Below are 144,179 nucleotides of genomic sequence, written 5' to 3' on the forward strand. Positions count from 1 at the left end.
CAGCAATCTTAATCTTTCAAGTAATATTGTTTCTAAGAAAATGGGTAAGAAAATAGTTGCCGAGAGTTTGAAAAAGAAGTAAAGTATTGGTATTTTTTCATCTAAAAATATTATAGAGAGAAAATCGACAAAGAAAAGAGATATTCTTTCATCTTGTTCAATTAAAAAAAATAAAAAATTTGAAAGCAGTCAAATGTCTCAGTAAAGGTATTTTTTTGAAAGAAAAATTATATTATTTTTTTATTTTAGTTTTTGCTTATATATTTCGGTTTCAGTTAGGTATATCTTTAGTACTTTTTATATTTGTTGTGTTTTTGACAAATTTGTTGTTTGTTTAATAGTAATTTTTATATTTTTGTTCCTTCTCTCTTATATGCATTTTATATGTTTGATGAAATACCTCAACCATATTAAATTTATATTTTTAATCTGTTTTTGTTTTCGGACTTATTTATTTTTATTTAGTTTTTATATGAGTGTTCTATTTTAGTTTTTAGTTATTATATTATTTATATGTTTTTGTTATATGTTTAGTTTTTGTGTTTGCTTTATTTCAAATAAAATTGTTTATTATTCTTTTGTGCAATAACAACACTATAATTGTCCTTTTTCGTGTTAGTATGATTATTAGGATTGTTTATTATATTTTTTCTTTATTTATGATTTTATTTTTATAGTTGATGGAAAATAAAGTTGTACACAAGCCCTTGTTGATATTTCTCTGTTACTTTTTTAGTGTTTGTTTAGTATATTTTTTTTATATTTTTGTTATATTTTAAGTATATGTTTTATTTGTTTAATTTTACTATTAGAATGATTTCTATTTATTTTATTTTTTCTGTATTTTTATTTTGCAGTTTTTGATTGAACCTGAAAATCATTTTTGTATAAAAATAGGCAGTCATATTGGTGAAGAAGTTATTGGTCAACTAAAATCTAAGCTTTTAGAAAAGCAATTAGAGTTGTTTGGTAATTCTTGTTTTGGTCATTTTCTTCAAATGCCGGAGTTTAAGTTTCAACCACAACTTGTTCACTATTCGTTATTAAGAGAGGTGTATTAAGAAGTTAATAATGGGTTGTGGATTTGTATCAAATGTGTTAAATTGAAGAGTTTGAAATCATTATTGGTTTGAATTGTATTGATGAGTGTAATAAGCTTAGCCTTTTTAGAGGTTAGAATGCTATTATAGAGAAATATTTTGCTAGTGTTAAGAAAATTAATAAACAATCAGTTAAAGAGTATCTTCTGTAAAAAAAGATGGGATTGTGATGAAGATACGGTAAAAATTATTGTTTTATACTTTGTTACTATATTTCTATTAACTTCTCCTAAGGATAAGTTGATTCATAAGTCTCTTTTTGATATAATTGATAGTGGAAAGGTGAATGATTATCCATGGGGTAGAGAAGTGTTTGATGTCACTATTGATTCTCTCAAGAATAAGGTTCTTGCTAAAGTTATTACAAAAGACTATAGTTTCTAGAAGAGAACTACATGAAAAGATCAACCCCTTCTTTCTATTTTTATTACAGAAAACCAAGGTACCGCCCTAATTAAACAATGTGAGGTACCGACGCCGGACGGGCAGACCTAGAGCGAACTACTCATTGCTGTGTTGCCCCAAACCTAGGAAGGGCATTTGGTTAGGAACATTATTTTGAGAAAGAAAAAGCGTGGTTGACAAGCCACTTCGAAAAGGTGACGAGACTGGAGTGCTTTCATCAAATATGCATGTGGGCTAAGCCATTCCCATCTCAAGTGGTGGCCCGATTCGTCCCGGCCTGGTTGGGAAGAGATTCACATAGAGACTACTGTTAGCTGGGAAGGGATGTAGTTAAGGAAAGGGGAACCGAGCCAGGAAGAAAAGGCATTCTTGATTGATGGTTATGGGCCTTTTTTCTAGTGGCTTCCTCACCATGACTTTCAGCATTGGCTCTGACTTCTCCAAATAAAGGAAATAAGGTATTTAGCCCTACATATGGAAATTTCAATCTGTGAGAATCATCCTAGATACATGGGGCTATTTCGTCATATGATGAAATGGGTCGATCAGAAGGGCTTTCTACAACTATAAAAATCACGAAATCTGGAACCAAAATGGTGGAAATTCTTGGCTCCCACTAGTAGGGCTAAATAACTGGACCATTGAGTAACTGCTCTTTAAGCCTACTGAAGGACTAGTCTGTGGGGCTAGACCATTATTCCACGGGGATTCTTACTCCACTGCAGACCTTAGCGTCCTCCTAGCCCATTACTCGTACAAAACTATGGCAGCCAAGAGCGTTGCTTATTCCCCTTCAACTTTAGATGCTTTCTATATTACTCGATGCGAAGAATACCCCTAGTTCCAGTTAGTTTATAATACCCACTCTCGCTTACTTGTCTGCTGGCTAATAGCTTTCCTTATTGGGATTTCTTTCCTATTGCTTGTCTTCTTGGTTAAGAAAGCTTTCACACGAAAGTTTCAAACACAGAAGCAGAGGTAAGGACCTACTATCTACTTACCCGCGAAAGGTAAAGTAAAAAAGGAAGAATGCGCGACTGGCTATTGAGAATATGAAGATAAAAGAAAGACATTCTTTGCCCTTCTTTCTTCACTCTCGTTCTAGAAGGCATTCCATTAAGCAGCATGGGATGAAGAATTATGGTGCAAGACAATTTTTGACATAAGGCATTTCACTGCAAATAGCATATATAATATAATAAAGGATGGAGAGTGTTAGTTAGTCTTTTTAGTTAGCTTTGCCACCCGATTCTAGAAAGCCCATCTCTTGCAAGAGACGAGTAGGGGGGAAAGAAAATAAGACTTCCTTATTGTTATTTGTTATACCAGGATTCTTAACAGCAGATATAGCAGGGGAAGTTAGCAGGGGAAAGGCAAACTTCCTATTTCTTTTTCAGTAATATAATACCTAAAGCATATCAATAGATGAGCGTTGGATTATCAGGACAAAGAGAGTAAACTTCTTTCTAAATCCTGTCTGTTTAGCTAGTACCGTAGCAAACTAGCCATAGTGATAAGAGCTTTTTCGATGAGTAGGTCCAGTTTAATGCAATGAAAGCACCGAGATAGGGTCTAGATTGAGATTAAGCTCAAACCAAGGTTTGATTTTAACTATGAAAGAATGAGGGGACGAACCGCTCTTCACTTTAGACCTTTGAATTGAATGTCGAGTCGATAAGAGAGAAGTTTGTTATTCATCTCTCAAGGCAACTACTAACTTTCGGTCTTCATTCTTGAATGGTAGCTCGTTCAGTCACTTCTGAGGATCTTGAGAACATCGGCTCTAACAATTCTGTATGTTATCAGAAAGCTTGTTATTTTTACAAGTGGTGATGTTCCTCCTATTTTGAATTGGAGTTCATTTTAAATTCCTTCTTTCAAGTTTCTTAAAAAGAGTATATTTGGTGAAGTTGCTAGAAATGTATTTTTTTATTTTTTTCTTATATTTTATATTATTATTCTTTATTGATTTGGATTTTTATTTTATTTTTTGATAGTTAAAATTAAAAAATATTTCTCCTATTGCTAAGGAAAGACAAGCTGGATTTGGATAGTTTTTTTAAGAAAGGAAAAGATATTTGTATTGATGCTGGTGATGATGATTTTGAGTCTCCTCTACCTCGTCCTAAAGATTTTGCAGCTTCCATCTCAAAGCAACCTAGCAATATTGGGTTTGATTTTGATGGCTCTATTGTTAATATGAGAAAGCAACTGAAATTAGTGTTTTCTAAGCAGAAGAAACTAATTGTTGAGATTTCTAGATTGAAGATTTTCTTGAAAGAGAAGTTCTCTGAGGTTTTTGAAGTCCTATCTTCTCTTTAGATAAAGTTTCAAAGTGTGATTTGGAGATAAAGATTCTAAGATATATGTCATATACTTAAAATATACTTATTATATGCTTAATATAATTTTTGTATATTTAATGTATTTCTTTTACTGTTTGTATAGTTTTGCTATAAGATTGTTGATGATAAGGTAGATAATTTATAAGTTGATGATGATGTCTTTGAAAAGGAAGCAAGTCAGGAGAAGGTTGAATATGAAATTAGTAAAGATAATAAGGTATATGTTTTTATTTTTTTTATGTTAATGTATATCTTTTAGATTCTGAACAAATAATATTTTGTATTTAATTTTTTTAATTAGGTTATTGATGTGGATGTTAATGATGGTAACGAAGAGGACAATGATGATGATGATGATGGAGATGATAAAGAGAATTGTAAAAAAGATTATGATCATAATGAAAGTCTTGATGAAGATCATAATAACGTAAGTGATTCTTCTGATGGTGGAAATGGTAAAGATGTTCAAGAAGGCAGTGATAATGGTGATAAAAGAAATATTGATGATAAAAATATTGACGATGTTGATGATGATGGAGTTGAAAAGAGTTGGATTGATGATCAAAATAATGATGATGATGGTGATGATGATGAGAAGGTATTTTAATTTTATTGCCTTTTAAATATTTATTTTAGTTTTACTCTTTTTTAATATTTTATATAGTTATTTATTTTATATTCGTTTTAGAGAGATGATAACGTTGCTGTTTTTGAAAAGTTCAATAAGGATGAAGTAGTAGGTCAAGCTACTTCTTTATTTTTTTTGACCATTTGGATCCAAATTTAATTTTTGAGATTGAGAGTGCTATTAAATTAGCTACTGAATTTGACTCAATTGAAGTATGTTGTATTTTTATTTATTTTATATTTTTCGTATCTGTTTAGTATATGCCTTCTATATTTTAATTTTTTTTAGTTTACAGTCTTTGAAAAATCAATCGAAACCAACTGTTGTATAACAAGACATTGAAGATTTTGTGATCCCTAATATTCAAAAAAGAAAGATTAAGCCTGGTTGTATTTTGGAATCTCCTTTTTTAAATGATTTTGGATCTTCAGAAGATATATCAAAGGGAATTAAAGATGTTACTTTGGATGACAACATTTGTGTATTGTGAAAGTTTGAAGATCAATAGATTTTTGATTTATGGTTTGAGCAGGGGATGGAGAAAAGAAACAAGTAATATATATTTTTTTATTTTTTTATTCTTTTATATTGTACTTATTTTTATTTGTTTGTGATTAAATAGAAAAATATTATATTAAAAAAAATAATGTGATATCTTCTCCTTTTGCTCTTAGTGTTGATCTTATTTTGGAGAAGACGTGGTTTCATTCTCTGCAATAGGATGGATAGTTCCTTTCCTCATCTGTAAGTTGTTTTTAATATTTTGTATATGTTGTTTATATATTGAGTTGCTTATAAGTATCTTTTCTTTTCACAACATATTGGTGTTTTGTTTTATTACTTGAGGAAGAAGATTATATATTCCGGTAGCATCAAAATGAAGTATACTACAACTGACAATTTTTTTAATCGGAGTATTCAGTCCTTATATGAATTATCTTTTAAGAAGAAAAATGACTTGTCTGTTGTTAGTCCTGATCATTTGGTTGCTGAATATATTATTGGATTTTACATGTGTTGCAATACGCCTTGGGTGAAGGTTGACCATGTTTTATTTCCTATTCATATGAAGAATGAGCAACATTGGATTCTTGGTCGTTTTTCATTGAAAGATAGGTGCATTTATTATGATGTTCTTTTACCTCATTTGTTGTCTATACTTGGTATATTTGGTGGTAACAAGTTTGTTGATTTAAATTGTGGATACAAAAAAATTTGAGTGATCCATTTGATATACATATGGTTGATGGCTTGCCAACTTAAGAAGACAAGTAATTTCTAAAGTTATCTTTTTAAGGTTATTTTCTTTTTATTTTTTTATTTTTTTAGTTATTATTATTTTTTTGCAGTGATTGTGGTGTCTTTATATCTCATTTTGTTGAGTATTTTATACTTGGCAAAGAGATTCCAGATTCTGATTTTGGTATTGATGTGCATAGAAGTAGGCTTGCTGTTTTGTTATATACATATGCCAAATTTAAAAAAGTGAATGATACTGTTAGTGAATCAGGAAAATCTTAGTGTAGCTAATCAAATGAACAAGTAGAAGAAGAAGAATAAGGTGGAGAAGTAAAAAAGAATGCTTTGTAGTTTACTAGTTTGTGTAGTTGATATGTTTTGTAGTTTTTTTTTTTGGTTTATTATTGTTATGGATGACACCTTTACCTCATTTGTTGTCTATACTTGGTATATTTGGTTGTAACAAGTTTGTTGATTTAAATTATGGATACAAAAAAATTTAAGTGATCCATTTGATATATATATGGTTGATGGCTTGCCAACTTAAGAAGACAAGTAATTTCTAAAATTATTTTTTAAAGTCAATTTTTCTTTTATTTTTTTATTTTTTTAGTTATTAATATTTTTTTGCAGTGATTGGTGTCTTTATATCTCATTTTGCTGAGTATTTTATACTTGGAAAAGAGATTCCAAATTCTGATTTTGATATTGATGTGCATAGGAGTATGCTTGCTGTTTTGTTATATACATATGTCAAATTTAAAGAAGTGAATGATACTATTAATGAATCAGAAAAAGCTTAATGTAGCTAATCAAATGAACAAGTAGAAAAAGAAGAAGAAGGTGAAGAAGTAAAAAGGAATACTTTATAGTTTACTAGTTTGTGTAGTTGATATGTTTTGTATTGTCTTTTTTGTTTATTGTTGTTATGGATGATACTTTTAAGTTTGACAGTTTCACACTTTTATTTTTTTTTTGTTAGTTTATTTTGTAAATATCTTTTCATAATTTTAGTATTTTCAGGTATATTTTTTATTCTTATATTCTTGTTATTAATTTCTTTAATGAATTCTTTAATCAGAATTCATATTATTATTTTATTTCTTATATATATATTACATATATTCTGTACATATATTTAATATATATTTTTGATATATTTAACATATAATTACTTTTACAATGTCTACTAAATTATACAGAATCTATATTTTATTTTATATATTATATAAACTTAGAAACAATATTACTTTTTGATTTGTGATATTAAGTTTAAATCCTCTAATTTATCATAATTATTGTAAAAATTATTTAAAGAAATTATAAAGACACTATAGTCTTTTATTTTTTTAATATATACATTTTAAAATTTTTTAATTTATTTTTATATTAAAGCAATAATATCTAAATTATCTTATCAAGAAATTTATTATCTTTATTGCAATTTTCTTGCAAAATTAATAATTCTTTAGTACATTTTACAAACAAAATTGACAATTTAAGAAAAAAAGAAAAGAAAATAAGTTTGTGTTACAGTAAATCGTATCTTTTACCTAATGTATACGTAATGTAGATGTGTAAAGTATACTGTTTATTATTATTTTATTATGATATAACATGTTTTAATTATACTTCATTCAACAGTTTCATAGAATATAATAACGTATGTAATAATAATACAAAAAAGTTCATAATAATAATAAACTTTATTTTCTAAAAAAACTAAACAAATAAATTATTTTAAATGTATAACTTGAAATAAAATTAATGTTTTATACTTGAAAATAAATGAGTATCAAATCAATTTCTCTTTAGTAGATTTCTGCATGTTTTTCTGTTATGTTCAGCTTGTCCACATCTTCCACACTTATTTTTATTTTTATTCTCCCATGCTCCTTTAATTCTTCTTTTTTTTTTAGGTTTTCTCGCTTTTATCTTTCCTTATGGTGGTAGCACGAGTATTTATTTTATCTCAGTTGGTATATTCCAGTTGCTTTGATTTTTAATTGGATATACCGTTGCTTGATATGCAGCAATCATTATCTTTTTAGTAAAGAATTCTGAGCAATAGTCATAAGGATCTTGATTCATTTCCTTCATTATTGCGAGTGCATGTGGACATGAAATCTGATGAACTTGAAACAGATTGCATGTGCGTGACTTTTCTTTTATGTTCACAATATATGTCTTCTCATTTTCATATACATTAAATAATTCATCATTTGACGGTTTCACTTGTTTTTTGATTTCAGAAAATTAGTTTCAACCATATAGTTTTTATAATTATAAGTAGTTTGTATTATTGGCAAATATATTAAACATACACTAGAAATATACAAAAGTGTAATTTTAATATACGAAATAATATACAATTTTGAGGTTTACCTTTAGTTTGAAAGATTGAATATAGTTCTCAGTGAGCAGATCTTCAGGTTTTTTTACTAGCTTTGTGAATGTTAATTTTGCAATGTTCCTGTTTGTGCAACTCCATTCTTGAACTAAAGAACGCAAGTACTTTAGTAAAGTGTAATTGTTAGCTCTCTTGCTGTTATTTTTTATTGCATTCATTAATTCAATAATGTTTGATGTCATACTTGAGTATCTGTTATCAATAGAAAATGCTCTAGCCCATCTATGATATCTGATGTTACTCAAATATGGTCGAAGTGTTTATCCATTTTGTCTAACTTCTTTATATGATGTTCAAATTGCTCAGTTGTATATGCTTTTGCAACTACAAAAAATGAGTCCTTAATCTTTTTTGTGTTTTTTTGAAGTTAGTCTTCAGATTATTCAACAAATTAAATATACAAACTCCATAGCTAACTTCAAGATATACTTTCTTTAATGTCTATATAATATTATACACATTCCTTCTCTATATCCAAATGCTTTTCTAATTCTTATGAAGAACCATTCCCAAGATGAATTATTTTTTGAATCTACTATAGAGAATGCTAAAGAGAAAATCTTACCCGTTGCATCTTGTGTTGTATCTGTTAGTAGTGTACCGCCATATATTGCTTTCAAAAAACTTCCATCCACAACCATGATAGGTCTGCAATATTTTCATCCTTTTATTGATGCATCAAGAGCCATAAAGAGGTAGAGGAATGTGTTGTCCTCTTTTGTTTCAAGCTCAATAAAAGATTCTGAGTTTGTAGTCTTTAACATATGTAAACAACTTGGAATTATTGCATAAGACTCATATAGTTTACCTCTCATATTTTGCATTGCTTTTTTCTTTGATCTTCATGCTTTTATATAGCTTAGGGAGACTCCACAATCGTGCTTCATGTCTCTAAAAATATCAGATAGTGTGTATACTATTTTTATACTGAGTACTTTGATTTTATACGATCAACAACTATACTTGCAGTTGTTTGCCTATGATCATTTAATCTTAATTCCAATGAGTATGTGTGGATATTATTGAACTTTCAAACTACAAACATTAATGTATTTCCTCTTCTTGATACCCTCAATTATCACGTGCAATTCTCATCTAAACATTTAACAGAATATTCCATATCACATGATTTTTTGACCTTAAACTGGAAATGGTTGTTGATTGCACAAAAACTTAAGACTGGTTTGAAGGTTTTTGTCTTTATAGATCTGTCTTTTTTCAATTTATGTATGTCTTATATTGCTGATGATACTTGATTCTACACTCTCATTTTCAACTTCATCTTCTTCAGTTCTTTTTTGCTTTCTTCTATTACTCATTTACTTATCATATTTGCATATTGCACGAAATCTTGAATGATTTCTGTTATGTATATATTTGTTGAATTCTGTTCAGATACCATATTTGAAGATGTTGGAGTAGGTTCAATTCTTGCACTTGTAGATTTGTCCTTGAGCATGATCCGAAAATTTATTCTATAACTTTGTATCGTCATTTATGCACAAAGGATATCTTGTAAAATCTAATTCCTTCATTTTCAACTCCAAGTAAAATAAAAGACTTCCATCATCTTCTATTTTTAATGGTGGATAACTATTTTTCATCTGATATTATATCTCCAATTTTGTTTCCTCTTTATTAATTTTCAGCTGCTTTGACAATATTTTCAATAGATCATCATAACTGTAACTGCTTGGAATAAGAATCCCATTTACTGTAAAATTGATGTAATTCATGCTTTCACCCCATTTTTTCTTATGTTGATTAAATATTGGTATTATGTTCATTGCTCCTGCGATAATATAATTAGAATTCAGAATAAAAATAAATTCAGCACATTTGAAATTTTATCACTGGATATAAAACATATATCTAACATATACTGTTTTCTTGGAAACATATACCTTTCACTGTTAATTGTATTAGAAGATCGTTTTTCAATTTTTATAAATTTATTTTTCAATCTTAATGACATGTATCTTAAATATAATGTATTTTTATTAAAATCAACGTTGTTTTTTTATTAATTTTTTTAACATATACCGGTTTTATATTAACATATATATTTTTCATAAGAAGTATATTATTTATGCATTTTTGAGAAGAAATATATACCAAAAATCTGGGTTTGTGGCTTACCTTTATTTTTCAGATCTATTCTTCAAAATCAACTGAAAATCATTCAAACTGTGTAAAAACACCTACATTATTATTGATTCATCAATTTTTACTATATAATTATAAGATCTACAAAAAATCTAATAAAATAAGCTTCACATTCTTCATAATAATTGAGATTTTTTTGTAAGAATGGGAACAAACCTCTCTGTTTTTTTTTTTTTATTTTGTTCCGAGGAATGCTCGATTTCAGTTTGAAGATTGATAAAAAACTAATGTGATTTTGAATGGTTATGTTTATTCGTATTTTTAGAATAGCTTTGTTGAAGCTTTTGATGGAGATTTTTGAAAAAGAAGAGATTTGTTGAAGCTTTTAATGGAGGTTTTTGATAAAGAAGAGTTTTGTTGAAGCTTTGGATGAAAGTTTTTGGAAAAGATGGTTTCTATTTGAAATAAATGATATTTTGGAAGCTTTATATAGTATTTTTTAAAAAATTGTATTCCTACTGTATAAATAATAGTTTTTTTTTATCATTTTTAGATGATTTCTGAAATTTTTTCTTTAGGTTAAAGTGTCAGTTTGCCTCTTGACCTTATAACTATGTGGTCCGATCTAGATACAACGTGCATCAGGACGCACGTCAGACATTGAGGCAACGTGCGTTAGATGTTAATATGCGTCAGACACTAACGTATCTTTTTTAGAATAATTTATGTTCATTAAACTTATATTAAATATTCATTAACTTGTATTTATTAATTATGTACTAAATGTTTATTGTTTAAACGTTAAATGTTCAATATTTGTTAACTTAATTTTATTGAAAAATACATGTATCATAATATAAATATTTATAGTATAACTTTAGCTTAACGTTTTTGTTATTTACTAACTATAAGGATGATTATGTTATATATATTTATTTGAATTAATTAATGAATATAGTATTCATTAATGTTGTATAATCATTATATAGATCATAAGCTTTACTAACAAATTTCATAAAAAAGAATAATTTTGAGAATCAATTGTTAAGAAAATAAAAATAATAAACATTATAACGAGATTTTATATGCATTAAACTTACATGTAATAAATATTAAAAATAAAAGTGAGGAACATTATAACAATATTAAATAAATATTAAAATAGCTTTTTTTTTTAGTTAAACAACATTGTTTGGACCTCTGGACCATGTAACTACATAATCCAGAGTCCCTGATATAATTTACGTAAACTGAGAGTCAATGAGAATTAATTTAATTTTTTGTCAATTTATCTAGTAACTTAGTAAAAGTGATTAATTCAATCCATTTAAAAAATTTAACCAATATAAAATAATTAAATTAATTAATTAATTTTAACATAATTAATTTTATTATCTATTAAAAATAGTTAAATAATATTCTTAATTAAAAAACTAAAATTAAAATCTATTATCAAACTCAGATAAGGTTATGCATTTATTTAATTTAGTATTATCAAAATTTATTTGAAATATTTTAAATTTTTTTTAGCATGGGTGATATTAAAGTGAAAGTAAGTCATCATAGAAACCAAACAGCAGGCTGAAACTGTTTAACTATAAATACATATAAATATATGTACAGTTTTAGACATTTTTAATTCCCTCTGTTGCTTCTCTCTTACTGATATGAAAGTCAAACCTACAAATGATGATAAGTTAAAAGTGTATGTCCCTAAATATGTATAGATTAGCCAGTTTAACATGATTTACTGTTTGAGATGTGATAAATACTTTGGGCCATCAGCAAATATCTTTTCCTAATCTACATGGTAAAATTCAGCATCAAAACTGCTAATTTTGCTACTCTTCCTTCCTTGAACTTGTATCTTCTATGCATTCATCAAAATTTTCCCCGCGTTCCTTGACCATTGATGAAGGATGTAGTGGGGATTTTACTTGTTCAGTTCTCTCGGGCGTCATGGATTGACCTTCCTCCCTTGTCTCAGGCATCACCAACTATACCGACATTATTAGTTTAAGTCCAACAACAGATGGAATTCCAAATGTCATCTTTTATTAGCCAATCTAAATAATCGAAACTAATAGCAAGTTCCGAGTCGTCTGCACCCCCAGCTTCAATCTTCGTATTTTCTTAGTAAGAGTTATTTGTCCTTGCATCATATTCTGGCCTAGTCTCTTATGTCTCAACCCTTGTATTAGCATTGTAGTGCTCGTTACTAGTATCAAACATAGCAACATGATTGATTAAGTGAAAGATCCTTCAACCCTACTACCATCCCTAGCTTCAGGCCTAGAATTTTCCCAATAGGAATCATTTGTCATTGTAGCACATTCCTGCCTAGTTTCAACCCTCATATTAGCATTACAGTGCTTGTTACTAGTATCAAACATGGCAATATGATTAGTCAAGTGACATGATTCTTCAATTCTACCACCATGTGAAATTGTGCAATTTTTATTATTCAAGTGATCAGCAGTAACAGGTTCACTCTCAATTAAAAGTCCTTAAACTTGTGTAATAAGATTCTATTACTTGAGGTTCAATGTAATTCATCTCCACACATTGTTGGTTTCTTCATACTGCATCAGTAATATGATGTTGAGTCTTCAATCTTTTTGATACATTGTTGGCAACATCATCATTGTAGATAAAGTATTCTTTTATTTTAGCTTCTAATCGGTTTCTTTTCTCACTAGACTTAATCCTTTTCAAGCAACAAAGAACACAATCACTAGACTGACCAACAAGAGTATATTCACGCATTAACCATCCACAACTACGCGCAGATTTAGGCTTCTTGTTGATTAGCCCAATGACTTTCTTCGTCTTTCTACCCAAAAGGTTTCCCAAAAGTATCACTGTGCCAAGTACCCGTACCAACCGTTTTAAGAATCCGAGAACTAGTAGAAGATATTCTCTTCAATTGAGTAAAAGAGTAAGAAACTCTCCATCCATAAGGTTTTAGCCTCCAAAACAGTCCCAAATCTCCCATGGTTCCTTTTTACCATATAAATCATAATCTTTCACAAGACAAGGGATAGGAAGAGATAGAGTTGTTAGTTTTATGGGAAAGATAGTACATACGAAGTTCATCTAATGGACGGAATCTGATTCCAACCTACATTATTTTTAGCATTGTGATAACCTAAAACCAAGGTAGATTGGGAGAATGTGGCAATGAAAACAATAGGATTTTAGGGTTAATTTGAGAAAAGAATAGGTTAGGGTAATGAACTAGCTCGATGTTCAATTTATAGATTATGGATGGGTCGCTGTGGCGCTTGATTAATTGTAATCCAAAGATAGGATAAGTCTATATTTAGTATATATATTAATTGATTGGTAGAGGTAATAGTGTGGAAGCTGATAAAGAGATAAAAATGGCAATATTAGATTGTAAATTTTTATATATTTTTAATGATAATATTGGTAATTTTTTATTTAAAAAGGTATTGGCTTTTATGATTTAATGGATTTGTGGTAATTTAGAAATTTATATTTATATTTTTAATTTTTAACTTTAAAAGTATAGCAAAATTCTATTTGGTCCATAAACTTGTCGCTCGGATTTAATTCATTCCTCAACTTGTCGTTCAGCTCACTTTGGACTTTTTTCATGCTTTTCTTATAGTGTGTCCAACTGACTCGCTTAAATGGGGTTAAATTGAACATATTTAAAAATTTTAAAGGATAAACTAGTCATAAAAGTAAAAAAAAAAAAAAAAGATGTCAAAATTGAGCTTGACTGTAAAGTTTGAGAGCTAAATTGAACCTTATTCCATATCAGTTCCATAAGAGTTAACAGAATTCATTTATAAATTCAAAATTTATGTGTTTGATTGAAAAAAAAATTTATTTAAACCTTTTTTTAATTAAATTTATAGAATTGGTCTCAACTAAACTAAATTCTAGTAAAATAAATAGAATTTTTTCAAATAAATTCTATATTCAGTAAGTTTATACAATATATTTTATAAAATTAAAATATCTCTTTTAGTTTGTTAATCCTTTTATTTCTTCTCTAATATCCTTGTATTTTCTCTCTGTGAATTAGAAAATAGACATGAGGAAATGAGAAAGAACAAAAAGGAATAGTAAAGTTGGAAGAGAATTTTTTTTTTATTAAATCTATTAGCTTGTGAAAGTTAATTGAAAATTTTATCTATTTTTATTAAAATTTAGTTCAAGTTTAACCAATTTTATAAACTTAACTAAGTAGAATTCTAAAATTATATTTAGTTTATTTCTTACAATTTATAAATAAATTTCTAATAGAATTCATTTGCAAATGAATTATTTTATCTAATATATGTTATAAATGTGAAATTTATTTAAGAATTGATTTAGATTTGAAGAATAAATAAAAGGAAGAAATATAAAAAAAAAAAGAGAAAAGAGAGAAAATCTGTCTAAATCAAGGGTAATTTATTTCATAATAAAAAATACAAGCTTAAAATGATTTGAGAACTTTATTAATTTTAATAAACTAGAAAAATGTAATATATTGTTTTATATCAATGAGCTAAAGATTAAACTAATAATGAACTAAGGATGTAAATATGAGTTGTTAGCATGCAATTATGATCTATGAACATGTAATTAAAGAGTTGGGAATGTAAAATGGAGCTTAAGGAATAAAGCTAAGAGCTAAATTACTGTAAGCTAAGAGCGATGTGAAATATAAGCTAAGGAACTTAATTGCAATAAATAAATGCTGAAACAGTAATTGAAAAACTTCAGAAATTTGATTGCATAAAATAGTCAAACTTACATGATGTAATTGAATACTGAGAAACACTTGAGAGCATTGAACGTACTATAAATTAAAGTTGAAGATTGGTTGACTAAACTAAGTAGTGATTCTCGAATCTAAAGATTGTTGTTTAATTTAATGATAGCTTTCTAATATAAGGATAAATGATAAAGATAAAGTTTATCAATTCTGTATATGTTTTGATTTGATTGATTTTTTGGATGGGATTAGCTCATTAGGGGGTCCTTGCCTATTTATAGACTTCCATGGCTTGAGAGATACTTTGGCATATTCTTCATTCTTGGCTTGATCCTCAATTAATTCCCCACTTTGAGAGCACGTACTGTTACTTTTTACATTTTGCACGTGTTATTAAAGATGTAACTTTCTTACTCCTATTTTTTTACTCTTCTCAACTTTCTAGCCTCATTTTTCTCCACTTCCTACTTTTGCTCAACTGATTGGCTCATATATTATTAGTATGCTTTCTCTTTTTTGGATATGCTTCACTTCTACACCACTTCCTCTTTGGTTGATACTTGTATTCCTTCCTTCCCACTTCTCAAGATTGTGCTACAAGCTTCTAGAAAATTCTGTAACTGCTCTCCACCTTCCTCTTTCCTCATTTTTCACATTTCAATAATCTTTAAAGATTACTAAACCAACTCTTGGCCAATGGGCCCAAGATTTATACATGGGTCAAGAATCCAAATATGGGCCAAAATTCATAGGCTTTAGGATTTGGATCAAGATCAAATGAGCTTTCTTTATAGGTTTGACCAAATTTAATGGGTTTAGATCAATGCTAAATTTGGATATAGACAATCGCTCCTGCATATAATAAGGTGAAAGATATATGGATAGATCTCCTAAGGATTACTTTTAGCCTCTATTAAGAATAAATGCAATTATGATCTATGAACATGTAATTAATGAGTTGGGAATGCAAAATGGAGCTTAAGGAATAAAACTAAGAGCTACATTACTATAATTTAAGAGCGATGATGTGAAATATAAGCTAAGAAACTTAATTGCAATAAATAAAAATTGAAACAATAATTGAAAGCTTCAAGAATTTGATTGCATAAAGTAATCGACTTACATAATATAATTGAATATTGAGAAACACTTGAAAACTTTGAACGTACTGTAAACAAAAACCGAGGATTGCTTGACTAAACTAAAGAGTGCTTTTCTAATCTAAGGATTGTTTTTTTAATCTAATGATAGTTTTCTAATCTAAGAATATATGATAAAGATAAAGTCTATAAACTCTATGTTTATTTTGATTTGATTGATTTGCTGGGTGAGATTACCTCATTGGGGGCTCTTTGCCAATTTATAGACTTCTAAAGCTTGAGAGATGCTCTGACATATTCTTCATCCTTGGTTTTGTCCTCAATTAACTTTCCACTTTTAAAGTACATACTATTGCTTTTCACATTTTGCACATGTTATTAAAGATGTAATTTTCTTGCTTCATTTTCTTACACTTCTCAACTTTTTGGTCTCATTTCTCTCCAGTTCCTGCTTTTGCTCAACTTCCTCGGTCACACAATATAAACATGCTTTTTCTTTCTTGGATATGCTTCACTTCCACATCACTTCCTCATTAGATGACACTTATATTCCTTCCTTCCCACTTCTTAAAAACGTGCTTCAAGCTTCTAAAAGATTTTGGAACTACTTTCCATCTTCCTTCTTCCTCATTTATCACATGTCAATAATCCTTAAGGATTCTTGAATCAACTCCTAGCTAATGGGCTGAAGATTTATACATTGGTTAAGAATCTAGATATTGAACAAAATTAATGGGCTTTAGGATTTGAATAAAGATCAACTGACCTTTCTCTATAGGCCTAACCAAATTTAATAGGCTTAGGCCAATGCTAAATCTGAATGTAAATAATTGTCACCGCATATAATAAGGTTAAAAGGCTTATCTGTATGGATAAAATCCCTTAAAATTTATTTTTAACCTCTATTAAGAATAATTAAAGACATAAAATAATTGAAAAAGAATTAATAATTGATGGAATAATTTAACATTTAGAAATATTCAGGACCCTATAAAATATTTCATCAAAAATTAATCTTATAGCCATTTAATTTCTCCAAAATAATTAACGGAAAATTCTTATATTAATTAGAAATAATCCAATTAAAATGAAAAAAATCCCTTAATTCTCCAACCAAACACTCTCTTGTACCTTCCACCAATTTTTATTCTCATCCAAATTCTTAAAGGATATGCCATATTTTAATTAGAACTTGTTTACGCAAATAAGTCCAATTAAAATAAGGAAATAAACCTTGAAATAACTCTTCCAACTAAACACTCCCTTAACCAAACTTATCCTAATCATACTGCAATTCCTTTCTTCTAGCAAACACTTCCCATATTTCTTCATATATATTTTTTTCTTTATTTGTTTTTTCTTTCTTTCAAGCTCTTACAACAACTAAAAATGATAAAAATTAATTTCAAGAAGGAAAGAATTGAAAGCACAATAATCTGGACTTATAGAGGTTATTAATCAACCTTAAATGATCTTTTGATATGGTTTTTATAGCCTAAAAACCTCAAAGAGCCATTATGAGCAAATCTCTAAAAGTTCACACAATCTAGCTTTGAGGCAGTGCACGAAATGCACTTGTCGGGATGAAAATTGCGGTTGCGATTCTTGCTTCGCGTTCACGATTCTTGAAATGCCTCCAACAGCTATCTGACATGGCGACATGGCATTGACAGCTTTCTGATATGACCATGGGCAGTTTCTAATGGTTACTTTAGTCTTCAATTATTGCAGTCATGCCCTCCTAAGGTATGGTCGTGATTTCAAGCTTTTCCAATCCAAAAACTTCTACCTTGAAACTTCCAATTTTTACGGTCACGCCCTGCATGGTGCTATCACGATTTTGAGTAGTTGTAGACTTAAAGTTGCTACTATCAAATTGTTGATTTCTACAGTCATGCCCTCTTAGTGCAATTGTGATTTTGAAGTACTTTTACTCAGCTTATATTACATCATTAAAACTAAAGATAACATTAGTTGAAGCATCAAATTATTTGTTAAGATCAAAAGATAAGGGAATAAGCCATGTGACAAGACACTTAGGCTAACAATTTTTTTCTTTTTGATTTTGACAAACAAATTGAGCAAGATAGCAAAATAGACAAGAAAATTTAAAATCATGACTCCCCCTTAAATTTTTGCTCCCCTCAATTAATACATATAAGTTTAAGAGTAAGTTATTCCTTAATCTCTCTTCTCCTTTATCAAATTCAAAAAGATTTGTAAAGGCTTTAAAGATAGATAAAAAGCATAAAAGATCAAAAGAAATCAATATAAAGGTATAAAGGACGGAAGCATTAATCATAATCAATTCTTAAAGAAAATAAGAAGTCATATTTATAGAAATATAAAATTACATAAATTGGGATAAAGGAAGAAAAGAAAAAAAAGATGAAAAAGAACAAAAGCAATAAAAAAACATGAATGCAATTCAAAATGAGATGAAAGAAGAAACGACTTCTAAATGTCCTTTGAACCACTTAATTCTTCTTCCTCTAGACCCTCGTCATCACTAGACTTATTATCAAATAAGCGCTAAGAATCTGAATGGCAAGGAGGTATATTATGACACTTTTGCATTTCAATGAGGTTTTTATGAATATACTTGAGAAACTTATAGAACTTCTTAATTCTCTTGGCTTGCCTTGTCATGGAGATAATTATTTTTTCCCCTGGGGTAATCCTCCCTTGAGGTATAAGATAATTATTTTTCCCCTAGGGTAATCCTCCCTTGAGGTATACTTGTTTCTTGCTCAGCCCGTTCTTTCTTACTTTTTATCTTCTCAACCTCTTCTTCTTATTTTTCCTCTTCACCCACCTCAATGTGTAATCTTGCCCTTTTCTTTCCCCTTACTTGTTCAATAGATGACATGACACTAGCACCCAAAATAACTCCTAAAGGCTCATCACTCTTTTTCTTTAGAACTTTTGAGTGAAGGAAGTATTGAATGGTTATGTAGTTAGTGCTTAAGGATAGAGGAATTCTTAGAAAGACAAGCTTTATGGGGGCTAGGAGTTTGAAGTAATTTACAATCATGGAGATCTAAGATGAAACCATGACATAAACACGAGAAGGTTTAGAAAGGTGGATAAGATGATCAATGAGGAAGTAGATTAATTGAATGGGCTTGTTGTAGATCATGCAATAAAGGATACAAAGGCCCTTTCGGGTGATCTTCTCATTACCATTACATCTTCCATGAATGGTTAGTATGAAGATCCTATAAAGAATCTAATGAAGAAGGGACTTGAAGTGTTTGGCATTTGAGTTTTTGTCAAGTTTGGTCTCAATAGACATTTCTTTCTAAAAGAAAACTAAACTTACTTGTAAATTGCTAAGTGTCGTGATGCCATGTTCTTGGAAGTTGAAGATCCCTCTAAGTTCATTCCTTGTCAATTATAGCCTTTGTCCAAAAAGGTTCAAAGTGATGCCAAAATAGCCAAATTCTCCTCCTTGCCTCTTACTCACTTCTAGAGAACTTAGGAACTTCAAAGTTCGTTCCTTGTGCCCATTCATACTATGATACACCAACATCTGGATTTGAATATTGTTGAGGTGCTTGAGAATGTCTTCATAAATCTCAAGCTTTCTAAAGTCCATATTTATAGGGGCTCTAGATGCCTTAAACTTCTTCTTGGCAAGGGTCTTGTACTTATTTCTTGCCTCTTGATTGGTACCCTTCATTATTGTGGATATGCTAGTAATGATGTAAGAAGATCTTCATCTTGGGCCTTACCCTTGCTCTTGTTCTCCTAAATAGTGGTTTTCTTAGGAGCCATTTAAGAAAGAAGGAGAGATGAAGATGATATCTGATGTAGGTTGAAGAAAGGTATGAGAAAATACTTTGGGAAAGAGAATAATTGCTTGAAGAATGTTTAAAATAGTTAAAGTACATATAATAAGGCCTAGAGGGAATATTTATAACAAAAATTAGTCAAAAAATGGTAAAATCTCATTTAAGAGGTGTAACTCCTCGTAAAAAAATTTATGAATTGTGTAATTCGAGACCACGAATTTCAAATTCCTGTTAGAATAGCTAGTTTGAATAGCTTCACAACCGCAATGGCTAGGGTCGTGACCACAAAAATGGACAAAGTTGAAAATCCTTAAATGCAAGTGATTTCTTCTTTTATCACATTATATGTGCAATTCTCATTGATGTATGAATGGATGAATCAACCAATAAAGTTATCATTATTGATCTAAGCTTGAATCCATTAATAAATAACTCAATTAATCAAAAAGCAATTAATTTAGACTATTTTCATCAAACATACCTAGTTCTCTCCTAATGAAGTTTAATTTATCCTCATTAAGTGGTTTGGTGAAAATGTCAGCAAGTTGATTATTTTTGTCAATAAATTCTAGCACTAGATCTGCATTTTGGACATGATCTCTTAAAAAGTGATGTCTAATGTCTATGTGCTTACTCCTAGAATGTTGAACAGGGTTCTTACACAGGTTTATTGCACTAGTATTGTCACGTTTAATTGGAATGTGACTAAGTACTTGGCTATAATTCTTAAGTTGTTGTTTTATCCATAAAATTTGAGTACAACAACATTCAACCACAAAGTATGTCGTTCGGCTATGGATAAGGCAACTAATACTTGCTTCTTACTAAACCAATATACTAAACATTCTCTTAAGAAATGGCAAGTTCTCTAAGTGCTCTTTCTATCTAAGAGACTACCAACATAATCAACATCAGAGAAGCCAATTATATCAAAAGATGTATCCTTTGGATACCAAAGACCTAGATGTATGGTTCCTTGTCAGTATTTTAAGATTCGTTTAATGACATGCAAATGAGACTCTCTAGGACTAGAATGAAAACGAGCACACAATCATACACTAAACATGATATCGGGTCTAGAAGCCGTGAGATAGAGTAGATATCTAATCATGTCTCTATATTTCTTCTCATCAATAGGCTTACTCTTCTCATCCTTTTCCAACTTTATTGATGTGCTCATTTGTTGTGTCTTGGCAATTTTGCATCCTTCCATCCCAAACTTCTCAAGAATTTCCTTTGTGTACTTGGATTGGTTGATGAAGATGTCATCCTTACATTGCTTGATTTGCAATCCTAGAAAGAACTTGTGCTCATCCATCATTCTCATTTTAAATTTTCTAGTCATACACTTAGAGAACTCCTCACACAAGGATTCATAGGTAGCACCAAATACTATGTCATCAACATAAAATTTGAACAACTAAAGTATCATGCTTATGAGCTTACAAAAAGTGTTATGTTAACCTTCCCTTTTCAAAAACTATTTTGCAACAAGAATGAGCTAAGTCTTTCATACCAAACTCTAGGATTTTGTTTTAAACCATACAAAGTCTTAGCTAATTTGAAAACATGGGTTGGAAACTCACAATGTTCAAAATCAGGATGTTGTTCAACATGCACTTCTTATTCTATAAAACCATTTAAAAAAGCACTTTTAACATCCATTTGAAAAAGTTTAAAATTCATGTGACAAGCATAGGCTTGCAATATTCTAATGGCTTCTAATCTTACTATCGAGCAAAGATTTCATCATAGTCAATGTCTTCCTCATGGTTATAGCTTTTAGCAACTAATCAGACTTTATTTTTAATGATGACATCTTTCTCATTTAACTTATTCCTATACACCCATTTATAATCTATGATAGTATGATCCTTAGGAAAAGGGATAAACTCCCAAACTTGATTCCTTTAAAATTGGTTGAGTTCCTTTTGCATAACAATCACCTAACATTCACTATTAAGAGCCTCAATAATAGTCCTTGGCTTAATTTGAGAGACAAAAGCAAGATTATTATCTAAATTTTTGAATTGAGATCTAGTACTTACACCTTTGGTGATATCATCTATCATAAGTTCCTTTGGATGCCCCTTTGGTTCCCTCCATTCTCTAGACAACTCTTGTTGAGCTTCCTCTTGAAGAGGTGGTGAGGGTTCATCTTGAAGGGGTTGAGATTGAGAAATTCTCCTTCTTGATTCACATCATCATCAATCTCAAGCTTCTCGAAATCACCTACAAAATTGTCAAAAGAACCTTTCACAAGATCAAGTGTACTAAACTCATCAAATATATATTCATAGACTCTTCAACTACCATAGAATTTGTGTTAAATACCCTATATGCTTTGCTAGAGGAAGAATAACCTAAAAATATACCTTCATCCATTTTTGGATGAGAATTCTCGAAGATTATCCTTGGTGTTTAAAATATAACATTTGTATCCAAATACTCTTAGATATGAGATTTTGGATTTTCTTCTATTTCATAGGTCATAAGATGTTTTAATCAAAATAGGTCTTTTGAAAACTCCATTAATCAAATAAAATGATGTATTGACGGTTTTGACCTAAAAGTAAGTAGGTAAACTATACTCATTGAGTATTGTTCTAGCTATCTCTATAAGAGTTTTATTTTTTCTTTCTACAAAACCATTTTATTGTGGTGTTCTGGGAGAAGAAAATTCATGTGAAATGCCATTTTGAATTCTTTTACATGGTCACTTCAAATAAAATATTTTTGAATTCTTTTACATGATCACTTCTTATTTTGGAAATACAAAAACCATTTTGTAAAACTTTTGAAAGCTTCAAAAGCATCATTCTTATGAGCTAAGAAACTAATCCAAGTAAGTCTAGAGTAATCATCTACAAGAACATATGCATAATGTTTTCCTCCTAAGCTAGCAACTCTAGTAGGGTCAAAAAAATTCATGTGAATAAATTGGAGAGGTCTAGATGTATTTACTATGTTCTTTGCTTTGAAATAGATTTTGTGTTGCTTTCCCATTTGACAAGGTCCACAAGTCTTGTTCTTTGTAAACTTCACATTTTGCAATCCGATCATAAGCTCATCCTTCTTTAGGCTATGAAGGAGCTTCATGCTTGCATGTCCAAGCCTTCTAGGTCAAAGTCAAGAATTTTCACTAATTAACATAAGACACTCCAAAGATTCATTAGCAATTTTGTATAAGTTAATTGTGTAGGTATTGTCAAACCTTTCTCCTCAAAGATTTCCTTGTCATTCCTTAAGGAAATGACTTAACAATCCTTACAGTCAAAGGTGATTTTGTTACCTTCATCATATAATTGAGTTACACTCATCAAGTTATGCTTCAAACTAGTAATAAGAAAAATATTATCAATGAGAGGAGAGTCTTTCTTACTAATAGATCCAATGCCTATAATTTTACCTTTGGCATAATTTCCAAAAGTTACCTTTCATCCATCATTCTTTTTCAAGTGAGAAAAGAGGTTGGCATTTCCCGTCATTGTGCCTTGAGCAGCCACTATCTATATGCCAATCTCTTTCTTTCAAGGTAGACTTGAAGCATACCTACAAAAAGTAAAATTAAGTTCTCTCTTTTAGGTACCTAAACCATTTTGGGTCCTTTGGGGTTAGTCAATAAGGTTTCTCCTAGTTGGAGTTGTGCCTTCATAATATAACAAAATATGTTTATGTGCCTATTCCTCATGTAATGGTGACATATGATATTAGGATTGAATTTTCTTTTGCTCAAATGTCTCTTTGCTTGAGACTTGGGTCCTTTTGCCTTCTTATAATGATTATGCATACAAGAGCAAGTTTTAGATGAATGATCTTTATCTTTGTTCTTATATATGTATCCATGATTAGTTCTTTTAGCCTTCCTTTTAGGAGGTGTAGCTTTTGTGTGTGCCTTTGCTTTTGTATCAACACCTTCAATCGAAGAAGTTTGTAGCGTTGAGGCTTTGATTGGATGTGGAAGGGGATGAAGTTGATGATGATGCACCATTAAAACCAAATCCATATTTTTATCAAAGGAGGTCTTTGATACACAATTAAAGTGTCTAAGGCTTCCTTTCCCTTATGAAATTTTAAAATGGAGCTTCTCAATTCCTCAAACTCTACCTTTAAAGAATCATTCTCTTTTGAAAGAGAGTTTAAGGAAGAGGTTTTAGATGAGAGCTCATTTAAAGATTTCTTAAGATCATCATTTGAAAGAGTTAGTATAGAAATTTTCTTTTGAAGCTCATTTAAATCTTACTCAAATTTGGAGCACTTTTCTTTGTAAACTTTCATTTTCAAATGATATTTTTTACATTTCAAATTCATGACTTTAAGCAAGTCATCATCATCCATGCAAGGTAAATCTTTTTCACATTCATGATCATCACAAGAGTGAGATATAGAGCATATCTTGTCCCATGAAGTAAGGATTGGCTACTTCCTCATCTTTTTATCCACTTGATGAAGAGTCATCCCATGTTGCCTTGAAAGCTTTCCTCTTCTCCTTCTCCTTTTCAAACTTCTTCTTGTTCTTGCTCTTGAAGCAATCGGCTTTGATATGCCCTTACTTTCCACATCCATAGCAAGTTAGATCACTCTTCCTTTCCTTGCTTTTTCTTGAAGTTTGAGTTATTGTTGGAGCTTGAAATATACTTCTTGAAGGGCCTCTTGTCTTTTGTTCTATACATTATGATTTTCTTGACCCTTTTGGAAAGCATGGCAAGCTCTTCATCCTCATCTTCACTTGATTCAGATCCACTAGAGCTTTCACTTTCTTAAGGCTTAGTGGAGCTTTTGAGAGCTAAGGGTTTTCTCCTTGTCTCCCTCTCCTTCTCTAGTTCTTCCTTCTTTCTTAGGGTCATCTCATGAGTAAGGAGTTTTCTAATGAGTTTATCCATTGACACTTTCTCTATATTCTGATTGGCTTCTTCTATACTTGCCACTCTTGAATCGTAGTCCTTAAGTGGTAGAGTCTTAAGAATCTTGTTATTGATGTCAACAAGCTCATAATGCTTGCCCAATTTTTTAAGATTGTTGATGATGGTAAGAAGTCGGTTTATCATATCGGTGATGCTCTCATTAGGCTTCATCTTGAAAATATTTTGTCACAAGTAATTGGATCTTCTTGGATTTGACTTGTCTTGTACCCTCATGGTAGTTCTCCAAGGTCTTTCAAATCTTGTAGGTGGTTGGTAGATGTTAACCTTTTGACACTCCTCTTTAAAGAATGAGCTAAGGAGGATGATCATAGCTCTTTTATTTTTGCCATTTGCTTTCTTATAAGCATCCACCCTCTCATCTCTATCAAGAGGAATGTCTATTCTCTCTTCTTGCTTGGTTGGGGGCTTCCACTCCTTCCTTATGCAATCCCATGCATCCATCGCTTCCCAATCCATGTAAAGTTCCATCTTATACTTCCAATGGGTATAATCAGACCCATCAAAATATGGTCTTAGATAGTGGATTCCTTTATTAGCCATTTTGATATTTGACTCCTGCACTTAAGCTTTAATACCACTTGTTTACCTTTATGAACCAAGAAAGTGGGGTTGAATTGATGAATAGAGAAATGATGGTAAATTAAAAATTTAGTTCAGAAAGAATGAGTAGAGAGTAAGAAGAATAGCACAAAATGAATTATAGTGGTTCGGATGTTAACAAACCCTATGTCCACTCCCCAATTCACAATTAGGTATTCATTATACTTGTATCTTTACACTTGGAGTTTTCAAGCTCACTCCTAACTTAATGTTTAAGGGCTAACACTAAACCTTGCAAATTGTATTCCTTAGGCTCACACACAATCTTTATGAGAGTTTTTCTAGACTAATGCTTAAACCTTAACCCAAGTGTTTTGGCTAACACTCAAACCTTACAAGAGATTCAAGCTCTTACAACAACTAAAAATGAGAAATATTAATTGCAATAAGGAAAGAATTGAAAGCACAATAATGTGAAATTATAGAGATTGTTGATAAACCTTAAATGACCTTTTGATATGGTTTTTTTAACCTAAAAATCTCAAAGAGTCATTATGAGTAAAAATCCCTAAAAGTTCACATAATCTAGCTTTGAGACAGTAAATTAAATGCAATTATTAGGATGAAAATCGTAGTCACGATTCTTGAAATGCCACCAACAGCTATCTAACATGGCATTGCCAGCTTTCTGATATGACCATTGGCGGTTTCTAACAGTTACTTCAGTCTTCAATGTTCGCGGTCTCGCCCTCCTAGGATGCGGTCAACACTTAGATATCATGCCCTATATTAATTTTAATTACTCTGTGATTTTTAGTAATTGTATCTTGCCTAATTTCTATTTTTGGGCACAAATTCAAGAATTGCTAAAATTATAAATAAATAAAATTAATTTTAGAAAAATTCTAGAAAACTATATCATCATTAATTCATCATCACACAAAATTTTACTTATTTTTACACTTTTAGTACTGAATTTTACCCTTATAATCAATTTCTTGGCTAGAATCACAAAATTGTTTAGAATATTCAATAAATAGAATTAATCCAAAAATCACTAAAATTTCTCATACCCATCACATGTCCATCATCAAACACAAAAATTCCACAATTTGTATGCAATAAAATCAAGATTACATCAAAGAAAATTAGATTTTTGCATTAAATACCTATTTTTCTCAAGAAATTACATAAAGAAAAAAAATCAATAAATGGACTGCAATTGGGGCTGTCAATGCTGCAAGTGTTGGCTGTGGGGGTGGGCGGTCGGTGTGAGTAAGGTCTAATAGGTGGTAAAAGGCTAGTGGAAAGGCTGTTGGTGGCGCGTGGTGCCTATGCGCGTGTGTAGGGGTTGTTTTGTGTGTCCAGGACTGCACGTGCAGGCTGGTTCGAGGCTACTGACCGGTGGGTTTCAACTGATAGCATTGGTGGTCAATGATGACGTGGTAGCGGTAGTGTGACGTGGTAGCAATTTGTTGTGGGTGTTTGGAGGAGTTTTTGATATTATGTGGGTATAAAAATAGATACTTGGTGAAGAAAGAAGGAAAAGCAAAATAAAAAAAAAAAAATATATATATATATATATATATATATATATATATATATATATATATATGGAGATATATGAGGGAGTTTTTGTAAGAAAAAAGAAATTGTAGTGTGATTAGGACAAATTTGGTTAAGAGAGTGTTTGGTTTGAGGAATTATTTAAAGGCTTATTTTTTTATTTTAATTGGATTTATTTTTTAAATAAGTTCTAATTAAAATAGGTCAATATCCTTTAAGAATTTGGTTGGAGAATTAAGAAATTTTTTATTTTAATTGGATTACTTCTAGTTAAAATAAGATTTTTCCTTTATTATTTCAGAAAAAATTAAGTTGCTATAAAATTAATTTTTGATAGAGAATTTTATAGGATATTTGGAACTTAAAATTAAATATTTTATTTTCTAAATATTCCTAAATTTTAAATTATTTCATTATTAATTACTTCTTTCTCTATTTTTTTCTCCCTTAATTATTCTTAATAGAAGCTAAAAAAAATTTGGCAATCTATCCATACAAATAAGGCTTTTAACCTTATTGTATAAGAAGGACAATTGTTTACATTTAAATTTAGCAGTGGCCCAAGCCCATTAAATTTGGTCAAACCCATAGAGAAAAAATATTTGATGCTGATTCAAATCTTGAAGTCCATAGATTTTGGTCCATATCTGAATTTTTAATCTGTGTAAATTTTCAATCTACTGGCCAGGAGTTGATTTAATAATTCTTAAAAATTATTGACATGTGATAAATGGGGAAGGAGAAAGATGGAAAACAATTATAAAATCTTTTGGAAGCTTGAAGCACGTTTTTAAAAAGTGAAAATAAAGGAATACAATAATCAGTAAAAAAATAGTGTGGAAATGAAGCATATCAAAAAGAAAAAAAAAAAAGACATTTATAATATGTGAGCTAAAAAGCCGAGCAAAAACAGAAAGTAAAGTAAAACTCAAGATAATATAGGCCCTTTTATTAGCTACATAATTATTTAAATTAGAAGTCAAATGGTTGCATATTTTACATTTATTGCACCCATAGCAATTATTTGAGATAATCAATTTCTAACACCATCGGTAATTCAATTCATAACACATGAAAGGGTTAAATACTAACTAAACACAATGCTAATAAATTTTCATTTCAACTACACATATAGAAAATTGTAAAAATAGATTCCAGAAAATTTTATTATTGAGATGCCCTACAAACCAATTAGATTAAGAGTTAAGCACCTATATAGGTGAGAAGAAACAAATGCACTGCATCCTCTCTAAAACCAATTTTGCCAGATAATATTATTTTGGCAAGGAGGTGATATTTGGTCTGAAAATTATTCCTCCTCCTTAAAGGCGTGATGAAAATATCAAAATTAATTTTTAAATTACCAGACTCATTTAAAGAACATATAAAATTGAATATTGGTTTAATATAGTCACCAAATGAACCGTGCTCTCCATTAAATTACAATATACTATTGCTTTATTAATGCAATTAGAGATTGTTAGATAAAACTCTTTTCCATTACAAATTATTTACATATATTTTTTGATATTAATAATTAATCACTGTTTTTTTATATTAAGATATACCTTTTTTTTATCTCAAATGAATAAAATATACAATGAAATATTCGTATCACTCTTAAAAATTGCACTACACCTCCTTAGGACACAATTTTGTTTCAAAAGAAAATGAAAACATTCTAATTGGTTAGTTGAAGAAATTAATGAGATGTGATCCAGAAGTCTAGCACGAGTTTTAATTTCAAAGGCAATGTCTATATGAATGCAATTCCCATACGATACAAATATTAAACGCACAATGTGAGTGCCCTTTTCAATGAAAAGTTATAGCATTGATTTTCTTTTTATATTAACATTTGACATAAATGATAATTCAACAAAATATTAATAAATGAAGAGTTAGATAATCACTGAGTATTTAGTTTCCTTATTGTTAGTAAAACGTTAGTAGTTGTTTTGATTTTTGCTTTCCATATGTTGATTTTCTATTTAATTATCATTTCATGTTAGATGTTATTATAAAAATTTGACGTACATATTATATTATCATTCAATAAGATCATCTCTAATACTTTTTTATATATATATTAATTTTTTATTTTAAAAAATTATTTCATAAAATAAGATTTTAATGTAAAAAAAATCAAATAAATAAAATTGACCGAAAATTTGATTAGATAAAATCAGTCAATTTAGTTTTAGGGTTTGCTTTCAAGAATTTTAGTTTTTCTAATTTAAGAAAACATCAACGATTGGCTGATTATATTTTACTATTAAATTTGTATTATTTTATTTTTTTAGATAAATATAGTTTTTATATTATCTTTATATAATCCTTTAAAAGTGCGTTTTAGATATTAGATTATTTAAATATTTTTTAAAAAGAATTGTTTTATAAATAGCTTTTAGAATTCTCATTATGAGAAATCAAAGAATAAACACATTTTTTCTTCTCTTTTTATTTGTTTATTTTTTTAATTAACCAGAAACTAGGGTTAAAAAAGTAATTTTTTTGGTTAACTGAATATTTAATTTATTTTTTTCAAAAAATATAAAATTTATATTAAACAGTTATTTCTTTTATAAACATAGTCGGATTAACCGAATTATGCTCGCCCTAATAAAGAATACCCTTTGGAAATGTTGTTATATATCCTAAAATATTTATTTTAAAACTTAATTCTTAAAATGTATTAAACATGATTCTATTAGTTGTATTTAAAAATGTATTAAACATAATTAGGACAAAAGGTCATTTTGCCCACTAAACTTGTGTGAAGGAGTGAAATAGGCCGAATTTCAAATTTTTCAACTAATAAACTCCTAAACTTTTGTTTTAAGCTCAAATTAGTCTAAATTTTATGAGTATGCACCAAACGCCTATGTTTAGATTAATTAAAACATTAAAAGGTTTAAATTTATTTTGTTTTTTATATTTTTTAAATACAAAATACTTAATACTCCTACCACCTTCCTCAACACCTCACCTTTTATTATCACCATTACCACTTCTCTACTGTTGCTACTCCAACAGCTTTCAAAATTCACCATTACCACCATAAATCAAAATAAATCTAAAATCCACCGTCACCATCATTATCGTCAAATGCATCAGTCATCACCACCAAATCCATCAATTGTCATTACTATCATGAAACTCGCTTGGCATCACTATTAGAATTACTCACCACCACTATTGCCAAACAACCTATCTATTTCTTGTAACTTTCATTTAAGAAACACTAATCCTACCATTTATCTCACCATCTTTTCTACTGTCGTCTTCATCCACCTCCATTGTTGTTATAAACATATTGTTGTGGAAATCGAGTTAGTTTCCACCGACAACTAAGCTATTAAATAAATAATAAGAAAAGAAACACCATAACTTTAACGAGGTTCGGTAAAAATTATGCTTACTTCTTCGGGCACTACCAAAATAATATTTCTTAATTCAATAGAATTACAAAGAAATATTAATAAGAAGAGAAATAAGAGAAATATAATTTAGCCCATAGAAATATAAGGCCCATTGTTTTTCTTGACACTTGAAAAAGAGAGAAGGTCCATTATTTATAGCCTTAGGACTACTTCTTTCTTTTCTTAGCTTTTCAATGTGGGATAAAGGAGCCAAAAATAACAAATCTCCACCTTGGCGACTTCCTAAGCCTAATCAAACATTCTTTGTTTTCTCTCATCAGAAATTTAGCAATGCCTCCAAATGCGCTTGAAGCGCCCATCTTCAAATTTTTAAAACATTTATCAAGTTTAAACAATGTTGGAACTTGACACCAGTTACTACTTTTGTATTCATATCTGCAGGATTTTCAGTAGTTGGGATCTTCTGAAGAAGTATCTCATATTCTTCAATAATTTCTCTCACGTAGTGATAACGAACATCGATATGCTTTGTCCTTGAATGATAGACTTGTTTTTAGCTAAACAGATAACACTTTGACTATCACAATGCACTTTGATGTGCTTCTGATCAATTTCCAAGTCTTTCACCAACCCCTGAAGCCAAATTGCCTCCTTTACAGCTTCTGTAACTACTATATACTCTGCCTCTGTTGTAAAGCAACCATTGACTGCAAAGTAGACTTCCAACTAACTGGTGCTTTTGCAAGTGTAAACACAAAACCAGTAGTTGACCGACGTTTGTCCATATCACCTGCGTAGTCAGAATCACAATATCCAACCACATTCATATCAAACTTCTCATCCTGCTCAAATATTAATCCAACATCCACAGTATTCTGAATATACCTTAGGATCCATTTCACAGCTTGTCAATGTCCTCTTCTAGGATTATGCATATACCTACTCACAACTCCGACTGCTTGTAAAATATCAAGCCTTGTGCACACTATAGCATACATCAAGCTACCAATTGCATTTGCAGTGAATATCATTCTTGTTAGGAAATCCATCCTTCTTTGCAAATACCCATTTGCAACCAATTACCTTTATTTTCTTAGACAGACTAGCTAGCTTCCACGTCTGGTTTTTCTCAAGGGATTGCATTTCTTCCTCCATAGCCATATTCCACTTATCTGCCTCAGAGCTCTGTATAGCTTCAATATAGGTGGTCGAAACATCAACATTTGAAGATACAAAGGTTACAAAATCTTCAAAATGAGCAGGTTTTCTAGTGTTCCTCTTTGGCTTACTCAATGCAATTGACTCATGTTGCCATGGAGGTTCTTGTGCTGGAACCTCTACTTCATCACCTGATTCATCTTCTAACTCCTCTTCTTCTATAGGAGTAGATTTATCATACTGATCTACTGTTGGTTCAGTACATCTACTACTATCAAACTGCATCTGTTTGAGAGAATGCTCCACCTGCTGTGAAGCTCCATTTGTGTCCTGTCTTCTACCTTTTTCACTATAGTAGATTCTTCAAAGGTAACATCTCTACTAAAGATTTCTTCTTTGAATCTGGGCACCCTAGGCGATATCCTTTTACACCTGATGATATCCCCATAAAAATTACTTTTCTTGCCCTCGAATCCAACTTTGATTCCTTAATATGATAATATGCAGTGGAACCAAAAACATATAAAGAATTACAATTTCTAGCAGGTTTTCCATACCATACCTCTAAAGGTGTTTTGCCGTTGATAGTAGTTAATGGTAAATGATTAATAAGATGACACGCGTATGTTACAGCCTTAGCTCAGAACTGTCTGCCCAACCCAGCATTGGACAACATACACTGAACTTTCTCCAATAGAGTCTGGTTCGTCCTTTCTACCACCCTATTCTGTTATGGTGTATTTCTGACAGTGAAGTGTCTCACAATACCTTCATCTTGGCAGACTTTCATAAAAGGATCACTTGTATACTCTCCTCCATTATCTGTTCGGAGACGTTTGATCTTTCTGCCCGTCTGAGTTTCTACCATCTTTTTTCAGGTGAGAAAAACTCCTAACACTTCATCCTTTATCTTCATAGTGTACACCCATACTCTTTGGAAAAAATCATCAACGAAGGAAACATAACATTGTTTGCCTCCCATTGAAGCTGTCTTGGATGGTCCTCATACATCCGAGTGAACATAATCCAGAATACCCTTAGGATCATGGATTGTAGTACCAAACTTCACTCTTGTTTGTTTTCCCTTGACACAATGTTCATAGAAATTCAATTTGCAGACTTTCACTCCCTGCAATAATCCTTGATTTGCCAGAGTTTCAAGGATTTTTCGCCTGCATGTCCCAAGCACATATGCCACAAACTGATTGCTTCTAATTCCTGATTATAACTAGAAACTACTGATGTTGTACCAATAACTAGATTACCAAGATAGTAATACAAGTTATTGCTTTGCTGAACACCTTTCATCACAACAAGTGCCTTAGAGATAACCTTCAAAGTTTCATTTTTAATGACAATAGTGAAGCTCTTTCTTGCCAGAACTCCAAAAAAATAAGGTTTCTGGTCAAACTCGGCACATATCTGACATCAGTCAGAATTCTAATTGATCCATCATGATTCTTTAACCGAATTGATCCAACAACAACAGTTTTGCAAGTGTTGTCATTTGTTGTATAGACAGCTCCACCCTTTGTTTCTTTGACACCAGAAAACCACTCTTGGTTGGGACACATATGGTGGCTACAGCCTGAATCAAGAATCCAAGCTCCTAAATTGCTGGTTGATGGCATTATTACTAATGAAAGATCAGAATCACATTCAGCTACATTTGTATATGCAACAGCTTTCCCTTTGGCTTTTTCTTTCAGCTTCAGACAGTCTTTCTTCCAGTGCTCCTTTTCCCGGCAAAAGGCACATTGGTCTTTGCCAACTCTGGATTTCGACCTTCCTTTCTTCCCTTTGCTACTTTTTTCCGAACGGCCTCTTATTACTAAAGCTTCTGCTGCACCATTAGAGCTACCCTTTTTTATCTTTTCTTCGTAATTCATAACTGTATAAAGCAGTACAAACCTCACTAAGAGACACCTCAGCCTTCCCACGGAGTAAGGTAGTCTCAAGAAATTCAAATTCTTCTAGAAGAGATCCCAACAACATCAAGGCCAAATCTTCATCCTCAAATGTCACATCTAAATTCATCAAGTCAGCAACAAGCTGATTGAAGTTTGTTATGTGATCATTCATTGTGGTACCAGGAACATATGTGAATCTGAACAATCTTTTCTTCATATGGAGTTTATTTTGACTGCTCTCCACAATTTACTAGCAGAAGTCTCTTTACAGAATGCATATTTCTGCTCTCTAGACAAGCACGATCGAATTGTACCACATGCCAATCGATTAATTCTTTTCCACTCATTCTCCTCCACACAGTCTGGTTTCTAATCTTCAATGGCAACATCTAGATCTTGTTGGAATAAGGCATCTAGAACTTCACCTTGCCACATACCGAAATGACCAGTACCATCAAATATCTCCACCACAATTCTGGAACTTGCCACTACATTTCTCATTGAGATTGACGAATTTGGTGCTACTATTGTGGTTGATGTAGAGGTACTTTCACCGTTAGTCATTTCTGCTTCGATCTATATTTAATAGCTTTCAAATATAATGCGGACCTATATTCTTTTCTGATATGGTAGATCAATTTAAACTGCAACCACTCAGTAACCTAGCTCTGATACTAATTGTTGTGGTAACCGGGTTAGTTTTCATCGATAAATAATCTATTAAATAAACAATAAGAAAAGAAACACCAGAATTTTAACGAGGTTCGGCAAAAATTACGCTTTCTTCAGGCACTACCAAAATAATATTTTTTAATTCAATAGAATTATAAAGAAATATTAATAAGAAGAGAAATAAGAGAAATACAATTTAGCCCATAGAAATATAAGGCCCATTGTTTTTCTTGACACTTGAAAATGAGAGAAGGTCCACTATTTATAGCCTTGGGACTACTTCTTCTTTTTCTTAGCTTTCAATGTGGGATAAAGGAGCCAAAAATAACACATATCTCTCATCACCACCAAAACATACTACTTCAGATGGAAGGTAACGGTTGAAACTACCGTGATTAACAAAGACAAGGAAAAAACAAGTGAAGAAAAAAATAAAGAGAATGATATTACTGTAACGATAATGGTTGAGACAAAGGTTAAAGAAGTGAAAGGAAAAAAGGGAAGAAAAAGATTAAACTAAAAACTTTTGTTTAAATATTTATGTTAAAATGTCAGACTCACACACCTTTATCCTCTGTTGCAATACATGCATGATCTGAAGTCAACATTTGGATCTATTTGGTATGAAAGTATAAATTATGGCATGTTCGCTTAAATAGTTAAAGATTTAGTCTATTTGACCCCTTAATATAAATTTAGAGGCTAAATTGACTCTTTATCCAATATAATTGTGTTGGTTTTACTCCATTAAATTTAATAGAATGCACTAATGTACTTTTAATTATATGTTTAATTTGTCAAGTGAGCAACCACATCACTTTTAGGATTTCCATATTAATCGTCATCCCTACTTATTTTTTCTTTTTCTCTCTTTTTTATAATTTTTTCAATCTAACCCTAATTATCACCTCCACACCACCACATTACATAACTATAATTATTCTTTTTATAAAAAAAAAAATTATACACTCAAAAATTGATCATTCTAAAAAAATCAAATATCAAAAAGTATTTATCAACACTTTAATAACAATAGATCACAAAAGAAATAACAGCCATGATATAAATTTTTCAATAAAATCAGAAGAAGGATTAGAAGGAATAAGGTCGTAAACAAACCAAACATCCCATGATTTACTAAGAGCTCAATCGATAAAAAAAAAAATATTAGTATAAGATTATTCATTAAGTTTGAGCCAAATTGAGCTCGATAATTTTATCAAGCTAAACTCAAACTTGCTTATCTATTGGCTCATGAATAGGCTCACAGTTAGATTCGTAAGCTCAAGCTTGAGCTCAAACTTGGTTTGTTTAGTAAGCTCGCAAAAAGGCTCATAAGCAGTCTCATTTACTAACTCGAACTCGACTTCAAATAATTTTATTCTTAAATTTAAAATCTTATATATATATATATAAAATAATTATAACTAATACTAAAAATACTTAAGAAGCTGAAACTTGAGATTTTTTACTATATCATTATTTAATGAGGCAAACTCAAATTTAGCTTGTTTAATATAATAAAATGAGTTATTTATAAACTAAATTTAAACTTAAACTTAAATATAAAATTTTAAATTGTGCCCGAGCTTATCTTGAGCTCTTACTAAATTAAATCGAGTTATAAACTCCGCAAAGTTCAACTCAGGTCGATTTAATAACAAGTTCTAAGGAGGAGGAGGAGGGGGAGAGTATAATTTATGTTCCGATTAAAGTTTGTTTGATATTTCATTAGTTTTAACATAATGAAGATTATATCTCATAAGCTTTCAGAATTTAAATCTTAGAAAAACGTGTATTTTATAAATCATTATATATCCCGCCGCCGACATATGTTTATGGAATGAAAAGAAATAATATTCAATTCCAAAAGTCAAAAGTTATTGAAAAAGAAAACCACAGAAAGGCTAAACAGTCAGAAAACTCAGGCTCTTATCCGTGTCCACAGCTTTGGTCAAAAACCCTGCAGCCGTCCAAACTTTCACCATTCTCCATTTCAAAAGCATAATAAACTCAAACATCTCCAATGTCCAGAAATCAAATGAGCTCTCCAGAGAATGAAGATTTCTTTGATCCTCTACCAGACTCACTTCTCCTCCTCATCTTCAACAAGTTGTGTGATTCCAGGTCTCTCGCTCAGTGCCTCCTAGTCTCCAAGCGCTTCTCTTCTCTTGTCTTCCAGGCTGATAATGTCTTTCTTTCCATCCCCACTCCAAAACCCAAATCAGCATCAAGCCACAGGAATAGAGCATCCAGGAATCTTTTGAGGACTCTTGTCCATAAGTTCATTGCCAAGCCACTCCAATTCTTTCCCTGTGTTGCAGCTCCCAAGTCACCTGGAAACTCAGGTTGTATCTCATACTATTCACCTAATGAAGTTCTGAAGCATTTAAAAAATGTTAAGTCTTTGCACATAAAGGTTCCTTTCCAGTGTGAGAAGATAGGACTGGAGTGTTCTAATTCATTGCTCAAATGGCAGGCAGAGTTTAGTGGGGAGCTAAAGAATTGTGTTGTTCTTAGTGCTACATCTATTCAAGAATGTAATTGCTGCATTAACCATGTAGAAGAAGGAGGAGGAGGAGGCACTGTTGGGCAAGTTCTAAATGATGATGAATTGAAGTTGCGAATCGTAACGACGATTTCTTGCTTGATTGCTGCATCTGCAAGGCACTTGCTGTTGAAACAGATTTTAGCAGAACATCACATGCTTGAAAATGTTACAATCAGTGATGTCAACAAGCAAGGAAGGTTGTGTGTAGGAAAAGATCAGATTGTTGAAATGAGAAACGCAATGAAGTCATTGGCGGTATCAGAATCATCATCATCGATAGAGAGGACTCCAGTACCGGATTTGAGCATGAAGCTATGGTATGTGCCTGTGCTAGAGTTGCCGGCGACAGGGTACTTGATGAAAGGAGCAACACTTGTTGTGATCAAACCTGTTAATGGGGTCACTAGAAAAGGAAGCAACCAAAGTGATTCCTTCGATTTCGACGGGGACAAAAGCGAAAAGATGGCTTTTGTTGAAGCTGCAAGGATGATGGTGAAGATGAAGAAGAGCTACGCAATGACTATGAACTCCTTTTGAGTTGTGAAGTTCAGACAGTGGATTTCGTAAATTAAATTACATTGGTTCATCATTAATTGTATTTAAAGTAAATCCTACAGTCATTTACATGCCATTGTACTGTAAGTTAGCAAATCACAAGATTAGCAAGTCATATGGAACTGCCACAACTTTTCTAAAAGGGCCATGGACGGATAAGGTTCAGCTTCCACCATTGGAACCCACCATACAGCTAACGATGATGTTGCTCCATTTGAATATTGCGGCAAATTTGACTATGAATGAAAGATGGCAGAGTATTTAAGAGAAAGAACAGAAAGCTTACTACACGTCTAAAAGACTCTTCAATCTGCCAACTAAAGTCTTATATATATATATATATATATATATATATATATATCGTACACAATGACACATTCAATATATATATATAATATATATATCGTACACAATGACACATTCAACATGTCCTTTGAGAACATTGAAATCCCACTTTTTGTGTTGCTTTTAATATAAAGAAATTTTCACCATCTTTTCTCCAAAATCAGATTCCAAAAATGAAAACAGTAATGTAGCATTGGCATGTTCTTCAATATCAGACCGGAGGAGGGCTGCTTCTGGTTCAACTGATCTAACAGTTCAATCTCGGTTCGAAAAAAAAATACGAATTTAATTTCACCTTATTACTGAAGGTGGAACGAATATCATTTTAACAAATTCCATGTTAATCAGAAAAACTGTAATCTCCCGAGTGATATTATTTTCAGTTAACCCAACAAGAAGAAGCCTAACAGTCAGCAAACTGCTGCTATGTCGACTGACTATTGTTGCCTGCCATTATTCACTCGTACAAACGTGAGTTCACCATCCTGTGCACAGGATCATGTACTCGCTTAGCAAAAGCCAATCAAATTCATATAATCACTTGCCAATATTGACGGTGAATAATAAAAATTTATTAAATTTTTAATTTGTATCTAAATAATTATTAAATTTTGATTTTAATTTTACTAACATTAATGAAATTTTTCAGAGACATCTAAGGTAAATTAAATGGATGGTCATCAACTTTATACTTTATAATAAAATATGTCAAATTTTAATTTGTTATAAAAAGAACTGCTTATGTATCTTTTAAAATTAATATTTTATTATTTTTTATTATAAAATATAAAGTTTAGAAATCGCTTGTATAATTTATTATTATATTTATCAAAAACATTTATCGAAATTATTAAAATTAAAATTTAATGGCTAATTAGTTAGAAATTAGTGCTTTGAAACATTTTTATTATAAATTTACCTCACTTGCCAAACATGACATACCGTTGGGGATTGTTATATCCTGAGCTCGGCTGCATGATTCATCATATAGCTAGAGATAAAAATGGACGCTGATTTTGATAAATCACAAAGTTGGGTTAGTGATTGAAGTTAATTGACAGATCTCATTAAAACCTAATTCACTTAAAAAACACAACTAAACTAAGCTACCATAAAACAATTCTTTTTCCATATTAAATTATTATTAGTAATTTATTATTTTATTTATTATGTTAAGCTTACTATAATACTAAATTTATCTTTTAAGATATGCTCGCTCAAAAAAAATATTATATATTAAATTAAAGATATTTTAATTAACATGATTAAAAAAATTATTTTCTTATAAAAAATAATTTTAATTTTCTTCTAATAATTCATTTTAGTAATGTGCTAACATTTTTCTAAAAACATATGATAAATTAAAAATAATAATTTTAATCAACATAATTAGAAATAAATATAGAAAAAAGCAATTTCCTTTTTTCCTCTCTCGATTTATTTTCAAATATCAGCATCATAATTTAAATTTTAAAAAAATTATAGATTCATATATAATAAATAATAGGCTCATCACATGTGCACTTGAGAGTCATAAATTATAGCCAAAGAATTTATTAGTTAAGATATAGATTCATATATTAAGAAAATGTTCATTAGTAAAAATTAATGAATATACACATTATATTTAATGAATTTGACAATATTAATTGATAGATATACACTTTATATTTAATAAATTTAAAATTAAAAACATATTATTATATACTTTAGAACATAAAGTTTATGTTTAATAAAAGTGATATTGATAATAGATGAATACACACTTTATAAATAATGAATCTAAAATTTATATTTAATAATTTGATACTAATAACATATGAATATATATTTTATAAGTAATTAACATGTATTTTGTGCAAAGAACTAATTAGTATTTACAGGTTAAAAATAATATTTATAAACTATAAGTTTATTAAATATATATTTAATATTCATCTAATATAATACACATATTGATAATATAAAAAATAAATTCTTTATAATAATATTATATAGTCATATGCCTCAAAAATTTATAAATATACTTAAAACTTATTTAAACAATGTATCTTAATTTAACTATAAATTATAAAAAAGAATATGCTATCATAATTTAAAGCCCAAAATGGTTAGTTAGTTACTAGATTACTTGAAGACAATTATAATATTGAAATCAAATCTATTTTGAGAGATACCCTATATAACGTTAATGATATTTAATTGATTCCGCACTAAGATATTTTTTTAATATTATCTAGAATAATAGATAATCATATAATATTTTTAAAATTGTTATTTATTAATAAAATTATTAATTTCTTAAAATATTAAAATAATTAATATTCAATGAAAAGAAAAATAAAAAATAAAAAATATAATACTTTATAAAGTTATTAATTTACCAAATGTAAAATATAAAAGATATAGTGTGGAGCATTTTGTTGTCCAAAAGGTTAAATAAAATGAAGAAAAATGAAAAAAGAAATATAGATATAATGAAAAAATCAACCAAACAGAGAAAAAGCAAAAAGGCCCTTTAAATCACACATTTGCACGTAGACAGTAGTCTCCAATTTCAAAAAAAAAAAAGAGAAAAGGGACGTGTCATAAAACCAAATGCACATGTTAAATGAGTCAGATCGACAATACCATGTAGACCTGGGCGCATCATATAATTTTCTTTCATGAAATATGCCAACTCAACTCCAACATATCCGTAAAAAAGAAAATTAAAATGAGTTTCTTCCTCTTTTTATTTTTACTTTTTTGTGGATCCAATTCAGTTATGCCCTAAAAATCCAGTTGTCTTCTGGTTTTATAAACTTGCTGGTTTGTTTTGTGGTTCTTTTATAAGCCTTCATCGACAATACTGATTTTTTTGTGTGGATTCAATTCAGTGTAAATGACTTGGCAGCTCTAAATTGGGAATCATGCTCCTTAGAGCTTGATTCGAGTGGAGATGCGGCAGAATCGGTCTCTCAACTGGTATTAGTGGGACGCATAACAGGGGAAAAGAGTTACGGTCTGGGCCTAGTGGGAAGCATAATTTACCAGCATGTGGAATGTCATATCGGAGGTAATAATCCAAACTATCCAGCCAAAAGAAGCTCAAAAATGTCTTCCTTTTCAAATTTCAAAATGAGAAGGACAGCAGAGGTATCATGTTGGGTCGTTCGTGCTCCTTCCAAAATAATCTTTTGATGTTGAAGGAATGGCTGCCAAATCAGAGGTTGGAAGAAATAGACTTCACTCGGAAAGATTTATAAACAAATAATTGTTTATCCATAATTGTTGATGAAATGGATAGCAGATGACAAATTCTTATTTATAAACTAATTATGGTTTTCCATCAAAGCACCAATGGTTACAACCTTTGACGTTATAACCTTTATCAATAGTCATAATTATTCAATTTACAATATTTCATTGACCAATAGAATTTAATCACTAATATCTTATTATAATTATATAAGTCATTAATTTTTTATATTCTTCCAATTGGCTCATATGATTTAATAAGAACATAAAATGCATAAAAATTAATGTTAATTTTTTGTTTACATTGGCTATGACATAACATCATTATTAAGTAGAAATATTAATGCAGGTTATAGTGGTCGTATCGACATAGTCCCTTCCATGTACCACAACACTAATTCTCAACTTAACGTGATCTTTAATAAAGATAACATTAATAATCTAAAATTAGTGTCTTTATTTCAACACTCTTCCTGTCAATATTACTCTAAAACAATTATGTATACCAAATAGAAAATAGAAAAATCAGAAACGCATAATTGAGCTCAAAGTATCAAATGTATAAACTTAAAATAAACTTAATAAAATATTAGTAATGACGTCTAACAGTGCCCATTCTTACAACATGTTCATTAAAGATTTTGAGCAATAATCCTTTTGTTAAAGGATCTGCAATCATAAGATTTGTACTAATATGTTCAATTGACACTCTTTGTTTATGGACTTCTTCTTTAATGACAAAGTATTTTATCTCCATATACTTAGCACCTTTAGAATACTTGTCATTTTTAGAGAAGAAAACTGCTGCAGAATTATGACAATAAATTTTCAGCGGCCTAGCTATACTGTCGACAATTCCAAGTCCTGAAATAAAATTTCACAGCCATAATCCATGAACGGTAGCCTCAAAGCAAGCTACAAACTCAGCCTCCATAGTGGATGCAGCAATGACAGACTGCTTCACACTCTTCCATGAAATTGCTCCTTTAGCTAATAGGAATAAGTAGCCAAATGTTGATTTTCTTGTATCAACATATCTAGCAAAATCTGAATCTGAATATCCAATCACCTCAAGGTGATTAGATCTTCTATAAGTGAGCATATGATCCTTTGTTCCTTGCAAGTATCTAAGAATTTTCTTTGCAGCTTTCCAGTGATCTAATCCTGGATTACTTTGATATCTGCCCAGTATTCCGACAACAAAACTAATGTCCGATCTGGTGCAAGTTTGAACATACATTAAACTCCCAACAACAGATGCATAAGGAATGTTCTTCATTTATTCTCGTTCCAATTCATTTTTCGGACATTGCATAAGATTAAATTTATCCCCTTTCTGAATTGGAACTATCCCTGCTGAGCATTTGTCCATTTTAAATCTCTCTAAAATTTTATTAATACAAGTCTTTTGAGATAAGCCCAATAAACTTTGTGATCTGTCACGAAATATTTCTATTCTTATCACATATGTGGCTTCTCCCATATCCTTTATTTCAAAATTATTAGAGAGATATTGGTTTCATGTAGCAAACCAAGATCATTAGCAGCAAGTAAAATATCATCAACATACAGAACAAGAAAAACAGACTTGCTCCCACTGATTTTCATATATATGCACCGATCAACGATGTTTTCTTGAAATCCAAAAGAAGTAATGTTATCATTAAACTTAATATACCATTGACGGGAAGCTTGTTTAAGTCAGTATATTGATTTCTTTAGTTTACACACCATATGATCCTTTTTCTTAATTGAGAAACCCTTAGGTTGATCCATATAAGCTTCTTCTTCCAAATTTTCATTAAGAAAAGCGGTTTTGACATCCGTTTGATGTAGCTCTAAATCATAATGAGCTACTAAAGCCATAATAATTCTAAGAGAATCGTTTTTAGACACTGGTGAAAAAGTCTCTTTATAATCAATGCCACTTTTCTGAGTAAAACCTTTGGCAACAAGTCTGGCTTTGTGTCTTTCGATATTGCCTTTTGAATCGCCTTTGGTTTTGAAAACCCATTTGCATCCAATCTTTTTACATTTTTCAGGCAACTCAACAAGGTCCCAGACTTGATTTTGATCTATAGATCTTAACTCTTCTTCCATAGCATTAATCCATTTAATTGAATCATCACAATTCATGGATTCTAAAAATGCACTTGGATCATTATTAATTCCTAAGTCCATTTTTGACTCTTGTAGATAAACTACATAGTCATCATAAATAGCAGATCTCCTTTCTCTTTGAGATCTTCTTACTATTGCTTTTTGTTGTTCATTTACTATGGTTTCATTATTGATATTTTCATCATGAAGCATTTGATCATTTATTTGTTGTTCTTGAATGTTATTGGGATGAATAATAACATTAGGAACAACAATTGTAGAAGTTTTGGGTATAGGAACTTCCACCCTAACTTCTTGAATACTAACATCATGTATTCTTTCGCTCCCACTAATATCACCATTTTCAATTGAATCTTACATTTCAAGATTCAATAATTCTTGTACTATGATTAGGACAATAAAATCTATACCCTTTAGACTTCTCTAGATAACTAATAAAATAACCACTGGTTTTTTTTTAAATCCAATTTCTTTTCATGTAGATTATAAATTCTTACTTCTGTTGGGCAACCCCAAACATGTAAGTGCCTCAAACTAGGTTTCCTTTCTGTCTATAGTTCAAAAGGTGTACTTGGAACTGCCTTACTAGGAACCCTGTTTAGCAAATATATAGCAGTTCTTAATGCATACATCCATAATGACAAGGGTAAAGAAGAATGACTCATCATACTCCTAACCATTTCCATTAAAGTACGATTACGCCTTTCTGCAACACCATTTTGTTGTGGTGTTCCTGTCATTGTGTATTGAGTACAAATATCATGTCTTTCAAGAAATTTTGCAAATGGACCTGGACATTGTCCAGATTCATCATATTTTCCATAATATTCACTACCTCTATCTGACCTTATGATTTTTACCTTTTTATCTAATTGCCTCTCAAACTCTTTAATAGAAATCTCAAGTAAATTGATTAATTGAAATTTGTCATGCAATAGATAAATATGACCATAATAAGAAAAATCATCGATAAAAGTAATAAAATATTTTTCTCCACCAGAAGTTGGAGCATCAAAAGGACCACAAAGCTGTGTGCTTCTTGTAGCCCCCTTCTTAGTGTGTTTTGTTTGTTTTCCTTTAATATAATCGATACACACTTCAAGATCAGTAAAGTCCAAACTTAGAAGTATTTCATTCCTTACTAATCTTTGTATCCTTTCTTTGGATATATGATCCAAACGTTTATGACACAAGTAAGCAGAACTTTCATTGATTAAACTACGTTTAGTACTAATATTATGATGCAAGGTCATTAATGTCTCAACAAAAGGATTATCAAGTTTAAGCTTATAGAGACCATCACATAACAATCCAGAACCAATAATATTATTATTCTTAAATAAAGTTAAAGATCCAGAACCAAACTTAAAATAAAATCCTGCTACATTAAGCTTCGATAAAGAAACTAAGTTGCGGGAAAATGTGGGTACATAAAGAGTTTGAAATAAATTCAAATAATATCTTGTATCTAAAATTAAACGATAAGTGCCAATGCCTTCAATAGAAGCTTTCTTTCGATTTTCCATGAAAAGAAAACTTTCATTTGGCCTTACAGTTTGGATCGTAAGGAATCCTGTATCGTATTAGAAAGATGGGTAGTGGAACTAGAATCAATCCACCAAGTATTATGCGGAATTTTAATAAAATTTGATTCAAAACATACTAAAGCATAATGCTTACCTTTCTTTTCGAAACAAGCTTTACGTTTCAGGCAATCCTTCTTTAAGTGCCCGATTTTATCATAGAAGTGACATTTAACACTCTCATGTTCCTTCTTATGAGCAGCCTTAGAAGATTTATTCAGGTTGTGTAAACCTTTCTTCTTGCTCTTTCCACCTTTCTTTCTGCAACCCTTTCCAGCTTCTTGATGACTTAAGAGATGAACTGAATGAGCTTTTTGATTCTTTAATCTTGTCTCCTCTTGAACTAGCATACTGGTCAATTCATTTACATTCCATTTATCCTTTAAGGTGTTATAGTTCATTTGGAATGGACCATATTGTTCAGGAGGCAAGGAGTTCAGTATGAACTGTACTAGAAAATACTCATCCACATTCATTCCTAAGGTCTTTAATTTTGCTGCTAAGGTAGTTATTTCAAGAACATGCTCATGCATGGCACATGAACCATCATATTTCATGTTGGTCTCGTCAATATGCTAGCAAGTGACTTATCAGCTATTTGAGAACGTTCCTCAATAAGCTTTTTAAATTCCTTAGCACTGTCAGTTTTAGGAATTGTACTCTTTAAGTTGTTTGCAATAGTCATTCGCATAAACATTAAGCTTAATCTGTTCGATCTTTCCCAAGCTTTATATAAAGCTTTTTCTTCATTACTACTTTCATCAATAATAGTAGTAGGTTTCTCAATTTGAAGTGCCAAATCAAGATCCAGAACACCTAGTAAATTTCTAAATGAATCATCATATATTTAGACACCAGACGAATCAATGATTTATCATAATTTTTCTATTGAATTCTGGATCGAATCGTGAGATATGGCCAGGAAACACGTTCAAGCTCAAAGCTACTAGTTCTGTCATAAGCTAAACATATCCAATTGAAGTCGTAAGCCAAGCAAATGCTTCATCTGTTCCATTATTTAATGATTTGAACTTTCTTATTAGTGCGAACAAGTTCAGTTTCACTTAGAATGAAGAGAAACGGGTACAACTACTGCAAATAAAAATAACATAGAATACTCATACATTAATGCTTTGATTCATAATATTTATTCCATAAATTCAAATATAAACATAAATATATCAAAGTTCTCCTTTGAGTGATAATAAGATATACTTATGTAAACAATTATAGATAATTATATATGCATAACTAAATTTAATTTTTCTATCTTTGAATATGTAAAAAAATAAAATTAGTATAACATACTAATCACCATGATTATGTTTATCAATTATAAAATAATTAATCAACCTTTGGGTTGATCCCTAAATATCTTATAATGATAAATTTCAATTTACCCATAAATACACACAAATCGTAATGTCATTTAAACATAAAATTTATGAGTAATTGAAAATTATAATCTAAAATTTGAAATTTATTTACTTTAAAAAAATTTGGTCACTTTGGTAACAAGCAAATCGTTCTTAAAATAAATTTCAAAAGTTTATAATAATATATTTAAATAACATATTACGTCCAATAAATATTTAACTTGATTTTAATTAAGCATTAACTATTGATATATATATGTACTAAGAATTAAGGATGAATCTGGATTAAAAATTTTTAGTATGATGAAACTGTAAATCATTTCGGACTTAATTGGAAGAAAAATAACTTTACGTGCAATCTGATAGTTAACAAAACTTTGTGGGTCACAATGGACCTTGATCAAAAACACAGATTTTGTTGCAGTAGTGTGTCACCAAAATTAGTCCAAAAACTAACATCAATAAATCTTAAACTTAATCTAAACCATGCAAAATTAATCAATTTAATTTATATGCAAAAAAAAAACAAGGATTAATTCTTGCATGCATCTACAACAACACTAAAAAAACATGATTTCTTAAACATACTCTGATATCACATATAAACAAATAATAGCTCATTGATCTAGAACTTCATATTTTTCACCATTAAATAAAAAGAAGAAAACATACATTGATCCATATCTAATAGAGTGTGATTCTCTTCCTTTTCCCCTTATCTTATTGATGGATACTCTAATCTTTAATTTTTCTTTTTTGTATTTGTTATAATTGTTGATGATATGGGTAGAAAGAGGACCAACTCTTATTTATAGACTAATGGTGGCTTTTCATCAAAGCACTAATGGTCCTTTCATGTTATAACCTTTACCAATAGTCATAATTATTCAATTCACAACCTTTCATTAACCAATAAAATTTAATCATTAATATCTTATTACAATTTTATGAGTCATTAATTTCTTACCGAGTTTTGGATGCAAATCCATGGCTTGCCGTTGAATAAGATGACGAAAGAGAATGCCATGAAAATCGAGAAACATCTTTTTAAGGATGTTACAGAAATTGATATAATGTTGGATAATAGCATCTCCTGGAATAGTTATTTGAGAATGAAAGTGGTGTTGAATATGAAGAAGCCTTTAGTTGAAGGTTTCTACAACAGAGGAGGAGGCTGGGATGATTAGGTCAGAATGCGTTATGAGAGGCTACCAGAGGTCTGTTATACTTGTGGTATAATAGGTCATAACACCTGTAAATGTCCAGATGCTGAGAGAATAACAAGGATGGATAAGATCCTGAATTGAAGGAAAAACTATGGCAACTAGACTAGGGCAGAGATTATGACATGGAATAAAAGCAAGCATGGTTCAAGTGGTGCAATGGGGTCTGTTGGTAGGAAGGAAATAGGAAAGAGAATTTTACTCGGCCGGGGTTAGCTAACGCAAGAGTAGTGGCGGTGATGCGTAATTCACACGATAAGAGAGTTGTTTTAGAGCAGGAGGGCAAAGCAGATAAATGTCAAGGATGATCGGTTACTTAAAATGGCTACTAGTAGGCTGCATGGCTCAAGAAAGGACAAAGATATCGTAGAAAAGGAAAAAACAGTCAGGTTAGACCTAGTGAGACAAGAGGAAGTTACCATTCCTAGTTTAAGGAGCCTGACCCTAGATGAAAAGAAGGAAAGGCTAAATATGAATATGAGAGTAAGGATAAAGAGGTATCACCAAAGAGGCAAAAGAACTTGTCTTTGTCTGGAGAAGTGCTGGAAAAAGATATGGATAAAGGAATTCATAAGAGGAAGATCGAGGAAGGGTCAGTTTTACACAGAAAAGGAAAAGGCGGTAGAAATAACAGAATAGGATATAGGAGGCTTAGCAGACCTAAATCAGAAGATTTCAAAGATGAAAAAAGTCAATTTGGGCCCGGTAGCATCTTTGAGCCTATTTACACAGAGTCTTGAATTGGAAGATTTAAAGTTGAGCCTCATGGGACCGATTAGTGGTCAGAGAGCTAAGAAGAGCCCAAAACAAAGTCAGAAGCCCAAGAAGCAATCTTTAAAGAACTTCGTGAGAGCATGTGAGATGGTTAAATCTACACTAGCCTAGAAGGAAAGAAGGAAGACAACCTGATCAATAACAATGAGAAGTCAAAAGAGGCCAAGGTGGCAGGCCAAAGGCCACTAACCCCATCATGAGCCTTATATCGTGAAACTACCAAGGTTTTAGGTAAACCTTGGCACTTAGGGCTTTAATTGAGCTCGTGAAGAAATACAGCCCAAACTTGATTTTTCTAATGGAAACTAAGAAAAATCAAGATTACATGGAAAGAGTTAGAAGGAGACTAAGGTTTGATTGTAGTTGCTATGTAGATCCTCAAGGTTTGTCGGAGGCTCTAGCGGTTTGGAGGAACTTGAACTATCTCGAGCCATTTCATAGATTTACAAATAACAAATGGTGTAACATGGCATCAGACCTGTGTTTACGGGCAATCGTCAACAGATGGGAAAGAGGTGGTTTAGAACGAGATAAGAAAACTGAACTTGAAAGATGAAATAGGTTAGGTTAGCATTGGAGACTTTAATGTGTGTGTGGAAGAAAGGGATAAACAAGGTGGTCTTCCTATTCATCGAATGCAAGCAGAAGATTTTCGGGATGACTGTGGTTTTCTTGATTTGGGTTTTAAAAGAAGTAGATATACCCGGTCGAATAAGCTGGTAGATGGAAATAGTGAATGGATTTTGATGTTCCTATCAACAAAGGTGGTGCATGAGAAGTTCTTGGGCTCTGATTGTTAAACATTATAATTCAATGTTTATTGTAAGGGTAGTATAGTCTTTTCCATTCTCTTAGTGTTAGAGTATAAATAGCCCTCTTTATTTTGTATTCGGCTTAAGCTTTATTATACATACATTACAATTTTCCTTCAATCGTATCATGGTATCAGAGCTGCTGGGTCTTGGAAAATAAATTATTCTTTCTCTTACTGCTGGTTCTTGTTGTTCTTGTTCTTGCTGCTGAGTCTGCTGCGTGCGTCTTCTTGCTATTCTTCTTCTTGCTGTTGGGTTTGCTGGTTCTTGCTGCGTGCGTCTGCTATTCTTTGTTGCGTGTGTCAACTGCTAGGTCTGCTGAAAACACGTCGACTATGCGTCTGCTGCTCGACTATTGTGCGTCGTTTTGCTGCCCTTGATCAACTGTGTTGTTCTTCTTCTTGTTGCGTGCCTCTGTTGTTTGACTGCTATGCAGACTGTTGTGCATCTACTGCTTGACTGTTGTGCGTCGTTTTGCTGCCCTTGATCGACTGTGCTCTTCGACGTTAACAGAAACAACAGTAAAAGGTTGGATTTATTTTGCTTGGTGATAAGCATTTTAATGTTGATAAATGGTTATGGAACATACATAAATGTTATGAGCAATCTGTAAAAGATGTTTTGTAAGGTTGTTAGCTGTCCATCTTATCGGTTTGTAAAGCAGATTTGTTGATCTTTTTGGAGTAATTGATTGTTGTTGATTTCTGTTGAATTTTCCTTTCCTTTGTTTGTTCCGTTATGGCTGAAGCTAGAAATGATTCGCTTCAAGCAGTTAGTGTTCAATTAGATAGTAAAAATTATGCATTATTAGAGTTACGTGATGAAAAATTTCCTGAAAGGAAAACAAAAGTGGGGATATGTTTCGGGTGCTTCTGTTAAGCCTCAAGATGGCCTGGACCATGTGGTATTATTAGATAAATGGGAGGTAGATAACTCAAAAATCATTACTTGGATCAACAACTCTGTTAAGCATTTGATAGGTACCCAGTTAGCAAAGTATGAGACAGCTAAAGAGGTTTGGGATCATCTAGCTAGACTGTACATGCAGTCTAATTTTGCAAAACAGTACTAGTTGGAATCTGATATTCGTGCTCTTCAATAAAAAAATGAGTATTCAGGAATTTTATGATGCTATGACAGATTTGTGAGATCAATTAGCTCTCACAGAACCTGCTGAATTACGAGCCTTTAGGGCTTATATTGCATGAAGAGAGGAGCAGAGGTTGGTACAGTTTTTAATGGCTCTTCGTGATGAGTTTGAGGGATTTCGTGGGTCTATTCTGCATCGTCAACCACTGCCTTCTGTTGACTCTGTGGTTAGTGAGCTTTTAGCTGAAGAAATTTGTCTTAAGTCTTCTGGTGTAAAAGAGGTTTCTTCAGCTCCCACTCCATCCGTCTTTGCCATACCTCCTCGATCAAACTTTAAGTCTCAATTCAGACCATATGGATCTGTTACTCGTGATGAATGCGGGTTCTGTAAGCAAAAAGGTCATTGGAAATCTCAGTGTCTGAAATTGGGCAGAGGAAAGCAGCAACAGCAGCAGCAATCTAATCAGTGGTCTTATCGACCATCGACTCTTCACAATAGACCTCCTCTTCTACCTCGTCCTCACAATGCACTGTCAACATCCTCCTCCTTAGATCCATCTATGATTGAGCAGTTTCAGCAGTTCCTTGCATCTCAGCCTCATGCCATGTCAGATTCCTCTAAAATAGGTTTGTCATCTAGTCTCTCAGGTATATCCCCTTCCTCCCGGATTCTAGATTCTGGTGCTTCAAATCATATATCACCTAATTTGTCATCTTTTACTTCTTTAACTCCTAAAGTTTCAGTTCTTGTTATGAGTGCTAGTGGTACACCTATGCCATTGCAAAGTGTTGGTTCGGTTATTACGCCTTCTCTGTCTTTATCTAATGTCTATCACATTCCTAGTCTTGCTTTGAATCTTGCCTCTGTTGGTTAGATATGTGATATTGGATGCTCAGTTTCTTTTTCTTCTTCTACTTGTTCTGTTCAATATCCAAATTCTCAGAAGGTTATTGGGATCAGCTATAGAGAATGAGGACTTTATGTATTGGATCAGCTCAAAACTCATCATACTGCGGCAGCTGTTCCTGGTGTGAATTTGTCATCCTTTCATTTGAGTCCCTCTTTGTCTGTGTTTTATTTGTGGCATTCTCGCCTTGGTCATGTCTCTGTGTCTCGTTTGCAATTTCTAGTCTCTACAAGAGCTTTAGGAAATTTGAGAACTCGTGATATTTCTGATTGCAGTGGTTGTAAACTAGCAAAGTTTACTACATTGTCTTTTCCTAATAGTACTACTATATTTGTTGCTCCTTTTGATCTTATTCATTATGATGTATAGGGACCCTCTCATGTCTCTACAAAAGGGGGTTCTCATTATTATGTATCTTTTATTGATGATTGCACTCGTTATTGTTGGATTTATCTTATGAAACGTCGTTCAGAATTTTTTGGTATTTATAATGATTTTTTATCTCTTGTAAAAACCCAACATTCAGCTGTTATTAAATGCTTTAGATGTGACTTGGGAGGAGAGTATACTTCTCATGCTTTTAAGGACCTACTTGCTTTAGATGGTACAATTTATCAAACTCCTTGCACTAATACTCCTGAACAAAATGGTGTTGCTGAAAGAAAACATAGGCACATCCTTGAAACTGCACGATCACTTTTGTTATCTGCTAGTGTCCCTAGTGAATTTTGGGGGGAGGGAACTCTTACTTCTGTTCATTTAATTAACAGAATTCCTATTTCACATAATTCTAGCTTGTCTCCTTATGAAAGATTGTATAGTCGTCCTCCAGATTATTCTTCCCTTCGTGTCTTTGGCTCTACATGTTTTGTTCTTCTTCCTCATGTTGAACATAGTAAGTTAACATCTCGATCTACCATATGTGTTTTTATTGGTTATGGTGCAGGTCAAAAAGGGTATCGTTGTTTTGATCCAGTCAGTCATAAGTTATATGTTTCTCGTCATGTTGTTTTTCTTGAACATATTCCTTATTTTACAATTCCTAATCGTTCTCACAATATATCTATGTCTAATCTTATCCATATTGATCCTTTTGCTATTGATATTGATAAGCTATCCTCTACTGGTATTCCTAACACTTCTATTGGCTCTTCCACTATAATCTCTGCCCAATCATCTCCTGAGACTGCGGATACTATCGAATCTCACTATCCTATACGAAATTGTAAGTCCACTAAACAACCTGATTTTGATTATTCTTGTTATTTGAGTTTTTTTGTCTCTTTTATAACTTTTATTCATCGCCTTTCTAAGCCTCCATCTTTCAAAGAAGCAATTTTTGATCCACTTTGGCAGCGTGCTATGGCTAAGGAACTGACTGATCTTCATCAAACCCGTACTTGGATTTAGTGTCTCTTCCTGCAGGTAAACGTACTATTGGTTCTCATTGGATCTATAAGATTAAAACTAAGTCTAATGGGTCTATTGAACGATATAAAGCTTGTCTAGTGGTTAAGGGTTATTCTCAAGAATATGGTTTGGATTATGAGGAAAGTTTTACTCCCGTTGCTAAAATGACTACAGTTCGAACTCTTATTGTTATTGCTTATATTCGTCATTGGGATATAACTCAAATGGATGTTAAAAATGCTTTTTTGAATGGAGACCTCCATGAAAAAGTTTATATGGTTCCTCCTCCTAGCCTTGATCATCATCCTGGTGAAGTTTGCCAACTTAGGAAGACTCTTTATGGTCGCAAACAGGCTCCTCGAGCCTGGTTTGAGAAGTTTTCTACTGTGATTATTTCACTTGGCTTTCATCCTAGCAACCATGACTCTGCATTGTTTGTCAAATGTACTTCGGCTGGTCGAATCTTACTTTCCTTATATGTTGATGATATGATTATTACAGGTGATGATGTTGTTGGAATTAGTATGTTCAAGTCCGAACTGACTTGTTGCTTTGTTATGAAGGACTTAAGTCCCCTTCGTTACTTCTTGGGTATTGAAGTTGCTTCCTCTCTTAAAGAGTATCTCCTTTCTCAATCTAAGTATATTTTCGATATTTTTGAGTGTGCTCGTCTTTCTGATAATAAGACTGTTAATACTCCGATTGAGCTCAACGCTCGTTATTCTACTTCTAATGGTTCTCCCCTGCTAGATCCGAGTTTATATCGGACTATTGTTGGAAGTCTGGTTTATCTTACTATCACTCGTCCTGATATAGCATATGATGTTCATATAGTCAGTCAGTTTGTTACTTCTCCTACTACAATTTATTGGACTGTTGTTCTTTGCATCTTGAGATACTTCCGCGGCATTCAGTTTCAGACTTTTCTATTTTCATCTACTTCATCTTTAGAGTTATGTGCTTACTCTGATGCTGATTGGGCCAGTGATCCCACTTACCACAAAGCAACTACTGGATTTTGTATTTTTTAGGTGATTCTCTTATCTCTTGGAAAAGTAAGAAGCAGGACGTCATTTCCCGATCCTCCACGGACGTTGAATATCATGCTATGGCTTCCACTACTTGTGAAATAGTTTGGTTGCGATGGTTGCTTGCTGATAAGGGTGTCTTTTTGCGATAACCGACTCCTTTACATTGTGATAATAAGAGTGCTATTCAGATTGCACATAATTCAGTCTTTCACGAACGAACTAAGCATATCGAAACCGACTGTCATATTACCTGTTATTATCTTCAGAATGGCACCTTAACATTGCCTTTTGTTTCTTCTTCCTTACAGCTTGCAGACTTGTTTACAAAATGTTTAACTGCTTCACGTTTTCGCTTTCTGTCTGACAAACTCTCGATGTTATCGCATCGTGAATTTGAGGGGATATTAAATACTGTAATTCAATGTTTATTATAAGGGTAGTATAGTCTTTTCCATTCTCTTAGTGTTGGAGTATAAATAGCCCTCTTTATTTTGTTTTCGGGTTAAGCTTTATTGTACATACATTACAATTTTCCTTCAATCAATCGTATCACTGATCACCGGCCTTTGTTGCTAGATTCGAAGAAGAGAATAGCACAAGGACAGCGAGTATTTAAATATGAATCTCGTTGGCAAACTAATGAGTCCTACCAAGCCGTGATTGAAAGTGCGTGGGTTTCAGCTAGAGAAGGATCTAGGCGGGTGGGTTTGGGAGAGAAGCTTCACCTCTGTCGAACGCGACTCAATAAATGGAATAGAGAACAGTTTGGGAACACCAAAGTTAAAATTCAGGAGTGTACGGCTAAGCTAGAGCTATTGATGGAAGGAGAGTATTCGAAACAGGTGAAGGAGGAAGAGTTGAGACTGCAAGTTAAGTTAAATAAGCTTTGGGAAGTAGAAGAGTTGTACTGGACGCAGCGTTCAAGATAATCTTGGCTGCAGCATGGAGACAAGAACTCTTAAGTTTTTCCACCTGACTACCATCCAATGAAGGCAACGAAATCAAGTGACAAGGCTAAAAGGGTACCGTGGAGCATGGCTTGAAGAGGACAGGGAGATAAAGGAGGAAATATTCAATTTCTACTCAAGGTTGTTTCGGAAAGAGAATACGGAGGTATCAGATAGATTGGTGAGTTGCATTCCTAGGAGTGTAACGGATGAAATGAACGATTGGTTATGCAAGCCTATCACAGAGGTAGAGGTTGATAGAGCTCTGTTTGAATTGGGGGCATCCAAAGCTCCCGGGCCGGATGGATTTCCGGGGCTATTTTTCCAGAAGCATTGGTCTCTTATCAAGCAAGATGTCTATGACTTGATGCGTACCGTATATCAAACAGGCAAGGTTCCAGAAAAACTCAATACAACGTCCATCGCTTTAGTGCCTAAAGTTAAGTCTCCTGAAAAGGCTTCTGATTTTCGCCCGATAAGCTGCAAAGTGATATCTAAGACGGTAGTAAATAGACTTAAACCTTGGCTGAGTCAGCTGGTTTCGCAGCATCAATCAGCTTTCATTCCGCAAAGAAGCATCCAAGATAATGTTTACATTGAACATGAGGTTCTCCATGGTTTGAAGCATAAGAAGAATGGATCTTTGGGGAATCTGGCGCTGAAATTGGATATGCTAAAGGCGTATGATTGCGTTGAGTGGAGTTCTGTTCGTCTGGTGTTAGAAAAGATGGGTTTTAGCTTCTCTTGGATAAATCTTGTAATGTCCATGATATTCTCAGTTAGTTATTCAATTGTTGTAATTCCCTCAAAGTTTTTCCAACCGACAAGGGGAATTCGACAAGAAGACCCCTTACCCCCATATATTATCATTTTAATAGTTGATGTACTATCTAGAATGTTGGAAAAACCTCTATGTGCAGGTGAATTGAAGGGATACAAGATTAGGAGCAGCCCCACTCTCACGCATGTCCTGTTCACTGATGATACCCTAGTTTTTGGATGTGCGACTCAAAGAGAAGCAAAAGCATTGAAACAAATTTTGATGGAGTACACTAAAACTTCAGGGCAGGAGGTAAATTTTGAAAAATCAGAAGTCATCTTCAGCCCTAATACTATTGTTTCAACTAGGGAAAGGGTGACTGGTATTTTACAGGTGAAAGAATCAACTAAGCTAACGAGGTATTTAGGCTTACCTGCAACCTGGGGGAAAACCAAAGTCCAACTCTCAAAATTTATTGCGGATCGGGCGGTAGAAAAGTTACAATCTTGGAAAGGAAAGTATCTCTCAACAGCGGGCAAGGAGGTGCTGGTGAAGGCTGTGGTTCAGGCGCTGCCATCTTATGTCATGACGGTTTTGAAGATTCCGTTGGCAATAATACGCAAGACTAAGAGTTGTATAGCGAGGTTTTGGTGGAGCCCAGATTTTCAGCAGCGGAAAATTCATTGGGTTAATTGGCAATCTTTGACAATGGCAAAGACAAGAGGCGGGTTAGGCTTTTAGAATCTGGCTCTTTTCCGCTTTGCTGGCAAAGCAGTGTTGGAGATTGGTAAATAACCTGGAGAATCTTTGGGCGAGTGATGAAGAGTATCTATTTTCCCTCTACAGATATATGGAATGCAAAGCAAGGTGTTCGCCCATCTTAGGCGTGGTCAAGTTTGCTTGAAGGAAGGAATGTACTACGAAGTGGCATTCGCTGGAATGTGGGGGGCGGAAGTCAGGTGAGGATTTGGAAAGATGCGTGGATTCCGAATCTTAAGGGGTTCAAAATCCGAATTCTGAAACCGGAGGTATGTGATCTCTCTTTGGTGTCAGATTTAATTGATTGGAATGCTGGAATTTGGAATTGGAGGAGGCTAACCTCGGTGTTTAGTAGAGAGGAAGTAGAAGCCATAAAAAAGTTGCGGTGGGAAGAAGGGGGCAGCAGGACGTGTTGGTATGGAACTATGATAAGCAAAGGAAGTACACAGTCCGGTCTGGCTATCATATGCTCAAGGTCAGAAGTGATCAAGAAGAAGCTCTAGCAAAGGCTAGCTCATCAACTCAGGCTCAAGAGGGATTCTGGAAATCAATTTGGTCTTTAAATGTTCAACCAAAGATTAGAAATTTCATTTGGCGTTGTGCTAGGAATGCTGTGCCTTGTGGTGAAAATCTTATCAAAAGAGGTTGTTTAGACTCTCCAAGGTGTAAGTTGTGTGGTGCTTCAATGAAGACTATTGAGCATTGCTTATTTTTCTGTAGTAATGCCCGTGCAATTTGGTTGAGTAGCCCAGTGGGGTATAGACCGCAAGAAAGGGGTTTCGGAAGTTTCAAGACTTGGTGGGAAGAGATATTGCATTATAGTGAAAATTTTGATTCATGTAAATTTAATTTTGTTCCTAGGTCTGCAAATTCTAAAGCAGACTGGATTGCCAAAAACTTTGATTTTTGCAGCAAGTCCTGGATGGTAGTGTAGTCCCCACCCTCGACTAGCTGATATTTTGTTCCAGGATGTATCTCTTTCACTTTGATTAATGAAAAATTATCATTATCTGTCCAAAAAAATAAAAAACCTTAACCACCAACGAGTTCTCTCACTAGCGCGAGAGCAGCCCAGGTTTTTCTTTCCTTTGTGCCTGACACCTCTTCGCCATGCTATTGCACCTTGCTACAACTCGCTCTTATCATAACTTGGCACCTCAACATATTAGTTTAAACCTAATTAAGATTGCAGCTTTCACCATTCTCCAGAAGCTGTTTAAAAAATTGACTTTTTACGGAAGGAGGGAAAGGCTACCATCACCAGTTACTGAAGTAGAAAAGTAAATGCTTATGGAAGATAGATATAGCAATAACAGCTTGAACAGTCCAATTAAAGCTTGACTTTTGCATAACGATGAAGTATCTTTTCTTTTTCCTCTTAATAAAACAACAAAATTATCAGAACACCTTCATATTGAACTTGTACACCAAAACTGAAATATTCACCTCTATCAAGTAAAGGGAAAAAGGAGGAGGCACTCGGGTTGGGCTTGAGGGAATGGAAAGAAAAAAGAGAAATTTAAAATAGAAACACATCTCTAACGTAGTCAATCTAAAAATTCTATATAATGACCTACGGAGATGCAACTTGAGCAGTGCAACGCCAAATTAAACTATCCATTTGGCCAAGTATGATATACCTCACTCCTTTAGTAGGCAGCAAAGCTTGTGTGTGAAGGGTCAAGTCCCATTCTTGAGTTAATTTAACTTCATTGGCCGCTCCATGCCATTCACCATTTGAGTATGGTTTTAAACACCATTTACCATTCAACTTAACAAAGGGGCCTTGGAAAAACCCATGTCTCAAGAATCTGCAAGGGATCAAACATTCATCAACTAGTTAACCATGTGAATCTCAAAAAGAGAACCTACTTCAATAAAGAAAATAGATAGTAACCAAGGCAGCGATAGGAGTGTTTGAACATACAATAAAGTATAATTAATTATCTTTCACTACTTTATAAGGCAAACTCTTTCAGATCTTCTTTTCCCCATTTTTCTACATCCAGGAAAGAAAAATGGACCACTAACACTATCTCCAAACAACCCCAACAGTAAGCTATCAAGTTAGATTGTCAAATAAATTAGTTCCTCTGCAGATAAAAATTGTTGATAAACATAGTAAGGATTATGATCCTAGAAAGATTTTAAAGGTAACAACATACCATAACATCAACATATGTCTTGCATCAGAAGTTTGTCTAACTAGCATTCATGCTGGACGATGCCCTTTTCCTTCTCTTATTCTTGGGCTTTACAGCATCTTTCAAAGTCTTCTCTCCGCTTGTTTGAATCCCAGTTTCAAACGTTTCACCAACTGAAGTAGCTGGTTTTGCTGTTTCAGGTGCCTTCTCGTCCACAGCTTGCGTGCTCTTTTGCTCACCTCCTTTTTCTTTGTTGGGTGCTGAAACTCCTGCATGTTTCACACATAATACAAGTCAACTTGTGCTTTTAAATAAGTCGGTTCAATTTCCAAATGCAGCATCATCCAATCCATTTGGCTGATGTCCAACCACTGATAAGCTATGTTGCATTGACAACCTAACAAGGGTAATAGCAAAATAGATTGTTCTTTTACAGAATTGGTAAAATCCACTTTCTCTTTTGTGATTTAACTGAGTGCAGGCATCTCACGTGGTGTTAGATATATAATAACTTTGTCCCAAAAGGGACACAGTTACACTGATGCGAAAAACATGTACCAAGGCTCCAGAAAAAATTACTCATCAGAAAATGAGAATCCAAAGCATATAGAAAATCATATGAAGCAGCATGTGAATTTGCAAGTTTCTATTATCTTGACTACTGAGCCACATGTACAAGAAACAAAACAATGAGAAATCTGATGCATAATTTTACTAGCTTGATGCCAAGTTCTGCTATAGACAATAAAAGAAATATTAATTTTAAATAAATTTACAACAAAGAGAAATATAACAGATACTAAAGAATATCAGTTTTGTTAAACTTCTAAATCAAACTGCATAAGTTGCATACCATGTGATGCTAGAGAAGCTTTTAGGAAATCTGAATCAACACCCTTCGAGTAAGGATCCCTGAGAGGAAAAAGTTTTGCAATTAGAAAACAATATGACATGAGAAAGTTTTCAATAAGCTAAACAGCATTTGATGACAATTCAGCTTTCAACGAATCAGATATTCAGCAAGCAATTTACCATAAACATTTATTTTAATATGAAGCATTTAAATTTACAATATCAGTTTTATTATTCAGTTAGTTATGTACCCATAATATAGAAACAAATTTACACGACCACCAGCGTAATTTTATCCCCAAAACTTTCTGGATTTTCCACACACAAATTTCATAGACCCATAGCTACAAATTTTATGAGGGTCACTCACTGTATGATTCGAAAGGACTACAAAGGATAGCGTCAGCCTTCTTTAACATTTGGCTCGTGATAAATATTTCCATATACCTGATATTTTTCTTCAAGGAATTGTTGAAACTGTTGTAATATATGCAACAGGGGAAAATGACAAATAAATAATCGAAAGACAGGGTGAACATGGTAAGATACAATACAATACAATACAACAATGTCTAACACAAAAATTTCACACTTGTAAATCTTAGACGACCTAGTTTATGTTGTTGGGTTCTGTTTTCTATAGCAAGGAAACTGAAACTGAACCACGACTCTTAGTTCTCAATATCTTTAAGTTGAAATTTGCTTTTCTACTTGATAAATAAAAGTTGTGTAGTTTAGTTTTGGTCTTGTTTTCATTATTCCATGATCATGGTGTTACTTGGGAACTTGGTGAGATGTCCAGCGGAGAGTGAGTAATGTAGTTGTTTGAGAATGTGGTGGTATGTTCAGCAGAGAGCCAGTAATGTAGTTGTTTAAGAATATGGTGGTTTCTCCAGCAGAGTAAATAATGTACTCTTGTGTTCTATTTGAATTGAAACAACTTTATTTTGTATAATGCCTGAAATGTCATGTTCAAACCAGCCTCTTTCATCCAGAAAGCAGAATTCAGGTGTATGTATGATGCTTGATTTGTCTGCTAGCACAGTTTTCTTTAATAGTTTGGTTGTCGTCAAGTTGAGACGACCTGTCCTGACAATTGGAAGTAAATCTTTAGTAGAAAAAGATTTGTATGATTCATTCCATTGTTAAAACATGGCAGGCTAATGGAATTCAATCTTAAATTCTTTGAAGAGGAAAATACTTATATCTTAACTACTATATACTATATACTTAATTTCGTATCCATTGGATGCCCCAACTTGCAGTGATGCATTTTAACAAAATGTACATCCGTAATCTAAAGATCATGTTATGTTTTTACAGGAAAAAGAAATATTAACTGATGACAAATGAAAGATAAATAAATAAATAAAAGCTCACTTTATAATCATAGTCATGACTCTTAAAGACGAATGTAATGCCTTCCTTCCCTTCTAAAAATGGTTTTTGCAGTCAAAACAAAAATTTTAAAAGACTTTGGAGAAGGGATAAAAACATACCAGCGTGAGGGCCCCCCAAGAAAATTTGTGGCATTGCCTTCTCTATTACTAGTTCCCCCTTGTTCTGATGACCTCAGTCCACTGTCAATGCCATTACTTTGACTGACACTGCTTTCTTCAGATGTTAGCTTCAATCTCTCCATCTGGTGCCTTGATATCTCACTAATACCCTTCTGAATGAAAGGTTTGTTTTCAAGCTCTCTCACATCAATAGCTGTGCTAACATTGACAGCAACAGAAGTAGAGTGGCGCTTGATCTTGCGTAATGCTCTCTCTGTGTTGTATGCTTCAACCTACAGAAAATCATATCACAAAAGGACCAGGGAGAAAACAGCGATCAATTTGTGTATGAATAAACTCACTGCATCTTTTATCTTCTTTGTTATAGACTCAGCATTCCTAGATGCTACACGCAAACAATGCATTATACGACTCTGCATTACTCCCTCTCCTCCAGCTTTCTGAATAGAACAAATATCACCATTTGCATTCACTGTAACAGTCATTCTTCCTGTCATAACAGCTTCCTCATTATGGGTTGGATCTACCACCTAATGGAAATTTACATTAAATTGAATGGTAAAATAATATTAATATCATAACTTGATCATTATATTAATGTGCATTAACAGAAACACGTGAAAGAACTTGTAGGACTAAATTTACTTACCATGGTGTGCTCACTGCTGAAAAATGCAAATGTCACGGCTATAGGGAGATGATGTACTATCAAAGGAAGAGGTTCTTTCACCTGTCGGAACGAAACAATAATAGCAAAATGAACATCATACCACGAGGAATGCTAAAAACAAATCTTGAGGATCCTAGATCCTAGAACTTAAAACAATAAATGATAGCAGCCACAAAGACAACATTGTATAGCCTGCAAGATTTGTAGCTAGAACATAGAAAATGAGAAAAATCACAGCCTTAACCTAAAGACAGTGGTCAGCTTTTGTTATTCGCACAAAGTCCAGATAGCAGAGATCACACAAATATCGGAACTTGTGGTTCTTGAGTGTTCTCTAAACACATTAGTTGTATCTAGCGGTCAGCTAATAAAAAGGCTGACAAGTCTGCAACAACAAGCAAGTTCCTACCAAATTCCAGCACTTCAAAGCAACTCTAACCCATTTGAGGCATTACATTTTGCTATTTGAGCAACTGAAAGATAGACTTTGGTTTCTCGCTTTCATTTTTGCTGTTAAATCTTTATCTCACACTGCCGTTTTATTTATAAACTTAACATATTAGAATCTGAAGTCAAATATTATATGTATTCTCAAGCATTTTCTCAGCTCTTAACACCAAAGATGAATTCTTTTGACTACTCTGAATGGGCAGGCACCAACCTACTGTAATATGCAACCAAGTAAAATGTGCAAGATAGAACAGGAATACAGCATTCAGTGGAATAACCAAGTAGAAATTAATATGCCCTTACTGAAAATAAAATATGTCATCATAAAAACACTACCAGTACATAAAACTACAGCAATGACCACCAACACTAGAGCTCCAAACTTAAGGAATCTAATTCAATTCCTGCACTGCACAATGTTAAGACTCAGTAATTCGAGGGTTCCCATTCAAGTTGCACTCATTACCTAAAACAGGGCAACGAGGGCATAGAATTGAAATGATTGATCTTGGCTGAAAGGCCAAGGCCCAAGTGAATCTAGAATAACATACAAAGCAGCTATGTTTAATCCTGTCTAAAACACACTTTGGAGTCTTTATTCAGAGTAGAAAATAAATATAAAGAAAGGAACAGCCAAGGTTGAGTTTATGCACTGCCCCTGTACACTCTTCTAAAGATCAGAACTTATACCTCCTATGTTAAAAGAGGTGGGGTAGAAGTGCAAAATCCGATGAGGGAAGAAACCCTACCACTACAAAGCGAGGAACACTTTGTTGGTTGTAAGATGCTATGCAAGAAAACACAACCAAAATAAAATTAGACTAAGCAGGTCTTTAACACAATATATAACTCGCCAAGGTAAAAAGTAAAACAATAAAACCATTCAGACAATGGTACCTTTTAGAGGATGCAAAGTTTAACTTTATCTAAAATGTCTTAAAAATGAAGAAAATCAAAGGTGCCTCCGCAATTTTAAGTCCAAGGAGGACCTTAAATGTAAAGGAATTTAATATAAAGACCCACAATTATGCTTCCTCAGGTTCACACTTTATACTCTTATACTCAGGTTCACACTTTATACTCTTATTCTTTTCAGTAACAATATTTACAATATACAACTTGAGCAAACCTCAGGCGGATGAACTATCACTTGTTGACCATCCTCTCCCCCTAATGTGCATTCTGGTCTTCGAAATGTCAAGAGAGCAGCTAAAGCAGCAATATTGGCAGCATCAACAAGATTTCTATTTCCACAGCAAATAAATACAATAATGGTATTAACATTGTAGAATTTGATGAATCATGAATTAAAAGAATTTACAAGAGCATTAACAAAACAAAAAAGAAGGTAGAAGAAAGGAAGGAGGAGAAGTTAAAGCATACCCCCCATTATCTAAGATGTGAAGGTCAATCCGAATGGCCCATACTAACTTCCCAGCAAGAACACAAAGTGATTCTGTATCCACTGCCCTACTTTCCCTGCATATAGATTTAAATTGTCAAATGCACTTATGTTGATACAGAGCACCAGTACATAAACACCAACATTGTGTAAATGCACAACAAGGAAATATTTTGCATGTCTAATTTTTTATAAATAAATAGTTCATATGCATGTCACAAAGTCTTCTTTGTTTACCATATTCTTCAATAAAGACATCCAAAGATAATTACAATGATGATAATGATAGTGATAATAGAAGATATCATGAAGCAACAATTAAAAGAGTAATAACCTTAGACCACGATCAATTATCCGGCCCAACTCAACTGCAGATTCTCCTGGACGGCCTGGCTCAAATGAAGGATCAGCCATTGGAGAGAATTCCGAAAAAATAGAAAGCGACCCTTCATTTGGTCGATCTCGATAAGGCTGAACTAGTTGACTTGTTACGAAACCCATGACATGAGTCTGGCCTAGTTGCACCTCTGACGATCCATCTTCTCTGCAAATTCACAATGAAAACCAAATCCCACTAAGAAAATATAAAATTAGAAAGAAAAAAAGAAAGAGTAAACAATATGAATGTCCAAGGAAATAACTCAAATACAAGCACCAAGCCACCATCCAAGAAATTTACCAGCAACTAACTACTAGCAATAACAATGCAATGCAATTTCATCCAACAAACTCCTATCCCGTAAGATTAAACATTCCTTCATCAAAGTAGGATCACAAATTTCCAATTGCAGGGGAACCAAATATTCTATTGCCTCATTAACTCATAACCTAAACCCATTATCATAACATCACAAATGTACACACCAAACATGCAATACCCCAACAAACACTATAATCTAAAAAACAACATAAGCCTTCACTAGTTTCCCAGTAAAATCAGATAAAACCCATTGTACTATTTTAGCGCACCAATATCAATTATTTAGGAAGAAGCAACTTGCCTGCCAAATTTGATAGTTAATTTACGAAACTCATGGGAATTACGACCATCAATTCTCAAGTCAGAATCCAGAGCACTCTCAATGAATTTCTTCTCGTTCACACTCATTCGCCACGTACTCGCTACTCTCCCTTCCATTTTTACTAAGCTAAACAACTGCAACTCAAGCTACTAGTGACAAGAAAGAGGCAGGAAGCATCCGGCGGCCAAGGGCGGGAGAGGCGGGGAGTCTTGTTTTGTCGTCTACTTGTATTAGGTCTGGTACATACCCGGTTTCTTTCTTATTTTATTTACTCCTAATTACCTAAACAAAAATCGCCAACTATTTGGTTCTTAATTTTATCATATGATATTTTAACCTTTCGCACAAATTCCTATACTTGTAATTATTTTTAAAAATACCATCCGTTTAATGGAATTTAAAAAGACTAATTATTAATTAAATAATAAATTTTATATTTTTTAATAATTTTATTTAATTATTTTAAATTTTAAAATAAATACTTATATTTTTAATTTAGTTTTAAAAATATTTTTCAGTAATAATTTTTAAAATATTAGAATAAGAAAAATGACATCGCAAGTCAATTATACTTACTAATATAAAAATTTATAAATTAATAAAAAAATTATTACATTTAAATATAAAATATGTGAAATAATATACGTACATGAGATTTTTACTTGTCATATTCTTAAGTCTAGAATAAACTATTTTTGTTGATTCATAACTATTATTTTCTTAATAAGCACAATCGATTTCCTACATCTTTTTTTTACTATAAAACTTTAAAAATTGTCATCGAAAAATATTTTTAAAAATAAATTAAAAGAATGAATATTTATTGCAAAATTTTAAAACAATTAGGTAAAATTATTAAAAGGTATAAAATTCAGAATTTAATTTGTAATTAGGTCATTTAAAAACATGGTAGCTAAGGCTGATGTGTAAATTTTTACAAGCAATGAATTGTTTATTCATCTAGCACATTGAATCAATATATTTTACTTAAAATTACCTTTTAGTTTAAAACAATATTTTTATAAATTAATTAGAATCTATTTTATTTAATTAGGAGCATAAATAAAAAATTAAAGAAAATTCTTTTTAGTTTGATAGCTAGGACTTAGTATTGAAGGTTGAAATCTCGAATTCGATATCTCTATTAGGAATGGGAGTGGGCGTATTTGGTCTCCTCATTTCTGCGGCTTTTTCTTTAATTAGAGTATTTAAAAAAAATCTTAATTTAGGATAAAAGTTAAGAAAATTCTATTTTTAGAGTATACTAAGAAGTAATTCTCAGTTTGGATGTGGACACTTGCTTACTAGTTAGACTAGCGGACAGGGCTACTCACTGGTCTAACCGGCGGACATGGGACAGTCCACCACTCCAAGTGGTGGACAGGTGAAAGAAACAAATGCAAAAGACCTGTCCACCAATTCAAGTGGTGGACATGTAAGATATAAAGAGAAAAAAAGTGTCCACTAACAAAAATGGCGAACATAGAGGTAAAATGAGTTCTTTTTTTATATTCTAATATATTTGTGTAATGATTTTAATTTTAATCAATTTTAATAATTTTATTTACGAAAAAAATATTAGAATACGTAATTACATTAAAAATATTATACGTAATGAAGATATAAATTTTAAAAAATAAAATATATTTATAGTTAAATACATTAATAAAAATATTTATATCCCACAAATTTTCTATGAGCATTCATATATTAGGAAAATTCTAAGATAATTGATTAATTTAAAACTAATTATTATACAAAACAATCAAATACATACATAATAATAGTATTTATATGCCACAATTTCTTCTACAAACATTTGATCTTAATCTTCTGTCTCTCCGAGTATTCGTACGTGTAGTATCCATCTCAATGAAAGAATGATCGCTTGATTGAATCGGTTGAAGATCATTATGAAGATGTTCAACATTATCGGTAACATTACGACTATCTACATCAGTATCAACATCTCTGGCATCATTCACAGTAGCATACGTATTTGTTGGCATTGTACTCAACTAAGGAAAATTATGAAAAACAATCGAAACAGAGGATTGAAATATAGAATGGAAAAATAATAGCAATATCATATCTGATAGTGTCTGCATCAATTACAAGTCAAAATATTGTAATTGTGCCATCAAAAATATTGTAGAAGGAGGCTAAAAAGGCGTGAAAATAGGTCTAGCCCATAATTTGAATGAACCTGATGTTGAAAAAGAAACTGAGAAAGATGTTGCAGAAGGACCTTGCATAAAGCTTGATGGATCAACAAACGGATTGGGCTAAGATTGCTAAAGGAATATTTGAAGCTATAGTTGTTGCAGAAGGAGTTGTGTATGAAGTTCATGCTCCATAAAAATATTAATGATATGAGACTGGTTCTGGCACTGTAGCACATGTGCAGCATGTGAGATGGGTACTTCTCTATGCCTGTTGCATCGTCGTCTTGACGGTTAGGCAACTTTTGTATTGGGACCATGCATGTCTTCATACAATGGTTCAGGAGCAGGTGCAAGATGCAGAGGAAGAATTGTGATAGTACGTCTATCCTTATTTAGTGCCCCCTAAGAACTTCTAGCTAGTTGATGTATGGTTTTGACAGAGTTTGTCATCCCAATATGCTCAAGTGCATCAGCCTATACATAAGTTATGAAAAAATAATAAATTATAGTTTTGTAAATACATAGATACATAAAATTATAAAATAAAGAGGTAATGTCAACTGACCGATGCTCCAATTGCAGCACCCCAGTATGAGATCCATATAGGTGTGGCACGTCTATACCACTCCATGTATTTTGAATGGTAATGGAGTGGTCTATCTGATAGTGTCCCATTAACTATCCAATGAGCTCTGTTATTCCAAATTTCGATCCATCTAGAATGTTGCTCTACCCAATTGATGGATATTATCATGTACCACCACATAGTGTAATGCATCAATTTGTTGTGGTGGATTAGGGATTGGTTGTTTTAATCCAAATTGTCTTAAAACTCTATCAGATTGATATCATTTAACAATATGAATATATATCATTACAGCTCGCTATATATCACGACTATGTAAGCAGTCAGTTGGAAGGTCCCTAATGACCTCATGTATGTATGACACTCATATAATTTATTAAGAAAATATGTAATGTTAAAAAGATAATTTATAATCAAATTAATAGTATAAATATACTTAAATATTTTAAAAATTTTAAAATATAAGTTTGAACACATCTCATCTCCACGAGATACATCAAACCTAAATCGGATCTCACGAATCTCATGTGTGGCTACTTTGTAGACTACGCGATTACTGATCTATCTAGATTTTGTTATGTTTGTAAAATTATCAAATATGCACACAAACAATTGGGCAAATAACTAAATTATTAACATAAATTGGATACCTTCGTCCAAGCGGAACATCATATGATGCAATATCGGTGTGATGAATGAAAATCTCTCCCACGCCCATAGTTGCAATAGAAAGAGTGCACCCCTAATTTGTGACATAAGAGGATATCTCGAATCAGTACACAACTCTCTATATAAAAATATCAAACATGCACCTCCCCAACTATATTGACAAATAGTCCCAATATATTCTAAATATGGTAGGTAGACTAATGATACTCGTCTGATACTTTTATCACAAAATAGGATCCTTGAAATGAGGTGTAAAAGATAAGCTTGAACATGACAATGAATTGTTTCTTTATCAATTCTATGTGGTATGTTGCCAAAATTAGCGCATCCATAAAAATAGAAGTTGTGACCTTCTAATCGACTCTGTAGTAAGGTGCAACCCAAGTAGTCTCTCACATAACGCAAGCCAATCATATCTAATAGGCTCAATCAATATACAACCGTCAATAGGTAGTCCAGTCAAAATCCCTATATCTTTGCAATATTATAGTGCACTCAACAAATGCGGTTATTAGGTGTCAATCTAAATAAAAGAGTTCCAATTGTACTAATTTATACAACATTGTTTGTTTAAGTATATCTTGTAATCACGTTGATGAGCTGCCATACCTAGAATACCATAAAAATAGCAACATAAAAAAATATCACATTCACTATGATGCCTAAAAATTAGTTAGCAAGACTACATGCCACTATATGATTTCACTACATATAAATTATTTGATATGACTATACATTATATTTGTTTAATACAATAAATTATTGTTCTTATGAATTCTTTTTCTATAATATAAAATCATATTACAACCAAACTCTAAAAATCATATTGAATTTTAGTATGGCTAGTTCTTCAGGTTATGGTAGAAGGGAAAGAGTTTGGATTCTACTATAATTTGATGCTCAATATCATTTTAAAAAATATATAGATTCGAAAAAGTATTGTGCTGGTTTGCATCATGAATGGAAATTTAGAATCAAGGAAGTATAGAATTTGATTTTGTTTTGCGTTTATTAGAAGCTCCAGTTGTGAAACGTCACTCATTAGCACTTCGTCGAAAAAATATGGCAGATTATGAGATTTTACTGAAATGGCTTTGTGAAGAGAATATTCGAATATTTCTTTAATGATTAAGATATTACATGTTACAGCTAGCAAAGGAACAAGTAATATTGACTAGTAGAAACTTGAATGAGAATGAGCTAACAATATCATGTGTTGCTATAAGTATGCATCAGACTATGAAATGTCTAATGAAGAAATATGAACTCCTATTTTATTCTGATATTGGTTTATAATAAAATATGTATTATCATGACAATGTGATTTAAATATTTTTACATAAATTGCATGATAAACATATTTTATTTGATGCTAAATATATTGTGTTTGATGATAAACATATGATTATTAATTACTATAAAAAAAATCTATATCAAACAGGCAATCACGTAAATTTCCTAAAGCTCCAAATATTATACCTTATTGTTGATTCTCATTTTCAAGGGCCTCATTTACTTGCTGATAGAAATATTCTCTATTAAGATGAATTTTGATTCGATTATTTTTTTTTCTAATACGATATAAAGCAGTGCGTAGTTCAAAGATAGTAGATCGACTCATATTAATATCACTCAGATGCAATACTCATATTTGAAGTTTCAATGCTTCTTCATGTAGAATTTAGCATTGATATAATTGAAATTTCTACTCATTTATTAATTGAATGTGTACCTCCTCATTGTTATGCTTATTTGGATCCATTGTATATGAAAAATTATCATCTGGTGTCCAATGACGTCCAATAACTCTAAATATATCACTAAGAGTGTACATATTCGTCATGGTACCTACTAATATAATTATTAAAATGTTAGTATAGTAAATAAAATATTTTTTAACAAAGTTTGGGTAAACATGAAGGTAGATATTTGACTAAGTCATTGTCATCACTATCTTTATAAGCTAAAATGCCCTCTTCATCTATAGGTATTGGAACAATATTTAAAAATCTCATCTTAAATAGTTTGTACTTCTTGTGATATTGTTATAATCAATGATTCATTATATTAATCTCCCTCTTTAGTTGTTCCATCATAACTTAATGGGTACAAACTCCACTTGTGTAAGGACAGTCTCTTTAGGGCACATGAGACATACGACATCGTTTCACACGTTAGTATACCATTCTAAAGAAGAGAGATTGAATCCTTACAAGTACAGGTCCCACTTGTGCAAGGTCAATCCTTGGGTCAATAAAGTGAAGCAACATAGTCGTTTTTGCACAAAAACTGTTGTTTAGGTTTAAATGGCTCTTAGACCCGTGCAAGTAGAGGGTTGGCCTCACACGAGCTTAGGGAACTAGGGCTTGGAACACACTAAATACAATATTTTAAGCAAAACAACATCGTGTTTAAGCCTTGAGCTCCCTTACCTTACACGCGTAGAAGGCGAGCTCGGGCGTGCTTAGTGGCCTAGGTCCTTGTGGCCTAAAAAAAGTGACTCCATTTTGATAGAAATACAAAATATAAGACTTAAAATGATATGGTTATGAGGGACGGGAGCTTACCTCTTATGGGTATAGATTCCACTCAAGCGAGGTTAGCAGGCTTAGAAAAGCACTTTAAAACAGAATTATAGAAGGAGGTGTAAGAATAAATATGGATCAAGAATATGCGAAAGACGGAAATAATGTAACAAATATGGAAAAAGTTTGAAAAGCAGAAATAAGAATAAATTTGAGCCCTCAGATGGCTATCTTTGCAACTTAATTCAAGCTCAAATCGGTTTTTAGAGAAAGAATACCTAACCTTTTACTTAATGAAAGAAGTCAAATATTAATAATGAGGTTTTGACATGTATCAAAATTTGATTAGAGGGAAGTTTCCCTCTTTAAAATCACCCAATGGATGATCAATACGTCACCTAGAGTTGACCTTTACTCAAACTAAATGCATGCGAGGTAAGAGCATGTCCTCGCACAAGGCGAGGGTGAGCTCACGCAAGCTTAACATGAACAGGCGCTAGGTTAAGACCATAGGCCCATGCTCCCAAGTCAACACTCCTCTCGCACGAGCTTACCTTGGACACCTACAAGCTCACCTTGGACACACGCGAGGCTAGTGATACGTGCAGGGTCTAAGTGGACTTGCGGAAGTTCAGGGTGAACTTGTGCACGATCACCCTAGACTCGCGCAAGCTTAGGCTTTAGACAAAGGGACTTGTGACATTTTGCATTTTTTTATTTCTCTTATCTGTAAGCAATCCTTTTAGGATTTTAAAGGCTATAATCCCTTTTTATCTTTTAACTCGCAACCATTTAAACTATCATTGGGCTTTATATAACTCTAGATTTCAGATTTTCCATGATAACACCCTATTGGAAGATCATAGACTCTCACCCAATAGGGTGCATGATGAAATTGAATTTGAGACGATTGTATTGCACCATCAATAGACTACAAACCAATAGATTTTTATTGAATTGCCAAGGTTCCATAGCTAAAATCAAATCTCAAGAGTTAAAAGTATTTAATTTTTCTTTTTAATACTAGTACTATAGCATATTTTATTTTATATTTGATTCACGACTCAATCATGTTTGCTTTTGAGTTAACCAGATATGCTAAAAAAAAGCATAATACATATTTAGACATCTATATTCTAATTATTTAGTCATTTTAACATCTTAATTTTTAATTTAATCTAATCAACACATAAATTTTGTTATTATAACTTTTGGGATAATTATATTTTGGTTTGTCAACTTGGCAAAAAATGATAAAGCAACGGTTGAATTTTTAAAAATAATAATTAAGTATTTGAACCTGTAAAAAATGACATAATAGTGTTCTAAGTAGGTCACCTACATGTATCCTTGAAATTCTTGCTAATATGGATGAAAAATTAAGAAATGTTGGACACGTGAGAAAATGATATGGATTTATTAGTGATATATGGACATTAGGGTTAAATCTAGAGAAATTTTAACCTCATTTCTATTTCTTTACCTCTTTCATCAAAATTGTTTCATAATCTTCATTTCTCTCATTTCTCTTCCTGCTCTTTAAATTTCTTTTATTTTGAAGTTATTTCGTAAAGAAAGGTTATGAAGAGTGATCTTTGCTTCTATCAAAGGCGCTTCGTATTGAGGACCTTATGGACAAACAGAAACCTAAGAAGGAGATTTCTTTGCTACGAGTTTGGTTTAGGAAATTGTGGTTGTGGTTTTTTTAGATGGGTTGATCCTGAGATATGTGAAAGGGGCAAAAAAATCATACATAGGCTACTGAGGCAGGGGAGCAATTTTGAAGCTGAAAGGGACGAGAACCGAAGAAGAGAGAAGTGGTTATGGGCATGGGGAATTTTCTCAATAGTTGTAATTATATACAAATGCCAGTAATATAGTTGTTGTAAGTTAGGATGTATTAATGAAGGTGTAATCGGTTTATAATTCTTGACAGAAAAGTAATGTAATCCTAGTATTAGAATTACAATGGAAATATGGTTATTATTGCAATTGTGTTTTATTTATGCATTTGCTTTATTTTTATTTATTGTTGTATGTTTATGAAATTGTTAAAGAAATTCTGCTTATCTTATGAATTTCTTGGTGATATGCTAGTGTTAATGTATAGGATATAAACATATGCCTACAAGATGCTTGATAAAATGACATCTTGGTAGCAATATGGTGTCTCACTGTTGGAAAGTGATTTTTATGTTCAATTTATTGAATTTGCAGAAGTATCTGATATAGCATAACCAAATAAAATGAAGCTGCACATATATCACATTGCATTATTAATAGGCATAATCTATCAATTTACATGATCTGGACATAAATAAATGGTCCACAAAAATAAATTTAATATGATATAACATAGCAAAGGGAGAAGTAATTTGTTCAAAAAATTACATAGCATAAACATAAATTTATAGTATCTTTGTTTTCTAAAAAAGAAAAACTACAAGAATGTTGCCATAGCAGAATCCGCAAAATGCATGATTTGCCTACTTACATAAATGACATATTTATCATCTTAACAACAATACATTGGCTTCAATTAGGCCCTTTTGGCAATGGAAAGAAAGTTGAAAATGGAGGTGCTTCTTGGTTTATAGAATTAGTGCCTTCAACCTTTGATTTCTTTTTCTTAGTTGCTGCTGCATTACATGGTATGGAAGCACTCTTTCTCTTTGCTTTAGATGTTGAAGATGACTATACTTGATTCCCCTTTGCTTCCTTTTATTACTCCTTAACCTTTTTTTTTGTCTTTTGCCTAAAATTATTTGTACTAGGTAACATATATAATTGATGAATTACATTTGAAAAATGAAAAAAAAAACACCTCCAACTAGTTTTCAGTGATGAATTGCTTGCCCCACTTCTTAAAGCCCGTTTTCTATCTGTCATAAAAGAGGATTCAGCTTCATTACCAATTCTTGTCTTGCCCTCCTTATAGATTACCCTTTGAGATTTAGTCTTTGGCTGCAAATATGAATATACATTTAATCCATTAATGTTACAATGGTTAATAAGTTATAGTTATAAAGGAAAAGAAATTACAGAAATTAATATTACATTTGTAACCATATGTCCTGTTGTTGGATCTATAAACACACCATAACCTGCTACTGGTTGGGTAGACAATCTGTTAGATTGAGAAACATTTTCATTCGTTGATCCTTCACAAATTTTACTCTCAGTTTGAGAAAATACTTTCATTCCTTGCCCCTCGAATATTTTAATTCTATTAGACCTCAGTTGGAACCTTAGATGAGAATTATAGTTGCTCTATTAGCGTTGGATGGTCTAGGCTAAAATTACAAAAAAAAAATAGTGATTGAGCGATTAAATTACATTCATTGAAATTATGTTATAGGAGTAATGCTTACTGTAAGTTTTGGAGGTCTAGAATTGCTTGGTCGTGCATGTTGTTGTTGTTGGCTATCAGTTTGCTGTTGAGGCATGTTCTTCAATATAGGACATGATTTTTTATTATGACCTTTCTGAGAACAGGTCCTACATGTCATTATCCTACCCCTTCTAGAAAGCTTATAACTACTAGTTGCTTCACTAGGTTCCTTTCTCATATTTCTAGTTGGTTTACTGGGCATCTTCTTATACGGAGGCGGTTGTGGTGAATCAATACCAAACTTGCTACTATTCATAGACTTCATCATACAAGAATAGGCTTTTTGCTATTTTTCTTTCCTATACCAGTTATCAACAAAGTCCTCAGGATCCTTTTCCAAATAAAGGATGGCACAAACAACATGTGGGCAAGGGATTCTTGTTAATTCCCATTTCCTATAAGGATAGGTCCTATTACTCAAGTCAACTATATATGTGTGTCCCTTATATACTATTTCAAATCCACAATCCCTATTCTAAATCACTTGACCTTATCCACTCTCTAAGAAACTATCATGCATCTTTGTTTTCTAATTCTATAACCAAAATTCCAAATCCACTTGCTAGTCAAATTCCTATTAGTAACCAATCTGGTCATTACCAATCTTCTTATATCTTCTAACATAGAAATCACATTTTTAGTCATAGCTTTAATAATCTTACCATTAAAGGCCTTAATTAGATTATTATCAACAATGTCACATTTTACATGTGTATTAAAGTAGGCCCTCACTATTGTCTAGGATGAGTAGTCAAAATGTCAAGCCTCTCAGTGACAGCCTCTTTAACTCGTTCATGTTGTTGTCAAGATCTGGCATGTTTTTAGCTTTTGCACACATCAAAAAAAAGCTTTTGAAGGTCTGCACTTCTTCCATGAATTTTCCTTTAGTTTGCATACAAGTGTCTAGCACAACACCTATGTCAACTTTTTGAAGAATATTAGCAACTCATCTAACAGTCCATGCATTTAAACAATTGTTTCATTAGTTATAACTAACATGAATTTTTATAATGAATTTCTTTAATTGCATCAAATAAATCAAATAATCTAACTACATTACTTTTTGTTGATATTTAATAATTGTCCAACCATCACCATTATCAAGATGCAAGTCTGCCTGCAACAACTGCATAAACCATTTCTATGTAACTCTCCTCTCAGAATCAACTAATGCCCAAGCAACATAGAACATTTGATTGTCCACGTCTCTACCAACAACTGTTAATAACTCTCATTTGATTGCTCTTTTCAAAAAATACCCATCTAAACCAATCACTCTTTTACACGCATTAAGCAATCTTTTCTTTAAGCATTCAAATGATATATAAAGCCTATCAAAAATTGGGAATTGATATGGAATAGGTCTCTTGACCTTCATTTAAGTAGTGCTTCCTAGGTTTAATTTAACAATTTCACCCAAATAATCCCATAATATAGCAAATTCTACTGTTAAGTGACCTTGTAGCATTGACAAGGCACAAACTTTTGCTCTCCTTATCTTAGTTAAACTCATCTCAATCTTTATTTAAATCTTTCTTCACCAAACCTTCAAATCGACCAACCTCATGCTCCCATTGTATTTATACTTGTAAAATGTAATTTTTAGCAAGTCATTTAATAGTGACCCTTTTGTTCTTGTAAGTAATTTGGCATGAATGTTTAGGCCTATATATTTTTATCAAGAACCTCTTACTTACACTGTCATTAGAAGCAAAAATATCCATTCACAATTGTTCTTCACACACTTTGCCCTACCTTCTTCTTTTATATTCCTTACAATTCTTATCTCCCTTTGTTCTTGCATTGCAAATCTTATTAGAGCTTCTTTGCATTATTTTGGACCATTCAAATGCATGCTTAAAGAAAAAGAGATCTTCTCAGCCTTTGGTTGAAATGTTGGAAATCTAGACCTCCTCCTTTTTGCATGATCTTTATCTGAACCTTTTGTGCTAACTGTACTGTAAATCATCACTAGACTTAAAGTAGTATGTTTCATTAGCATCACCCAATAAGCTCGGCTGTTCTTCTCTTACATTTGCCTTATTGCTGCTTGTTTCATTCCCCCCACTAACTGGAACTTCAATTCTTTTATTTTTTTCTATTTAATTGCCTCACACAATTTCTAGCCTCTTGTAACTCCTCATCATCATCTGTCAAGTACTCACGTTCTACAATTTCCTCATTAGAATCCCTATCCTCTTCAATCTCATCAAATTCTTTATTCAAATTTATATCTTCATCTGCAGTGGAACCAAAACCATTTTCAGTTGTTCTGTTTAAGCTTGTATTAGCTGTTGTGACTATATCTCCATTACTAGTTGCTTCTTCATTATGCCCATCCATTTGTTCAGCATCATCCAATTGATCTTCATTTACAAACACTTCTTGACCCTGATTTTTTTTTATTTTGTTAATGTTTCACACTCATTTACTACGAATTTGTTGAATAACTGGTCATCTTTAATCAACTCAACAACTAAATCTACAAATTCATTTTTTTCTGCTGCAAATGTTTCACATTCACTTTGTTTTGTAAATCCCTCTATGACTGGCTCATTACTGTCACCCAACACTAACCTCATTGCTGCTAGAGACTCACTTCTCACTTTTGCATCTCTTTCTATCCTTGCACTAATTGCCTCATTACTGCATACACCAACCACTAACTTAGTTGCTGCTAGAGACTTATTTCTTACTGTTGCAGCTCCCTCTGTTTCTACAGTAACTGCCTCATTACTGCTTACACCATTTTTTGACTTGGTTATGGTATAATCAATTTTTAGGGCTTCAAAACCATTTAAGCCTCCTTCTTTTATTAGGTCACATATACCCTCATCATTATTTAAAATTCCCCAAAGCTCCCTCACATATTCTCTTATCATTTTATGATCAGTATATATCTCCATTGAGCCATGATTTTTTACTATATTTAACATGTCTTTCACTAACATCCAATATAATAACCTTAACCCAAAAGCTAGACTTTTACTTGGCTTTCTAAAGTGAACTTTTTTTCCACCACTTTATTTTCCATTATCTCTCTTAAAAAGTTCATGAAAGAACCCAAAATGAGCCATGATTTTTTACTATATTTAACATGTCTTTCACTGACATCCGATATAATAACCTTAACCCAAAAGCTAGACTTTTATCTGGCTTTCTAAAATGAACTTTTTCCACCACTTTATCTATTATCTCTCTTAAAAAGTTCACAAAAGAATCCAAAATAAAAGTGTAACAATCTGGAACCAGATCACATGAAATATTATCTGCTTTGGCCCCTATTAGCCTCATGGTTCTGTTCTCTTTGCGGATTCGAGAACTTTCCAGAAGGTCACCCATCCTAGAATTTATCTGAACCAAACACGTTTAACTTTGGAGTTCCTATAACTCAGCCAAACAACCAAAAAGCGCCTTATAATGATTAGTTCCAACTCTTTACATATATGCTATCAACATTCCTTACCCGTTTCGATGTGCAACTCGATTCATTCATGTACCCTCGTACCTTAGAGTGCTGCCATCCTAGAAGCCTGCCAGAAGTTGCTTCTTGTCTAGGCATCCTATCCTTGCCCCGACGCCACTTCTAGCCCTCATCAGACCGCTTTCTAGGCTAGGTTGTCACATGCCCACTAGCTTTTGTCCAGTTCGTCTGCGAACCATACATCTACTAGAGGGGTCCTACTCTGATACCATTTGTAATGACTCAAAATTAGATCACATAAGATATTGTCCGCTTTGGCCCCGACTAGTCTTACGGTTTTATCCCCTTGGCGGATTTGAGAACTTCCTAGGAGGTCACCCATCCTAGAATTTTCTCAAACCAAACACATTTAACTTTGGAGTTCCTATAACTCCACAGCCAAACAACCAAAAAACGCCTCATGTGATTAGTACCAACTCTTTACATATATGCTATCAACATTCCCTGCCCCGTTTCCGATGTGTAATTTGATTCATTTAGGTACCCCCGTATCTTAGAGTGCTGCCGCCATCCTAAAAGCTTGCCAGAAGCCGCTTCTTGTCCAGACATCCTATCCTTGCCCCGGCGTCCACTTCCCGCCCTCATTAGACCGCTTATCTAGGCTAGGCTATCATAACAAGTCTCTACATCTATATCAACCTCCATTAAATTACCACCCATATCAATCTTTTGTTTCTGTCCAAAATCACTAATAAACATTCCACCATAATATAACAGAACAAAATGCATGTCAAATCAAATAGTAAAAGCACACAAATTAACACCACACCAAGATTAAAACTCATAAGCTTACAAAACTAAGAAACTAGAACAAAATGCAGTCACTCACTTCATTAACTTAATAAAGAAAATACATATGAATTTTATTTGTTTTAGAAAAGTTCTACATTAAGATGCAATATATGGAATATGACAAACCCAACAATTAAAAAAATCAAAACACCAATTACAAGATATGTACCTCTTCATCGTCGTGAATCTTGTTAGAATTCTCTAATTTAGTTACCTTTAGCAATCTCAAACCCTAACCTTCTCTTTAATCAACTCAACATTCCCTAATTTAGTTCTCCCAAATCATGAAACCTTAACACTGTAAAACTCTAAACATTGGGTAAAAACACGTTGCTATGTAAAGGACAACTTAGTAATTTCGTTATTTTAGAACACTTCACTGCCACGTAGCTTCTATTTTCCACCTCATTTCACATAAAAAGTCCATGTCAGTATTTTAAATAGGTGCCTAATTAAAACACTATTATGTCATTTTTTCACATATTCAAACACCTAATTGTTATTTTTAAAAGTTCACTCACTACTTTATTATTTTTTACCAAGTTAATATGCCAAAAATATAATTATCTCATAACCTTTTTAAACAATTTTAATTTTTGAAATTGAACTATGTCTTTTAATAATATTAACACACGTTTGTAGAATATACGTAAACGTGTGAATGAAGCCACATATTAAAAAATATTTAAATATTATAGAATATATAAATTAAAGTATCTATTATATTATATCAAAATTAAAAAATTAAAACGATCAAATAATAAAAATTTAGATATCTAAATATATATTTAGCCTTAAAAAAAAAAAAAAACTAGTAGGATAACTACAGGCGGAAAGATAACCTTAAGGAGTTTTAATATAACATTAGAAACATAGAAGCTGACTTATTGGATCAAATTTTAGGGAGTCAAAAGTATTTGAGCATAAAGATAAAGGCCCCACGGGTGACAGTTGAGTTCTGGATTAATTACGTGGAGCCCTGCTAGAAAACGTGCACACAGAAATTAGCTGTATTAACAATACACCCTAACTGCTCCCTTAATCAATCACTACAAACAGAAACAGTGGACGGAGCATATTCACAAATTCGCTGACGAATATGAATAGCAAACAACAGCTGGTGATTGGTTGATTTCGATGAAGAGAAGAAGAAGAAGAAGAAAGAAGATCACAACACAAGAGACAAAGATATGTTCAATATGGATTTTTCTAAAGACAATTTAAAAGGCTTTATTTTGGCTTTATCATCAAGTGCTTTTATAGGAGCAAGCTTCATTATCAAGAAGAAAGGCCTCAGAAGAGCAGCTGCAGCTTCTGGTGTTAGAGCTGGTAACTATTTCTTCTTCTTCTTCTTCTTCTTCCTCTTTTCTCTTTTTCCTTATATTGATTATGGTTCTGTTTTTGGTTTTATGAATTGGGTTCTTCTTTGTTTCTTGGATTTTTGTAGGTGTTGGTGGATTCTCATATCTATTGGAGCCTCTATGGTGGTTGGGCATGTTCACCAGTAAGTTGGGTTTTTCTCTACGTTTCTTTTTGTGGGTATTGCTTAATTTTGGTGGACGTGAAACCTGTTATGATCTCCTTATTGATATGGAATTAATGGGTATGTCATTGTTATTTGAACGTTTGTACTTGTGACTCTTTGATTTGATTATTAACTTTAATGATTCAAGACTGTAACTTCAGAAATTAATTAACTTATTATAGTAGTCAAATTGTTAAATTGCTAGTTCGTTAGAACGTGAAATCGTAATTTTACATTCCCATTTGATCTGTTCACTGAATGTTTGTAGAATATCCATGGTTGTATACTTTTATATAGTGATTATTGGAGAGGTCGCAAATTTTGTCGCGTACGCATTTGCGCCAGCAGTTCTAATTACCCCACTTGGTGCATTAAGTATTATTGTCAGGTAATTTCTGAGTAATGTTTACATATAGTTGTCTGAATTTTTCCAGTGTCTTTTTTTCTAAAATAATGTACGTTTCATCTGAATTTTGTATAGTGCTGTCTTGGCACACTTTATCTTGAATGAGAAGTTGCAAAAGCTAGGGGTCTTGGGTTGTGTGATGTGCATTGCTGGTTCTATTATAATTGTGATCCATGCACCTCAGGAGCATCCTATCACTTCCATTCAAGAAATATGGAGTATGGCAACTCAACCAGGTTTGTCTTTGCCTCCATCTACTTTTGTTTTTATATCACTCTTTTGTTGACTAATCATACTGCCATATGTCACAGCTTTCTTGCTTTACGTGGCCTCAGTGATCGTCCTTGTTTTTATTCTGATCTTCCATTTTTCGCCACGATGTGGGCACTCAGATGTCTTAGTTTTTACTGGCATCTGTTCATTGATGGGTTCTCTTTCGGTAAATTATTTGAACTGTTGATAATACTTTTTTTTTTTCTTAATATTTTATTTTCTGTGTTATCTTTAAATCTATTTGGTGAATCAAACACCGTGATCTAATAAAAATTCTGATTAGTGGATAGTCTGGATACAACAGAATAATTCTATTAGATCTAATGTAGTTTTTATAATCACCTTTGTTCCATTTCTTTTTTTTTTTTTATACCTATAATCAGTTTTCATACTTAAGTTTCACCAGCAACTCAAAAGAAAAAAGAAAAAATTCTGTATGTTTTAAATTTATGTGACTTTGAAGTTAAATGTTCTGCTTTGCCTGAATGATTGTAAAAGATCATTCTTTCAGTGAACAGACTTGGTTATAGAAATGGACTTCTATTCATCTGTTCTTTGCTTGGAACATTTTGAATTTTAAGAGTCTTGAGTTGGTGAAATCTATTAGGTGATTGAGGAGAAGAATGTTATAAGCTGAAGAGAGTTTCCCTTAGTGAACTAGTTTGCGTGTATTGTGGAACACCTATTAATTTGGCTTTGGCTATGGCTAATGATTGCCTTAGATGTGGTTATCCTTTGAGTATTGGAATGGGGAACTGAATGAATCATATTTCTCCTTTATTATTTTTTCTGTTAAGCAGTGTCTGCGTATGTATATAAAAGCAATGTTCAATATGCAGGTTATGAGTGTCAAAGCTGTTGGAACTGCTCTAAAATTGTCGTTGGAAGGAAACAACCAATTACTTTATCCAGAGACTTGGTATTTTGTGTCTATCGTTGTTACATGTGTCATCACTCAAATGAATTATCTCAACAAGGTTAGTGGTGGGGTTTTCATGCTTGTTAGTTTCCATCGATCAGCTTTTATTGTTTATATCTGCAAAATCTTGCCACTGCATATGTACTAAAGGGTGTAACAAATATAAGCTCCTTATCTCTTTTTCATTCTTCCTTTTCCCTGAAAATCTTCTCGCTCCCAGCGGCTTGCTTTGTCATGTTTACACTGGAAATTCCTTTTAAAGTTTGGCAGCCATGTCTCGTAAATTGAGATGCTTTTAGACATACCACACAGTCCACCCTCACTTGGTAGCAAGTTATTCCAGAATACACACGCCAGATGTAATTTGATAACTGCTTATGTGTAAACTGAAGTTATCAGTCAGCATATTTTCTTATCAAATAAAATTATTAGTCTGCTTCTCCAATCAGTCAAGTGCTTTCTTGCTGAGGTCATAGTATGTTAGTCTTGATTATTGAAAGAGTGTTAATATCAGCATTCTTCACAAGAATCTTAGGTTAAGAATGCTAAAAATGGCCTTGGATCTTAATTATTAGCTGACCTTCTTCTGGTCATATAATAGATGACGACAAAATGTTCTTTACATAAAAAAAAAAAAGTTGAATGTAATTATCCTTCACAACCTACGCAATTAAAAGATTAAACCTACATGTGCACTCGTCATTTCGGATTCTTTTCCCGATGATATTTGCATTTTCATTTTCTTAGTTTGATTATTACCTGAAGAGCCTCCTTTATCTTTCTTTTTCTCTTATTGTCCCTATTTATCGTGAAGTCTATCTTCAAGCTTCTAGAGACTAATATGGAATTTTCTAAAGGACACTTAGTCACAATTGCAATCAAGTGGAAGGTAGATGCACTCAGATGAATCTCATATGTATTACTTGTGCATTACCAACTTGTTACCTAGATTTAAACTTGTCTTTCTTTGCTTTTTGCTGGCAAGTCTCTTGGTATAGTTTGCAATGTTGGGGAGGCAGCCCTTTTGGTGATCTTCCGCAAAGTATTGTTGGTGTCAAATTGAATCTAGACATGCTTTGCGTCATTAAGCTGCCTGAAGGTCGGATATACCAACTACCAAGGATTCAGTGTCTTATTTCTGGTTTTTCTGTAATAACAGATAGTCTACTTCAGTCTAGCGTGTACAGTACATAACAAATGAAATGCTTTAAGTTCTAATATTATGATTTTTAGATTTTTAATTTTCCACATACTATGATTTGACAGATTTCTATTATTAGAAACGGTGAAACATACATTTCCATTGCGTATTGGTTGATTTTGGATTTTAATCCTTTTTGGTTTATCATTTTCTAATAAATTTCCAGAAATAAATGAACCCATGAACCTCTGAATATTATGAATTAACCACTAATTCTATTTCTGCATTTCATCTTCATTAACTGTTTTACATGTTTCACACTCTTTCCCCTTTGAAAGAAGTATAGTTATATACTTTTCTCCAGTAATAATATATCTGATGAAGCACTCAATTTTTGTATAATGTTAAAGTGTTGTACGACTAGGTTGCATTTTATCTATTTTCTTAGTTCGATAATGTGAAATTTTTTGAATGTGAAATTGGTGCAATTGTTATTATTTCATTGTTACTATAATGCTCTAAACCTCAAACTCTAATGTTTCAGGCACTTGATACATTCAACACTGCAGTTGTTTCACCCATTTATTACGTGATGTTCACATCGCTTACAATTCTTGCGAGTGTCATCATGTTCAAGGTGCTGTTGCATCACTTATGATAACTTACATCATGGATATCGCTACTTCAGATTCTTCTTTTACCCAGCATTTTGTTCGCTTTAAATTCACTTTATTAAACAGAGTAACATCAAGGCAGCTTCTGTTTGTTGTAGTATGGTTTTGTATATTGATCACAACAAGACATGTTAAGTAACTATATTGAATGCATAGAAATTGTTCACTTAAGGCAGCATTTGAATCATAGCCCTGCTCCCTGCAAGATTGTATGCCTCACTATGAGGTTGAAGTATTTAGGCTTTGGTTGATAATTAAACTTACGAAGTCCAGGCCTAAATTCCGAAATGTTAACTTTTAAGTCCAAATTTTATGTGAGAGTTCCATGGGTCTTAAGATTTGGCAACAATATATTTAGTTAGCACAATTTTATGGAGTCATGATCATTTATTTGATATGAAAATCTAAAAAGGTAAACTATTTCATCTCAGGATTGGGATGGCCAAAACATTGGAAGCATTACATCTGAAATATGCGGATTTGTTGTTGTGCTTTCTGGTACGGTCCTATTACATTCAACCAGAGACTTTGAGAGAAGTTCTTCTTTTAGAGGTGCAGCAACCAACGTTTATTCACATTCTTTGTGATTTCTATGAATCATATTGTGTTTACATTTTTCAGTGTTTTGAATAACTGAATCTAGCTAAATACCTTCGATACACTCAGGTGGTTATGCTCCATTATCTCCTACATTATCTACTGGACTCTGCAGCGGGAATGCAGAATTTTTCAAGTATGAAGAGGTAGATGTGCCATCTGCGGATGAAATGTGCTTACGAAGACAGTAGTAGACTTAATTAGTAAGGGACCTCTTATTTCATCTAGTTGTGAAAGGCAAGATCCCAAGTTTTTCCAGTGGAATCTCCATGCTATCACAGTACTTTTCTGGTTACATCGAAACATGGCACGCACGGAAAGTTTACTTTCATGTGATTGTCTAGTGGCTCTCAGTAGCGAGCATCTTAGAAAATCAGTTTTATGCAGAGGCATGGAATGGTTATTGATCCCTGTAAGTATTTGTGGGTCTCTATTTGGTGTTTCCATGATTTCATTTGGAAGGAAGGGTTTATTCAACTTTCTGAAATTATCAAAGGCAGCTAGCTCGAAAGAGTGACTCTTCCACTGAAACCTGAATCTTAGGAAGAAAGCTGGAATCATGGAGGAGTTTCTAAGCTGTGAAATTTAGTGTGTTGACAGTGAAAGTGAGGATGTGGGTGCAGAGTGGTATTTGTGATCAGTTGTTCATAGGTGTGTAGATTGATCGTTCATAAGCTAAATATGTGGGAAGAGTGAAAATGTTACTCTGATCAGTTCTGGGAAGAACATGAAACTCTGAAACTGAAAGACTCATTCCATAGCACTAGTTGAATTCTGATTCTTTATTTTTATTAATTTCTTAATGTCTACTTCCATTGATTAAGATAAAACTAATAATTCATATAAGAGTACCAGCTGAGAGCTTTTGTAATAGCATTTGCAGCAACAATTATTATTGTAATTATTGTAGTTATTATTAATTTAAAGAGTAATGTATTTTTCTTTTAGTAATCATTTATTAAACTGAATTCTAAAATATTCAATAGCATTTTTTATAGTATAATTTGACTTTTTGTGCAAAAATTTATTTATATTAAAATAGCCATGGAATTTTATTTCTATTCAAGTAATTTTTATTAATATTTTATAAATAATAAAATATTAAAGTTTAAACGGGCCTGTTTATTATAGTTGTATGTTTTTTGTTTTCAATTTTAAAAACTCAAAATTATTTATTTCTTTATTTACTTTTAAAAACTATTTTATTTATTTCTATAAAATTATTCTCATTATGTTAAACTATTTGCAAAAATATAAAAGAGATGGAAGATTTACAGATATAATACAAAAGAATTATGCATATTAAAAAAAAAGAATTTTAAAATCAAAATTTGTAGTTCTGTAAAACACTTATTTATTTATTTATTAAACTTTTAAAAAGAAAATGAAAAAAAATTAAACACTTATAAATAAATACATTTTGTTTGATTTTTTTTTTTTAAAAAGGAAAATAGAAAACTTAAACAATAACAAACACTCCTTTAACATTTCTAATTAGCATAAATGATAATATCAGTTAAATTATAATTTTTATTTGATAACTCAATTATTCGATTAAGCAAAAGTCAGATAAGCAAATAATTAATTCTGCAATTCTATTTTTTTTTCTTTATTTTCACCCAAATTTACTTTTAACCCTCCATTCTTTCTTTCTTTTATTTTTTTCCAAAGAAAATAAAAAAAAGAAAAAGAAAAAGAAATATCCGTTTATTTTCTCTGCTTTCCCTACTTCTTGCCTTCCCTCCATTTTCCCACCTTCCGAACATGCTGCAATTTTTGTAATTTCCAACAAGATGAGCACAGCATACAGCAACCCTCTACCTAACACTGTCTACTCATCAGCTCCAACAATCCCTCACCATGAAAATTTTCCTATCATCACCTTTGCAATCTCTGTAAAAGGTTCATTTCATTTCAGTTGGGAGAAAAGAAAAAGAAATTTTAACAAAAAAAAAAACAATCTTTTAACATTTTTGTTTTGTGGTTTTCTTTTTCAGGTTTAATAAAAGAGAAATGGAATGGTAGGAGAGGGAGATTGGTTAATTTTTCTCGTGGTGCAATCAGAGCCGTCGATGGAGGTCGACAGCAACAGCTTTCTCCATGGGATGATAAACCCTATGAGATTCTGCCAAGTGGGAAAAAATCATACTTGGATGAGCAAGATGCAGTTGCATTTCTTGATCCTCCTAAAGACTTGATTCCTCTGGAACCTGAGTCTTACAATCCAGCTGCTTATCTCTGGTGAGTCAAATAAGTGTATCTGCTGCTGTTAATAATCTCTGTGGCATGTGAATATTTTGTTAAATTTTGATACTATAAGCAAGTTTCTTGGAAATATATAGCTTGGATTTACTAAGGAATTCCAGAAAACCTCAAAACTTTGAATTTGCAAATGAAACATGGTGCAATGTCGTTTCAATACTATTTCTGTATGCCGCGATATCCAACTGTGAACTGTGCTTCAAATTCAATTCTTACATATTAGATCCATCTTAACAATTATGGGATTTACTTTGCTTATAGTTGATGGTTTTTTGCATTTTGTGTGAAAAATTGTGTGGTTATACACACTTATTCTTGTTGTTGTATTTCCGTTAATTATATTGATTGCTTTACTTAAAAAAGAAAAAAGAAAGAATAGGAGCTCCAAAAAATTTTCTTTATAATACATTTGCATGTGCAATTGATATTCAGTATTGATGTAAAGACCAATTATTGTCTGTTGTATAGTGTTGCTAACTCAAAATCCACAAAACACATGAAGTAATTTACTCCGCCTTGATTGTAAATATTTGATGGTCAGCCCCTCAATTTCTGAACATTTGATTCAATAATGAATGTTTTTTGAGATGAACACTGCTTCCTATGCAGCAAAAAGAGATGGTTCTATATTCTTTTGAGATAAAAATGAGGTAATATCAAATGTGGGCATAATAGCCTAATAGATTCTTAATTCCGTTGTCTTTATCTGTTCTAAATGGTATTCCGAAATTTGCTTGAATATATGCAAATTATGAAATGAGATCTGGGGTTGAACTCAGTTCAACTAGAACAGTTTTTGTGGTTTCTCTCTCGGAGATGTATCATCCACCATATTCTACTCACAGTTGGTTTCTAATGGATGTCCTTGCTATCTTTCTTTGCAAGGAGCCAAGTTTGCATCTTTATTGTCCACTGATTGATCCTCATCAAGTAATATTATATGCTAAAGATCTTTTGTTGGCAGAATAAAAGGAAGACCAAAATTGCTACTATCTTTCCGCTATTACTTGTATATGATTCAAGGCATTGATAACTTACTTATTTTTTTTTTTATTAGATGACATATGCTGGTAATTCTTCATTTACTCTGTTTTCTGTTGTTCTTAATCTGCAGGAAAAAAATTGAAGATATTCCAGAAGATAGACGTCATAGATTGCTGGCCTTGTTAGAACCTAGGTTACTTTTCATTGAAGCTTATCTAGCTCTTTTGATTTTTAAAATGTTTTTTTGCTGAGCTTCTGATTCCTATCTTCTATCTTCAACTTCTTCCCATTTTATTCCTCTATTTGTTGGTAAATTAAGAATCATTACTGCACTAAGCCGTAACTCCTCTAGACTTTGGAGGTCTAGTGGAGTGACTCCCTCAATGGGAGCGGCCATTCGGGAATTTGAAAAAATAGTATACGAATGGCAAATAACATGACGTGGACATGAAAACATATTTGAATGGCTTAAATTGGCAATTGATATTATAGGATGAATTTGATGTAGGCTTATATCAAGAGCTTGGCAGACAGCTGGTACCCGGTACGAAGATCCTATATTAGCTAAGAAAAGTTCATCCAACTTGTTAAATTGTGAAGATTGTGAAACATCAGTTGAATTTTATAATTGCCGAAGTAGTGGAGGTAATTCATCTAAATGTTCTTTTTATATCTAGTTGGATGAGTGTGTCTCTAGAGATTTAGGGTATTATGAACAGCTTATGTGATCGAGAAACATTTAAATTGATTGAAATAGTTAGATGTGAATATTGCAGCTGAAGTCAGTTTTTATCTTCACCATTTCTCTATGTATTTGTTTTGAGATGATTCATGCATTGTCTCTTATTTCAATTGCATCTTTCAAATACATCTGAAAAGGATATAGAAAAGCTTTATTTCTTTTATTTTCCCTCTTTTCATTTATTTATTTATTTTTTGTTGGCAGTGGGAGGGATAAAACAGCAATATCAATCTTAATTCTTAGCTAAATAAAACTAAGTAATCAAGGACAATCAAGGTTAAATCTCTGCATTTGGTTATTAAAATTAAAGGCCATAATAAAATAGAGTTTAATTCGTGTACAATGTTATTTAGTTATCGCAGTGAAAGGGTCAGTACGAGACTTCAGGAATGAACAAGTGTCATTTATTAGAGAGAGAGAGAGAGAGAGAGAGGTTTTGATTATTGAATGAGAAGTAAGGTGTCAATGACAGCTATATCTAGGGCTTGGTGTTGATTATGAGTTTAGGGTTGCTGTGGCAGAGGCTGTTATTAGGGTAAGTGCAAACGATATTACTCTTAATTGAATACTAGACGGCATAAAAATAATGCTAAACTGTATTTAGGATGATTTAGTTATTATAATTCAAAAACCAAATCGAACTGTAATAAAATAGTTAATTGAACAAACTCCAGTTAAACAAATTGAAATTTAGAAAAGAAAACTGAAATTATCAAAACACACTAGTTCTGTTTGGTATACTGATTTAGATTGAATAATGCTAACTGCAGGTGCATTTTTAGCATCATCATCCATACCCAAATACTGTCTGGGGAAAAAGTTTAGGAAGAAATTGATGATTTTGATACTGAATTTCATGTTTGAAATGGATCATGATTCTCTTGCAAAACAGATGAAAAATAGTAAGGTTCTAGGTTTTGTGACCAAGGTTGTGTAGGCAGTCATGCCTAGGGCTGAATCGCATTGCACAATCCATAGAACCAAAATTACTGAAAGTCTCTCTTGTTTACTAAATGCTAAGAGAACATTATAAGAATTGATATGTTGTTATTTGCAACATCAAGAACTGTAAGTTACTGGCCTCCTAAACCTTATGGGACTCGGATCCTATATAAGAAGTGAGACTTCCTGATTTGTGAGGATTGGAGGGACCCTTGCTTTTTCTGCAGAGAAAGCTGCTTCCACAGCTCTTACCTCTGGGTCTTCTGAACATAAAAGAGCAACCTTATTGTTGCATCAAGGTTCTCGCTGTCTCACCCTCAGTTAGAAGATATGCTCTTTGCTAATTTGATTGAGAAAGGGTACAAGAAGACTACATAGATTAATAAGAGACTTGAACTTAAAATTAGAAAGCTGACAATTAATTTGCTTACTTGTAAAATATTTTTTTGAATTTACAATAATGCTCCTGAAAAGTTATACAGATTGTACACTTTTTGACATCATCTGTTGGTAGATTATAATTAATGATGAAGTGAGAGGCGATACTGGATATCTGCAACGGCAATGAGGATAAGTAGAGGATCCAATATAATAAGTGTGCAATCATGACCAGGTGTTCTGTGACAGATAAGAAGAATGGAAGAATGATATGGGGAACAAAAGAAGGCTAGGGAATACTGTATGGCGTCAGGTGTAATATCCTCAAGGAATAATATATGACAATATTTTAAAGGGAGAACGAGAATTGAAGGGGAGTTTGAAGTCCAAAATGTCCAAAAGATCGCAAATGGTAAATGTGAGGGGGTAATTTTTAACGAGAATGTGGTAACAATTCAACAATGTCATGACAGCTGTAAATGTGATTAGGAGAAAATAGGGACATACTACATGTTCTAAATGACAGTTGGTACTGACAATAGGTAAAGAGAGATGGTCCTCTTTGATAGGGCCACTCCTGGTTGATGAAACTTAAAATTTTGTAGACTATCCCATTGGTTTAGATTTAATGCTTGAATCCTGCAACTAAACCCATAGTGAATTCTATTGACTGCCTTATTTATAGTCTCCATGTCTTTATTTGGAAATCCTAAATAATGTCAAATTACATTAACTGATAATGGTGATGATTCAAGACAAGCATATGCATTTCACCGCATGTTTCTTACTTATATTTCACCTCTCCAAGTTTTAATATATGCCGTCCTTCCATGACAATATGATACTAACATGAGAAACTGGTAACTAGGACCTTGGCCTATGGGTTGGTTGAAACTCTTCAAGAAGGTCAGTTCTGAACTCTTTGTATGATGAAGACATTCTTACCTTTCTTGTTCTCTTAATTCTCCTTTCTAGCTCATTTTCTCTCTTCTCTCTCTCCCTTCTTTTTCCTTCTATTTTTCCCTTCCACTTTATGCAATGACACTTTCATTTTTTTCGATGCAAATTTGTTTGGGCTTCTCAGGCTATTTTCCGTTGCAATGATGGGAAGACCTATGGAAGATTGATAGGTATGTTCGATACTTGTATTTCCCTTATTGACAGATGAAGGAAATGAATTTACGTCTAAAATGGTTTTCTTTGGTCCTTTTTTCTTTTTCTTTTGGGCTGGGTTTGGGGGCAAAGAGATGCAAAAAGGGAAGAGATGTGAACTGCCACAATCAAATTTGTTTGTCTTTAAAATTTCATAATCCAGCTTATTCAGATTCAATTTATGTTCATGTTGCATTAATAATATTGGATGAGTAGTTCAATGGTTGAGTGCCAACATTGTAATGTAGGAGATTAGAGTTCAAACCTTGGTTGTGGCTTTTGTTGGGGTTTGGTACTTGATCAGGTTTGATCCCTCACAAATACTTTTAGAGTTGGACTTACAGTGTGTAAAATTACACACGGCACACAGACACACATATATATGACGGTGCCCTTTCTTTTAAAATAAACATTGAATTTATGTTGCTTTTGTGCTTATGCATCCATTTCCATATCCTTTCATTCTATCGTGATGCCAATTGCCAAGTGCAAATTTGTATTGAATGTCCTATTGCCCTGCACTAGACAGGTGATACATGCTGCCTCTGGATGCAGTTTATTTTGCAGTAATGATTTCTGCCTAAACCTAGTATTTTGTTCACCTCCTATCATTAAAAAGATGAAGGCACTGTATGAGGCTTCTGCCAGACAAGTGATATCAAGTTGTGAACCCTGCTAAACGGGTCTAGTTTATCAGGCTAATTCTTTTTCACATGCTCCTTGTGACCCTTAAATTTCTACAAATAGATAAAAAAATCAATATGTACTTTCAAGTATCTTGCTTTTGATTGGTTTATATTGCTTATTCCCCTTGTCCAATTTCATTTATTTTCAGAGATGTCTGAGGGGTGCATTTTTAGTTTTCTGGTTCATAAAATAAATTTTCTGTTATAAGCCATTGTGTTTTGCTTACAAGGTTAATTTGCTTGACCCCAATGTCTCTTAACTGATAACAATAATGCTTGAACAGGTGGATCATTAATTGCTCAAATTACTAACACGACTAGTCCATTGTATTTTATGGTAACACAACATGGGGAAGTAATGTCAACAGAGCAGCCTTGTGATCTAGCATATGAACTGGGAGACGGGCAATTGAATCTCCATAATTATCCTCAAAGTTTTCCAACACCAGGTGAGATTTGTTTATGGTACTGTAGCTGATATGTTGACCGAGAATTATAATTTCTTATGCATGTTTTGCTGCTTGTGTTCTTGCAACAAAGTCATAAGAACTTCTTTTCCCCTGACTTGTTGAGATAATGGTGGTAATTCATCTACATTCTAGAAGATCTTGTGAATAAACCCATAATGGTATCTCATTTCACCAACTCAACTCCACTAGCCTGTTTCCCTAATCCATTTGGGTTTGCTTATATCAATCACTTTCTTTCACTATTCTCATTTGAGGCTACACTCGGAGAATTTCTAATACTGCCAAATCCTTTTTAATCATTTATTTAACTTGAATATACTCAACCTTCTATACCAATATATTGTAAGTTTATGTTAGAAAAACCAAATCATCTCAATCATTCCTCTTTCAACTTATGTTTAATGGACGCCTTCCATATTGCTAGGACATTCATTATCTGGTTTTCTTCCACTCCATATCCTCATCCCTAGCAACCTAATATTACAAGCATGTCTTTTCGTGGTCAAACTGTAGTCACTTGTAGAACTCCTTGTGCAACTTAACCAGGATTTATGATTGCATTAGACCTTCGTTGTACCTTTTCATTTTAACCATCTTGATTATAGTCCTATGACGTTCTCTTCACAATGGCCATCCTTTTTAATGAAGAATCTGGGCGTAGAAATTGTGTGCTTTGTCATTTAAATCATCTATAGTAACTTTGTGATTTGTGTTGTACTTGCTCTCCCTTGTGCTGCTAAAATGGCAATGCATATTGGTTGTACTTAACTTGAAACCCCTGGACTATATATCTGGAGCTGAAGGACATGTTGTCTTTTCCATAGGTCCTTGTAGTAATGAGATTTATAGTATTTCATGCATAGGTTCATCTAGTGCTAATTTTTTTCAAGTAGGTACTCACTCTTCCTCCTCCACTATTACGAAATACATATAAGAAAAGAGGAAAGGAAAAAAGAGAAAGAAGAAGAAAAGAAGAGAGCTCATTGACTGACTATTTGCCTGAGATATAAAACCACTAATCAAATTCTCCTCTTTTATTGTGAACAATGTGTTCTATTGTTTTGGCTGCACAGTATATATAAGCAGTCTGACCAAATTTAATCACTTTTTGCAGCAAAGCATCCGTATCCTTTCAATGATCAGGTTGTTATATATGTTCGTCATGTTGGACCTGGGGTGTCAGTGGGGCAAGCATGGCAAGAAGGAAATGAATTGCAGCAAGTGCCTCGGAAGCTATGTGGCGAGATATTGATGGTTAAAGATTATAGTGCATCCTTGGCACGTTGCTGAAGAAATGTCATGTGCAATATATCATTATGTTGATCCATGACAAAGTTCTTAAGGGTACAGAGAGAATTACTGGAAGATATGCATGCCCGGGTTTTGAAATAGACATGCTTCCTGCCGAGGTTTTGAAATAGACATGTTTCTTGCCAGGGTTTCGAGGTAGATAGTCTTCCTGCCAAATATTTAATCATGGATATTGAACATGGAAGAGATGAGAAGTTTCTGAAGCTATCTTTGGCTTGTGGCATTGGTTGCTACCATTTAACTGATTTTGATCTCAGAATGTGGTTCCTGAGACTCAGAATTTTGAATTTCTTGTAACAAAGTTTTAAATGTAAATATTGTCCATCCGTCGAAACTTCTCATCATAGTTGGCCTATTACGGGTGTGCTTGGAATTACTGTTGCGTGTCGAGAGAACAGGTTTAGAATTTTTTAAAATTTAATATATTATTTTTTAAAATTTTTATAAACTGTTTTTTTCAAATCCTTTTTAAAAAGAAGCACTTTTCAATGCCAAAGAAAGCATACATGTGATGGACCCGAAGTAGTACAAACTACTGACGGAAGTCACAATTTTCTGAACTTTGTGAAATGTAAGTTTGGTTTCTCAGCTGTCTTATTATTCTCAATATTATTGTTAGACATGACATAATCAGAGCTGTTTCAGTATTCCTTACAATTTCAACTGCTAGCTTGGACTGTTTGATACCCATGGTGCTTTAAATATAAACCTCGGAACTTGCCCAGGACTCCAATTTTATCAATCAACCAAGGATTGTAGCTTTTCTAAAGGTGGATATAAAGGAGCACCTGTACCTCTAAACCAATCTGACTATGCAGAGTTGAATTGACTGCAGCCAGAGACTGGCAGAGCATGAGAAAGTCTCCATATCTGTACAGAATGGAACCACATTCCTGTGTACATTGACAAAAAGGATCTCACTTTCCCCAAGTATAAACTATAAACACTGATTTTGAGATGCCATCTCTGCATAAGCTACAACACCTCAAATCCTACTCTCTACATGAGCCAACAACATCATTTTCAACTGTTCTTTTACATGCCTTGATTAACCATCACGATCCCTTGATTAATCATCACAATCCCATCTCCATAGCACACAACGCAATGCCAGATGCTAAGTTTCCCAGCAAACAGAGACATGTGTCACATGCCATCAAAGAAGAATGCAGCCAAAAAAAAAAAAAGAAAAAGAAAAATCAAGTACAAGTACAAATCATAATGCCATCAAAATAACCCAATAATAATAATACAAAGTAAAATAGAAAACCTGAAAGAACTCATCCATGACATTAAGCAAAATTTCTGCACTACTGTATTAAATCTGAAAGTTAACAAATTCCTTGAACTATAGAACAAGGACCCAAAAGCTATAATTTGCTCAACAGCTTGACAACTTTGATTCTTTCTGAAAGGTAAATGATACGAACAATTTGGAAAAAGGTTTTATATTTAAAACTTCAAAAATTGCTTGTTTCTTAGAGGTATAGGCTAAAGAGTATAAGCTATTTTGGGGAGGGGGATTTATCAATGGAAGGAGGAATCTTTTGGGTTGTTGTAGATGCAGACTCTTGGGAGTCAACAAGTTTGCGGAGTCTCTCTTGAAGAGCTCGTACTCTGTCCTCAGTCTTCCGAAGTTTTCTCCATCTATAGGTAGTCCACAGAGCAAAACCACCATACACTACTATATACGATCCCCACACATATGGATAAGTTTCTGCATTCTCTTTGATTTTTTGATATTGTTCTACTACCATTTCTGTAAAACCCTGCAGATTTGTGCTTTGCTCAGCTTTTTCTCCATCATGCTCACTAGCCATTTCCTTTGATGCTTTCTAATGAAAAGTTGAACAAACAAAGAATCAATATGAAATCAAACTTAAGCATAATAGGACCCTTATAATTTCAAATATTATAATCAAATATGGTACTCTCAGTCAATTGTTGTTAAGAACACAAAGGCCTTAGTTTGAGGTAGCAACATCATAAAATAGAGAGAAAAAACATAAGGAAAATGGCAAGGTTGGTGTAATGTAGCAATGCAAGAAGCAGGGAATTGGGATATGTTGACTCCATGAGAGGAATCCATTAGTTCAACCAAGCAGTCAACCAGTCCAACCACTTCAATAAGCAGACCCAGTTTAGATGACTTCAAACAGTCTGGTGCCCCCAATTTTAAGACTACAAAAAGTCTAGTCTACACTTGAAACTACCCTAAAGCACAAAATTTCACTGTTAAACTACAAAAGGAACTCGAGTATTCAAACTAGTGAACTATCCCCTAAAATAGCACACCCGCTTCACTGTTAAACTTCAAACAAACTCAAAGTAATCAAACTAATGCACTATCCTCTAGAAAAAGCAACACTGGATACCATAATACATAATGTCATTTCTTGAAACACCAAAACAGCACAATTAAGTTACTCAATGAACACTAAACAATACATGGAGTTATTTAGTACCCAGAAATTCTTGCACCTTCTGCAATCAAATGACAGAGAAAAAGGCAAAAGAATCAATGGAAACACTAATACGATGTTCATCATTTCAAAAACAAAAATTTTTAAAGCATGACCCAGATAACAAAATTACTAATCACAAAAAAAAAGTGAGGTTTGGAAGTAACCTTGAGAAGTCAATTGCTTGGAAAAGTAGTGTCAATTTGGCTTAGAGAGAGAATCTTCACATATTCTTAATTAGGGTTGCCAAAGCTGAGAGACTGAAGAAGAGAAGATGGCAGCAGTGTGTGCGCCATGTAGTGGTCATTAAAACGACACCGTCGCACTCCTATTTATTTTAGGCGCTAAATACCATTTAACCCTCTAGATTTGGTTTAATATATGAGTCTGCCCCTGTATTTTTTTTATTATATTAAAACTCCCTTGAATTTTTAATAAAACTAATTACAGCTCCTTTTGTGTTAGTCGAATAACTAAATTATTAATTTTATATTACAATTTGATCCTTAAACTTATTATCAAGTATCAAACTCATTCAAAATTAGTTTTATTATCAAATTAGAGTAAAATCTTATTTTTAATACAAGTCAATTTTAGTGTCTAATTAAAATGATAAATTTAATATTCTTTTACTTTATTATATCTTTTAATTTTCAGCATAATTTAATCCTAAAAAATTTAAACATGTTAAAAATACTTATTTTTTATTTAATATTATTAAATTATTATGTAGTTTAATTTTAAATTTTCTAAATAAAATAAATAGTTAAAAGTTAGTATTTTTATTAGACATTAAAATTAAATTATATTAAAAATAAAAATTTTACTTGTATTAATTTCATTTGAATGGTTGATAAATTTTTTTTTAACATATAAGATTATTATAATTTATTTTATTGATAATAAATTTGTTATCTTGGTGTCTAGATTATTTAATCCTTTATTTTAAGTTTAATTATTAACACACTCTTCAAGTTTACCTTAATAGCCATTTTGTTCTCTAATGTTTCATGTTAATACTTTTAGAATTCAATCATTATATGTGAGTGATGGTTGGCCAGTGTCGCAATTTCAAGATTCAAGTGGAACCAAAAAACCACTAATCGACGCCATTGAGGCTATAGGGACTAAAGTGCATAATGTGTGATTATGTGTAGTGATGCAAGAACCACTCGTTAAATAATAAAATTAACGACAAACATACACTAGAATCAACTTCTCTTATCCTTAGCGAGTCGCCACTATGGTGGCAGTTTCAGGCGCACATCCAAATATCTTTAGTGACTACGTCACTATAAGGCTTTTCAACCTAATTGGAAACATGCTAAATAGTCACGGAGACTAGCGCAAAAATGGGAGTCACCACCCGGGTAATTCATCGGGACACTTTTACTAATGAGTGACGTTTCACCGGAAGCTTACATCACAAATCCAGATATGAACTCGAAAGCCAATTTTCTTATTTGTGTATATTTGTCTTTAATTTTATTGTTTAACAGACTATTATTTATAAATGCAATAGTTATATATTACACTCAAGCACTATAACATGTAGGTCTATGTTGATTCTAAGGCCCAATTACCATTAATTAACCTAATGGACTACATTTATGCTAGGTCCGATTTTAAAGCCTATGCCTATATGTCCAATTTTATTTAGAAAATCATATAACAATATATTTAGCATCAAAATAAAGTAAAAAAAGTAAAGTGCAGAAAGTAAATCTAGCTATTACAACCCTCCTATAACTACAAAATAAAAGGAAAAACACCTAAAACTAATTTACAATACATAAAATAGCACAAAACTTGAAGAATTGGCCCATAGAAACACACAGCTAATCGGTCTAGGGCTTAGAGCCGATCTGCTCAACGCAAAACTGAATTGGCTATGCACTAAGCCGATCGGCTCTGAGATGTTTGGCAAGTCCTTTTCACAATTTTCTCTAGTTTTTACTCCTAGAAGCTGATTTTTACATGCATTGGAGAAAAAAAAAATGAACTAGGAATGCACGAGACTAAATTAAAAGTGCAAAAAAAACATAAAATTAAATGGAAACCGTAAATAGTGCAAAACTCTAGAAAATTAGACAAACAGTAGATGGAGGCGGCAAATTTCAAATTTAGATCCTAGAACCCTAAAACCACTTTTAATTGTTAAAATATGAAGAAATCATTAACCTAACATGCAATCCTTATCACTTGACTAATGGATCTAAAAAAACCAAAAGCTGGCATATCATCAGATCCAAAGCCCTAACATGTTCTTATTATCATATTCAATTCCCAACATGTTCATATTATCATGTTCAATTTTTAGCAATTTATAAGCATGTTATTTTGCAATAGATATCATTCTAATCATTAAAAAATATAAGAAAACAATAAATAAACCCTAATCATATTTTTAAATCATAAAGGAACATAGAACAAATTTAATGGAAAAGATGATGTTGATGCTAGATGTGTGGGGAACCCTTAGGTTGTCACTGTTGGTTGTTTTTCTACGAGTCTCAGGAGACGAGGAAGCTATTAAATCAAAGATTGGTTGGAAATCCAGTTCTGCCTTGGATTTTCAAAAAAAGCTCTTTTCGTTCTTTAATGGGCTTCCTAATTTGGAGTTCTTACTTAGTGGCTTGCTAAAGGCTAATTCTTTATATATGTCGATGTAGTTAAAACTTTGAGGAATGTTGCTACTAGCCCTAGACCTAGGGTGTATCAGTCTATTTATAGCAATAGGGTAGGGAAATCCTAAGAAATACAGATAATTAATCAATTATTTGAAAAATAAACTATGATTATCCCTCCCTCTATCAGATTAATATCAAATAAAAAGGGGATTAAATCTTTTATATTCAAATAATTATCATTAAAAATATTTAAAGAGTCCCAATAATAATAGTAAATACCTTCTAGAACTTATTTTTACCAATTTTTGATGTTCTAGGTTGAACATATACATAAAACAGCGTCAGATTCGAAAAATAACGGCCAATCAGCACTGCGTAGAGTCGACTCGGCTGTGCACAGAGCCAATTGGCTCAAAGGAGAAAAGTTTCAAATTTTTGACAATTTAGTTTCTGAATTTGTAAAAACTATCATTTTACCCGTCAAACTTTATTTTTCTATCAATTGAGTCCAAATTGATTCTTGAAAAGTAATTTTAAGCCTAATTATTTCCATCCTTTACTTAGACTCATTCTTCCTCAATCTCTGATACTCGAAAAAGGCAGTAGCTTTCATCATTGGGTTTTCCATAATTTTCTTGATTTAAATTCGAAAAATGGGTGCTGACAGGAGGCTGACCTCAATGTTCAGCATTGTTGGGGTGCATAATCCCTTCCAAGCATGTATCTAACTTTTTGAACCAAAATCTCTTATTTGAGAAGGGGGAAAGTTAGGCTCTCCGCGAAGAATCTGAGCTGCTATCCTTCACCCCTCTCTATTTATCCCTGTTACTTTATCTTGGTGGCGACTCCCAATCTTCTTTGATAACTTTATTTAATCATACATTTATTGTGCTTATTCCTAAAATTAAACCTCCAACACGTCCTAAGGATTTTCAACCTATTAGTCCATGCAATGTTGTTTTGAGAACCATTACCAAGAGCATAGCTAATAGGTTGAAAATAATTTTGTCCTCCATTATCTCTCCTTCACAAAGTGTATTTATTCACGGTTTCCTGATTACAGATGATGCAATAGTAGCCTTCAAAAGTTTTCATTCTATGAAAAAGAAAAAATCAAGTAAAAGAGGTCATGTGGCATTGAAGTTAGAAATGAGTGAAGCATATGATAAGGTAGAGTGGCATTTTCTAAAGTTTATCATGTCTAAATTAGGTTTTGTAATGCATGGATTGATTTGATTATGCGTTGTGTAACCACTGTGTCTTACTTTTTGTTATTAAATGGTGATGCTAAGACAATATTCTTCCCTTAACATGGTTTTCGCCACGGGAACCCATTATCGTCTTATATGTTTTAAATCTATACAGAGGGCTTGTTTTCTATGCTGAAGAATATTGAACAGTCAATGATTATTTATGGATATAAAGTTGCGAGAAGTGCGCCCCCTCTGTCCCACTTGTTTTTTTGAAGATGACATTATAATTTTCAATAGAGCAACTATTCAAGAGATGGATGTAATTTCAAAGATTCTTCGCTCATATGAGGAGGCTTCGGGCTAGAAGATAAATTTAGATAAATCAGAATTATCAACGAGCGGAAATGTTTCCCAGGTAGTCAGTGAGGAGCTTCAGCAAAGGTTGGATGTTAGAAAGGTGGAGGTTCATGTTAAGTACCTAGGACTCCTTACTCTGATCGACAAGTAAAAAAATAATTTTTAAGATAGACAAGATAGAGTAGTGAGTAAATTGAAAGGGTGGAAAGGGAGGTCCTTATCCAAAGCTAGGAATGAGGTTCTTTTGAAGGCAGTGATTTAATCAATGCCAACTTACATAATGAGTTGCTTCCTTCTTCCCATTTCTATTTCTCAGGAAATTGAGAGACAAATATCAAGATTTTGGTGGGGTTGCAAGGATAGGGAAAGAAAAAACACATTAGGTAATTTAAAAAAATATGTCAACACTAAGAGCGACATGAGGTCTTGGTTTTCGTGACTTGCACTGTTTCAATCTTGCGATGATTGCTAAACAAGCTTGGAGGTTAAAATGGAAACAAATTCGTTAATAGTGAGGGTATTGAAAGCCAAGTACTGTCCCCATATAAATTTTGATGAAGCAAAAATAGGCTATCAACCAAGTTTCTCATGGAGAAGTATTATGGCTGTTATTTTTGGCTCTTTTATTCTACGTTGAAAAGCTAAGAAAAGGAAGAAGTAGTCCCAAGGCTTCTCTCCTTTTCCAAGTGTCAAGAAAAACAATGGACATTATATTTTTATGGACTAAATTGTATTTCTATTCTTTCTCTTCTTATTAATATTTCTTTGTAATTTTATTGAATTAAGAAATATTATTTTGGTAGTATCCGAGGAAGTAAGTATAATTTTTACTGAACCTCGTTAAAATTCTGGTGTTTCTTTTTTTATTGTTTATTTAATAATTTATTTGTTGGTGGAAACTAACACGATTTTTTCCATAACAATGGCATCTAAGGACCTTGTGTTGGAGAGAACGACATGGAGAGTTGGTAATGAGGATCAAATAAAAGTGTGGAGGGATAGATGGATTTATGGGAATTGTTTTTCAAGCCAATCTATCGACGAAGTGAGCTACTTGAGGAAGTAACTGTTAGCATGTTAATTGACATGGACACTAAACGATGGAAACATGATGTCGTGAGGAGTGTTTTTATTCCCAGCGATGCTGATCAAATTCTACAAATGCCACTGAGCGTGCAACTGACAATGAACAGAATGATATGGAAAGGCACTAAACATGGTCACTTCTCTGTAAAGTCAGTATACCATCTAGCAACCCAGCTTGCTTCAGGTTCCAGTTTATCATCACCTTCATATGGTGATCCCATGTGGCACGCGTGCTCGGAGACCTTGCAAACTAAAAAAGCAATTTAACACAGAGGGGTTGAACTAGATACAATGTGCAATGTTTATGGTGAAGCTTTGGAGACTATGCACCATGTCTTCTTCGAATGTGCTTTAGCAAGGGGAGTTTGGTATGCAAGTCTTATACGGCTTGATTTTTTATGTGTGCAAGTGCAATCTTTTATAATGTTTCTTGCTTCAATACTTGGCGGATTTCCAGCTCAGTATGTGGACATATTTTATACAATAGCATGGGCAATTTGTTCCCAGTGCAATCAAGTGTGTTTCAAGCAGAAGCAATGTACTACTGTTGAAGTTGTAAGTTTGGCTTCTAAGAGGTTGTCAGACATTCAACGACCTAGGGTCAACGATGTAACCACATGTCCTCCCAACACTGAGGTATCCAGGTGGATTCCTCCACCCTTAAGGCTTCGAAAGTTGAATACTGATGCGACATTGTATGATGATGGAATTTTTGAACTTGGCTTTATTGTTCGAGATGATTTTGGGGAGGTTCTAATTGCAGGCACAAAAAGAACGAGTATTGTGCACATTAGTACTCCTGCAGAAGTCATGACTATAAGATAGGCTCTTGAAGTGATAATTGATAGTGGTATTTGTATCTCCCAAATCTGGAGTGACAATGGTTATGGTTGATGGTCTAAATAGAAAGCTACATGGGGATGTTTTTGGCCAATTGCTTATCGATGACATATCAGATTTGGCTTTAACAGCAGGTGTGCAAAATTTCTATTTTATTCGGAGAGGAGCAAATCAAGTTGCTCATTCCTTATCTCACTTCGTTCATGAAAACCAGGTGGATTTAATTTGGGTTGAGGAAATCCATCGTGGCATTCATTTACTGTTTCTAATGATGCAAGACTTATTGCTTCCATTTAATGGGAGTGGTATTGTTCGAAAAGAGAAAATTTAATTTAATACACAAATTACATCTTTAAAAAATTAACTTATTACATTAGCTAGTTCCTATATTATTTATGTTTTATTTAAATACCTTTTAAATTTAATTCTAGATTATACTGGAATAATACTGACTGATATTTTCGATTTAAAAATATAATGTTAATTTTGTTAAGATAAAAAGAATTTAAACATATATTACTAATTTTATATCATTAAAATAAAAAAAAAATATACTTGGCTTTATTATAATTTAAGTAAAAAGTATAATTTTGGTCAAGGTTAGTATTTAAAATTTCAAAAATTAACATTTTTTGTTCTATCGAGAGGATTGGTATTGTTTCTTTTTTTTAGTATTTTCTTAGTAATATATATGTGCTTATTTTACATATATTTAAAAAAAAACAAGTCTATTTTTTTTTCTTTAATCATTAAAATTTAAAAATAAAAAAGTATTTTAAAAGGATCTTTTTATGGGACGATTTCTATAGATTATATTTATAGTTTATGTATTAATTTTAAATTGAGTATATGTTCTTTTCAATCTTTTTTTTTTTTTTTAAGTTCTCCTTTATGGATTGAAATTTATTTTTGATACAAATTAGATATAAATCATGTTTGCCATTTGAAAGTCTCGAGAAAAGAAAGGGACATACTCTAATTTTCATAAAGAAATTGTTAAACTTAATTTTAATCTAATTTAATTAAAAATATAATTTGGATGAGGCTTAATACTTAAAATTCAAGCGTCAACTAACTTTTTTCTTACACAGGTTGGATTTGGTGTCTACTACTTCACTTCACTTGATACATGAATTTATTTTAAATATTAAATCTTTACATTCACAATAACATAAAACATAAAAAGTAATAAGTTAAAACAATTAAACCAAGAATCAAGAAATATTAATCATAGAATAAGGTGAACCAATTTCCACTTAATTTCAGAAAATAAACTTATCTACTTATTATATAATTGAAACTATAAAAAATAAATAAATTTATTAAATATAAAAATAATAAAATATAACAAGAATGAAAGAAGTAATTCTTGGACCTTAATGGAATTTCTTCAATATTGATCTTTAAATTTTTTTCAATCCTTACCTTTAACTATTTTTCCTAACTTTAAAAAACTTACTTCCTAAACCTAGAATTTAGCCGAGAATACATTTACTAATGTTTATATAGATTTGGGCTAACAAAAAAACCTAAAAATCTAAAAATGCATAAAATAACACTAAAAATTGGAGTATTGAAATCGGAGCTCCCTGCGACCTCGCGGGGAGTCCCGCACTTGCACTAATAAGTTTCTTCTTCGTACTTCACACGACCTCACGGGAGCTCTATCTTTGTTGATGTATTTTCAACACACTCCTTCTTGCTACCAATCTTCCTTAGCTTGCTTAATTAAACTCAAAACTCCACTCTTTTGCCAAAATGACCTGAAATAAATAACTTAACCAAGTAAATAAATTCATGATAATCTCATCCAGATCACCATAAAATGATCATAATTAGCCATATAAAATACTAACTTACTATGTGTCACGACCCACTAGTGGGCCGTGGTAAACTAGGAATGGGTAGGCTTAAGGCCACCGAAACCCGTAGTAAGCCCCGACACTCAACGATTTAAACAAATCTCATCTCAAATAATATTATTAAAGCCACAATTTATCTTAATAGTTACACTTTACAAAATTACTTCGGTCTACCAGAAAAATTAGGCGAGACCCGAAGCTCAGAAAATTTACAACTGATACATCTACTATTACTACTGCGGAGAATCTAAGATTTACCAATTTACATACCAAATCAAATACATCACCCGATGATAAAGGAGTCGGGTTACTGAATAAGAGTCGCGAGAGGACTAACAGTCGCGAGAGGACTAACAGTAAAAATGAGACTGTCAGTCTCGAGAGTGAGTTAAAATCAAATAATCTGGGAACTATTGCATTCTTCTCAGAAAACATAGATTATTCAAATCAATATATCAACCATGCACGTAAATACAATCCGTATTATAATCATACCATAATAAATAAATAAATGAATAAATAAAAATATATTTTTACTTTTACGGGACGAGTGGCTCGGGTAGAACCCTAACCCCAAATTCTATGACCATTTTGGCTCTCTTAATCCAATAAGACTGGCCCAGAGAGCAATGCTCGACCAGGGACCTTACCTCCAGTCTGAACACTTGAATTCCAAATAAGCCGGCGCCCAGAGAGCATCGCTCGATCAGGGACCTTAACTCCGGCAATCAATCGAACTCGGCCAGAGCAATGCTCGATCGGGGCAAACAAATCCATAATAACCTTATGTCCATGATCATTGGTGATGTAACCCATCAGGCGGCATATTCTACAAGCCACATTTCCCAATTCGCAATCATCACATTTAATAAATATCATTGTTTAATGAAATCATTCAACACATATCGAAATAAAGATTAATAATTTAGGATAAGGCTACGTGCAATTCGTGTCGACAGAATAATAATATCTGTATTATTATAACGTTACTAATAATAATATTTATATTATTTTCAATAATTAATAGTCCAGTGAAATTATTTACGTTGCGATACTAATAACCATATTATGCATAAACTTTCAAAATAGCATATTAAATCAGACTTAGCAATAGTGCAATGATTAAATGACTTTAACTCACAGGATTGGGCGACCTCCTAGCTCTGCTCCGGTGCCTCGGTTGGAGCGAGCCGAACAAACGGACAATCTAGTCACGGAAAACAATTTATCAAAACGATGAAACAATCGATCATTAATCCTAGGTCTAGACTCCTAGGACTGACTGTCTAAGAATCTCGACTCGGGAACTACCGAAAATTCGGCAGAACCTCCCCTACAACACGAACATTACCCCCCGTAAAAACGGGTCCAGGACCTGCCAGAAAAACACTCTAAATATCCAACAATTTAAACAACGGGAGTCGGATCCCCAAACTTCACTATTTTCCAACTCCGCCACACAGCACAAAACACAAGGCAGGCAACTGACAGACAATTATTTTTGACTCACAATATCATCAAATACTCAATATAATCCAATAGACACAATTAAACCAAGAATTCCAAAATTAACGGGCCAAAGATAATTACCGAGACGCTCGATCGCTCGGTCGACTCTCCGGCCGGTCCGATCGACGATTCGAACACACCATCGGACTCTGACGGCCGATGGCGATCCCTGCCCGATTTTCCGATCCGACACCCGATCATCCGGAGAGATTCTGGACGATCTCGGCCATCGATTTGCAAATGAAGCCCGATCGCCACAGTGCTATCACGAAGCTTAAGGCCGAGGAGAGTCGGGATACGTCCTCCGATCGTCCATCCTCGCCGGATCTCACGGAAAAATCCAAAACCTCTGCCTCCACGTCGGAACTCTCTCCTGGCCATGCGAAAGGAAGCTCTCTCCAAGGGGAGTCGATCGCCACCAAGATCGGTAGGAAAGCCGGCCGCCACATGCGCGATTCCAGCCTCACGCTGCATTGGAGCCATTGCTGCGACGCCGCCTCCGCCCGGAGCTCGCCCCCGCTGCATCCTCTCTCTCTCTTCCCGGCCGCTCTCTCTCTCTCTCTTTCTCTACTTTCTCTCTCCCCGATTCCATTTCTTTCAATATCGACATTGGGCCCCCGAACTTTTCCTTATTACAATTTGGTCCCTCAACTTTCTTAATTACTTACAATTTCATCCTGCAGAATTCCAATTTAACCCCCAAACTTCTTTTTAGCCTTTCAATTAAGCCCTTAACTAATTAATTTGGGCCAAATCCGAATTATTGAAAATACATAATTACATAAATACCCCTGACCGACATATTTATTTACAAAAATACCAAGCTCACAAATTTCCATTAAAACCCCATAAAAATAACATTATACTTTCAATCCTTATTCCAAAATAAATTTCCAATTTTCCCAAAATTCTTTTATAAAAACATCCTTTATAATTTCTACCATAATTTTTCAATATATAATTTTACTTATATAAATATGCATTTGAAAAAATTTGGATAACCAAAATATAATCATTTCTCAAATAATTTACTTGAATAATTTCTTAAAATTTCAAACTAATTGGGTATAGAAAAATAACTCATTTATTTGTCTAACATTAACATTCAAAATTTGTATTTAAATCATTCCAATTAAACCGAATAATAATGAAGCTAAAATTAACTTAAATAAAAACTCACTATTAAATATATAAAAAAAATTTCGGGTGTTACACTATGTATAAAATGAGTCTATCAAATTCCCCCACACTTTGCTTATTACTTGTCCTAAAGTAACGACTATCAAACAAAACTAAAATTGACTCCAAACATTACTCGGAAATCTTTCTCAATTAAATTCTAAAAATAACAATCTTATACTTGCCAACCAACAATTAAGCAAGAAAAAACAATTATCCAATTCAAGTATAGCATTTCAATGGAGTTCAAATTGTGTGTATAAGACCTCAAAGCATATTCAACACAAATAATTGATTAATCTAATTGTGAAATCATTCTACACAATCGCTTAGATTCTCAATGTCATCATCTACGATCATGTTCTTTAATTTTTTCAGGAGATGTTTCATTTTCTTTTTGTCATTTATTTATTTTTTTGTTCTTCTTTCTTTGGATGAATACAATTCTTTAGTCGTTCGTAGCCTTTTGATGTGATTACTAACACTTATGGTGAAAACACTCGGTTACTCAGCAAATAACAAGCTAATAAAGTTTTGCTTACTCATAATGCTCAATCATCTTTTGACGCGAAGATCAACATTTATGATGAAGACCTCCAGTTATTAAGCAACTAAACACCAAAGGAGTAAAAACTTAACTCAGGAATCTCATTCATTCAATAGAACAATTAGAGACATAAGTAAACAACAATCAATCAATTTTCCAAAACAATCAATAAAATGATAACCTATAATCTCCTCACTATCCATGTTAAACATGCCAAGGCCTTATGTGCAATAATTATAAAACTTAAATGCTACATAATGATGGAAAGACTACTCCCACTCCTTTGACCAAAAGCTAGTTGCAATATATTCATCATAGGTTTCAAGAGAATTTAACAAGAAACGATCTGACTAAAAGACATTAAACTAAAAATACATAAAAAAAATTATTAAAAATAACATAATGCAGCTTTGATTCCCATCCCACACTTAAGTTGGACATTGCTCCTATGGTAAACAAAATAATATGAAAAGTAAATAAAAGGAGAGAACTTTTCTAGATTTTTGTTAATCTACTTCATTTCATTACACATCTTTATGAAGCTGTAACTCACAAAATTTCTCACAAACAACTAAACACACATATAAAATTCTACTCTTAATGCTTCATAGAATTTTTAAAAAAAAATTATTAATAACCAAGTAAAATAAAACAATTAATAAATAAAATTTGAACAATTGAAAAAAGAAAATTAAGAAATTTGAAAGAGATTAAATGAGTATGGTGAGAGGAGAAAGAAAAGAGAGAAAGAGGGAAACAAAAAGATACTTGTTATGTGTGCGTTGTGTTTGGCGCTATGGTTTAGTAAAAGAAATTATTATTTCTTTTCGTTTAAAATTTCTAGGATTTTTCGCTCCCCGCTACCTTGTGGGAGGTTCCGCGATCAAGGCAGTACTTTTATACTGCGTCCTTTGTGTAATGTCCTGGAGATTTGTGCGAGCGCGGCAGAGCTTATTGGGCGAGCATCTCTTGTGACCTCGCGGGACCTTGTGCGACCTAGGGCGGCTGCCAAGCTTCCCTATGTTGCATTTTTTTTGCTTCTTTCTCTCTTTTGCTTGCAAATTCCTTAAGATAACACTTAAAAACACGTGAAAATTATCAAAGTAAAAGAAATTAACACTAAGTTTTCCAATCCACTATTGTAAATCTACTCATATGGTAATAGCATCTATATATATTTGGCACATATTTTTTAGAATTATTGATAATGTTACCATACATGTGAAGATTATAGCGATTTATGTTTAAGTGGTCCATCTTATCTCCTCTTTAATTATTGAAAAACAAAGATTACATTGCAATAATTAAAATAAAATTAAAATTAATTCAAACAAACTTAAGATATTCTAAACTTGGGTTACTTCTCAAGAAGCTCTTGCTTATAATTATTAGCTTGACTTTATTCCCTTTTTTTTCTTTATTCAAGATGGTTCTTTCAACTTCTTCTTCATACCTTATTAATAACTTTTTGAAAGTCCTTACAACTAGTTCTTTTTTTTGTTTCTTCCTATCAAGAGTTATTGGCTTGTGGTCATAATCAAGGACATCAACTTTATATCCATAAAGGATGGATCTTTTGTAGCGTCATTAATATTAATTTGCACCACCTCATCTCTAATTGATGGAGTCAATATACTCTTTTAATATCAATAACAACTTCAACGGTTGTCAAGAAAGATCTTCTCAAAATAAGAGAGCTATCATTACCCACTTTCATATCTAACACTATGATATCATTAGGCACCAAAAACTTACCTAGTTTGATTAATTACATTTTCAATCATGCCCTTTGGATACGTGATCAAATGATCCGGTAATTGTAAGAAGACCGAAGTTGGTATGAGGTCACTAAGTCTTAATCTCCTATAAACAGATAATGGCATTCAACTTATGCTAGCACCTGAATTATATAAGACTTTATTAAAATAAGTATCAACAATAATAATAGGGATAAAAAAAAAATTCTCTGGATCCTTAAGCCAGTTTTGAATCACAAAACTACATTGTTCGATAAGTGCAACAGTCTCTAGCTCTTATTTTTTCCTCTTCTTTGATAAGGTTTCTCTTAAGAATTTCACATATGTTGGCAGTTGAGCCAAAACATCAGTAAAAGACATCGTGATGTGAAGTTGCTTAAAGATCTCTTTGAACTTCTCAAATTGCTTGTCCTTTTTATACTTTTGTAACTGTTGATAAAGGTATTGGTAGTACATAAAGTTTGACTGTTGGTGCTGGATTTTCCTTTCTTTAGGCGTATTTTTTTTCTCTTCATTGAGTTGGTTATTTATTTCTTACTAATAGTTGATTTTTAAATTTTCTAGGTGGCAAATCATCACCTGCTTCAACATTATTTGTTGTCCCAATTATTAAAGTATTCGCCGTGTATTGCTCTCTTGGATTAACCTCTACATTAATTGGCAAACAACCCATCATACTTGCTAATTATCTTACTTGCATCTCTCGATTCTTAAGGAAAACTTGTTGATTGCTAATTGAGTTCTAGTTTCCATAATAAATTCTCAAGGTATTTGTTAAGATACAAGGCCTTGTTGTCTACCTTCAAAGCCTAGTGAGAAAATTGGTTTGTATTGTTGCTTTGATCCTCCCAAGAGAAACTTAAATGGTAGAGTATATGGGTTATATTGTGGATTGATTGGCCTTTGAAAGCTGCCCACATAGTTAACTTGCTCTTGAATTATAATTCTTCTTAGTTGACACTCCATATATGAATGACCTCCTCCACATAGCTCACAACTCATAACTTTAGTAGAAATAATATTAACACTCATCTTATCCATCATTTTTATAAAATATCTAGTTTAGCATTCAACATGCTAATCCCATCTATTTCATGAACCCTTACAACCTTTATTGATTGTTCCCTCTCACTGTCCTATTGATGGTTATTAGATGTCACCATCTCAATCAGTTGTAGAACATTACTAGTGGTTCTTGTAAATAAATCACCTCCTGCAGCTACAATAAGCGTAATTCTCACTGCCTGTAACACTCCATTATAGAATGTTTGGACCAACATCTATCAGAAAAATCATTATGAGGGCAATGTCCTTTGTAACTCTTTAAACCTTTCCTAAGCTTCATAAAATGACTCATCATCCTTTTAATAGAAACTACCAATCTGTTGTCTGATTTCTATTATTTTTACCAAGAGGAAAATATATGATAAGAAAAGCTTGAGATAACTCATACCATGTGGTGAATATACTTGCAGCACTATAAATTAACGAAGGCGTAACAGCCCTTGTAAAAGTAAAAGGGAATACTTTAAGTCTTATTGCATCATTGCTCGCCCTACTAATCTTAAAGGTTTGACACTTCTTTAAGAAATTATTGATGTGTGCAATTGGGTATTCAACAAGTCTCCCTTCAAATTGCTTTTCCTGAAACATTTGAATTGTTGGCGGCTTGATCTTAATGTTATTGTTGTTGATGAGAGGACGAGAAATACTCAATCGCATTCCATTAGGATTAGGCATGCCATATTACCTTAAAGTCAATTGTGGAGGTGGGTTAGTTTATTGTCCTTAAATTCGGGGAAATATTGGTGGATCATTATTCTCATTGTTGTTAACCGTTTTTCTTTACTCTTTTCTTATCTTCTTCATAGTTTTCTTAAGTTTATGATCAAACTCCAATAATAATTGTGCTCTATAACTTTACATGCACTAGAAAAAGTACCTATAAGAAGAAAACTTAAGTGTATGAACGATCACTTTGAGAAATTGCAAACAAAAGTCCTGAGATAATTGACATATGGTTTCATCCTCTCTTCTTTCACTTCCTATTCTTTAGTAGCTTGTTGGATTACTAGCATAGAGTCCTCGAAGACCATCAGTTGTTTTTCTCTTGCTATCACAACCGCTTCTAACCCATACAGACATGCTTCGTACTCTGACATATTGTTTATTATTTTAAAGTCTAACCTTTTGGCCATCAACAACATCTCACCTTCTAGTACGATTAAGACTACTCCTAACATTGCACCTTTTGGATTCGTTGCTCCATAGAAGTATAACCTCCATTCTTGAATCTCAATTGGCCTTAGATTCTCATTTGGAAACTCCAAGTCCTAAGGGCCGTCTCCCTTAATTGCGTTCTATGCTAGGAATTCTACTATAACTCTTCCTTTGACCAATTTATTAGTAACGTACTCGATGTCGAACTCTTTCAAAAGTACCAGCCATCTAGCCCATGAGAGATAGAGCCTCAGACAAATACTTCAATCGATCTATTTTTAAAATTGCTTGAACCTTATAACAATGGAAGTAGTGTCTTAATTTTCTCATAGCCTATACCATAGCCAAGCAAGTTTTCTCTTTGAGATTGTACTTTGACTCATAAGGCAACAATTTCTTACTGAGGTAATATACTGCATGCTCTATATTGTTGGGTCCACACTACACCACCATTGCTTCTTCTTCTAAGGTTAAGTAAATAATCAACGACTTCTTATCATTTAGTGATTTTAACACTGGTGGCTTTATCAAGTATTCCTTAATCCTGTCAAAGGCTTTCTGACACTATTCATCCCATACAACAAGTTGGTGTTTCTTTAGAAGCTTAAAAATGGGATCACAAACTATTGTAAGCTTGAAGATGAACCTACTAATCTACTATAAACGTCCTAAAAACCCACTTACCTATTTTTTCGTCTTCAATGCCGGCTTTTCCTAAATTACCCTGACCTTATCCGGATTAATTTTTTTTTATCCTTCATTGACTCACAATGTGCTCTAACAACTTCCTTAATGTAACTCCTAACAGACTCTTATTTGGGTTCAATCTCATATTATACCGTTCCACTCATCCTAAGAACCTATTTAGAGCTTGAAAATGCTCTTTTCTTATTTCAAATTTTACCACCATGTTATCCATGTAACTTCAACCTCCTTAAATATCATATCATAAAACAAGATAGTGGATGCTCTCTAATAAGTTACCCCGAGATTCTTTAACCCAAATGGCATAACTTTATAACAATGCATGCCCTACTCAGTGATAAACGTTGTCTTTAGCTTGTCCGTGATTGACATCATGATCTGATTATATCTAGAGATCCCATTTACAAAAGAATACATCACACTAAAAGTCGCACCATCGACTATGATATCAATGTGTATAAGGGAAAATTCATTCTTAGAAAAAGCCTTATTCAAGTGCTTGTAATCCACATAAATTCTAACTTTGCCATCCTTTTTCAAGATTAAGACGATGTAACCACTTAGGATAATTAACTACATAAAGGAAATTGGCCTTAACTTGCTTAACAACTTCTTCTCTGATCTTTTCAGACCATTCGGCCTCAGTCTTCTCATCTTCTACTTGATAGGCTTGATATGCGGTAGGTCGAGATGTGGTGCTCTGTTATTTTCTTATTTAGTCCTAGCATATCGTTGTACAACCAAGCAAATACTAATTTTCTTTTTTTTTTTCCTAATATTTTTTCAAACTCTCTCATCTCATCATGAGTTATATCATAAGCAATAGAAATGTTCCTAGGATTTATTTTTGTCTAAATTAAATGAATCAATTTGAATAAAGTTAATATTAAATATGCACATGTAATGATTATTAAAATACACATTACCATTGGAAAGAACATCATACAAGTAAGAAAAATCAGAGTTTATATCATTGATTTTAGAAGCAAGAATATCATTATCCTCATAAAGACCAGACATTATTACATTAGTATCTTCATTAAAAATATTAATAATATTTTCTTCAACTAATACAGTTAAACCCTATGGGCTCACGTCTTCAGGCAGGTTAATTAATTCTTCCAGCTTTAGCTCTTCAACCTTAGTAGTAACTTTCTCTTAGAAATTCTTGATGTTCAGCTCAACCATCTTATCAATAATCAAGCTTTTGAAGATTTCAAACCTAGGCACCTTAGTTCCAGCTACAGTAATGGCCTCTGAGTAACTAGAGTAGGGTTTGTATTCCTTGACAAAGACCTCCTTCAGAGTCTTATTGATAGGTCATAAATAGTTATACTTATCATGTTTAATTCCCTTACAATTCGATTGAATAATGTACTTAATTATGAAAATTCTGTTTATTCTGACTTAGGTGATGAAATATCAAGGATTGAGAAAAATTCAGCCTAAAGACATGTTTTAAGTCATCACTTGTCAGAAATCAAGTCTTTTGGAGGAAACGCAAAAATCTGTACAGAAGATCATTGTCAATAAGGCGTGACCACGCCTTGCAATCCATGAGCTGTTGAAACTTGCAAAAGAGAGCTTCGAATTTTTCAAGATAAATTCGTGGTGGACCCATCTTTAGTTAATTTCCTTTATTTTGGGAAGTGTTGGATAAAGAGAACTTTCTCCCATGTATTTAGGATTTTAATTTGTTTAAATTACTCTTTATCTTATCCTTCCTTATAGGGATAAGATCATATAGGAAGCTTATTTCTTTTTTATAAGGATTCTCTTATTATGGTTTAGGATTTTACTTCCTATATAAGGATGGCTGAGAGTGCTTTGATATTTATTATTATTCTTCTTCTATTCCCTACATTCTTTTCTTGTGAATTTTTACTCTACCATGTGTGGCTAAGTTTTTAGTTTCTAATTCAAGAGTGAATAAATTCCAATTGTGATTTTGTGAGGCTTTGTGTTTAACAAAATTCTTCTTTAATTCAAGTATTCTTTATTTCTTATTTTTATTATTTATGAATTTTTGATATTGATTAAACTGACGATCAACTTTGATATTGATTTTTCTATTACTAAACTTTGAGTTTGTGATCCGTAATTGTCATGAACAATTGACACAAGTAGCAAGGAGCTGGCTCATGTGTGTGTGATTGCGGCCTTTTCGAATTACATAGCTTGCATGATAGGCTCTAGGGAAATAAAGGAATAAGGTTAATTCAATTGCAATTATCTCAATTAATTAATGTTGGTTTAGTCATTCTCATTATTCTTAATATTATCATTGAGTTGACATGGTAAGTTTTGATTTGGATGCTGGGTTTGAGTCAATTATATTAGGAGAATTACACTTGTTGCGACTTTTTCGAATAAGTAGACTAAGTACTTGAATAGAAAAATTGATATTTTAGCCTATGATCATGATTACAATTGGATGAAATTAGCACTATTGAATTGGAAATTTGTTAAGATTGATTTTTATTTACTTTAATATTCAGCCTTCATTATTTTCTGTTTATTTATAATTTTGATTCAAACATTCAAAATCTCCCTTTCTTTTTTACCTTAAGAAGCTATCCACATTGGTTTCCTTGGGATTCAAACTGGTTTCACTATTTCTACAAGTTAGTTTAGGAAAATCAACAATTTATTTTGAAGGGCTTCAATAACCCATTCACTTATCCTTTGGTTTGCCTCAATTTCATCCTCGTTATACCTGGGGCCATGTTGAGTCTTTTGTCCTTTAAAATCTGGCAGCTTTGCAACACCCTGTTGATTCTTCCCCAGCTCCATTCTAGGCATAAAGTAGTCACCTTAGGATCCATATAATCCTTATAAAATACAACAACCTGAAACCCAGTCGGGGCATCAAGTTCTATGGAAGCCTCTTAGATGGCCGAAACAACTTTTCCACCCTGAATATTAATTGTGATTACCTCTAATTTATGAAGAAACTTGACCTTTTAGTGCATAGTCAAAGGCACTCATCTTAAGGCATAGAACCATGGCCTTTCCAATAATAGAGCAAAGGTCACTAGGATGTCCAAGACTATGAACTCAACCCAGGATTCTGTAGGACCAGTTTTCACTAGGGCAGAGAACGTCCCTTCTACATCTTTTTTTTGTCTCATCATAAGCCCTTATGACCATATATGAAGGCTTCGGATCCTTCTCAATTATTCCCAATTTAGAAAGGATCCGAGAAGGGCAGACATTGATAGGTGACCCATCATCTACCATCACACAAGGAGTCCTTTTCCCTTTTACCTTAACTATGATGTATAGAGCCTCATTGTGATCCCTTCCCTCCAATGGCAAGTCTTCATCCAAGAAAGTGATCATTCGTGGAAATCCTCCTACAACTAATTAACTCAAATTTAATGAAAAATAAGCATAATCGGTAAAAATTGGCAGAAATCCTAAAAAGATAATGAAATCAAGTTCGAAAACGTACCAATCAATGATTAAACATGTGAAAACAAGAAAAATGATTAATAATGAATTAAAATCAACTAAATAGGCAAAATAAAGGATCCAAGTTCAAAATATGATAATCTGGAATTTTCAAGCAAAAGTTTCTATAACTTTAAACAAAATAGGAATTAATGCAAAACCTATTAAGTTATCATGCCAAGACTAATTAACATTCATAAACAATTAAGAATAAAGAAGATTTTATAAGATTTAATTATATTGGACATTGAATAAGAATGGGAAATTCAACATTATTAAAAAATTTCCTAAAATAGCATGCTCGATTAAGAACGACATATTTAATTCACTTTATCCTAAACATGGAAAATCATCTAATAATCAATCCTAACATGCAGATATAATCATTTATGGTATAAATTATCGTACCCGAATCTAAAACATACAAATCTTTAGAAATTTATCAGATTCAAAATTCCAAGCATGTTACTAAAACACATAAATAATCATAGATCAAATTCAAAATCCTAAGCATATTACTAAACACATAAATAATTATAGGAAAGAAAGGATGATGAGATGTTTTGAGTTTTAGAAATCCTCAGGTTGTCATTGTATTGTACATATCCTAGAGTCTCGGGAATAGAGAAGGAGGTCGATAAAAAAATTGGATGGGAATTCAAAGTGTTTTAGGGTTTGGTGTTTGGTTATTGAAAATCACAATATATTAACTTATTGATTGTTTTGTACTTTGAGTTGCCAACCCCTTAGCTTAGGGTTTCCTTTTCTATTTATAGAGAAGGAAAGATGAAACCCTAGAGGCCAAGATAAATATTCTCTTTGATAATTGAAAGAATTATTAATAATTAAAGGGCTTATCAAAACTTTTTCAACGATAAAATCAAATATGTGGAATAATTATTGATAAAAATCTATTTAATCATAAAAATATTTAAAATTCAAATTTATTAATAAAAACTTTTAAGAAAACGTATTTTAACAATTATCGACATTTAGAGTCAAAAAATATGAAAAGATGACATTAAAGCCTGAGTTTTGTCTAATTGGAACTGTGTAGAGCTTACTAGCTCCATATAGAGCTGATCGGCTTTATACGGAGTTGATTGGCTCTATGTCTAGCTGATTGGTTGCATGCAGAGCTGATTGGCTCTAGGTTGACAATTTTTAAATAATTTTTATAATTTAATCCCTAAAATTTTCAATTATTTAATTTTTTTAAAAATAACTTAACTTTTTCAATCAATTTAGTTCAATTTGATTTCAAAAAGCAACACTTGGCTCAATTACTCGTAACCCTAACTGGGATTTTGACTATCCTCAACTCTACAAGACCGAGAGAAGCATCATCGTGAATTTTTATTATTCTCTCGATATCTAGATTCATAAAATAAGTGCTTACAGTGAATAGACTATTTAAATCTTTTCCATAATTTAAAATACTATATAAAAAATAAAACAAATATTTAACATCTCATAATATTTTTTGGGTAATAAAATTCTAACACTATCATTAACAACTAGTTAGAACAGAATCAATGGCAGAAACACGAACGAGCAATAACGGGTAGGGTTGCTAATGGTTTCAGGTAGTCAAATAGCAGCAACAACGATCGATTTGTTTGCATCATCGACACTGTCGCTGCCACAATTGTCGTCGTTCTCCACTATTGCGGCTTCAACCGTCATATCGCCCACTATCGATGCCTCAACTATCATCATCTCAGTCATCGTCATCCACTGTCGTTGTCTCAACCATCATCGTCCACTGTCGCCGCTACAAACAACCCTTTCTACATCGTTGTTGCCCATTACTATTAATTATTTATTTATTTATTCAGTAGGTTGGGTAGAATTTGTTTAGTTAAAATTTGATTTCAATTTTGTGTGGATTTGGTAGATATTGTTTAGTTAAAATAAAAGTAATTTGGTTTGAATTTTCCATGGGTTGGTAAGTGGTGGTAGCTGTAGCTAGGGCTGAGCATAGATCTCGGTGATTCCCGCCCGAACCGAATAAAAGTACCGAAAAATACCAGAACCGAAATAATCAAAATTTTTTATAACCGAATTAAACTGATCCGAATTCTTTTTCTATTACGGTATAGTACTGGTTCTTTAGTAAAAATCGTACCAAAACCGTACTTGTATTGATCCGGACCAAGCCGTAGAACCGAATTTTTTACATATATTTATTAATAATTATTTATATTATATAAATAATACCTATTAAAAATAACTATAATATTATAAAATACTTTATACTCTATAAAAAAATTATTTTATATTTATCCATTTTATATAATTCAAGCAATTATTATCGAAATAAGAAAAAAATAATGCATATTAAAAATAACTATAATATTATAATATACTTTATACTCTATAAAAAAAAAGTTATATATTAATATATCATATAGTATACTGATACTAATATACATACTCTAATACTAAATTTATAATTTACTCTACTAACTTAACTCTAATACATTTTCTTACCACATACTACAAGCCTACACCTAACAATTTGAATACATCGTTTTCCTCTTTAGAACACACCGCCGCACCTCCCATTTTGTAATTTAGAAAGATAAAATCCCTAAGGCAAATTTCTGAACAGAAAATCAAAAGGAAGAAGGAAGAAATTCGCTCGCGTAGACGTCTTCCTCTTTAGAACACACCGCCGCACCTCTCAATTTTCTATTCAGAAAGACAAAATCCCTAAGGCAAATTTCTAGACAGAAAATTAAAAGGAAGAAGGAAGAAATTGACTCACCTATACATCTTCCTCTTTAGCGCCACGCAGAAAGGCAGAAGCAAGAATTGGCTCGCGTAGACGTCTTCCTCTTTAGTGCTCTTTCTTCTTATAACGGTGCCATCGTTGCTCAATCCCGGGTATTTTTTTTTCTTTTTTATTTTTTTATTTTTATTTTTGATGGGTAGATTGTTGGCTGCAATTGTGAAAAATATTTTATTTTAATGATTGCCATTTGCAAAATATTTTTATGCTAGCAGTAACATATATTTTAACAGTTTGTATTTGAACATTAAATGAATTATTATACTTGCAAGTGACTAAATTGCAAAACAGGTTGTTCAAGAATGTAATTGCAATTTTAATTCAGATTTTCATACTACTTTATTTAGGTTAGTAATCACATTTTTTTTATAAATATATTTGATTAAAGATGAGATTAAAGTTATATTTTTTAAATTACTTAGAACCGAAAATAGCACCGAACCGAACTGTATTTAACTGTAAAAATTAGTACAATACTGTACGGATCCTTTTATATTTGGTACGATACTGGTACCTTCAATTTTAAAAAAATCAAGGTTTGGTATGGTACTGGTGATTTATAGATAACTGAATTGGACCGATTCGTGCTCAGCCCTAACTGTAGCAACAATGACGATGGCAACGTTTTAGTAACTAGGTTATTGGTTTTCTTGATGATAAAAAGGTAAGACTAGTGCTGATGGAGGTGGAGGTGGCGTGCTGTTGCCTTCTTGCCAAGTAAAGAGGTGTAAAGCTGGCCTAAGGCAATGCCACCAGATTTCTCGACTTCTATTTTGATTGAATTTTTTTTTATTTAGTGTATAAAGAGAAAAGTAAGCATAGGGTATTTGAGAAAAAATCCTCAATTATACTTTATTAATAAATAAGGAAATGTATTAATGTTTAATTATTTTATTATTAATAAAAGAGGAAAGTGCAATACAGTCTCCTTGTCTATATATAAAAAGGGAAAAAAAATTGATCCAAAAATGATAAATATTGGGCTAAAATGAGCCGAAAAAAGTTAAAAGGACCTATTTGGCTCCACACGCAAAATACAGGGGCCTATTTGGGCCTTATTCCAAAAAGGAAAAATTCGAAGATTGACATTCCAGCGTTAGTTGAAACTTGCTTATAACTTGTCTTATTTCCTCTTTGCTTTCGATTTTTTTTTTTTTTTTCTAAAAAAGTAAAATGGAAGCCAAGATCGGTAAATTCTTCGAGTCCGTCGCCACCTTCTTCATCGGTGGTGATAATATCCCTTGGTGCGACCGCGACGTCATCGCTGTAAAGTTTCCTTTTCATTTCTTCTCTCACTGTCTCTTATATGAATCACAAATTCTTTTTCCGCTTTCTTTAAAATTTGGGTCACTTTTGAAACTGGAATCATTCTGCATTCTTATTTCATTGAAAAATTAAAGCTTTATGCTTCTGTCAGTCTATAAATCATATTCTTTGTATGATTTTATTAAGAATCTTTGAGTTGCTAAGTGAAAATAAAATGCTTTCTCATGTTTAGGAATTGATTCATGTTGATATTTATATATTATTTGGAACAAATCAAGTGACATAATTTAGTTTCAGTGCCTTGTAAATATTGAATTCAAAGAACTATGAGCTTTCGGAACTTGGGAATTGGCTTATACAGATATTAATTCGTTTGTGTTCTTGCACTTGTAGGCTTTCCAAATGTTATTGATATCTCAAAATTTCATAGTTTTTCTATATTACTGAAATTGCATAATTTTATAATTGTATGCCTCATTTCATAAGTGAATCATATTTACATAGTAGTAGATTGTTACTTTGTCTTCATGAAATAGCCTTGACTTACTTCCTTCGCCTTCTGTTCTAATTTTCATAATTCTTATTTTCTGATATGCCTGTTCCTGTTCATTGCGCCACAGGCTTTAGTTTGGTTATTTGCATTTGATAGAGTTCTTTTGAACTTGTGCTGCATCCACAGGGTTGCGAGCAAGAGGTTATTGAAGCTCAAAAGCATTCCTCTGATGAGTTTAAGAATGAATGCATCATGCGATTCTCATGGGCTCTTGTGCACTCAAGACAACCAGAAGATGTAAATCGTGGCATAGCAATGCTTGAATGTAAACACGTGGACGCAGAACCATCTCTCTCTCTCTCTCTCTCTCTCTCTCACACACACACACACACACACACACACTGTTTTCCTTTGGACTAATTGAGATTGTGTGCTGGGCTACTAACTACTGCCTTTTTGTGTTACTGTGACTTAGAAAAACGTTTCATGTTTGCAGCTTCTCTAGACAACACTGCTAGTCCTCTGATATTAAGAGAGAAGCTTTATCTTCTAGCTGTTGGAAATTATAGAAATCATGACTTTTCAAAGAGTAGGGAGCTGGTGGAAAAATGTTTGAAGGTTGGTGTGGATATCATTAATCTTTAAGCTTGCAAATCATTGTCAGCAGCTGTCTTCTTAAATTGCCTAATGTTATTTTCTCTTTAATTCAATAAATGTATGTTCTGTTTCCTGTGACTCATGACTTCATTTTAATATTAACATTGGTATGTGTATCAGTGCTTTTCATACAGTTTGGTTTTGAATAAATAAGAATCTTTCCTGAAGCTGCATGATCACTGAAAAATCAAATGCATTTAGTATCTAACTTATCTGTGAAGCATAATTTGTCATCTTTTTAGTACAAGCTAGTTGCATGACAAGGACTTGGTTACTATTATTATTTTTCTAGATTGAACCTGAGTGGAGACAGGCACAGTCCCTTAAGAGAGCAATTGAAGACCAGATAAAGAAAGGTAAAACCAAATCCTAACATGCCTCTCCTACAAATAATGCTGATGTTGTTCTGTGGAACCAATGAATATTTTCTAAATCTCCTTTTTTGTTTATACTTTTTCTGTTTGTATGTCTCCAGATGGTATTATTGGCATAGGCATTGCTGCTACAGCTGTGGGACTGGTTGCTGGTGGGATTGCTGCAGCTTTTTCACGGAGGAACTAACTCAACCTTCTGTTTCTCTAGTGATCTACTGATATGCCGAAGAATCTACCTAAGTGACCATGCTTGATGCAACTAGAACAAACTGTAGTTGAATACATTGTTTATTCCTTCTTTGCTTTGATGTATATTAAAGTATATTGGAGAGGTTGCCCTCTTTTCTACATAAATTTTCTTTGAAATAGTTTACATATAGCTTTGGTATTTGGATCACTCTGATCTTTCATACTTGTGTTCTCCCCTCCCTTGTGTATATTTGGATAACTCTACTTTCCTTTTTGGTGCTTGAATTCTATATGACGAAGTTAGCATCAACTATCAATGTCCCTTTTGTCGTGATTCTTATGTTGACAATTCCGTCTTTCTTCTCTCTTTCATTTTTGCACTTGAATTCCCATGTGGAACTTTGATAAGACATAATTCTTAGGAATAAAGTTTAAATAGGATTTAAACTTTTGAGGGTGGAGCCAAATGGGTCATTTTGACCTTTTTTGGCCATTCTAACTCAAAATTTACTCCTTTTAGTTCAATTTAGCTATTTTTTAAGAGAGCAAATTACACTCTCTATTAAGAGAGTGAAATCAATAAAAAAAAATAATAATTAAATTTTAAAATTAAATTCAACAAACCAAAGCTACTAATAATAACATTAAAAGAATTATGAATTTTTAATAAATTTTAATTATTTTTTATTTTATGTTCATTCTTTTTTAATTCTTGAAGATGAATGACTCTCAGTCTTTCATATAAGGGTGAAAATAGCCAAAATATCAATGTTTTGGATTAAAATAATTCAAAAAGAAAAAATAGCTTATTTGGCCCTGCTTACAAAGTTTAGGAGTATATTTGAACTTTATTCCTAATTCTTATATTGACAAGTTAGAAGAAGAAACAAAAAAAAAAAAAAAAAAAAAAAACAAGCACTCGAGATTCCTCCATCTAACTTTCAGGACATTCGATGTTACTAACTTAAAATGTTCTCTTAGTATGGCATTGCTATGTCATAATGTACATCCACAAGTATGATTCAGATGGACCCTATGTAACTATGCAAGTCAACGAACACAATTCCACTCAGCCAATTAGTAATAGAATGATTAAACCACCAATACTCGTGCTCAATTGTTGCTGTTTAGTGTTGCATTTCGATATGATGCCCACTTGCCTATCTCTAAAACCAATGGATCTTACTTGAAATACTAAATAAGGTCTAACAATTAATAAACAACTGTCTATACAATTAATATCTAATTCAAATGGTAAGAATATTTATTTTTTAGAGTAAGAGATTTGAGTTCGACTTTTCTCAACCGTATATGAGTTTTTATTTTTATGTCAAATATAAAAAAATAATTATTTTCTATGAAAATGAACAATTAAAACATGCAATGAATAAACCGTTAAAGAAAAACATCAATTGTCTTTGAAACTGCTACTAGATAATCTTAATCAACCTCATAAAATTTTGATAGAACTCCATTGGCCTCATCATAGTGCTTGGAAAATCCTCAGAAAATCCCAAAAAGAATTGATGGGTTTTCATCAAAACTAGGGTGGTCTTTCTAGAGAATCTCAAGCCTCTCATTCAGAATTAGTATCGTTTCAACAGTGGTTCTCTAACTAGAATAATCATATGGTTGTTGAAATCATCCTAAAGAGATATCACATTCGGGTCACTGTTAATATTTTCCTTTCAATTTGCCTCTTAGAAACAGCTTGATGGGTGTAATGGAAAAGTTTGATTTGCCCCTTTGACTCAAGAGCACAAGATGCTTTATAAGCATACTAATCATTGAAAAAGAAAAAGGCACTTGTTTCGATTTGTTGAACGGATGTAAAAGGAGTCTTTTATATAAATATTTTTTAAATAGTTACTATTTACTCCCTTTGTTTTTTTTTTTATATTATATTAGTTATTTTTAATATTTAAAATTATATTTTTTTTATTTTCTATTTTATAATAAAAATATAATTGCATAAATCTCCGATTTAGATTAAAATTTTACAAAAAAATACACTCATTCAACTTACATTTCCTTCTTGAACCATGAGTTTGTAGCCTTTTCTTTTATGTCAACTGAATTAAGAAAAGTGTCATGTCGATATGTTGCCATTTGCTTGCTGGACCCACGCATTTCATATTAGGAAAAAGTACAAAAGTCGACCCCTAGTTTGACCTTTTTAACACATTTTAATACCCTGAAAATTACGGTGTTAGTAATTTTATCAAAATTTACTTATATTATTAATAGTTTTAAAAATTGAATCTTAAACGAAGTTCGATCACTGTAAAATCAATATTGTCGAATAGATGACGGAATGTAGAGTTCTCTAGTATTATAATATCATTCAAAACTCGTCTAAATTGTCTAGAATTAAAAAAAATTGAATTATAAGACTATTTTCTCTCTCTTTAATTTTTCTTTCCAAACTTTATAAAAATTAACATGATTAGTTTTAGATGAAAGCTAAATTGATAAATAATATAATGGTGATGGAATCACAACCCATTAACTCTAAATGAATGAACTACAACTATCTAATTAACGATATGAACTATAACTATTTAATTAACGGTGTTAATGAATTTGAATGCAAATTGTTAATGTTTTAATTGTCAGGTACTAAAATATAACTAAAAAAATTACATTAATCCCTTGTGTCAAAAGATTAAATCATGTGCTCAATTTTTATACTTTCTCCTTCCTATTATTATACAAAAGTACGGAAAATGATGAGTAATATTTTTCTTACGGCCTAATTTTAAAAAAATATTTAAGAATTGAATAATTTTTATTTATACATTTTTTTAAAATTATATTTTGCTATTTTGTTGGTATCATTTGATATTTTTTTTCAGTTTAATTTTTTTAATAAAATCATAACAGCATCATCCTTGTCCTTTATTCCGATCTTCTTTATTACTGTCATAACCAAATAGCTGCTATAAATATAAAATTACTGTCATTTTTAGCACCTTTAAATAATTTTTTCTGATTTTATTTTAATTATATTCTTATATACTTTTATCTGCATTTTGATATGTTTTTTTAAACATACATTTGCATATCATCAAATTATATTAGCTGCTATAAAAAAAAAATATTTTTCAATCTATGGATACCAAATATAAAAAATATAAAATAAAAATGATAAATCTACTTATTTGACTTATTTTTTCTCATAAAAGTTTTTGAAAAAAAAATCTATAAATAAAAAATGTTGAAAAAATTTCAAAACATTAGAAAAAAGATGTAAAAGATTTTTTTTTTTTTTTTTAAAAGGTATCCCATAAAATTTCCTCTATAAAGAAACTATATTAGCAAGTCCAAGTAATAGCTTCAATAAAATAAAAAAAAAAAGTCCAGCTAATAGCTTCTATTTTTTGGGCACTGTTTTGATTTAATAAATTATTTTTAGCCAAAATCAAATTATAAGACAATCATTATTTGTGCTATATATGAGACATGTATGATACGATTTGCATACTGGCTTTTCTAAACAAACAGAGCAAATGCTGTGATCACACAACCCTTCGAGACAAAAGCTAAAGCCATGTCTTTCTTCTCTCTTTTTATTTTCTTTTTGTTTTTTTTTTTATTTTCTATTTCTTTCTCTTTTGGTGGGTCATGTACTCAACTATAATTTATCATTTCACAAATTATTAGTCCTCCGTTGTCGCACCCCCTCTCACATAGTCCGAGGTGGACACTTAAAACCAACCATTAATAATACTACTTAATTAATTTAAATATTTTATAAATATCATTATATCTGTAAAAATAGTTTAAATTAATTCCTTATAAAATTTTAGAGTTCTTCATACATTACATTTAGAAAACAAGAACTTTTAAAGTAATATGTCTTATGAATAGTGAAATACATATAAAAACAATCAGATGACCTAGAAATTTTCATCATTAAATTAATATAAAATACATCTTCAAACAGTTATATTATATATAAATTAGTCACCATTATTTGACTTATAAAAAAATTCTTTTACAAATTTACACAAATAAAACTAAGAAATAAAATATAAGGATGTTGGCCAACCTTAATCTGATACTTTATACACACTATCTTAGCTCAATCCACCCACTATTAAGTTCTGTTATCTGAAAAGATTTTTAAAACAGAGTAAAATGAGTACAAAAATACTCAGTGGATAGATGTCACAAGTAGAAAATAATATAACTAAAATAAATATAATAAACATTTCAAATTAAGATACTAGAGTATTTATAATCGAATTATCATTTACTTTAAATATCAAATCCACTCTCACTTTCAACATGTTCAAAACTTAATTAATTAAAACACATGCCTTTGTAAGCATCAATACATCCTTTCATTTGTATTAACCATCCCTATAACAAGTATCACAACTCGGCCATAACATATAGGCCATCACCTCTAGCCACACTTGATGGCTAACCCTTCAACTACATTAGCACGAAACGACCCTTCTCCCTTCACTGTCCCTTAATCAAGTGCCCCATTGTTTATTGCGCAATAACAACCAACACAATCTCAAATGTGCATATATCACCTCAACACATTCATACATCTCATATAGGGTGGTAATACACAAACCAAATATCATTTTCAATAAATAATTAGTCAAAACAATGTTAACACATTTGTAGTACAATAAGAATTCAAATAAAACTATCTCTATCATAATCCAAGAAATGTAACCAAGCTGATCAAGAACTCAAATAAATCAACAAGTATAAAAGAATATCTCAAATCAGATTATCAAATAAAACACATAGTAATAAATCATTTAACTTGTAAACTTGAAACCTTAAAAGCTTGAAATTTAAATATGAAATTCAAGTATCAATAAGGCTGAATGGAAACCATTCGAATACATTATTTCAGGTCCATAAAACAACATTCAAAATATCATTTTATTAATGTTATGAAATGATTTAAAAATCTTGAACATCTACTCACCAAAACAGTCTACAAATACATACAATCAATTCACCGAATTGATTAGTTTGCACCTCCACTTCCCTTGCCTTTTCTAGCATCTAAAGCATGAAATTTATTGATAAATCATCAACATAATAATTCCATATATTGATATAATTATGAAGCCCCAAACTATATACAAAATATGCAAATTAACTTAACTCTACAAACCAGCCTTATTAACTCTGTAAAAGCTGTTTTCAGGCTTATATTAAAAAAAAATTCTCTGATCCATAGAGAAGGAATTTTAACCTAAGCTTTTAACCAGACATAGATATTTGTAGGGGTTAAGGATAGCTCAATATAACCAGTTTCAATAATCCTGACAGACAGAGCAATTAAAAGTATGACCTCGATTGATCATGTTACAGACAAAATTAGCTCTAATTCAAAACTAAAAAGTTATAGAAAATTCACACAAGTTTCTTCACAAATAAACCAAACTCAATTTGGATTTTTCTATTTTAAGACATATGAAAAGTATCTCGACTACATTTAACTCATGAACTCTATAAACCTGGTTCACATAATCAGAATAGCTTCTTCTAGAGCTGATTTTGAAAAATTTCTGGGACTTATAGAAAAGCATTTTGAGCTAAAATTTTAATCATAACTATATTTATATGCCTAGGATATGAAATAAAAATTTCACTTCCATTGGATGATCACAAGAAAATTTATAGGGGTCGAATTACAATAAGCTCAACTACTTTGACAGATTAAGCAATAAAATATTTCCTCTAATTAAACTAACATAGAAGCTGAATCAGAGGACTAGTTTTAGACAACTCTTCAAACTTTCTAGATCATCAAATAACACTCAATTTAGAGCTTTCTAGCTCAAGATATTATCAAAACAATAAAACGGAAAAATCAGAATTATCAAATCCGAATTCTGTAATTTGAAAAGCCTAATATAAATCAACCAAAATATTAAAATTACTTACCAAATCAATCACCAAAGGCTTCTAAGATGAAATTAAAGTTTGAAAAGTGTTTTTAATTACCAATTTTACTTGCAAATCAAGCCTAAACTTGAAGGATCAAGCAGCCCCCTTCAAGCTTTTTTTTTTTCTTCTTCCTTTCTCTTCTTTTTTCTTTTCTTTCTATATATAGTTTCTCACTAAAAGCCACGAATTTAAAGAAGTCTCCAGATCCAATTTAGATAATTTAATGGTAAAATATTCATTTAAGCCCTTAATGAAATAACTTTGTTACCTATAAACCCTTAAGCTTTCAATTGTGCAATTAAGGACAATCATTTGCTTCAATTGAGTCATTTCCTCTATAACTATATCTAGATATGTACTAACTTATACTTAAATTCTATCAACATATATGTAAATGAAATGCAAAAATGAATGTAAATATACCTATAACTAGAGTACGAATGTGACAATTCTTCCCACTTTAGGAAATTTCGGCCTTGAAATTTGCTAGAATAAATGAGGATATTGGTTTCTCGTATCTTCCTCGTGTTCCCAAGTAGCCTCCTCACTTCTGTAGTTTTTCCATAATACTTTTACCAAAGGTATGGTTTTATTTGTCAACACCTTAGTTTCCCTAGCAACAATGACAATTGGTTCTTCTTCATAAGATAAATTATCTTTTAATTCTATGGGTTGGGCTTGCAAAATATGACTATGATCACTCCTATACCTCCTCAACATGGACACATGGAAAACATTATGAATCTGAGACAATTCTGGAGGTAAGGCCAATTTATAGGCTACTAGACCAACCCTCTCAATCACCTCATATGGACCAATATACTTAGGGCTCAATTTCCCTCTTTTACCAAATCGTAATACTCCTTTCCAAGGTGAAATCTTCAAGAAAACCTTATCACCCACATTATATTCAATTGGTTCCCTCTTCAAGTCGGCATAACTCTTTTGTCTATCTTAGGCTTCCTTTAGGCGATCCTGAATTAGCTGAATCTTCTCTGTTGTCATATGTACAATTTCTGGACCAACTAATTATTTTTCTCCAACTTCATCCCAACAGACTGGAGTTCGACACTTTCTACCATATAAGGCTTCATAAGGCGCCATCCCCATACCTAGAATGAAAAGTGTTATTGTAGGCAAATTCCATCAAAGGTAGATGTTTATTCCAGCTACCCTGTAATTTCATTACACAAGTTCGAAGCATGTCTTCCAATATCTGGATTGTCCTCTCTGACTTACCATCTGTTTAGAGATGAAAAGCTGTACTAAACCTCAATTTAGTACCCAAAGCATGCTGCAAACTTGCCCAAAATTTGGATGTAAATCTTGGAACCCGATCTGATACAATAGAGAACGAAACACCATGCAACCTGACCACTTCTCTGATGTAGATCTCAACAAGTCTATCTAATGAATAACTCACTTTCACAAGCCAAAAGTGAGTTGACTTAGTGAGTCAATCAACAATTACCAAAACTGCATCATGTCCTTGCTGAGTCCTAGGCAACCTAATCACAAAATCCATTGTAATATGCTCCCACTTCCATTCAGGAATAGGAATAGGTTGCGATGTTCCCGCTGGGTGTTGATGTTCTGCTTTAACCTATTGGCAAACTACACATTTAGCCATAAAATCTGCAATGTTTATCCCTGACCACCAATAGTTCTCATTTAAAGTAAGGTACATGTTTGTACTTCTTGGATGCATAGCATATGCTGAATTGTGTGCTTCCTCCATTATCTCTCTTTTCAAAACTTCAACATTAGGTGCACATAATCTGTCCCCATAAAGTAAAGTACCATCTTCTGAAATCATAAAATCTACTCTACTGCCTTGTTGGACTTGCTCTTTGATATTTGACTCTGTGCCTCCCTAACTCTATCAATCAACATTGATCGAATCTTCAAAGTAGCAAGCAATGCTCCTTTTTTACCCTGAGCTAACTCCACATTCAATGCCCTCAACTCAAATAATAATGGTATTCGCTGAGAGTGAATATAAGAAAAGTTACCTGAGGACTTCATACTAAGTGCATCTGCTACCACATTAGACATTCCTGGGTGATATTCAATAGTTCAATCATAATCTTTTAGGAGTTCTATCCATCTTCTTTGTCTTAAGTTCAACTCTTTTTGACTTAGTATGTACTTCAAACTCTTGTGATCTGTGAAAATCTGACACTTCTCACCATACAAGTAATGCCTCCAAATCTTTAAGGCAAAAATAACTACTGCTAGCTCTAGGTCATGTGTAGGATAGTTCAACTCATATGGCCTTAATTGTCGAGAAGCATATGCTACTACCTTGCCTTGATGCATTAATACATAACCCAAACAATTTCTAGATGAATCACTATACACAACATATTCTAGCCCCATCACTAGAAGTATCAACACTGGTACTGAAGTTAAACATGCCTTTAATTGATCAAAACTGTGTTGGCATTCTTCATTCCAGAAAAACTTAACATTCTTTCTTAGTAGCTTTGTCAAAGGTGAAGCTATAATAGAAAAGTTTTGCATAAAACTCCTATAATAGCGTGCCAACCCTAAGAAACTACGTACCTCATGTACACTAGTAGGTGGTTTCCAACTGACAATTGCCTCGATCTTCTTAGGATCAACATACACTCCTTCAGCTGAGATGACATGGCCCAAAAATACCACTTTTCTAGCCAGAATTCACACTTACTAAACTTGGTGTACAATTATTTATCCCTCAGTGTTTGTAGTACAATTCTAAAATGCTCAACATATTCTTCCTTTGACCGCGAATACACCAAAATGTCATCAATGAATACAATGAAAAATTTATCTAGATAAGGATTGAATACTCTATTCATCAAATCCATGAATGCAGCAGGAGCATTTGTGTCATGAACCAATCTGTAGGCCCGTGACCGGCACTAAGGAATGGGTAGGCGTAAGGCCACCGAATCCCGTAATAAGCCTGACCACTCACTAACTTAATTACGTCTCATATAATATCACTAATGACACAATTTCCAAACCATTAAATTCTACATATTTAATTTGGTCTGCCATAAGAATTAGGCAAGACTCGAAACTACAGAAAATTACAACTGATAAGTCTACTATTTCTACTGCGGAGAAACTAAATTTTTACAAGTCAGTATACCGAATCAAACACGTCACCCGATGATGAAAGAGTCGGGTTGCTTGATAAGAGCCGCGGGAAGACTAACAAACATAGATATGAAAAATAGTGAAATTGAGACTGTCAGTCTCAAGAGTGAGTTAAAATCATATATCCAAAAACAGTTGCATATACTTCAATAATACATTTATTTAAATTGAAATAAATATTAAGTCATGCAAAAACATACATGCCATGCCATACTTAAAATAAAATAATTTTCACACACTACGGGACAGAGTACTTCAGTAGAACCCTAATCCCAACACTAATGTCTCGATCAATCTCAACACTCACATCTCGACTAATCTCAACACTAACATCTCGACTAATCTCATTCCAACAGAACTGGCGCCCAAAGAGCAAAGCTCGACCAGGGTCCTTAACTCTAGTCCGATCACTTAATGTTCACTATCAGCCTTAGCCCTTTGGCTCTCTTATTCCAATAAGACTGGCTTCCACAAAGCGAAGCTCGACTAGGGACCTTACCTCCAGTTTGGTCACTTAGGTTTCCAAATAACCCGGCGCCCAAAGAGCAATGCTCGACCAAGGACCTTTACTCCAACAAACACACTCTACTAAACCTAGAGAGCGATGCTCGACTAGGGCAAGTCCTAAACTTTCCTTTTTAAATTTACCAATTTACCCTTTTTCCATCACTCTCGGATCTATACCGATACACTCATCAAACTAATATGTTCTACTGCCGTCCCATCTCTAGTCATCAGACAATAATACATTCATTGATAAAGAACATATATATATATATATATATATATATGAATAGTAATCAAGGAGCATGATACATATGAATAAAAATTAAATGAATAATTTAAACTTGCAATCATTTAATCACAATAGCTATATAAAATTTGCATGACACGTGCATAACAGATATATGACTTCAACTCACAGCTTTGACGACCTCCTAGCTCTGCTCTGATGCCTCGGGTGGAGCGAGCCAAACAGACGGATTATCTAATCACGGAAAATAATTTATTAATAATGCTGAAACAGTTGACAATTAACCATAGGTCTAGATTCCTAGGACCGACTGTCTAAAAAATCTCAGACTCGGGTAAATTCTGCCGAAAATTCGACAAAACCTCCCTTACAATACGGACATTTAGCCCCCGTAAAACGGCCGTAAAACGGGTCTAGGACCTGCCAGAAAATGCTTTGAATAATCAACATTTATTTCAACGGGAATCGGGTCCCCAAGACTTCACTAATTTCTCGATTCTACCACACATCACAAAACTCAACCTAAGGCAGGCAGTTCGACAAACAATTATTTTGACTCACAATATTTTCTAATACTCAACACATTTCAATAAATATATAATATACTAAAGAATTCTAAAATCAACAGGCTAGAGAAAATTACCGAGATGCTTGATCACTCGGTCAACTCGCCTCTAGCCGTCGAAGTCCGATTGACGATAAGAACTCACCAACGGACTCGAAACGACATGCTGATAACGATCCCCGCTTCCGATCTTTCGATCCGATTCCCGATCATCCGGAGAGATTTACAGATGATCTCGGCCGTCAATTTTCAAACGGGATCTGATCGCCATGAAACCGGTGCCATTACGAAGCTTTAGTTGAGGAGAGTCCGGATATGTCCTCCGATCATCCATCCCTCGCTGAAGCTCGCCGAAAAAATCAGAAAACTCTGCTGCCAACACCTTGATGGAACTCCCTCCTCCGGCCACCAAAGTCGAAAGGCGCCACCGCCAAAAGGAAGCTCTCACCGAGGGGAGTCGATTGCTACCTGACTCGGCCACCAACGCCGCCGGAAACGCCTGGAATGGCGCCGACAGCCGCCTCCACATCGTAGCGCTTCGCCTTCGGAACCCGACACCACCGCTGGACGACCTCTCCTCCTTCTTCCCCTATCTCTCTCTCTTTCTTTTCTTTTATTTCTCTATATCAACAAAGGGCCCTAAACTTTTCTTTTTTACCATTTGATCCCTCAATTTTTTTAATTACTAATGTCCAATAAAATTTCTAATTAACCCTTGAACTTTTCTTTAGCCTTTTAATTGAGCCCCTAACTAATTAATTTGGGCCAAATTAGAATTATTGAAAATATATAATTACATATACACCCTTGCTTTTAAATGTAAAATTACCAAAAAGCCCTTACCGACATATTTATTTATAAAAATACCAAACATACAAATTTTCATTAAAACCACCCTATACTAATAAAATTATACTTTTAATCCTCATTCTAAAATAAATTTTCAATTTAATCCTAACACACAATTAATTTAATTAATCAATTTGCTAAATATTTTCCAATTAAAATTTAACATCATTAGCTAATTAAAATACCCTTTCTCCAATAATTCTTTTATAAAATATCCTATACAGTTTCTTTCATAACTCTCAATATAGAATTTAATTAAATATATTCATTTGGAGAAAAATTTTAAATAACCAAAAGTGTAATTTATTTCTCAAAGAATTTACTTAATTAATTTCTTAAAAATTCAAACTAATAGGATATAGAAAATAGCTCCTTTATTTGTCAAGCATTAAAATTCAAAGTTGCATTTAAATCATTCCAATTAAATCAAATAAAAAGAAAGTTAAATTAATTTAAATTAAAACTCATTTATTAATTATTATTAATTTAATCATTATTAAAGGAAATTTTCGGGTACTACATTCTCCCCCCCTTAAGAAAAAAATTCGTCCTCGAATTTTAAAAGAAAAAAGGAGTTTACAGTAAAACTGAAACTAAAGAGAATAGGAACCTCTCATCTCCAACTCGGCTTCTCGGAAACTTTCTTCGGCAGAAATAAATTCAACCACAAGACCTATCGACATAACCCTTAAGCAAAACTGGCGAACCTGAGAATCTGTGATCCTGACTTACTGCTCCTCGAAAATCAAATCTTCTCTTACTTCCATACACCGAGGTTCCAATACGAGCAAAGGATTGAAAATACATTTTCTCAACACAGACATACAAAATACTAGATTGACCCGCGAGGAATTATTTGGCGGCAAGTCCAACTTGCATTCCACCTCACCAACCTGTTGAAAATTCCAAGGGTTTCCATAACTTGCCTTCCTTACCAAACCGCATCACTTCTAGCACATGAGACCCCTTAGGAATACATACTCTCCAATACAAATCTTCACGTGCTCCCATTCTGGGTTCGCACAACTCATCTACTTTCTGAAAGCTGTCTTCAGTCGCTCGCGAGAAAAGAATCTCCTATAAAAGATCTGGACCAACTCGGGTCCCACCAAAAGTCCACTCGCCAAAATTCCTTTCTGATGACGTGTCCCTTGCATGTACAGAAAATCCTTAACATCCACACCACACCATCTCATCCATCCGGTTGCCATAACCGATACAAAACCATACCATGTCATCCTGACATAAAATTCCTCTTCGAGAAAAATCCAGAAGTCTCCTCTATAATCCAACATAGGGCCTACTACATCACCGATTCATTCTCATAGCAACTCAGCTTGTCATCCAGAGAATCCCAAGGTAACACAATTTACTTTGAAAGGTTTACTTATTTATTCACTTTATAACCATCAATGATAAAAATTATTATTATCTTGAAAAACACTTTTACAAAATCGTAAAATCTCTAGCTATTTTCTTTATATAAAACTTATACAATATTGCGCACCAGGGTGATGATGCCCTTTATCACCAAGGGTTGCAATGCATGATGTATGATGCATGCCCTAAAATGAGTATGGAATTATGCATGCATAACAGTGAATTTCCATAATGAATTCTTTCGGGACTGGGCGCAATATTGTATTTTAAAACACTTGTTCTGCATAGAAAAATAAATAGTGTTCGCTTACGTTTCTCTGAATTCCGAGCGTCCGAGAATATTCCTACCACCTTTTTTAAGCTTCTTACAATCACCAAACTCAACCATATATGCTCTAACCTCTGCTCGACTTTTAACACACTAACTTCGATGCTACTCATTAAGGCGATGCCTGATGCGATGATGAGGCAGTTCATGACATGACTGCAACCATGCTCTGCACTAATTCTGACTACGGTTCCCACCATCGAAACAACAATCGAAGCATCCCAGGCCGGACTGTACTAATCACTTGAAGAAAACGGCACGAGTCTACTGCACTTCAGATCTTGCTATCGCTACAACGCTCATTCTCAACACAGCATCAAAAACAAGCTCACGAGAAAAGAATGTTAGACTCTCTAACAGTGAAAGCGGAGACACTAGAGTCAATGAAAACGAACAAGACAGACTTGATCCTAGCTCCGCAGTACCAAGAATCTTAACCTAGGTCGAAGGAAATCTAAACCTAAGCTCTGATACCAACTTTGTCACAACCCGATCTGTGGGCTCGTGACCGGCACTAGGGAATGGGTAGGCGTAAGGCCACCGAATCCCGTAGTAAGCCTAACCACTCACTAATTTAATTACATCTCATATAATACCACTGACGACACAATTTCCAAACCATTAAATTCTACATATTTAATTCGATTTGCCAGAAGAATTAGGCAAGACTCGAAACTACAGAAAATTACAACTGATAAGTCTACTATTTCTGCTGCGGAGAAACTAAAATTTTACAAGTCAGTATATCGAATCAAACACGTCACTCGATGATGAAGGAGTCGGGTTGCTTGATAAGAGCCGCAGGAAGACTAATAAACACAGATATGAAAAACAGTAAAATTGAGACTGTCAGTCTCGAGAGTGAGTTAAAATCATATATCCAAAAACAGTTGCATATACTTCAATAATACATTTATTTAAGTTGAAATAAACATTAAGTCATGCAAAAACATACGTGTCATGCCATGCTTAAATAAAATAGTTTTCACACACTACGGGACGGAGTACTTTCAGTAGAACCCTAATCCTAACACTAACATTTTGATCAATCTCAACACTGACATCTCGACTAATCTCAACACTAACATCTCGACTAATCTCATTCCAGCAGAACTAGCACCCAGAGAGCAAAGCTCGACTAGGGTCCTTAACTCTAGTCCGGTCATTTAATGTTCACTATGAGCCTTAACCCTTCGGCTCTCTTATTCCAATAAGACTGGCGCCTAGAGAGCGAAGCTCGACCAGGGACCTTACCTCCAGTCTGGTTACTTAGATTTCCAAATAACCCGGCGCCTAGAGAGCAATGCTCGACCAGGGACCTTTACTCCGGCAAACACACTCTACTAAGCCTAGAGAGCGATGCTCGACCAGGGCAAGTCCTAAACTTTTCTTTTTAAATTTACCAATTTACTCTTCTTCCATCACTCTTGGATATATACAGATACACTCATCAAACTAATATGTTCTATTGCCGTCCCATCCCGAGTCATCAGACAATAATAAATTCAGTGATGAAGAACATGATATGTATATATATATATATATATATATATGAATAGTAGTCAAAGAGCATGATATATATGAATAACAATTAAATGAATAATTTAAACTTGCAATCATTTAATCACAATATCTATTTAAAATTTGCATGACACGTGCATAGCAGATATATGACTTTAACTCACAGCTTTGATGACCTCCTAGCTCTGCTCCAATGCCTCGGGTGGAGCGAGCCGAACAAACGGATTATTTAATTACGAAAAATAATTTATCAATAATGCTGAAACAGTTGACAATTAACCCTAGGTCTAGATTCCTAGGACTTACCGTCTAAAAATTCTCAACTCGGGTAAATTCTACCGAAAATTCGACAGAACCTCACCTACAACACGGACATTTACCCCCGTAAAATGGGTCTAGGACCTGCCAGAAAACACTTCGAATAATCAACATTTATTTTAATGGGAGTTGGGTCCCCAAGACTTCACTAATTTCCCGACTCCGCCACACATCACAAAACTCAACCTAAGGCAGGCAGTCCGACAAACAATTATTTTGAATCACAATATTTTCTAATACTCAATACAATTCAATAAACATATAATATACCAAAGAATTCTAAAATCAATGGACCAGAGAAAATTACCGAGACGCTTGATCACTCGGTCGACTCGCCTTTAACGGCTGGAGTCCGATCGACGATCTGAACACATCAACGGACTCTAAACGACGCGCTGATGATGATTCCCGCTTCCGATCTTCCGACCTGACTCCCGATCATCTGGAGAGATCACTGATGATCTCGGTCGTTGATTTTCAAACGGGGTCCGATCGCCACAAAACCGGTGCCATTGCGAAGCTTGAGCTGAGAAGAGTCCGAATATGTCCTCCGATCATCCATCCCTCGTCGGAGCTCGCTGAAAAAGTCAAAAAACTCCGCTACCAACACTTCGCCAGAACTCCCTCCTCCGGCCACCAAAGTCGACGCCGCCACTGCCAAAAGGAACCTCTCGTCGAGGGGAGTCGATCGCCATCCGACTCGGCCGCCAACGCCGTCGAAAACGCCTGAAATGGCACTGACAGCCGCCTCCACATCCTAACGCTTTCCGCCTCGGCCGACGCCAAGAAGCCGGCATCATGGCGCCTCCGAAACTCGACACCACCGCTGGACGACCTCTCCTCCTTCTTCCCCGATCTCTCTCTCTTTCTTTTCTTTTCTTTCTTCTCTATATCAACAAAGGGTCCCTGAACTTTTCTTTCTTACCATTTGGTCCCTCAACTTTTTTAATAACTAACAATTTCGTCCAGTAAAATTTCCAATTAACCCTTAACCTTTTCTTTAGCCTTTCAATTAAGCCCCTAACTAATTAATTCGGGCCAAATTAGAATTATTGAAAATATATAATTATATGTACACCATTGCTTTTAAATATAAAATTACCAAAAAGCCCTTACCTACATATTTATTTATAAAAATACCAAACATACAAATTTTCATTAAAACCCCATATTAATAAAATTATACTTTTAATCTATATTCTAAAATAAATTTTCAATTTAATCCTAACACACAATTAATTTAATTAATTAATTTGCTAAATATTTTCCAATTAAAATTTAACACTATTAGCTAATTAAAATACACTTTTCTCCAATAATTCTTTTATAAAATATTCTTTACAATTTCTTTCATAACTCTCAATATAGAATTTAATTAAATATATTCATTTGGGAGAAATTTTGAATAACAAAAAATGTAATCTATTTCTCAAAGAATTTACTTAATTAATTTCTTAAAAATTCAAACTAATAAGATATAGAAAATAGCTCCTTTATTTGTCTATCATTAAAATTCAAAATTGCATTTAAATTAGAGTAAAATCTTATTTTTAGTACAAGTTAATTTTAGTGTCTAGTTAAAATAATAAACCTAATATTCTTTTACTTGTTTATATCTTTTATTTTTTTAACATAATTTAATTATAAAAATTTAAATATATTAAAGACACTTATTTTTATGTAATATTATTAAAATTTAAATTTTCTAATAACATAAAAATTATAAATTATTATTTGTATTAGACGTTAAGATTAAACTATTTTAAAAATAAAAACTTTACTCGTATTAATCTCATTTGAATGGTTGATAAAAGTTCTATTTTTAACATATAATATTATCATGATATTCTTCATTAATAGTGAATTTGTCAACTTAGTATCTAAATTTTTTCACTAAATTAAGACATGATTAATAATTTAATTTTACTTTTTTATAGTTTAACTATAATATAATAAAAATAACAATATAATGATATTTCTAACTAAAAATATTTATTTTATATTAATAACTAAAAGTAAATTATATAGTAATTTAATAATATTATTGTAAATATAAGTAGTTTGAAAATGTTTAATTTTCATTGAATGAAGTTGTATTAAAAATAAAAAATTACAGCAAGAAAAAAATATTAAATTTATTATTTTAATTAGACACTAAAATTAACTTGTGCTAAAAATTTAATTTTAATCTAATTTGATAATAAATTAATTTTGAACGAATTTGATACTTGATAATGAATTTAAGGATGAAATTATAATTTTAAATTACCAGTTTAGTTTTTTAACTAACGAAGGAGAATGAGGTAGTAGTTAGTTTATTTAAAATTCAAATAGTTTCTAGTGTAATAAAAAAATACAAAGACCGACCTATATATTAGGCCAAACCACATGGATAAATAATAATTAAACCTTAATTATTAATATGACAAACTTCAAGATTTGTATTATGGATTTGATAGTAAAAAATAATTCCTTACCCATATTTTTAAAAAGTATACCTGTTATTCTTTTGTTTGAAAAAGATTTCTCACACATTTTTTCTAATGATATTAAAGAAGAATTTGTTAAAATTTAACTAAGTCTTTGATAATTTCTATTCATAACATAATTTTCTAAATGATATAAACTAATTTTTAATATTTTAAATTTTTCTTAACAGAAAAATAATAATTTAAAGAAGAAAATTTAAAGAAATTGCTCATAAATCTAAAAATCAACTAAACATCAATCATACCCATTTTAAAACCAACTAAACTTCAATTAAACATCAACAAAATCATTCAATTATATAAAAATTTCTAAAGTAAATAAAAATTAAATCAGCAGCAGCGTTGCTCTCTTGGATGATGTTGACAAATGGCATAATAGCTTCTAAGAGCTCATTTCCTACCATCTCGGGTTGATAATTCTCGTTTCTTTCTCTTACCTATGCAATTATTATTTCTTAAATAAAATCATTTCTAAATTCAAGTATAGGCATTAACGATTAATCTGTTTTTTAACTTTTTACAAGCAAGAAAGAGAGAAAAACTAGTTCAGTTTGACTATTTCTGAGGCGTAGTCGCATTGCCAGTAGGCAAAAAATCAGTAGTGCGTTAGCTTATCAGTTCATTTTCAAACAGCCCTTGTTTGTGCTCCTTTATCTTTCAAAGCCGCTTTGGTTAGCTGATGGAGCAGTCATCTTTACCGTCTACCCCAACTATATCGTATCTCTACATGATATGCATCTTGAAGAGGTACTTCGCATTATGCTCAGAACATGGGGAATACAAATGTCTGAAGTAGCAATATAGATTGCCATGTTCTGGAGGGCATTGCTACTGTATGACTAAAAAGGTATTCCAGTCTGATAGCATAGCAACCCGCTTGATTTCTCCTATCTTCAACTTCAAGGCAAAGGAAAGCAGTTCGTTCATAAAAAGCTCGATCCAAACACTCTCACCGCTCCCGAACAATGGAAGATCAACTACCAAGCAACGACACAACTTCAGTATGAGCAGAGCCGTTACTTAATAAAAGAAGAAGGAAGTGAATCTTGTTGGATCGTGGATCCATGAGATCTTATTCAGTTCGAAAAGGAGCGTAGCCACTCGATCAGCCCTTGAACCTAGCCCTCGGAGCGAAAGAGCGTAAAAAGATCGTAAATGATCAACTTAGGTGTGAGTATCCAAGATTGGTCAAAAGGTTCCCAACAATTTTTTATAATTTAAGGAAAGAAATTAAGCATAATTTTTTATAAATATGGAAATCTACAATACTCATCTTAATATCAATCAATCATCAACAAATTCATTCAACTATATAAAAAATACCTAAAATAAATATATATTAAACGATCCTAAAATATTTTTTATTGCTTTGTGCTCTTATTTACGTAAAAAAATTAAATATATATTCTATTTTATTTAAGTGAGAAAATTAATAACAAAGAAAATCAAGTGTAAGATAGAGAAAAATGAAGCTAAAATGGTTAGAAGACCCAAATTATAATGTTTGACATTTCTATAACTTGTTTTTTTAGTTTTTTTATTTTATTTTTTAAATCTAAAGTTTTGTTTTTGAAAAACAAGCTGAAAAATCACTTTTTATGATTTTTCTAAGTTTGTAAATTTGTTTATTTTATATATAGACCCAAATTAAGGCTGTCAAGTTTATAGATAAACTATCAAGTCTGTTAAGTTTATATATAGGTTGTCAAGTCTCTACTTGAAATGAGGTCTTATCTTTAGGAAGAAAAAAGAGAGATAAGAGGTGCATCTAGATGAGTGAGAAAAAGAGAGAAATATGTGGGAGAGAGTGTCTTACAATAAATCTAATAACTCATACTACCTAATCAATTGCCATGAAAAAGATGTAATTGATTGGTAAATATTTTTAATTCTTTTTAATGATATAAATAAGACCCACTTATGTGTTCTAGACATATGTTCTTTTTTTTTAGCTCTCATCATCAATGACTATGGTTCTTCCACTTTTCCTCTGATAATTTTCACACTCCTCTGCCTAATTAACAACTTTATTGGATTGGGATGCCTTTAGAAATTATATGAGCATGCATATTGGAATTATCACATGATAAAGCAAATTAACCAAATAGAAAGAAGACTTCTTGACTAACTATTCCCATTAGTACTAGCAGTCAATTGAAATAAATATGAAATATTAATTTACATGAGGTGTTTTGTTGGTGATCTTTCTTACACTAAAGTACAACACTTATGTGAGAAGATGATTGTTATATGCTAAAGATTTGTTCAAAGCTACATCAAAGTAGAAGAGGATTTTAAGTTTCAGCATGAGGTAGAAAATTGCACTAATGGTTCTTTAAATATTGTCCATGTGTCGTAACCATCTCTAATTTTATTTTGTATTATTAAATTTCTTAATATTTAATTATGGTATCACTAAATCTCCTGCTGTTTATCTTCGCTTAACTAATCAACAAAAAATAACTAGATAATAATATGTGTGTAACTTTTTTTATTTTTAAAAAGTACAAATTGATTCTTCTTTTCCACCTCAGCTATTTATATTCTACTTGGATTCTTTCTCATCTCCTCAAATAATTCAGATTAAAAATCAAAAAATACACCTCCATTTTCTCCTTACTTCTTTTTTCTTATAGTCTCTAGCTTTTTTGAAGAAAGCTGGACACAACTGTTGTACACTTAGTTTAAAAGCTAAAATAATATGTTTTTTATGCAATGTTTTATATACATATATTTTGATGTGTTGTAATGCTTAAAGTAAGCATGAACTAAGGGAACAAATTCAGGACAGTAGTTAGGAGTAGTTGTATGCTCTTAGAGTCATTTTCTCCTCTTAGAGTCATATCCTTCAGTGGTATTATAGTTCTTTTTTGTTCTTAAAAAGGGTAGTGTGTAAGAGAGAAAACAAGTAAGAAACCTACAAAATAACCACAGTTCAAATATGGCTGCCAAAGACTTTTCAGCAGCTTCTCCTCCCGTTTTCAATGGTGAAGATTATCACCTTTGGGCCTTTAAAATGAGAACGTATTTGAGAGCCTTTAATATGTGGGAAGTAGTAGAAACAGGTAGAGATCACCCTCCACTAAGAGCTAATCCCACTATAGCTCAGATCAAGCAGCATAGTGAAGAGTGTGCAAAGAACTACAAGCTCTTGCCTAAGAATAATGGCTTGTGAATCAGGCAAAGAAGCCTAGGATCTCTTGATAAATGAGTTCCAAGGTAGTGATAAAACAAGGAAAATGAATTTGTTGAACTTAAAGAGGGAACTAGAAAGAAATAGAGACTACGACCGAGTACACTGACAAGTTGATAAAGGTAGTCAATCAAATTCGTCTACTTGGTGAGCAACTTCCTGATACCAGAATTGTGGAGAAGGTTCTTGTGAGCTTGCCTGCGAGGTTTGAATCAAACATATCATTATTGGAGGATTCAAAGGATCTGTCTCAGATCACACTTTCAGAGCTCTTAAATGCTCTTTAAGCCTTGGAGGCCAGACGATCCTTAAGGCAAGAAGAGGCAAGTGAATATGCATTTTCATCAAAAACAAGAGGCAAACCTCAGAATAACAAGGATGGAGGGAAGAAAAGTAGTGACAAAAATGAAAAAAAAAGTTGGTGAAAGCAGCAAAGACGGTGAAAGAAAGAAAATTTCTCCTTGTAGTCATCTCAAAAAGACCAATCACCTAAAGAAAAAATGTTGGTTCAGACCAGGTGTCCAATGCAGAATATGTAAGAAGTTTGACACATTAACAAGTTTGCAAGTTTAAAAACAGCACTCAAACTCAGCAAGCACAAGTTGCTGAAAAGCAAGAATCTCAGTGACAGGAGGAGCAGTTACTTATTGCCTCTTGCTATGAAACTCAACTTTGTAAGGAAGGCTGGCTTATTGACAGTGGATATACTTATCACATGACACCAAATTCTTCCCTATTCAAGGAGCTGAATACATCTTATATCTCCAAAGTCACAATTGGCAATGGAGAAAGCTTCAGGTATCAAATATATTCTTAATGTGTTATTTGTACTTGAAATAAGTCAAAATTTATTAAAAGAAGTATATCTTGCATTTTGAAGACATGTTGATAGATCATAAATAGTTATATTTATTGTGTTTAATTCCCTTACATTTTGATTGGATAATGTGCTTCAGCCTAAAGACATGTTTTAAGGCATTACTTGTCAGAAACTAAGTCTTTTAGAGAAAGAGCAAAAATTTGTGCAGAATATCATTTTCAATAAGGCGTGATCACGCCTTACAATCCATGAGCTGCTGGAATCTGCAGAAGAGAATTTCAAATTTTCAAGATAAATTCATGGTGGACTCACTTTTATGTAATTTTTTTTTTATTTTAAAAGTGCTGGATAAAGAAAACTGACTCCCATATTATTTAGGATTTTAATTTGTTTAGATTACCCTTTATGTTATCCTTCCATATAGGAATAAAATCATTATAGAAAGTTTATTTCTTTTTTATAAAAATTATCTTATTAGGGTTTAGGTTTGACTTTCTATATAAGGAAGCTAGTTCTACCAAGTAAAAGGACTGCTGAGAGTGCTTTGATTATTTATTATTTTTCTTCTTCTATTCTTTTCTTGTGAATTTTTACTCCACCATGTGTGGCTAAATCTTTAGTTTCTGATTCAATAGTGAATAAATTCCAATTGTGATTTCGTGAAGCTTTATGCTTAATATTATTCTTCTTTAATTCAAGTATTCTTTATTTCTTATTTTTATTATTTATGAATTTTTTATATTGATTGAACTGACGACTCAATTTTGATATTGATTTTTCTATTGCTAAACTTTGAGTTTGTGATCCGTAATTGTCACGAACGATTAACACAAGTAGCAAGGAGCTGGCTCATGTGTGTGTGATTGCAGCCTTTTCGAATTACATAGCTTGCATGATAGGCTCTAGGGAAATAAAGGAACAAGGTTAATTTAATTGCAGCTATCTCAATTAATTAATGTTGGTTTAGTCCTTCTTATTATTCTTAATGCTATCATTGAGTTGATATGGAACGCTATCGTGCCCAGTTGACTAATGGTAAGTTTTGATTTGGATGTTGGGTTTGAGTCAATTATATTAGGAAATTCTAACTTGTTGCGGCTGTTTCGAATAAGTAGACTAAGTACTTAAATAGAAAAATTGATATTTTAACCTATGATTATTATTACAATTGGATAAAATTAGCATTATTGAATTGGAAGTTTGTTAAGATTGATTTTTATTTACTTTAATATTCAGCTTTCATTATTTTCTGTTTATTTATAATTTTGGTTTAAACATTCAAAATCTCTTCATTTTTATTTAATTTTGAAAAGCTATTCACATTGGTTCCCTTGGGATTCGATTTCGTTTTACTATTTCTACAAATTAATTTAGAAAAATCAGTAATTTATTTTGAAGAGTTTCGACAACCCGTTCACATGTCATGCATTATTTATGATCCAAAGTGGTAGTAAATTATTCACAGTAAAAATGAAAAATAAAAGCTTTATTGTGAATTGGAAAAATACTAATATTCTTGCATACACTACCACTATAAATGATTCTAATACATGGAAGAAGAGATTTGGCCTTTTCAACTACAACTCCTTAAACATAAGCATGAAAAAGCTCTTGTTCATAACATGCCTGCAATTCAAGTGAATGATGTAGTGTGTGAGATCTGTTAATTTGGAAATCAAACCAAAAACGTTTTCCAATAAATCAAGCTTCAAGAGCTGTTGAAAAATCGCAGCTCATTCACATTGATGTGTGTGGAACAACGGCTACTCCAACTTTAAAAGAAAGCAAATATTTCATCTTGTTCATAGATGATTTTTTAAGAATGTGTTGGGTTTACTTTCTTCAACAAAAATCAGAGGTAGCTGTTGTATTTCAGAAGTTCAAAGCATAGATTGAAAAGCAAAGTAGTTTTCAAATTAAAGCAAACATATCTGATAACGGAATAGAATATACTTCTCAAGAATTTGATAAATTTTGTTCTAATGCACCATCGTCAATTTAAAAGTCCTTGCACTCCTCATCAAAATGGAGTGGGTGAAAGGAAAAATAGAAAAATTATGGAGATGGCTAAGTGTCTTTTGTTTGAAAAGAATATACCAAAGATGTTTTAGGTAGAAGCTGTACACACATCTGTATACTTGCTAAACAAATTTTCAACAAGGGCTCTGAATAAAAGAAAACTCCATATGAATCTTGATTTGGGTTAAGCCTTCAATTGATCATCTTAGAATCTTCGGCTCACCATGCTATGTGCATGTTCATGATGTTAGAAGAAAGAAGTTGGATCAAAGGTCTTTTCAATGTGTGATCCTTGGTTACAACTACAATAAGGGTTATAGGGTGTTTGATGTGAAGACTCAGAAGGTTATTATTGCTAAAGAAATAAAATCTGGAATTGGGACAAGAAAATTGCTGAATCTTGTTCCAAGTATTCAATTCTTGACAAAAAACCCTAAGGACAAGTTGCAACTATTCTAGAGCTAGGGTTATATGGCAGTCCAAATTGTGACTCTAAAGATGCTGTAAGAGGAACTATACTACTCTTAGATGTATGCGCGGCAGAACCTTCATGTTTCAGAGACACTGCAAATTTAGAAGCTTGGGTTGATATAATGAAAGACGAATTGAAGATGTTTGAGAAGAACAAAACTTGGCAACTAGTTGACAGACTAAGCCATAGAAATGAATTAAATGGGTTTCCAGAACCAAATACAATTCGGATGGTATTGTTAATAAGCTCAAAGCAAGGCTGGTTGTCAAGGGTTTTTCACAGCAATATGGAATTGACTTTGATATATTTGCACCTATTGCAAGAATGAACACCATAAGGCTTCTCATTGCTCTTGCCGCTCAAAAGGGTTAGAAGCTCTTTCAACTTGATGTCAAGTCTGCCTTTCTAAATGGTCAGCTTGAAGAGGAGATATATATTGAGCAACTAAAAGGTTTTGAAGTTAAAGGCATAGAGGATAAGGTGTGTTTATTGAAGAAAGCCTTGTATGGCCTGAAACAGGTACCAACACTTGATCAATATGGGATTCAACAGAAGCAAAAGTGAGCCAACTCTTTATGTTCAAGAAGTTGAAGCTGATCAATTACTTGTGTTAATATATGTTGACGATCTGGTTGTGACAGGAATCAGCTCTGTTCTTGTAGATAAGTTCAAAACAAAAATGCTAAAAGCATTTGTGATGACTGACCTTGGGGAACTATCCTATTTCCTTGGCATTGAGATTTCACAAACTCAACAAGGAATTTTTTATTTTGTCAAAGAAAGAGTGCTAGGGAGATTTTACAGAATTCTGGAATGGAGAATTGAAAATCAATTGATATTTCCTTGGCTCAAAATAAAAAGCTAAGTGCTATGAAAATTCAGGAGGGAGTTTATAGAAGTCTCAATTGGATTTCTCTTATATCTATCAGCTACAAAACCTGATATTACGTATGTTATAAGTCTTCTCTCTAGATTCTTCAAGTGAATTACACTTTAAAGCTGCAAAAAGGGTGTTGAGATACATCAAAGGGTCTGCTAAACTTAGAATATGGTATTCAAGTGTACCTGAAATGAAGTTAATTGGCTTTGCTGATAGTGATTAGGCTAGTTCTTGTGATGACATGAAAAGCACTTCTCGATTTATTTTCACTATGATCATGAGTTTTTAGTTAGTGTTCAAGAAAGCAAA

At 32.6% G+C, this 144,179-nt stretch overlaps 9 protein-coding genes, 1 long non-coding RNA gene and 1 other non-coding gene across 14 annotated transcripts in view; 7 read left to right on the forward strand and 4 right to left on the reverse strand.

Annotated features, from left to right (window-relative positions):
• Nucleotides 1–20: 20 nt before the first annotated feature.
• Nucleotides 21–5,295, forward strand: LOC125369189. The gene is made up of 2 exons (XR_007214807.1): nt 21–4,067; nt 4,152–5,295. It is a non-coding gene; the product is annotated as an uncharacterized LOC125369189 (long non-coding RNA).
• Nucleotides 5,296–30,947: 25,652 nt separating this feature from the next.
• On the reverse strand, nt 30,948–32,302 carry LOC125369967. The gene is made up of 3 exons (XM_048373490.1): nt 32,203–32,302; nt 31,360–31,775; nt 30,948–31,118 (listed from the first exon to the last, which is right to left on the reverse strand). The coding sequence occupies exons 1-3, from the start codon at nt 32,300–32,302 to the stop codon at nt 30,948–30,950; spliced, it is 687 nt and encodes a 228-aa protein (XP_048229447.1).
• A 3,686-nt stretch (nt 32,303–35,988) lies between these two features.
• On the forward strand, nt 35,989–37,393 carry LOC8286123 (F-box protein At4g18380). The gene has a single exon (XM_002531079.4). It carries the CDS (start codon nt 36,043–36,045, stop codon nt 37,102–37,104), a length of 1,062 nt encoding a protein of 353 aa, XP_002531125.2. The 5' UTR covers nt 35,989–36,042; the 3' UTR covers nt 37,105–37,393.
• A 4,191-nt stretch (nt 37,394–41,584) lies between these two features.
• Nucleotides 41,585–41,986, reverse strand: LOC125369969 (secreted RxLR effector protein 161-like). Its single transcript, XM_048373491.1, has one exon. It carries the CDS (start codon nt 41,984–41,986, stop codon nt 41,585–41,587), a length of 402 nt encoding a protein of 133 aa, XP_048229448.1.
• Nucleotides 41,987–56,817: 14,831 nt separating this feature from the next.
• On the reverse strand, nt 56,818–63,837 carry LOC8286126 (exosome complex component RRP45A). The gene is made up of 10 exons (XM_002531082.4): nt 63,540–63,837; nt 62,873–63,082; nt 62,520–62,615; nt 62,266–62,380; nt 60,666–60,746; nt 60,358–60,546; nt 59,996–60,288; nt 58,498–58,556; nt 57,666–57,913; nt 56,818–57,311 (listed from the first exon to the last, which is right to left on the reverse strand). Exons 1-9 carry the CDS (start codon nt 63,674–63,676, stop codon nt 57,702–57,704), a joined length of 1,392 nt encoding a protein of 463 aa, XP_002531128.1. The 5' UTR covers nt 63,677–63,837; the 3' UTR covers nt 56,818–57,311; nt 57,666–57,701.
• A 14,130-nt stretch (nt 63,838–77,967) lies between these two features.
• On the forward strand, nt 77,968–83,654 carry LOC8271527 (probable magnesium transporter NIPA6). Of its 4 annotated transcripts, XR_001535785.3 has the most exons (10): nt 77,968–78,501; nt 78,620–78,676; nt 78,995–79,085; nt 79,179–79,339; nt 79,415–79,542; nt 80,216–80,353; nt 81,110–81,184; nt 81,281–81,394; nt 81,981–82,073; nt 82,542–82,590. XR_001535785.3 is itself a non-coding variant. In XM_002526984.4 (9 exons), exons 1-9 carry the CDS (start codon nt 78,363–78,365, stop codon nt 82,896–82,898), a joined length of 1,050 nt encoding a protein of 349 aa, XP_002527030.3. In that variant the 5' UTR covers nt 78,047–78,362; the 3' UTR covers nt 82,899–83,654. The 4 variants fall into 4 exon arrangements, 3 of the variants coding, with proteins under 3 accessions (XP_002527030.3, XP_025014514.2, XP_048229645.1); XM_002526984.4 differs by lacking the exons at nt 81,110–81,184; nt 81,281–81,394 and adding an exon at nt 82,777–83,654 and having other exon boundaries at nt 78,047–78,501; nt 82,542–82,662; XM_025158746.2 differs by lacking the exons at nt 81,110–81,184; nt 81,281–81,394 and adding an exon at nt 82,777–83,654 and having other exon boundaries at nt 78,055–78,501; nt 78,966–79,085; nt 82,542–82,662.
• A 732-nt stretch (nt 83,655–84,386) lies between these two features.
• Nucleotides 84,387–91,989, forward strand: LOC8271503. Its single transcript, XM_015724090.3, has 8 exons — nt 84,387–84,609; nt 84,705–84,948; nt 86,084–86,146; nt 86,462–86,598; nt 88,884–88,921; nt 89,100–89,145; nt 90,138–90,302; nt 91,438–91,989. Exons 1-8 carry the CDS (start codon nt 84,501–84,503, stop codon nt 91,611–91,613), a joined length of 978 nt encoding a protein of 325 aa, XP_015579576.2. The 5' UTR covers nt 84,387–84,500; the 3' UTR covers nt 91,614–91,989.
• A 932-nt stretch (nt 91,990–92,921) lies between these two features.
• LOC107261873 lies at nt 92,922–94,415 on the reverse strand. Its single transcript, XM_015724091.3, has 2 exons — nt 94,264–94,415; nt 92,922–93,469 (listed from the first exon to the last, which is right to left on the reverse strand). The coding sequence occupies exon 2, from the start codon at nt 93,452–93,454 to the stop codon at nt 93,140–93,142; it is 315 nt and encodes a 104-aa protein (XP_015579577.2). The 5' UTR covers nt 93,455–93,469; nt 94,264–94,415; the 3' UTR covers nt 92,922–93,139.
• A 13,930-nt stretch (nt 94,416–108,345) lies between these two features.
• LOC112536143 lies at nt 108,346–108,453 on the forward strand. Its single transcript, XR_003080201.2, has one exon. It is a non-coding gene; the product is annotated as a small nucleolar RNA R71 (small nucleolar RNA).
• Nucleotides 108,454–117,336: 8,883 nt separating this feature from the next.
• Nucleotides 117,337–119,415, forward strand: LOC8271505 (mitochondrial fission 1 protein A). The gene is made up of 5 exons (XM_002526987.4): nt 117,337–117,494; nt 118,174–118,312; nt 118,484–118,605; nt 118,937–119,000; nt 119,120–119,415. The coding sequence occupies exons 1-5, from the start codon at nt 117,402–117,404 to the stop codon at nt 119,203–119,205; spliced, it is 504 nt and encodes a 167-aa protein (XP_002527033.2). The 5' UTR covers nt 117,337–117,401; the 3' UTR covers nt 119,206–119,415.
• Nucleotides 119,416–139,427: 20,012 nt separating this feature from the next.
• Nucleotides 139,428–144,179, forward strand: part of LOC107261874 — a 5,090-nt gene continuing 338 nt past the window's right edge. The window contains exons 1-5 of the mRNA XM_048373492.1: nt 139,428–139,657; nt 142,770–142,927; nt 142,978–143,222; nt 143,408–143,509; nt 144,164–144,179. The exon at nt 144,164–144,179 is cut by the window's right edge and continues 338 nt beyond it. Of these exons, the coding sequence (XP_048229449.1) occupies nt 139,428–139,657; nt 142,770–142,927; nt 142,978–143,222; nt 143,408–143,509; nt 144,164–144,179 (751 nt within the window). The remainder of the gene's footprint in view (nt 139,658–142,769; nt 142,928–142,977; nt 143,223–143,407; nt 143,510–144,163) is intronic.

This window comes from Ricinus communis, chromosome 1 (genome assembly GCF_019578655.1).
Source record: "Ricinus communis isolate WT05 ecotype wild-type chromosome 1, ASM1957865v1, whole genome shotgun sequence".
NCBI classification, from domain to species: Eukaryota; Viridiplantae; Streptophyta; class Magnoliopsida; order Malpighiales; family Euphorbiaceae; genus Ricinus; species Ricinus communis.

Coding starts and splice junctions, on each gene's coding strand:
- LOC125369967 (XM_048373490.1), bottom strand. CDS start 32,302: ATGGTAGAAACTCAGACGGGCAGAAAGATCAAACGTCTCCGAACAGAT. Junction 31,776..32,202: donor GAAAGTCTGCCAAGATGAAG/GTATTGTGAGAC, acceptor ATAGTGAAAAAG/GTAGAAGACAGGACACAAAT. Junction 31,119..31,359: donor GTCTGTCTAAGAAAATAAAG/GTAATTGGTTGC, acceptor ATATTTGAGCAG/GATGAGAAGTTTGATATGAA.
- LOC8271503 (XM_015724090.3), top strand. CDS start 84,501: ATGAGCACAGCATACAGCAACCCTCTACCTAACACTGTCTACTCATCA. Junction 86,599..88,883: donor TAATTGCCGAAGTAGTGGAG/GTAATTCATCTA, acceptor ACTGGTAACTAG/GACCTTGGCCTATGGGTTGG. Junction 88,922..89,099: donor GGTTGAAACTCTTCAAGAAG/GTCAGTTCTGAA, acceptor TGGGCTTCTCAG/GCTATTTTCCGTTGCAATGA.
- LOC125369969 (XM_048373491.1), bottom strand. CDS start 41,986: ATGAAGAACATTCCTTATGCATCTGTTGTTGGGAGTTTAATGTATGTT.
- LOC8271527 (XM_002526984.4), top strand. CDS start 78,363: ATGTTCAATATGGATTTTTCTAAAGACAATTTAAAAGGCTTTATTTTG. Junction 79,086..79,178: donor GCATTAAGTATTATTGTCAG/GTAATTTCTGAG, acceptor AATTTTGTATAG/TGCTGTCTTGGCACACTTTA. Junction 80,354..81,980: donor AAATGAATTATCTCAACAAG/GTTAGTGGTGGG, acceptor CTAATGTTTCAG/GCACTTGATACATTCAACAC.
- LOC107261873 (XM_015724091.3), bottom strand. CDS start 93,454: ATGGCTAGTGAGCATGATGGAGAAAAAGCTGAGCAAAGCACAAATCTG.
- LOC8286123 (XM_002531079.4), top strand. CDS start 36,043: ATGTCCAGAAATCAAATGAGCTCTCCAGAGAATGAAGATTTCTTTGAT.
- LOC8286126 (XM_002531082.4), bottom strand. CDS start 63,676: ATGGAAGGGAGAGTAGCGAGTACGTGGCGAATGAGTGTGAACGAGAAG. Junction 62,381..62,519: donor CACATCTTAGATAATGGGGG/GTATGCTTTAAC, acceptor CTGTGGAAATAG/AAATCTTGTTGATGCTGCCA. Junction 60,289..60,357: donor CAAAGAAGATAAAAGATGCA/GTGAGTTTATTC, acceptor GATTTTCTGTAG/GTTGAAGCATACAACACAGA.
- LOC8271505 (XM_002526987.4), top strand. CDS start 117,402: ATGGAAGCCAAGATCGGTAAATTCTTCGAGTCCGTCGCCACCTTCTTC. Junction 117,495..118,173: donor GCGACCGCGACGTCATCGCT/GTAAAGTTTCCT, acceptor CTGCATCCACAG/GGTTGCGAGCAAGAGGTTAT. Junction 119,001..119,119: donor TGAAGACCAGATAAAGAAAG/GTAAAACCAAAT, acceptor GTATGTCTCCAG/ATGGTATTATTGGCATAGGC.